This window comes from Brachyistius frenatus, unplaced genomic scaffold (genome assembly GCF_029030835.1).
Source record: "Brachyistius frenatus isolate BFR_SWC_R1_liver_20210118 unplaced genomic scaffold, ASM2903083v1 Contig_10, whole genome shotgun sequence".
NCBI classification, from domain to species: Eukaryota; Metazoa; Chordata; class Actinopteri; family Embiotocidae; genus Brachyistius; species Brachyistius frenatus.
This window is the reverse complement of record NW_027210609.1, coordinates 6,596,671-6,729,596: the sequence shown is the minus strand read 5'-3', so window position 1 is coordinate 6,729,596 and position 132,926 is coordinate 6,596,671. Positions and strand designations below refer to the sequence as shown.

The 132,926-nt window shown below is 39.7% G+C and overlaps 11 protein-coding genes and 2 long non-coding RNA genes across 19 annotated transcripts; 8 read left to right on the top strand and 5 right to left on the bottom strand.

Moving 5' to 3' along the window:
- Nucleotides 1–2,941: 2,941 nt before the first annotated feature.
- On the top strand, nucleotides 2,942–7,046 carry csrp1b (cysteine and glycine-rich protein 1b). Its single transcript, XM_069691123.1, has 6 exons — nucleotides 2,942–3,048; nucleotides 4,322–4,431; nucleotides 4,860–5,028; nucleotides 5,278–5,407; nucleotides 5,493–5,586; nucleotides 6,369–7,046. Exons 2-6 carry the CDS (start codon nucleotides 4,323–4,325, stop codon nucleotides 6,443–6,445), a joined length of 579 nt encoding a protein of 192 aa, XP_069547224.1. The 5' UTR covers nucleotides 2,942–3,048; nucleotide 4,322; the 3' UTR covers nucleotides 6,446–7,046.
- A 5,282-nt stretch (nucleotides 7,047–12,328) lies between these two features.
- On the top strand, nucleotides 12,329–13,967 carry LOC138616659 (troponin I, slow skeletal muscle-like). Its single transcript, XM_069691122.1, has 5 exons — nucleotides 12,329–12,588; nucleotides 12,670–12,801; nucleotides 12,925–13,014; nucleotides 13,133–13,309; nucleotides 13,670–13,967. Exons 1-5 carry the CDS (start codon nucleotides 12,508–12,510, stop codon nucleotides 13,772–13,774), a joined length of 585 nt encoding a protein of 194 aa, XP_069547223.1. The 5' UTR covers nucleotides 12,329–12,507; the 3' UTR covers nucleotides 13,775–13,967.
- A 5,364-nt stretch (nucleotides 13,968–19,331) lies between these two features.
- On the top strand, nucleotides 19,332–33,792 carry LOC138616657 (troponin T, cardiac muscle isoforms-like). 4 transcript variants are annotated; one of them, XM_069691120.1, is made up of 11 exons: nucleotides 19,332–19,360; nucleotides 27,371–27,391; nucleotides 27,566–27,587; nucleotides 27,701–27,761; nucleotides 27,860–27,976; nucleotides 28,085–28,162; nucleotides 28,368–28,469; nucleotides 28,576–28,682; nucleotides 28,848–28,938; nucleotides 30,930–30,970; nucleotides 32,742–33,792. In XM_069691120.1, exons 4-11 carry the CDS (start codon nucleotides 27,711–27,713, stop codon nucleotides 32,779–32,781), a joined length of 627 nt encoding a protein of 208 aa, XP_069547221.1. In that variant the 5' UTR covers nucleotides 19,332–19,360; nucleotides 27,371–27,391; nucleotides 27,566–27,587; nucleotides 27,701–27,710; the 3' UTR covers nucleotides 32,782–33,792. The 4 variants fall into 4 exon arrangements, with proteins under 4 accessions (XP_069547221.1, XP_069547220.1, XP_069547219.1 ...); XM_069691119.1 differs by having other exon boundaries at nucleotides 28,573–28,682; XM_069691118.1 differs by having other exon boundaries at nucleotides 19,346–19,360; nucleotides 27,368–27,391.
- On the top strand, nucleotides 20,406–24,844 carry LOC138616654 (cilia- and flagella- associated protein 210-like). Its single transcript, XM_069691114.1, has 2 exons — nucleotides 20,406–20,462; nucleotides 21,868–24,844. Exons 1-2 carry the CDS (start codon nucleotides 20,415–20,417, stop codon nucleotides 23,920–23,922), a joined length of 2,103 nt encoding a protein of 700 aa, XP_069547215.1. The 5' UTR covers nucleotides 20,406–20,414; the 3' UTR covers nucleotides 23,923–24,844.
- Nucleotides 33,793–33,869: 77 nt separating the features above from the next.
- LOC138616658 (plakophilin-1-like) lies at nucleotides 33,870–46,580 on the bottom strand. Its single transcript, XM_069691121.1, has 15 exons — nucleotides 46,501–46,580; nucleotides 44,904–44,955; nucleotides 43,910–44,104; nucleotides 42,945–43,039; nucleotides 41,361–41,770; nucleotides 41,083–41,221; nucleotides 39,338–39,545; nucleotides 38,936–39,104; nucleotides 37,929–38,046; nucleotides 37,251–37,427; nucleotides 35,971–36,141; nucleotides 35,669–35,822; nucleotides 35,180–35,366; nucleotides 34,956–35,040; nucleotides 33,870–34,514 (listed from the first exon to the last, which is right to left on the bottom strand). Exons 3-15 carry the CDS (start codon nucleotides 44,097–44,099, stop codon nucleotides 34,440–34,442), a joined length of 2,178 nt encoding a protein of 725 aa, XP_069547222.1. The 5' UTR covers nucleotides 44,100–44,104; nucleotides 44,904–44,955; nucleotides 46,501–46,580; the 3' UTR covers nucleotides 33,870–34,439.
- A 451-nt stretch (nucleotides 46,581–47,031) lies between these two features.
- Nucleotides 47,032–54,502, bottom strand: smpd2b (sphingomyelin phosphodiesterase 2b). 2 transcript variants are annotated; one of them, XM_069691115.1, is made up of 11 exons: nucleotides 54,265–54,502; nucleotides 52,746–52,869; nucleotides 52,545–52,641; nucleotides 52,305–52,381; nucleotides 51,771–51,864; nucleotides 50,588–50,677; nucleotides 50,413–50,495; nucleotides 50,030–50,162; nucleotides 49,416–49,520; nucleotides 49,127–49,304; nucleotides 47,032–47,463 (listed from the first exon to the last, which is right to left on the bottom strand). In XM_069691115.1, the coding sequence occupies exons 2-11, from the start codon at nucleotides 52,793–52,795 to the stop codon at nucleotides 47,039–47,041; spliced, it is 1,332 nt and encodes a 443-aa protein (XP_069547216.1). In that variant the 5' UTR covers nucleotides 52,796–52,869; nucleotides 54,265–54,502; the 3' UTR covers nucleotides 47,032–47,038. The 2 variants fall into 2 exon arrangements, with proteins under 2 accessions (XP_069547216.1, XP_069547217.1); XM_069691116.1 differs by lacking the exon at nucleotides 54,265–54,502 and adding an exon at nucleotides 54,053–54,243.
- Nucleotides 54,503–55,589: 1,087 nt separating this feature from the next.
- LOC138616653 (transcriptional enhancer factor TEF-5-like) lies at nucleotides 55,590–73,852 on the bottom strand. 2 transcript variants are annotated; one of them, XM_069691112.1, is made up of 11 exons: nucleotides 73,774–73,852; nucleotides 65,789–65,853; nucleotides 63,859–63,921; nucleotides 60,404–60,529; nucleotides 60,224–60,267; nucleotides 59,461–59,525; nucleotides 59,223–59,359; nucleotides 58,754–58,927; nucleotides 58,256–58,399; nucleotides 58,021–58,173; nucleotides 55,590–57,802 (listed from the first exon to the last, which is right to left on the bottom strand). In XM_069691112.1, exons 1-11 carry the CDS (start codon nucleotides 73,778–73,780, stop codon nucleotides 57,689–57,691), a joined length of 1,092 nt encoding a protein of 363 aa, XP_069547213.1. In that variant the 5' UTR covers nucleotides 73,781–73,852; the 3' UTR covers nucleotides 55,590–57,688. The 2 variants fall into 2 exon arrangements, with proteins under 2 accessions (XP_069547213.1, XP_069547214.1); XM_069691113.1 differs by lacking the exons at nucleotides 63,859–63,921; nucleotides 65,789–65,853; nucleotides 73,774–73,852 and adding exons at nucleotides 59,976–60,029; nucleotides 61,426–62,603.
- Nucleotides 73,853–90,035: 16,183 nt separating this feature from the next.
- Nucleotides 90,036–101,807, bottom strand: LOC138616649 (tubby-related protein 1-like). Of its 2 annotated transcripts, XM_069691108.1 has the most exons (14): nucleotides 101,790–101,807; nucleotides 101,128–101,182; nucleotides 97,940–98,072; nucleotides 97,716–97,826; nucleotides 97,435–97,560; nucleotides 93,880–93,999; nucleotides 93,525–93,701; nucleotides 93,356–93,438; nucleotides 93,061–93,225; nucleotides 92,727–92,839; nucleotides 92,505–92,613; nucleotides 92,277–92,375; nucleotides 91,783–91,954; nucleotides 90,036–91,150 (listed from the first exon to the last, which is right to left on the bottom strand). In XM_069691108.1, exons 6-14 carry the CDS (start codon nucleotides 93,923–93,925, stop codon nucleotides 91,017–91,019), a joined length of 1,098 nt encoding a protein of 365 aa, XP_069547209.1. In that variant the 5' UTR covers nucleotides 93,926–93,999; nucleotides 97,435–97,560; nucleotides 97,716–97,826; nucleotides 97,940–98,072; nucleotides 101,128–101,182; nucleotides 101,790–101,807; the 3' UTR covers nucleotides 90,036–91,016. The 2 variants fall into 2 exon arrangements, with proteins under 2 accessions (XP_069547209.1, XP_069547208.1); XM_069691107.1 differs by lacking the exons at nucleotides 101,128–101,182; nucleotides 101,790–101,807 and adding an exon at nucleotides 100,788–100,920.
- A 4,498-nt stretch (nucleotides 101,808–106,305) lies between these two features.
- LOC138616652 (uncharacterized) lies at nucleotides 106,306–115,170 on the top strand. Its single transcript, XR_011310604.1, has 2 exons — nucleotides 106,306–106,896; nucleotides 113,201–115,170. It is a non-coding gene; the product is annotated as an uncharacterized lncRNA (long non-coding RNA).
- LOC138616651 (adenosine receptor A1-like) lies at nucleotides 115,045–116,344 on the bottom strand. The gene is made up of 2 exons (XM_069691111.1): nucleotides 115,978–116,344; nucleotides 115,045–115,709 (listed from the first exon to the last, which is right to left on the bottom strand). The coding sequence occupies exons 1-2, from the start codon at nucleotides 116,304–116,306 to the stop codon at nucleotides 115,061–115,063; spliced, it is 978 nt and encodes a 325-aa protein (XP_069547212.1). The 5' UTR covers nucleotides 116,307–116,344; the 3' UTR covers nucleotides 115,045–115,060.
- Nucleotides 116,345–125,234: 8,890 nt separating this feature from the next.
- LOC138616647 (adenosine receptor A1) lies at nucleotides 125,235–127,484 on the top strand. The gene is made up of 2 exons (XM_069691106.1): nucleotides 125,235–125,765; nucleotides 126,684–127,484. Exons 1-2 carry the CDS (start codon nucleotides 125,410–125,412, stop codon nucleotides 127,321–127,323), a joined length of 996 nt encoding a protein of 331 aa, XP_069547207.1. The 5' UTR covers nucleotides 125,235–125,409; the 3' UTR covers nucleotides 127,324–127,484.
- A 233-nt stretch (nucleotides 127,485–127,717) lies between these two features.
- On the top strand, nucleotides 127,718–129,516 carry LOC138616648 (uncharacterized). Its single transcript, XR_011310603.1, has 2 exons — nucleotides 127,718–128,823; nucleotides 128,935–129,516. It is a non-coding gene; the product is annotated as an uncharacterized lncRNA (long non-coding RNA).
- Nucleotides 129,517–130,633: 1,117 nt separating this feature from the next.
- On the top strand, nucleotides 130,634–132,592 carry rplp2 (ribosomal protein, large P2). Its single transcript, XM_069690602.1, has 5 exons — nucleotides 130,634–130,729; nucleotides 131,794–131,917; nucleotides 132,023–132,071; nucleotides 132,170–132,271; nucleotides 132,466–132,592. Exons 2-5 carry the CDS (start codon nucleotides 131,795–131,797, stop codon nucleotides 132,540–132,542), a joined length of 351 nt encoding a protein of 116 aa, XP_069546703.1. The 5' UTR covers nucleotides 130,634–130,729; nucleotide 131,794; the 3' UTR covers nucleotides 132,543–132,592.
- The last annotated feature ends 334 nt before the right edge of the window (nucleotides 132,593–132,926 follow it).

Below are 132,926 nucleotides of genomic sequence, written 5' to 3'. Positions count from 1 at the left end.
GCTTCTGTCTAAAACGTTGCCAAAAGGAAGACAGTCAGCAGAGAAGGAGTCCTGGCTTTAAGTCAGGTCAGATGTAAAAAATAAATAAATAAAAGACACTGCTGGATTTCTCCATGAGACTCCAACGGGCATCACCACTCCTCTGCACACTGATGGATGGACCGGAGCCCAGCCCCGTCCCTGCCTCTTATCTTTCTCTGCCTCTTATCGCCTCTTATCCTCTCCTCTCCTCTCCTCTTCTCTTCTCTTCTCTTCCTCTGGATTAATCCATTGAGTCTCTGTCAATCCATCCCTCTCCCACTCTCCTTTCCCTGTCTGTCGTGAGCATAATCACATGTACACATACTCCACAACTCGCCGGGGCGGATGTCCACTGAGCTGAAACACAGGGCTAGTGTTGGCCAAATGTCGGCTATAAATAGGCTTCTTGAGTTCATCATTGTCTCTTCCTATGATGGTGAAGAGTCTGAGGAGCTCGCAGAGAGGGAGGAAGGCAGACCAAGTAGCATCGCGATCTGCTGGCTTTTACTTCCCTCCCTGTCGACTACAATCTCCCTATCAGTTTCCCCTCTCCTGATCCTCCTCTTGGGATGTATCTGAACCACAGAGGAATCAATGTTCTTTTTTTTACTGAATGACAAGGCAAAGTAAGAAATATATTAAAAAATTAAAAAAAAAATTAAAAAATACAAGAATTTGGGTCGCTGTGTTTTAATCTGGTGGCGGGTAGGAGGACTTTTAGTAGCTCATCAGTATCTCATAATGGAAAAGGTCACATGTGTGATGTTTCTACTAAAGTGTGAAAGACAGAGCACGCCAGCCTCCACAATTGTTGAATGTCACAGGAGCAAAAGATCAACAGCAAAATGCCAGCAGTACTCCGAGGATACTTTAAGTTGAAGCTCTTCACTGTTACAAGTTGTCAGTTCACATTTAAAGTAGATGATGCTAAACCTGCAACAATTACTCAATTAGTCAAACAAAAAAATCTATTTGTAACTATTGGGACAATGGATTAATCATTTTAACACATTTACAAAAGTTTTCCGATTGAAGCTTCTCCAAAGACTTGCTGCTGTTCTTTGCCATGTATGAAAGTATAATGCACATCTATTGGTCAAGCAAAGAATAAATCTCTCTTGGAGTTGCATCACAGATTACACTGTAATCCAATGTAAAAAAAATATTTCATCAGAAAGAGATCAGAGAAAATAAAAGTTTCACCCCAGTAGAGCAGAGCAGCTATCTATGCTATGATGTCTGTTTTCAAATAATAACTTCAGCACTGTTATTATAGTATTGTTGACAATACTTCGAGCTGACGGACACAAGAAAAACATGTGTCAAATAAACAGGACTAGAGAGAAATATCTGATTGAGCTCTTGCCCTCCAAATAACGCGGCTCACTTAAACCCACACCGAGAAGATCTGTGGGGACAACAATCTGCTGAACAAGAAGGGACATCATGGCTTGGGTAAATATTATCTTGAGGCGTGGTTGAAGTCTTTGTTCTTATTGAACAGATATATAGACCGTCTCTTGGAGGAGGGGCAGAAGTATTTAGATCCTTTACTTCAGTGAAATTATTTAAGTACAAGCACTGAAATGTACTTTATGTATTAAAATAAAAAATACCGTTTGTGCAGTAAAAATGCCTCCTGTCTGTGTCTCACTTTCATTCATTACTTTTGATATTTTTGGATTAATATTACTGCTGTGTTAGTGAGCATGTTGCATTCATCCACTGTAGATGTTTCAGGTTGAGTTAATTTTAACTACTTCATATACTGTTTGTTAGTTCAATCATATTCTAGAAGATGAACAAATGTTTGTAGCATCACTGTCCTGTAAGAAACACTCATCTCTAGTTTTGTGGCGATGCATTTTCCAGCAAATCAAAATGGGTTTTAAATAGGTTTTATTTTTTAGCTTAAGAAGGAGGACATTATTCTCAAATTAAATGTTTTCGCTTATCAGAATAATTCTAAACATTGATGGGGTTTCCCACTGGACAGCAAGGGCATGAAGATTATAATCTTAAAAGTAACAAGTATGCCTAAATAAACTGTCAGACAGATTAACTAAGTCAAAAGTACAATGTTTGCCTCTGTGTAAAAGTATAAAGCTGCTGGAAATGGAAATAGTCAAATATTATTGTCTTGAATTTTTACATAAGTGAAGCTCTTGAGTAAATCCAAGTTAAATTCCACCACTGGTCTCTATATCATTTATATATTTACTTCTTAAGTTATTGTAGACGGGGAATGCATGCATCCAACACACAAAATCACAGCGTAACTTCAATATTACCCCGCAGACAAAGAGCCATTTCACTGTGTTCTGTTCTTAAAAATTTAACTTTATTTTGTGTTTATTTTCTTCTGGCTTTTATTAATTTGGTATTTTAATGTTGTTCCAATGTTTTTCTTTGCCCGCGTAAAGCACTTTAAGTTGCCTTGTGTTTATAAATAAATCTACATCACCTTGATGGGATGGTGACACCTTTGAATAAAAGATGTAGATGCTTAATGACAATTTAGATTTAGTTTTCAGATCTATATCTAAAACACGATGGAGGATGAAATCAATGGAGAAAAATCTGGATTTACCAACCATAGATTTGTTGTTGTGCCAGCAAAGCCAAACAGTTACTTCTCTTTACCATTTGGGGTCGCTGGCGTGCAGAATTATCTTGAATCTAAACAGTGAAAAGTTGCAATCCACCGGTTGCTTTTAAAAATCTGTTCATCTGACAGAACGTTTCTGGCACACGACTCAGTGATTTTACTCAAAAAGAGTTTAAGACACGTGTAGACAGTTAACCTTTATCTCTTTCTCTCTCCCACCCTCCCCATCTGTCATTCCTCTCACTATCGTTCTCCCCATTTTCCTCCCTGCATCTCTCCCTCTGTCACCGAGTCCTGACTCCTCCTTCAGTTCAGCCTGAGTGTCCACTCAGCCTCCCTCCACTGCCTCCTCTCAACTCAGTCATCTCTTACTTTCACCGAACAGCCACAGAGAGGAGCAGCCTTTCACCTCTGCACAGGTAAGAGTCAAGTTATCCCAACATTTAATGAAAGAATTTCTTGCGACGGTAACGATACGTTTTGTGCACCGAGAGCATTCCTTTAAAAATTGTGAGGAACTTTTCTTTTTGTCCTTTTAAATGATTGAAATTGAGAATTCATCATAATGAAATGAGAACATGGAAAAAGCAACAGTATTTAAAGTGCTGGTTAACAGAGTTAAGAGGCCTACATTTTTTTAGAAACCATCTCAGATAGGAGGGGTTTGTGCTGGAAACGTCTATCCTGAGCACCAGCAGAATAGTATTAGATTGGAAATAACTCTGCTGCAGTTTTACAAAAAGTAACATTGTATATGAAAACATCTTTGAGCAAACTCCACCACACACAGTACAGATAATATGCTTAAAGTATGTAGGGACAGTTTCACCCAAAAATACATTGAAAAAAACTAACTTTTTGTGTCAAATTAAAAAAAAATAGGAGTGAAGGGGCTGCATTAACATTTTTAACTTGGGTAAGTTGTTCTCCTCATGTCAACAAATATTATCTTGAGTAATATCCTTCATTGTGTAAAACTGTATTCGTTTAATTGATTTGGATCTTTTAATTAAGTGACTTTCTTTGGGTAGTTGTTTGAACTTTCAATTCTATTTCAGCTTAATTGAAAAGGTCAGTAAATTGATGAATTTATTGAACTCATCCAGCAGTTCTCTGAACTTTAACATCCATTTCAACATAACTAATGTGGCCTGTTGTTTAAAGTTTGTCTTAGCCATACTCAGAAAACTGTTCCAATGTGCATCACAGCCTGCTGGGTTGTCGGACGTCAGGATTGTTGAAGTGTGACTACAAAGCAAAATGAAGGGAATTTCCTGTTTATTCAATGCGAGCTACCAGATTGTTGACATTCAATGTGTATGATGACCCAGAGTTTGGTGCATCTCAAACATTATATGAGGTGGTTACCATTAAAATACAAAGAACAGACATATTTACGTGGTGTCATCGTCTGGTTTGGTGCTACCTGAGCCACGCTAGCGGGTGCTTGGCATTTTATAATAATGTCTGAACAGCCTTACAAAGATCTACTTAAGCCCGCAGTCTGGAAGAAGAGGAAAAGACAAAGCCGTGTAACAGAGCTAACTTCTCCTTTTATAGGTATTGTTGTATTGACCCTGAAGTGCTGCAGACGGGCTCTGTCTGCAGACCAGCACCGATCTGAAGGTTATATATACAGTGAATGAGAAATGTATCTGAGGCAGCTACAGCTCTCTCTGTGTGCGTGTGCAGAATGCCTTTTGGAGGAGGAAACAAGTGCGGCTGCTGCCAGAAAACCGTCTACTTCGCTGAGGAAGTGCAGTGTGAGGGGAAGAGCTGGCATAAATCCTGTTTTCTGTGCAGTGAGTATTAAAATTCTCAGGTAATCTGCTTCACTTGCTCACTGACTCCTTTAAATCACCACAAGTGCCGGGAAGGAATGCAAAGTATTTGGCATCAGGGTAGGAAAGTGAGCATCCGCAGGTTTTTACTGACATTTCAAACCTTATTTGGAGTCAGCAGAAACATGTGACAGAGGCTTGGTCTTCCTTATATGGCCGAGGAAGGTAGACTTACTCCCCTCCAGCACAGACAAGTATTTATCTGCGGCAGCTATAAGCACACTGCGCTTGTTATTGTCTTTCTTCAAAATGTCACGCATAGTTTGTGTCACAGCTTCACATCTGTGGATTGTTCATGAAAGATTAGCTCATTGTGTTTGCTGTGGATGCGGTAGAGACCAATTAAAAAGAGAAATACATGTTTTTCCTCCTTCGTCTTCTGTTGTAAGTGGTCTGCAAGAAGAACTTAGACAGCACAACAGTGGCCGTTCACGTGGACGAGATCTACTGCAAATCATGCTATGGCAAGAAATATGGGCCAAAAGGCTACGGCTTCGGAGGTGGAGCCGGCACGCTGAGTATGGACACGGGAGAGGGACTTGGCATCAAACCTGAAGTGTGAGCAAAGAATCACGTTCTGAGAACAGCGTTCTGCTATATTCTAGACACTATTAAAAGTAATAGTTTTTTTTAATGTAAAAAAAATGACCATATTGTATATAAAGCACACAACCCATGCAGGTGCTAGATTAAAAGTCCACTCATCAAAAGATAAAGCTTTCAGTAAATGTAATAAAGTAATGTTTTATTCTGTGACCTAGCTCAGTTAATTTTATCTTAAAACAATATAATTTGTTTTCCTGGCAGACAAGCTCCTCATCGCCCTACAAGTAACACCAACACCTCCAAGTTTGCCCAGAAAGCAGGAGCCTCGGAGGTGTGTCCTCGATGTGGGAAAACAGTGTACGCAGCGGAGAAGGTTATCGGGGGTGGCAATGTAAGAAAGATCCAAATTTATACTAAATGATTCATATACATTTTTTTAGCACTCTGGTGAATCGAATTCTTTTCTGTCTCATCAGTCGTGGCATAAGGGCTGCTTTCGCTGCGCCAAATGTGGCAAAGGACTGGAGTCCACAACCCTCGCTGACAGAGACGGAGAGATCTACTGTAAAGGTCTGTGTCCATCAGAAAGAAACGGAACAATTAGAGCGAAATTTAAATGTAGCTGATAGATAGAAAGAAACTATGATCACATTTGAGTTATTTTCAGGCAAAAAAGCTAAACACTCCCTCGATCCGGGACGGGGACTTGATATTCACTTGGGAATATTCTACTGTACGAATATTTAAACAGTTTTTTTTAATTATTATTTACCTGTCAGTTTATCTATCAGTATTGAATAAATGTATATTTCAGATCTCAGATCAGGTTGAGTTTAAGCTCTGTGTGCAGAGCAGAAACAGTTGTCTAAATTACTTTAGCCAGAAGCTCAGCAGCCTCTGACCTTTTGCCATTTTGGAATATTCTTTATTTATTTTTTAACCAGACTTCGGTATTTGCCTTTCATGGTTTATAGTGTATTATTACCAGACCAATCCAATACTCCTCACGATATTTGTATACCACAGATAGGTGTTCAGTATTTCGCCCCAAAAATGTTTTGTCTCCATCATCGAGATCACTGACAAGTTTATTAACCGTAAAACATCCCATTAAATACATATCCGAGTCTAAATCCTTAAAACAATGAAATTAAAAACGGACCCTTGTCAAAAAGGCTCTTTTATTGTAAAACATATATTTATTAAAAAAAAAAAAAAAAAGCATTTGTCTCAAAATTGTAATTTTTATTATTTTATGATAAACAATTTCTTCCCCAAGAAAAGTTCATATGACTAAAAGTGCAGTATATATTATGCTCAGCATTTCTCATTCATTGTGATTTAATTCACAGGTTGCTACGCGAAGAACTTTGGTCCGAAGGGCTTTGGCTTCGGTCAGGGTGCAGGAGCTCTGGCTCATTCCAAGTGAGGCCTGAAGCCTCAGACCACCTGAGACTGACATCTGGTGCTCTCTGATATCATAGCTTCCAGCATCTCTCAGTCAATATCAAGCTATATCTGTTTCACACTGCCCTCTCACTTCAGCTACAGGCGATGACTAATGACAGAAGCCCACAACATGCAGCTTTCTGCACGTTTGCCAAACTTGACTTCATATTGCATTAGAAACTGGTGTAGATACAGCACGCTAAAAGCACTTAAATCTAACTCTAGTGACAGGGATGTGCACATTGCGTGTTTGAACTGAGCAGTTAACAAGCTGGCGTGCAAATTCAACACTGGCTTCAACACTAAGAGAAACAAATACTGTCAAAACAATTGCTGAATTTGGCAAGAGTTGAGTTATATTAACATCTAAAACCAGTTCATGTCTGTGAGCAACAAAACAAGATCAACATGTTTCAAGACTGATAGCTGTGAGGAAACAGCATTAAATCCTGCTTCACTCACAGTCAGAATAAAGACTTCCTCACATGTCAAATGGTGTACATATTGTCTGAAGATATGCTTTTTTTTTTTTTTTTTTTTTTGCTGTGACACAAAATAAATATCATGCAAAAGGCACAGAATTCTTATTCCTTTGTAATGCAAACTTTGACAGCTTCACTCAACTTTTTTCTTTCTGGGGTTGTGATCTGACGAAATCAGTGTGTTATGTTTATGTGGTGTTTGGTGTGCTTTGTTATTCCCTCTGAATCCAATGGAGTAAAATGCCTGCTGTTGTGGGGAACAACAGAGTCGTAGTGTTTGGCCTCGTGTCTGCCTGTGCCGAGGAGTTGACACACTGGTCAGAGCGCCAGGCAGCTGTGGTGGCTGTGTGTGTGTGTGTGTGTGTGTGTGTGTGTGTGTGGGGGGGGGGGGGGGTCACATCATTAGCAAAACTACACGAGATCAGAAACACAAGCGAAGATGTATTCGACTGAAGACCTTGGATCTGGTCCAGCCAAACAAAAATGTGGTTTTACCTCTGACCTTGCTGATAGCCTAAAATGAAATGTCCTGCTATAAAGTATGAAAACAAAAATGAAGCGAGTTACTCTCCAGAGGGCAACAGAGTAGACTGACATGAGATTACAAGATCAGGTCTCCAGAATTGATTTTTCTTTTTAAAAGGCAACGTTTACTTGCAAAATAAAGCCAATAATGATTTTTTTTGTTTGTTTGTTTGTTTTTGTTTGTTTTTAAATCGACTGATTAGTGTTAGGAAGGTTACTTTTCAAATGTGATATGTCAGATTAACCTGTTGACAATGTGATAAGTAATGTAACCATTTTAATTACTTCATGAAAGTAATGGAATTTATTAACTTTGATTAAATTTGTATTACTTTTCTGACAGATGTTTTCAACTGTGCAATAAACTCAAAGATCCTAAAAATAAATCTAGACAGAATACACCTTCCAACAGAACTCAACATCGATTACTGTCAAACATGAATTAAGATTGAAAAATGTTGATTCTAAAGCACAACCACCAAGAGAAATCACGGATAAAGGAAAATGTTCCTATGACCTCAAAACAATTTCACATTCAGATTAACGCTATGCTGACAGATTGGATTACTTTTTAATCCACATTGACTTTGGTCATTGATTGGCTGGAAATTGCATCGTCACAAAGCTGAAAACAGAACTGTTTTTCTGAGCTTGTTGTTCTCACAAGAAGACAACACCAAAAACATGATCTCGTAGAATATGTTGCATTACTATAGTTTAAACCAACCAACAGTAAAATTTAAACGAGCACAACCACGAATAACTACAGCAGAAAAATGCCCAAATGCGGCAGCAACATTAATCATTAACCCTGAGTACCGGGAGTATTTCCAGCATATAGAGTAAACTTTTACTTTAGATATTTCAAGTATAGTTTGCTGATAATACATATATATTTGTAATATGTTCAAAACTTAAGGTGTTGAATGCAGGACTTATACTTGTATATTGGAGTATTCTCACAGTGTGGCATTATTTACTTAAGTAAAGGACACGAATACTTCTGCTCTGAACATAAACTGCGAATGTTAACATGCAAAGCTAACTATCTTACAAACCGTAATCAAACAGCAGCATTACTTCAAAGGAACATTTGGGATATGTCTATGCTGGGAACTGGATTTGGGAAGTTTACACTGCAGCCAAACTTGCCATCCCTTATATCTTTTTTTTTTAGGTTTATTAGCTGGAGATAAATAGGACTTCAGTTCAGTTGGTAAAAATCGACATGAAAGAAAAACATGAAACGAGTCCTCTTTTGCCTTCAGTCTGCAGCCAATGACTCATTGTTTCAAGAATTTCAAGTAGTAAATCTACTATCATTATCATGGAAAACCGCATGCATGTCATGAGAGAATGGAAAGCTTGACATGCAACGTCAACACTCATTTCATATCCGACTTTACTTTAGCACTTAATTTGAAATGAGCAGCTGAACAAAACACTGCTGTTCTAAAATAATAATTATAAAACCTGCATGATGGAGTTCACATTTAAGATTATTCTGCTGCACGTGGACTTAAACTTCACGGCAAAATGTTTCATTTGAAACTACTGTGCAGTAAACCGCTTTATAATTCCTTGGTATCTGCATGAATCACTGTACAGTTTCCTGGAAACAGCGCGGCAAACACACACACAGAGCACATCTCTAATCCTGCTGCCATGTATACACTGTGTAATTATAATCAGTTGCCATGAGCCAACAGGCCTGAGCGTCATTAATCAAATCAGAATCAGCGACGGAGATCTGACTCGGCGAGAGCGAGACAAAAGTCCTGCAAGTTGGAACAATCATATAAAGAAGAAGACGACATTGACAGATTGAGTTCACTTCTGAGTCATCAAGTCTCCAATTCTAAATGTGAACTGCGACAACGTCTAGCCCTCTCAGTGTAAACTGCAATAAAGAGCAGGGTTGGAGGCCGAGCGGGTCATTAGGTCACTGCACCTCTCCGTCTCTCTCTAGTTACCCCCTTTGCTGAACATGTCCCCCGTCACCGGGGGCCAACACCACAAAGCTCCTGGCAACCGCCCTCCGTTCTCTCAGGTTGTTGTGGCTCCCTCTCACCGCTGATCAATTAGAGAGTATTGACGGTATGTGGACACCTGATTCACTTGGTCTTGGTCACGGTCACATGCTACCAACAGGTGGCGCTTGTCGTCCAGCAAAAGTGGGCTTTGGTTCATTTACAGCCACGTACTGTATTTGAGGCTCTGTAGATGACGATGTCTGTCTGTCTGTCTATTTGTCTATTTGTGGGTTACCTCGAGATCAAAGCTGCTATCGGCTCAATAAGTGTTACTAAGTTTCACGGATGACTTTCAAACCAGACTTTTAAGTTTGTGTCACTGCTGAAGGCTAAATCTCAAACACAAACACGGCCCAGACAAGTGATTTTGTGGATTAATTTCAGGACTTACTGCCATTGCATGAGTGAATTGACACACAAGACAGTCGCTGTGTTTACATTTTTGCAAACCCAAAATACAACGCGTGCACGCGTAAGCAAGACGAGGCTCAGATTGGCAGCATCACATGGGGCTGCAATTTGTCTATGTTTAGTTGTGAGGCAAATGCACACTGGAAACTGCATTCCTGCTTTAAAACCACAGCTTAGCTTTGTCTGCAGCCTCTATCCTAATCAGACCATGGGAGCACTGCAGTCTCCGAGGAGACAGCCTCCAGCTTCACTCTCAGTAGCCACAGAACATCTCAGAAATTCATCTTTACAATGTCCTCAGCTGGGGGCAAAAAAAAACGGTGTAACCTGAACTTTCGGCACACACAGCAGCCGCATGTTAGCATGAACAGAGAGAAGACATCATCCTACTTCGAGTTTTAAACAGTACAGCCTTATAAAAAGGGGGGGGATTAACAATTGACTGGAAACTGCTGAGGTGACAGTCGACGAGGATGTTGTTTATCCCGTCTTGGCACTTAAAGTTCAATCACATTATTATGAAGAACAGGAGAGCAGTGACCTGTCAACACAACACAAGCCGCACAATCAGCGTTATCCAGAGGACCCCTCCCCCCACCCCACACCCACCACCACCACCACCACCACCCCCCACACTGTATGTGTTTTTCTATTTAAGTCTCCTTGTGATAGAGAGGAGGGACAAAGGGGAGCAGGAGATACATATTCTAGTGTGTTCCTCTCTCCATCACTTTGTGCCTCTCTGCATCCAAAGCATCAGCACAGAACGGTAAGGCCAATGCATTGTTGCTACACTAAATGTTAGCTATTACTTCATAGACAAGAGGTTGTGTACTTTTCCTCCCACAGTCAGTATTAATGGTTGTGCAGGGACGAGAACTGCTTTTTCCTTTGGACATGATCACTTTGATTAGACATTAAATAAAAGTGTTGGTATTTTTGGGGGGGCAGGGGGTGGAGGGGGTTCAATAATATGGCACAACATCTTACCAGTATTACATTCAGGCCTCAAACTAATGATTGCTTTCATTATCAATTAATCTACACGGTTTTCTTGATAATAATTTGTCCTATGCGTCAGCAAATTTTAAAAAACTGTCCATCACAAGTTTCTTGAATTGAAGGTGATGTTTTAAATGTCTTGGTTTTTTTCTAAACTGCAGTTAAAAACTCCAAAAGTCTCAGTTTACCATCATAGAAGAAGAAGAAGAAAAATAGCCACAGCTGAGAAGCTGGAACCAAAACTTAAACTATTATTCAATAATCACAATCGTAACAAAATATAGTAATTGATTAACTAATTAAACGACACTACACTTAATGTAAAGGAAATACTGATCAAATCCCTTCCCACAGTATATCAGTATATGTAGTTTGATATGGCAGCATTGATAAATATTGTGATAATATAAATTCTGTATAGAATGTATTAATTGTTAATTGATTAAATAGAGACAGGAATGCCGTTTCTTTAGTTAATCAAGGGAATTAGAAACCTGACAAAACAGTCCTCCTCACACAAAGATACAAATGATTTTTTATTAAAAAAAAAAAAAAATTGCCATAAGGCAGTCCTATTCATCGATTTGCAATAATATGTCTACAACAACCTAATATTATTTAATCAATTCAAGAGAACTATGCAAGTAGTTTCACAGTCGATTGTTAAAAGTATTTTTTTTGAGTAAAATTCACAAACATGTTTTTGCCCTTTAGCTTCTAGATTGTGAGGAAGTTCTGCTTTTCTTTGTCTTGTGTCTAATATTCATTATTTGGTCAGTTGGTTGGTAAAGTTAACTGGTAATAGCAAAATAAAAAAAGTTCAGGTCGTGGGGTTGAAAAGAGGAAACGTTATCAGGAAGAGCTGCCATGTTGGGGGGTCTTGTATGTTTCTTCTTATCTGCCATCACTTAGCTTTTTGGCAGCAGAGTGTGCTATCAGCTCTGAGAGGCGACTGGATGATTCTGTCCAGGACTAATGACTGATAAAGATTAATGATAAACAAAACAAAAACAAGGATCAACCACTGGTATGTTACGGAACAACTGACACATCAATATGAATTCTAAAGGATATTAAGGGAAGATAACAGTTCTTAACAGATCTATAAGTGAGGTATATTTCCTGTCTTGTAACACTATACAGCTGACTGTGGTGGAATGAATGTATAGTGGAGCTAAAATGGAAACTATAGTTAACACCCGTTGGGGCTCTAGACCCAAGTGGTCCCCGCTGTCGAGCACTTCAGAGGCAAAAGGTTTTATTTTTGTCTTCCAGGGGGAGTTGAAATAACCAAGATGCCTGAGAAACCGTAAGTGTATTGTGTTTCCGCCATTGTTTCCATTGCCAGCTGAAAGCATCAGTGTCATACTGTCATACAGCACATGGGTTTTATCAATAGAAAAACAAATTAAAGACAACAATAGCTCATTCTAGAATTGCTGATTCTTCATGTCTATACGTGAACGCTGATCTTGATTGCCTGTTTCTTTTGTGTTCTTTTCTATCCACAGACCAGAGGTAAGATTTGACAAAACAATCCCACTACTTTAAATACACGCACTTACATTAGGATTAAAGTAGACTAATAAATGTCACAGTATGATATCAAATCTTGTGCTTTTTTGCAGAGGAAATCTAAAATCTCAGCTTCTCGCAAGCTCATGCTGAAGGCGAGTTCTCGGCACAAATTTTTACCAGCAGCTTTGTCAGTCAATCGAACACTTTGATTTACTTTGGGTCTGGTGTTTCAGAGCATGATGGTTGCAAGGGCCAAAGAGGAGCTGGAGCAGGAGATGGTAGAAAAAGAGGAGCAGAAAGAAAACTACCTGGAAGATAAAGCTCCTCCGATGCAGACCAGTAGCATGTACTTATCAGAGCTACAGGTATCATTGCACATTTACCACTAATACGCACACTAAAACTACCTATGCTTAGTGAAATATAGTTATTTCATGCATGGAGTGACATTAGTATCAAACGAATTACTTCTCTTACTTCCCACACAGACACTGTGTGAAGAGCTACATGCCAAAATAGATGCGGTGGATGAGGAGCGGTATGACATCGAAGCCAAGGTCATGCACAACAGCAGAGATGTGAGAATACATGACTGTAGGAAAATGGAAAATGTCTACGTCAACCGCAAATATTCATATTCAAAGCTGCACATATGACACAGTGTTTACATCACTTTCCTCCATACTTTCCCCACAGATCAAAGACCTGAACATCAAGGTGCTGGACCTGCGAGGGAAGTTCAAGAGACCCAACCTGAGGAGGGTGAGAGTCTCTGCTGACGCCATCCTGCGCTCCCTACTGGGCTCCAAACACAAGGTGTCTTTGGATCTGCGAGCTAACCTGAAGTCCGTCAAGAAGGACGACACAGAAAAGGTGAGTTCAGGAAAAGGACCGGCAGAAATACGGACTAAAGTGTCATCAGGAGCCGGTTTGTGGCCAAAAGACAATGATGCATATAATAATTTACTCTCCACGGCACACAAACTGCAGCTGTAGCTGAGATGTTTTTCCTATTTGCACACTGGGTCTTCAGCTGACTGACAAAGTGTGCAACACATTAATCTATTAATAAAAAGGCTTCACAGGCAAAAACATGGAATGGAGTTATTGTAGACCAAAAGCTGTAAAAAATATACATACAAATTTCAAATTAACCGTACAAAACATTGTTTTCCTTGAATCTAACTACCCTAGAGTCATAAACATGTAACATCTGTTCTGTGTGGGCTGCAGGAGAAGACAGTGGAGGTGAGCGACTGGAGGAAGAACGTGGAAGCCATGTCAGGCATGGAGGGCCGCAAGAAGATGTTCGATGCAGCAAAAGACCCCAACCAGTAAAGGAGAGTGTCACTGAACAAACAGCTGGCTTACATCTAATGTAAAATACCATCACTTGGAATCCAAAAAGGCAAATCCAGGCCCAAAATCAACACCTGCACACCTCACAAGGTCTTGGTATCTTATATTCAGCATTTTGTCTCAAAAATGTTTTTTTCCTTCCTGAAATAAACACATGCAGTCTCTCCTCACACTCTCTGAGTAACTTTTTGGTTTTGCAAAAAAAAAAAAAGCTTGGAGTGATTTCTGAGTTTTTTTGTCAGCAAAAGTTCAGCAATCAGCAAAATGAAACCAAGTGAAAAACAACACTGCCACATGCATAGTGAAGACCCACTTTTAACTAGGATATAAATCCTGGCCCAACAACCAGACTCCTATTTTAACTCCTATTTTAGTCCAGAACAAGAACCACACAGAAGTCAAACTCATCACCACAAAGAATCCAATTACATGTTCTAAAATGCAAATAAGGTAAAAAAAAAAAAAAACACACCACAGCATAACTGCAAACAGGTGCAAAGAGAACTGCAACATGCAACATGCAACATGCAAATCAGCAAGACAGCCACTCACATTATGCAAGTTAGCACAAACAGCATACACGTACCTGGTGAGGAGGCTTTGATACCAGCGAGGAATGAATCCTTTGGTTGGAGTCAAGTCTGTCATCATGGTTTGCAGGACAGGAAACTTCAGCTGTAGCTCACCTGAGGGCCACAAACAGAGTCCCAGAGCGGCTGCAAGGACCTGTACGAACTCCAGTACTGCCTTTACAAATACAAAGCTGTCCTGAGACGACATGGCCGCACTTCAGCGGGTTGAGCATCCTGTTCAAACACCTGGTGAACCATGTGGGCGGGGCATCAGCAGTTTAAATAGCCCGCTTCACTTGCTGCAACGAGTGGATGTCAGCAGAGCAGCTGGTCTTCAGGGCTTCATGCCACTCAGCCCCTCTGATAAAGAACCAAACGTCTCACTGTTTGCTGTTATTAACAAGAAGAAGTCAAAACATATATGACTGGACAGTTTATTGAACACGAGAAGACTTTTGATTTAAAATATGTACTTTCATTTGAAATAAGACAGGAAGTTTGATCCACTGATGGTGACTAACTTTGACAAAAGACATTAAATTTGGGCTTGACACGGATGTTGTACTATTGGCCACAGCTTCATTTTCCTTTGCGGTATATTCTGGAAACTCGTATATCTGTTTGCTCCAATCAGCAACCAGTGCAATAAAATTAAAGTAAAGCGTTATTTTCTAAATGTAGTTATTTTCTAAATGTACAGTTTGCGTATCAAGTGATTAATACTGAATGGTTAAAGCTGTTCTAATGGTTAGAAAATGAATCTGAGGTCTACGCCCAGTAGGATAAAACTTAATCTTCAGTGGAGTTTGGCTAGACGCATATATTTACACAGTGACTTCTAGTCTGGGAACATCAGGATACAGCTGTTGCCAAAAAAAAAAGAAAAAAAAAGGCAGCATTTGTGTTGGTGGTCTTTGGGAAAACACTTTTACCATATAACCACATTTGAGTTAATAATAACATTTGCAACGAAAGCAGTCAAACACACAAAACCAAACATTACATTAATAAATGGAAATAATTATTATCATATTGATAGAAAATCCTATTTCATACAGATTTTTTTTTTTTTATGTCTGTGTAATCAAGCTGAGGAAGGAGTGGGTTGAATTTGAACGCAATCCCAGAATTTGCTGTAATCCTGGCTAAAACATCCCTAGTACAAGTCGGCATTTTTCCTTCAATGCACCAAAAACCTTTGCTTGTCCCTCAGGCTGTTTCTTTTTCAGGGAATGAGGACAACTCATAAGGAAGACACTTAATGAGGAACACTAGTTTATGATCAAGACGGTGCAGCATTTGAACTGCCTGCAAGAATATGAATGATATAGCTCCCATGATCATGTGTTTCTAATTGGTTGTTATTCATATAAAACAGATACATTAACAGATCAATGAACAATGCTTGAATTTGAATAGGATAACAAGTAGAAAATGGCTCGAACAGGGATAGTATTTATCTGAAAATGTAATGTTTTCCATTTGAATTGCTTCAAACAGCTTTATCTGAACTGGATCACAGATTAAGCTGCTACTAAAACTAGATGCAAAACATATAAATGCATTAAGATGTGGGATGTCTTATCCTTTGATTTATTTTTTTATTTTTTTTACTCTGCCTGACTCTCTTTATTAACTTCTCTCTTGTCTTTTACCAGAATCAAGAAAACGCTTCTGAGTGTTCTGAGGGAAACTATAGAGTGAGAAAGTTTGATCGACAATACCTCTACACCTTCATGGTTCATGGTAAACCTTGCACGGTGCCTTGCATTGTATTTTATTAAGGGGGCAGTCTTGGCACAGAATAATCTTTATCTTATCTTTTAGACAATAATGGTGATGGTTGATTATCACAAGTATTGACAAATAACTGATCTATGGCACCTTGTAAGACCTTATAACTCTGGTTCGGGTTTTACCTCAAAGTCCAGGCCTTTTTATATACCGTCTGTGGTCCAGGCAGATGGTTTGGTCCATCCATGTACGTTTTCATACCACAAGGTGGCAGTATCAGCTCACAGTCGGTTTACTGAGATAATGATAGATAATTCTAACCAATTAGTAACGTCAGAACACAACATTAATCACAAGAGGGTGTATTAATAACACAGTAAGTCCTGAAGGAGACTTGTTTGAGCTGAGGCTCTCTGTCCAGACTGGTGCCATGCAGGGTTAAATGAAAATAGGCCTGAGGCTTTATGTTGTTTGTTTCAGTTGACTCAGGTGCCAGATGGGTGGGGTTTGAATCAGGAGGAGAAAGTTTATTCAGTCAGAGGAAGGTGGTTGGAAGTTAAAGCTGTGATTGGCTGACCTTCATAACTCTTCCTGACAAGTTTTGTTGTACCACACTCAACAGAATTTATTAACGTAAAATAAACATTTAAAAGCAAACTATTGTAGTTTAATTTTATGAAATAACCAAAAAGTCATAAAAAGTATTGTAACTAATGTTAGAGACCTTTCTGTGGTTATTGTTCATGTGATTGTTCTGTGACCTCAGATTTGATTCACCTGTTCTGCAGTCAGAGGGTTTGCAGCTTTTACAATTTTACAGTATTTATGTACAATATGCAGGAGCTTTCTTCCTATTTACATTACAAACAGCAAAGAAAATCGATCATTTGACTATTTGCTTTCAAACGCCTCAATTATTTAGGGAACAAACATTTGAACTTTCTTATCATATATAAACAACCAGGACAAAAAATGGAAACAGACGGTAGACTCCAGGCTTGAGTCAAACTTACATCATAAAAATGACAAATTCGAATTTGATTGAAACAACTTAATACAAATACGTTCCCAAGGCCTGTGTGTAAACAGTGTTGCAAACAGACACACACACACACACACACACACACACACACACACACACACACACACACACACACACACACACACACACACACACACATAGCCTACATGAAATATAGTATACATGAAATAATAACACTTTTTGTTATCTAGCTAATAAATTAAGATTCTGGTCGTTGCTTTTGTTTACACATTTTTCTGAAAGTCAAAACTCATGATGCCAAAATACCTCTGGCGTCCCTTTCCTTTCACTAAAAGCTTTTCAAAAACTCCACCAGTGTGAAGTTTACTGTGACAGATCTCCAGTAAACTGCAATTCATTTCACCAACAGTGCTCCATCAGTACATATTTAATCATTAACACTAACTGTCCTTTAGTGCCAAAAGTTTACGGTTTTGCAACATATCATGACGCAAAACTGTGCACAGATTTCTGTGGACTTTATGAAAACTTTACTTTCTGATGACTTAATGTGACTTGATTAAATCCTTCAGAACAATAATTATCTTAATATTTGATATCTGTATTAGGCCTAAAAAGAAATTACTTAATTCTGGAAAAAAAAAAACAACATGAACAGACCTACCATAAGTTGTTGTACATTAATGTACACACACTTTGTCATTTTAAGTGTCAGCTGTCAGAGACCTAAAACACTTATTATTAACTTTTCATTTTGCTTCTGGAGATTAAACGTATGTAGCTTGACTTAGACACTTGACACAGTGCTTGTGAAGTCACTTAGACAACACTTAAGACTTGGTGGATTGGATTTGGCAGAGGATCTAAAAAAAAAAAAAACAGCGACCTCTCCGTTAACAAAGCCACAGTTGGGCTGTAAGAGGATCTCTTTTTTTCAACAACCCTCACAAACAGAGCAACATTCACAAGAAACATCTGTTGTTGAGTCATCATCCCGACTGCGGGTCCGATACTACATCCCATAAACACTGCTGGGAGTATCAAAGGGCTTGGCATGTTCATAAATGGTGCTGTTAATACAAGCTATTGCATGTAAGGACTGAGGGCAGACTAGATTAAAGGCAAAAGGAGTTTTATTTCCGTCTCTGCCTTTACACGCTGTAATAGGAATAATGCCTAATAATTTGATTGCATAACACATATTTCTTCGGGAATAAACTGCAAGTAAAATTTGAGGATGTGGTATTGACTGGCAGAATCACAGAATGAAGTAACAATGAGCAAGAAGTTTATTTTCTTGGAAATCAGAGGAGCTTGAGCCGTGCCTCCGTGAATTCATATGCACACAGGAATAGGTTCACCATGACAACCTACCTAATGTCAGGCATACCTGAGAAACTGAAACCTTTTGAGGAGCAGTAATCCTGCGCTGTTCGAACGAGGTTTTGAAAAGGTAAAAATAGACAATGCAAGTCCATGGAGAATGCATGTTTTCCCATCCTGGTTAATGCTATCTGCCATCTGTTTGCAGGTATGTGCCCACCCATTGTAGACATGGGCAGCTTGCCGCCATGTGATCTACTATTGGGTTTAAAAGCTTACGGCCCACATGAGAAGGACACAGTTGACAATTCCCCACTGAACTACATCTGAAGCACACATCGCACGATCTGGGTAAGTCTGGCTGCTCTTCTTATTGTCTTTTTAGACTGTAAACGGAGATTTTGGAATTATATCGAATCTAAAAATCCTCAGTTGTAGCATGTTTGCACCTTTCATACATGTAATTTCAAGCTGTCATAGATGCAGAATCAGGTATTGCGCTCACATGTGCAGGTGCTGCATCCTAAACATGTCAGACACAGAAGACGCCACATATGAGTGAGTACATGATTCATCTCTGCAGAGATAAGAGTGATGTTAAAGTGATGCCAGCACAGATGGAATTAATTGTTATGCAAATATTTTTATTTTTCAGAGGACAACGTAAGTCAGTTTATGAACGCACACTCACGGGCCAGATAAGTTTTTACACTTTGTAATTACAGTCGTTTACAGACTGCAGATTTCTGCATGTTGTTCTTGAGAAAATGTGATGCTAAACAGCAGCTTCAAATAGATGCATGTATGTTGTGATAATGCTGCATGAATGTACATTAGAAATGCCATGCCCACATTTACTGTGATTGTGAAGTTCATTGCTGACCTCTGCTCTTTGCCTCTCTTTGTGGTGTGAAGGAGAGGAAGATATTGTTGGTATGTACTTAAACACAAACAATATCTATGAAAACAATGCAATTTGCTCTTGAATGCATCAAGCTTAAGAGACTACTATTTCTGCCACTGTTACCTGCTTTAAACACTTTGAGCCTTGCATTTTAAACATTCTTAGTTTCTTAACGCACTACATCTGTTAAGCTGCTGGCTTCGCCGCACAGCTTACTGTATTTTTGGCATGATGGTGCCACTGTAGAGGCAGCTGCTGTCCTTCAGCTTTTCTGACAGATTGACCTTTGTCCTCTCAGCCAGCCCTCTCTGTCTGAGACAAGAGATTGTACACCTCATATAAATCCCAGTGGATCTGTCCTTTCAGTTTAAATGGTGCAATGGGTCGCCATCAAAGACATAAAGGGTTGTACCTCTATTTCTGTCCATGAGGGCCACTGTGCGGCCTGCTGCTCCTGAAACAAGGCAGCACCTGTCTCCCTGATGGTGCCGGTTCTACTTTACTCAACTCAACTCGCTTTTGGTTTCAGGCATTTTTCTGGATTGTCTTTTGCCACTTCAAAGGGCCCCCTCAAGGCATTATTATAGTGAACACCGCATGAAACCACCATAACGTCATTTTCAAAATCACCTCAACAAAATTGCCTTTTACTTCTACAATTCAATGTTCCACTGACAAAAACAGCCAAAAAAGTTCATTGTGGGCTTCGTGCCTCTCCTTGGACTTCGTGTCTCTCCTTGGACTTCAGTCGTGTGAGCACAACACCTCGAGGGCAAGCACTGCTCTGAATCAAGCGGCAACCAACAGTAACGTCACCCATTGGTTTGTGAACTACCGTAACGAACCCTGCGTTCCAATATCCATAGTACCATACTATTTAGTATGCCAGAAAAATATTCAGCATGTCCTAATACATAGTATGTTAAATGTAGTATGCCAATAGTACCAGGATGTCCCACTACATCCCGTTGTGTTTTGCCATATGCAGGCCAGCAGGCTACTCATGCTGTTCTGAACCACAATCCTCTGCACGGTGGAAGATACGTCACATCGACTGAGCCGCCGAGACAATCGGTGGCGCTAATGCTCTGCCTGCAAAATAAGGAAGAAGAACAAGCATTAAAAATAAAAGTAGTTGTCCTAAAGCACATCATTTTTCTTTTTACTTCAAATTTCGCGCAACGGATCACGATGGATATGACCCAAGAGGGTCAAAGTTCAAAGTGCATTTTTATGACTACGTAAAATGTCCCAATTGTTTACATACCATATGCAACAATACATACTTTTTAAGGGTAGCTGCAGTACATATTAAAAGTAAAAAGAAATAGTATACGAGTCGGAACGCAGGGAAAGCCTCGAGTTTGACTTCTTGGCTTTCGCTGAGATGTCGTCATGCTAGTTGGGAGCAGTTTGGAGCCAGAAGTGACCATATTTGGGACTAGCTGAGGTGGAGCGAGTGGTGGATCTGACCTCGATCTGATTGGAAAGCAAAGGACGCTACACCAAGCCCACCCATTGTGGAAACCTGACTGCACCACAGGCCTGTCAATCAAACAGACACGCCCCCCCCCCCGCACCGCTTTTTGAAGCTTAATATATAATTAATGATGGGAATATTTTCAGATGGACAGCCAGAACACTGACACAAAGGAAGGACTTTAGCTAATGAAACCATAACATTTTGTGAAAACATTTTATTGAGTCTGTAATTCATGAAAGAAGTTGAGAAGTCAGCCTTATTATGATAGTTAAGCAGTTTATCCAAAGATGTATCATTGTCAGGGCACTTATTTCAGTTTTCGTGAATGAGTTAGTTCATTTTTTATTTTTTTTTAAAGGCTTAAAATATATAAAAACCAAACAAGCTGAGGATGTTTTGAAGAGTAGACCTCTGACCTCTTTATTTATCCAATTTTTTTTATTTTCTTAATTTGACTGACTTGTTTTCAAACAAAAATCGTTTTAATAGCTTAGTCTATGTGTTTGTAATGTACTGTTTATATTAAATTCAAATATATTTTATATGCCAGATTTTATTGTTACAAAAAAAAAATGTAATTTAAAAAAAATTATATAAACCCTATGGTGATGACCCTAGCTGCCCTTGCATAGCAACAGTAACCAAGAGGGCAGGGCCTAGAAAATGGCTTTCGAATGTCATCAGCAATGGTGGCCCTAGCTGCAGTTGCACAGCAACAGTAGCGGAGAGGGAGGAGCCTAGTTGCAGTCGCCTAGCAACAGTAACCAAGGCATTAGAACACAACAAAGAAGTTATTCTTATGATGTCATAATCAGGCTAGTTAATTGGCTTTCAAAGAATTCCATTCATATTGCCTTCCTTTCAGCCAAGAGGACCAGACTATATACACTCTGTGCACACTCTGACTACATAATAATTCGAACGAAGGACACATTCTCACACCGCGCACGATCTTACAAGATCAACTACATTAACACTTTACACACGATCATTTTGTCTGAAATGGCTTCATTACAAAGATGTACTTACAGGGCTCTGGTGTTTTCGTCACAGGATAAAATCAATGAGGCCCAATTGAGTAATTGGAAGCCAGCCCCACCATCTGAGAACCAAGTGAAGAGGAAATACCCGAGCAAGACTGCTGCAGAGAAGGATGAGTCGGATAGAGCCAGATATATGGAGGTTCAACAGTATGGCAGTGACAAAGGATTCAGCCAGTCAGTCAATGCAGCACTGATCAATAAGGAAAATAAGATGCTGATACAGTTCAAGAAACAAAAGGTCAAAGAAGAAAAAGAGTACAACAGGCGGGCTGACGAGGACATGACCCGTTTTTCTATAGAAGCTGGAAAACAAGGGGAGGAAAAAGCTTGCTTGCAAATCCGTAAAAGGCGGGATGTCGCATATTACAACCTCGAACAAATAAGGCAGAAGAAACAATTGAAACAGATGGCGGAAGAACTGAAAAGAAAAGAGGGAGACTATGTAACGAGACTGAAAAAAGAATATGAAGAGGAGATTGGAGCTCGGGCCTTACAAAATGCAGAGTATAAGAAAAGAGCCACAACAGAGCGGCTTGAGGAAATCTCAAAACAAAACCTTGGGAAAAACAAAACGGCAGAAGGCTTGTACATGGATGAATATAGAAAACAAATTCAGCGTGAAATGGACAGAAAGTTTCAGCTGGGGAAGAAATACCAAGCTGAAAGAATAAGACAGCAGCAGTTACGCTCAGAAAAAGCAGTTGATAATTTGGCAGCCATAAAGAAAAAGCAGGCTGAGTTGATGGCTCTGGAGCAGAGTAACATGGGTGAAGGTTTAGATGAGCTAAAAGCCAAAGAGGCTAAACAGCGGAAGGAGAACAAGGAGAAAACGGCTGAAATGTTCAAGTCTATAGCAGAGTCCAGAAATGCGATGATACGGCGGAAGGAGGAGGAAAAATTAACTGAGCAAAAGAACAATTGGGAGTGGCGTGAACAACAAATCCAGACTGAATACTTGTGTAATATAAAACAAAAGGAAAAGGATCAAGAGAAGAGACAAAAAAGGATCGGTGTTAACGACGTCAATTTTGCCATGATGGCAAAAAAACAAGCCTTTGCTGAGCAGCTGAGGAGGGAGGAACGAATGACCGAAGCGAAGATCGCAGAACAGGCTTCTGAGATGGAACGACGCCGTCACCAGCATCTCCACGGTGAACTTCTCAAAGCTGTGGGACTCCTTGACATTCCTCAAGATGAGTCAGACGAGGATGAGGTGTCCGACGACCAACAGACTGGTGGTCCGTTGTTCGAACACTGTATGTTGCATTGCCCTCTACTCCATCCGGAGCTCAACATCACGCCTGTTCCAATGGAGGCCAAGGAGTCCAGCAGTCTACCACAACCTCGAGAACCCGCACAGCAGAATTTTGCTCAACGGGAGTACGTTGGATGTATCGACTACAAAATGTCCACCAACACACATCAGCCGACAAATGTTGTCCTCCCACCCATTTGCACAAGCAGACAGCAGCCCACAAAAACTGTCCACCCACGCGTTTTCGCAAGTAGAAAGGAGCCCACAAAAACTGTCCTCCCACGCATGTTCGCAAGTAGAAAGCAGCCCACAAAAACTGTCCACCCACGCGTTTTCGCAAGTAGAAAGGAACCCACAAAAACTGTCCTTTCACCCGTTTCCACAAGTAGAAAGGAACCCACAAAAACTGTCCTCCCACCCGTTTCCACAAGCAGAGAGCAGCCCACAAAAACCGTCCTTTCACCCGTTTCCACAAGCAGAGAGCAGCCCACAAAAACCGTCCTCCCACCCGTTTCCACAAGCAGAGAGCAGCCCACAAAAACCGTCCTCCCACCCGTTTCCACAAGCATAGAGCAGCCCACAAAAACCGTCCTCCCACCCGTTTCCACAAGCATAGAGCAGCCCACAAAAACCGTCCTCCCACCCGTTTCCACCGACCAAAAGCAATGCACAGACACTGACACCAAGGCCTCTCAGCAACCCTCAAAGGAACATTCACAGACACTGACCGAGACTCAATCGATCGATTCAGACGACGAGGACATGAGATTCAATTTCCACCGACGCCGAACAGATATCACCAAATTTTGAGAAAACGTCCCGCGAGTGTAGATAAAATGGCAATAGCTATTTTACAATTTAAATCTTTGACCGAACACACCGCAATACCCGCAGTTAGTAGACAACGCGTTTATCCCCTGAGCCACAGCTGCACACATAGGCTATAGTCAATTAACTTGATCTAATTACGTTAACCCCCGCCCCAAACATAAATTCCTAGAAAGAACAGTTATAGTTTTATTTAAAAAATGTTGGATAGTGGTTTGATTTTGGAGGCAACCACTGAAATCAAATAGCACCAACCAAACAAGTAAAACTATTACTATTACTACTAAACTACTAGCCCCCCAAAACTGTCCTTTCACCCTTTTCCACAAGTGGACAGCAGCCCCCAAAAACTGTCCTTTCACCCTTTTCCACAAGTAGACAGCAGCCCCCAAAAACTGTCCTTTCACCCTTTTCCACGAGTAGACAGCAGCCCCCCAAAACTGTCCTTTCACCCTTTTCCACAAGTGGACAGCAGCCCCCAAAAACTGTCCTTTCACCCTTTTCCACGAGTAGACAGCAGCCCCCAAAAACTGTCCTTTCACCTGTTTCCACAAGCAGTTATAGTTTTATTTAAAAAAAATTTGGATAGGGGTTTGATTTTGGAGGCAACCACTGAAATCAAACAGCACCAACCAAAAAAGTAAAACTATTTAAAAAAAAAAAAAACTGCAATGCCCAAACATCAAAATAAAACTACCCCAAACATTATGTAATATTTAAAAAAAATAAAATAAACCATTCAAAAATATATGATGTATCGACTAACATTTCTACCACTGCAGGAACAAGGCTGTATTTAACGCAGATGATATTTGGATACAGTAACCCGTGCCTTCTTGCACATTTACAGTTTCAGCATGAATACAGCAGTCATACCGTTTTTTAAAACAAGTCCTTCTCTCATTAATATAGGCCTTAAAAAGGCTGCCGTGGGGTCGCTTCCTGTGAATGCTGAGATCAGCTCCACCGTCAGGACAGGAAATCCACACAAAACACACAAAATCATATACATTTTAGTCAAAGCAATTTTGTAGTTGATATGTATTTAATTATTTTGTCAAAACTGTGATGTGAAAACTATTAATTAATTTAATTGTTGCATATCTTGACTGTTTCATTTAGAATTCTTTGAAGAATAATATACTCTGCATAACTGCATTCAGCTGAATTTGATTGAAAACTGACAGCTGTGGTTATTAGATGTGACACCACAAGCTGATACTCCTCTAAACCCGAATTTCTTTAGAACAGATATAGGCCAGTAAATATAACTCTGCAAGTGCATTGGCTGCCACACAGGGCAGGAATAGTTAATTAAAAACAAAAACAAAAATGGTGTTTTCTTAAAATAATTAGCCTCTTATTTATACCATAAGACATCTTACAATGTTTAATGTTTGTCATGTTATATAGATTGTTCTGTTTTGTTCTATGACAATAAATGGTTGCACCTATAACACACACACAATGCTCTGCTGATACTTTACTTTCAGACTCTACTGCACTATTAGCTTAAGTTAGGGTATATTAGTGGACTTCTGAACACATATCGATGGTACCAGGTACCGTCCAGTGACAATGGAAAACCAGACCCAAAGCGAGTGGAGGATGAGCCGAGCTGGTACCGTCAGTGAAGAAGGGGCTTTAGTGAGCAATGTAGGTCAGGTTATGTTCTCAATAGAGGACCTCAGGGAAGGAAGCAGCATGAGCACAATGCTCACTTTCATTTTCAGGCCTGTTAGAGGTCCTCCTACATGCAGGTTGGTTTACCTACTTTGCAGTGAAAAGAGGCTGAGTTTCTCTCGGGGAGACTAAAGGTTAGGATGTTTTTTTTTTTTCCCACAGAGGCCCAATGAGGTTAACACACAGCAGAAAACCTAGAAGTAACTGAAGGAAAGCTGGTGGCAGAATTCTAAAATACATTTTCATGCTTCAGTGACATCTGAATATTTTATTTTATAATGTATAATCAGCATTGGAATTGGATTTACTTCCATGGAACGTATTTACTTGGACAGCATTGTTAAAAAAAAAAAAAAAAACATTGCATGAGCATCATTGAAATCAAGCCAAACATACTATATTACGAATATATATATATATATTTTTTATAGAGGAATGAGTGGATAAAATATGTACTGAAACAGCAGACCAGTACAGAACATTTCAACAATGCAAGTCAGAATATAAATCCATATATACTCCATATATATGAGGAGGTAGAAAAGGAGGTGGACGGTAGTACTGCTTATGCTAATACGTCTACATGCCAGTTATAAACAGACATATCTTTGGTTTTAACACATTGAAATGTAATTTTTAGAATACATAATTAAGACATTTAGACTGCTATTCCATGAAAAACATAATTTTTTCAAGTGCTAAGAAAAGACAGTCCTGTTTTCAGCTTCATGACAATTAATATTTCAGATTATCCAACTGTTTTATAAATGCTTCATGGAACTAAATGACCAGATTTGCAGATACATGGTTTTCACTGAGCGGTGGTAATACAACCTGTGATTCTGTTCATCAATGTACTCATAGTATCTGCTGAAAATGTGGTTATTGTTGAGTTGCACAGTTTGGTTTATAGCAGCATATTTAACACCAAAACATAAATTATGTAGGTTTGTGCAAGGTAAAAATCTATTATGACAGATTTTAAGCATTTTTCAGTTACATTTTGCTTTTTCTGTACAAAACTAAGCAGACACGTCTGAAACAGGACTGATGCCTTTCTGTCTTTTGTTAGTTGCTATTTTACTCTGACACTCTTCTGTTTTCTTTTTAATGGATAAAAAAAAAAAATAATAATAATAATTTATGACAAAAAATTGGTCATTATGAGCAACAAAAATGACCACAATGTGCTCATACACAAATCCGTTGTTTGTGTCTTTGTTGCCGGGCAGGGACTCAACACATTTAAGTTATCTGTGATGATAATCTAAAGCCGCCTCTTCTTTTAACTCTGGAAGACAAACATGTCCACACCTGCATGCCTTTCTTGTCCATCAGCACTGACAGATGATCATCTCACTTATGTGCGCATGAGTTCCTTTCAACTCCCACATTATTGACAACCTTGTCTTCCTTTCAATCAAAAACCAAGAGGAGAATATTGAGTGTTAGTCAACAGTCACACTTTGATTATTTGGCCTCAGCTAGTTTTGAATTAAATCAGTGTTAAAAAGAAAATACATCAGCACCATCGTCAACATATGAAACCCACACATTTTAAAGAGATTCTTATCATTGGACCAGCAGTCTGCAGGAGGATTAAAGGTCATGGTCTTTAGTAGCCTTGGTTTTTATCTCTTAGAGCTGTCTGGAGTGTCATTGATCTCTACATGTCAGTGTGAGCTCTCTGCAGCTTGTCTGCTTCACTAAGTGCTGACTTATCACTGACCTTCTCCTCTTTCAGCAGATGCTGAAGAAAATGAAGGAGGTATGAATAGCTTATTTACTAAGAGCAGAGGCGTCTGTGTGTCTGCGTGTGAGTCGGAAGAGAAAAATGTTGCTGCGTGGGTTTTTTTCATGCACTAAGTATTTCTTTTCTTTTTTATAAGCTTTCTCCAAAACTAAGGGTTTTATTTTGTTTTTTCTTATTACGGATACACAGGAGAGGCGAGGCCCAAGCAAAAGTACGAGCAGAGTTTACAAATATTTGTATAAGTCAAACTAAAATTTAAATCAACTTTGGAAACATGACCAAGTCAAAACACTTTTTCTTTTTTTTTTTCTCCATCTTTCTCAGGCCTGGTTTCATGCCTTTGGCAGCTCCTAAGATCCCAGATGGAGAAAGAGTGGACTTTGATGTGAGCTCATCTCAGGACTGATCCACATTTACTGCTGCAAGCTGTTCTTTGGGCTTTGGATAACTTTTTTCAGCTCACATTTCTTCCTGTGATTTCAGGACATTCATAGAAAACGAATGGAAAAGGACCTGACTGAGCTGCAGACTCTGATTGAAGATCACTTTGAGAAGCGAAAGAAGGAGGAAGAAGAACTTATTAACCTCACGGATCGAATTGTACGTCTGTGTCTTCTACTGCATGTGCAGTTTATCATGGATCCAATAAGTGGTGTTAAAGTTACAGTTTGCGTTTACAGAATTTGTTTTGGTCCTTTTCTGTATCAGGAGAAACGCAGGTCTGAGAGAGCAGAGCAGATGAAGATCAGAGCGGAGCGAGAACGAGAACGGCAGAACAAACTAGCAGTATGTACAATTAGGAACGTTTTTATTAAAATCACATTTACAGATCATAACTAAAATACACTATTTAATCAAATATCTAGATAAAGTAAATACATGATTATTTAGTCGTCTATCTATGAATTATACTTTAATTTGGCCAATTTCCATTAATGTTACTGATCAAATTAGTGTAACTGAATGATCAAAAGTACATTTTGCCCTCCAGGAAGAGAAATCGAGAAAAGAAGAAGAAGAAGCCAAGAAGAAAGCAGATGATGATGCAAGGAAGAAGATGATTCTGTCCAACCTGAGTTTCACTGGATACAATGTGATGATTCTGTTGATCATTAAAACGTCATACAGTCTGATAAGAGGCATACGACATGCTGTGTATTAATATGCATCACCACGTGTGCTTCATACCCACCCAGCAGACACAGACAGGGGCAAAAAGACAAACGGAAAGAGAAAAGAAGAGGAAGGTCCTCAATGATCGGCGCAAGGAGCTAAACATCGATCACATGAAGGAGGAAAAACTCAGGTAAAAGGACACAATTAAAAACTCTGACTTTTCACCCAAATTTATAATTAGAGCTCTGTCAATTCATTTGAAATATTTTCCATAACCAATCTCAGATCAAATTCCAGCTCATTTATCATCTGAACACAATAAACTGCCTTCACATTACCGTCTGTGCTGACACAGGGAAAAAGCGAAGGAACTGTGCGACTGGATGCGCCAACTGGAGGCAGAGAAGTTTGAACTTCAGTGCAAGTACACAAAGCAGAAGTACGAGGTAAAACAGAAAGTCGTGTTGTCTCATTACAACATCAGAAACACTGAATTAACAGATTGTAGGCTGCAGGCCAAAATACAAACAGACCATGACAGAGATTTGTGTCAACATCTACCAACAGGTTTCTTACGAAATAAGCACTTTGCCGTGAGAATAAAGTAAAAAATAAAAAAAATAGACAAAGTAACAGTGGAAGTGCTAAAAACTGAAATATGACAGATTTAATAGTCTGTTCCAGAGTGCTGCAGCATTGCCCAACAAAAGCAGAGAAAAGACAACTACAGAGAAACTGATGATAAAAAAAAAAGAAGTCATCCAAACATTTTACTGGAAAAGTCGTCGACTAACAGGTTCGTTTGATTATTGGCCAGTTGAAGCTTTCCAAAAGGCTTTTCCTTATCTTTACACAAAACCTGTTCTTGCAGGTGCAGAATGAACTAATAAATTCACATACAACGTTGTACATTTTGTAATGTGGCAATTTAACAACAGCAAGTCATGGAAATTCCCCACAAAATAAGTTACTGCAACTGACCTCTCTTACGTTGAGCTAGTTACCTGTTGTAATGGAACAATTAGGAGTGAGCCTATGTTTTTTTGGTCAGCTATGTTTCATCTATATGGGATACTAAACTGTATTACTGCCATAAAAACAAAAAGGAAAGAAAAATAATCAAAATTAAAACTGCAAGCAGTGATGTACGGGCCCTCGCACTCCCGCGCGCCGCGTATCCCCGCTTAAAGTTGCTATTTTTGTCTCGTTTCCTGTCTCCAGCAGGGGGCGCTGGCGAGCCGTTTGGCCACGCCCACTCGCAAAACACATATCAGATGTATCCTCTCACCACGCCGGATGTGTGCGACACGTTTCGTGAGGTTTCAAGCATCCGTTGATCTTAAACATCAACTTCCTGTGTCACGGCGAGACATCCAACTTTGCCGCATCGTCACGGCGACGCCCATTGACAAAGTCGAACGAATGTCTCAATATATCATCAACTACATGTTTAGGTTATTGTGACCCGACTTTAGGTTCATGGGATCAACCAGCTCGACGTAGAATGTGAAAGTATGAAAAGTGTCATTTCCACCGGCCAACAGGGGGCGCTATGACTATGAGCGAATATTACCACACAGGGGTCTTCAGGGCGGGGGACTGTTATAAAGTAACGAAAAGTAACGCAATGTAACGCAAAGTAAACGTAAAGTAACGCAAAGTAAACTTAAAGTAACAAGTAACGCAAAGTAACGAAAAAAAAAATGAAGCTCGGACGTTTCCTTGTGTTACCTGTGTATTTTAAAGCTGAATATCACGTTTTATATTTGTACACTGAGAGCTCATCACACTCCTGGTTTTATACACCTTAGTTTGAACTGTGACAAAAAAAAAAAAAAAAACTATAGTATGACTTTTTTGATGATGTTTTTGGATGAATACATACATTGCTTCCACTGTGCCTGTTTTAGTATACAATAGGGGTTGTTTTTTTTTCGGTTTTATTTGATTATTATGCCTTAGCATAACTTCAAATTTTTGGGATGAAAAAAAAGTCATACTATAGTATGACGTTGTGGACAAAACACTACGCCTGGACTTTTTCCTCATATTTTAGACAACATACTAAAGTATTAAGTATTTAAAAAAAAATTTGGGCCCAAAAAAAACATCATATGGCGTCATATATCGTATGACTGTTTGGTGATTTTTGGGTCGATGAAAAAGTCATACTATAGTATGACGGTTTGGACGACCTGTGTGACTTATTTTTCATATTTTATACGACATACTAAAGTCTTAAGTGATTTATATTTTTTGGACTGAAAAAAAATGTCATACATATGACTTTTTTTTAAATTTTTGGGATGAAGAAAATCTCAGCCGTTCCTTTTATTACATTTCGCAAAGTTTTTATGAGGGAATTTCATATTTTTTAATGACGATGTAATCATTTTATGATGTAAAGTATTGCTGCTTTTCTACTCCTTTTGCACAGATCACCGTGCTGAGAAATCGGGTCACTGATCATCAGAAAACGTAAGTCTGTTCTGCTTTCTGCTTTCTCACACATGTATTGCATGAAACCAAGTGGTAATAAATTATTTCATTTTTTTGGACAGCAGACCTTTCACCCAGATGGGCGGAAACACAAAACCATGACAAATAAGTGAGAAAAGACAGAAAGCAAACAGTACGCACAATAATAATCAGGGAAACCCTGCTTAGAATCCAAAGTCTGACCTCATGTAAAGGTTTTTGTAGTGATCTCATCAGGTTTCCACCTCCTCCCATTCCCCCTCCCCCCTGCTTTTCTTACTACACCGGTCTCCATTTGTTTGAGACGGCATCATTAACCGGGTTATTGTGCCAGATGCCCGACAGCACGGCTAAAGTTTCCTGAGCACACCTGACCAAACAGGACCGGGGAAACAAAAAGGGTTCGCAGATGAGAGGTATTTTAAGAAAGGGGCAGCCTGGGATATCCGTGAACAACAAATATATTCAGTCTCAATGGTGAGAGATGGTCTGTGATGGAGGTACAACAGCTGACAGATCTCGTCTGCCATGTGACATCATCCGTGTTCATGTAGCTCACAATAAAACAGTGACTGATCCCTGCTGCCATCCAAATCATCCCTCCTGTTGATCTCATGTACTGTACGCTGCACCACAATGTACTACAATGAGGACTCCAAACAAAACTATACAAATGCCAGAATTGTTTTTTTTTTTATCTGCAGAATTTTGCTTTTCAAACCAACAACAACGTGACAGCAATTGAACTTTTCAAACAACTTTAACTTTGAAATAGAATCGAATAGTGTCTTAAATGCAAAGTTCATCCAAATTCAGACAAAACAGCTAATATTCATTTTTTTTAATAATAAGTTGTCGGACATAGATGCCGAAAACTATAACTTGTAACCACCTAAAATGGATCAGTTTATGCTTTCATGGGTAAACTGCAGGGGTCAAGAACCTGTGTAGCAACAGCAGATAAAGATAGCAGTCAGCTATTTGTTAACAAATCCCCTTCCAACAGGACACCGCTATGAAAAGCTTCAGTTGCTCCAGTATCCGAGGGCTGCAGCAGCTTTTTGTAGGGTGGAGGTTCTAAACCTAGGGGTCGTGTCCCTGAAAGGAGTAAAGATAATATTTGAAGTATGAGATTCTAAAACATAAATCTTGAAAATTAAGTAGTACAGTAAAAAAAAAAAATTACACACATTTCTACACATTGAAAATTATTCAAATTAAATTAAAATAATTAAAAATGTTCATTTGAGAAGGGAAAACTCTCGTCCTGCAACTCGCTGCCGTTTACACAGTGTCACAAGGACTTACTGCTTTGTTGAACAGGATGACAAGCAAAAAAGACTCTTACCTAATGTAATGAGAACGGCAGTTTCACAATGCCTTCTCAATACGATTATGGTCTGCAGATGTTCAATGCAAGTTCAGGAAAACATTTAAAGCCAAGCTTTTCAAACTATGAGCATACATTGCTTCTCATTAAATCAAAACGTTAGGATTACAGTTTCCTTTCATTTCCAAGAATTTCCCCGAAATTGAATGCAGTTACAGAGAGTGATTTGTTTCCATAAAAAGTGAATTTCTAGTGTTCAAACGTTTGAAGGAAAGGCACAATGACCGCAGCCACTCAGCTCAGCCGATATGATTCAACACATATATTTGTGTGTTTCCAATGAAAGGGAATATGCATTTGAGCAGTGCAAATGAGCACTACCTAGGTGATCGTGTGCTGACTGGTCTGATGAATCTCTGCCGCCTTTCTCTTTATTCTCAGCTCAAAGGGCAGCAGGACCAAGCGTGGCCTGAGGAAGTAACATCACACGTCAAGTGGAGGAAAAGTGGCGACGTCAGGCATCCACGAATAATGTTTTCTAAACACTTGAACATGCAAGAACAAAGCTACAACACTGAAAATTTAAGACGCTCTTAAAAATCGTACCTGTGAAAAGAAGTGCATGCTTATTTCACCTGAAGAAATGTAGCAGTCAAACAGTTTCTTGTAGCAGATCACGTGGTGCATTTTGTTAATTTGACACTAATCTGAAAGAATATTTTTTAATTTAATCTAATATTTTTGTCCCATGACTGACTGTCACTTTGAGAATACTTTGAAAAGCAAAGTTGAAACTAATCAATTGTTTTTTTTTTCTGTGTAGGGTTTGTGATTGCAACCAGTAAAAAAAAAAAAAAAAAAAAAAAAAAAACCTTTACATAACAAACTGGGAATAGTGTGTTATTCATCTGTTGTCTTTGGGCTCTCGATTTGTGGGAACTTTCGGCTGAGCATCAACTGCATGATCATTCTAAAAGCCGCACCTTCTTTTATGAGGCCAGATTAGGTTTGCCAAAATTGGGCTTGTGTTGAATTTATCGTGTGGCACATTCGGGTTTGTTTACTTTGGCTAAAATCCCATTTTACCGATGGCTTTTGAATATTAGTCATCCAGGCAGGCTTGATGTTTGCGGGCAATGTTCGTCTTAAATGAGCACATAAATCTATCAGCACTAAATGAAATAATTAAGAAAAGCGATCAGATGTGCCAGAAGTCTCATGAAGCTAAATATTACCGGCGACCCGAGATTTCCCTCCTGGGGGTGGATTATGTGTTTAGAACTGTGGAGGAACAAAGTTCAACTCTACTGAACAATTACATAATACACTGAGTGCAACAACAGCTGCAGAGCCTGGTTCTAATATCTTGTTCTCAAACATCAGAATAAATCAAGAGGGTGGAGTAAACGGGATAAGAGAGACGTGTTGCTAATCTGCCCGGAAGCATTTCAAACTCTTCAGCCAAAACTTAAAGGGGTATGACAAGAGGTGAGAAACTCGTTTGTGCTATAACACTGACCATGATAAATGACAAATAATGAACTCCCCCTGAGTGTAGTGATGTATCACTTGTGCAGCTCAAATTGTACATTCTTTATTGTTACTTTTAAGGTTGACACAAGTAGATTGTTTAAAAATCGCACATACACGTGAAAAAATACGGATCCACCACCAAAAAAAAACGTATGTTTACCAAATGGAAACACATGACTGCTTAAGACAGTGTCATAGCTAATCATCCACAGAAAGCATGTTCATTTTACAAGCTCAAAATACATTTTTACATTGTTGTTTTATGATACTAAAACATACAATTCAGTGCAAAATAAACTACTAACCCGAAATATATGATCTACTAAAGCAAGCCAATGGTTCCAGATTGTAGGCAAAGAAACCAAATTTACATTTAAGACATTTGACAGCATTAAAACCAGGAAAGCAAATTCAAATCATCTTTACCCTCACCTTTTGTTTCTACAAAGCAAACATAAAGTGACAGCATAAACGGATCTACATAATCAGAGTCAGAGTTCATGGATACGCAGCTGAAAAAAAAATCATCATCGGAGTGTTTATGTCCTGTGGATGTGCAGAAACCTCGCGGGGTCATGACTTTCAGAGGTTCGTTAAATTGTCACGTTAACCAACAACTTGAACCGACCTGTGTGCCGCCGTGGTGATGTCATTCACAAACGAGGACTTATTCATCCCTTGCTGCGGGACAAATAGTTATAAATTAGTGTTCCCACCTCATTAATTGCACTGAATTAACAGTAAGTAACACACTGACAAACTCACACGCTAGTCTGTGCTGTGCCAATGGAAAAATTCGACAATATACTCTGAGTTCAAATGTGTGCATACCCTCAATGGTGCTACGGTGCATCATGCGAACATGCTGCTGCAGGGTGTGCAAACAAAGTCCTGCAATTGATTCCTCAAACCTTAGCTGCTAGATTCCTCCGCCGTATCACTCGAGTGTCTCATTTGCTTTAACCGGCCATTCTCTGAGAACACTGTCTAGTCCTTCAACCTTTCTCCCTCGGTTTCTCACAAATACCTGAGAGGGGTGTGAACCCTTAAATCTAAGGGACACTGAGAGGACACACCCAAACCCTGACAGATCTTGGCATTCAGGGTTTAACCACAACTCACCTTTTTCAGCATGCTCTGTGTATCTTTGTCTGACCAGAGTTTGTACAGAAACAGGGCCGCGGCTTTGTTGGATTTGGGGAAATATCTAAGAATGAGGATAAATAATTGTTAAAAATCAGTTTGGATTTGTGTAAATCCAGCAGGCATGCAAAATATAATCTTCTTTTCCTCTCGAATACGTGCACACACAGGCATATTTTCTTTCAGCACACATAGGACCTTACTTGTTTTCGCTGAGATCGGTCAGCGATTTTATCAGGTTGTTGTTTAACAAGCTCTTGCCCATCTCAGGTTTCCTCACGAGCAGGCTGCTGGCAGCCTGGCAGGCCATGGCGAGGGTATCGTCCGACTCATTGCCTTTCTCGGTGCCTTCGCTGAGGAGGCTCAGCAGCTTTGGCAGGGCTTTACGACCTTCAATGACCAGACAAACGAAACCAACGGACTGTTTAACACAAGCAAATGTTTGTTTAGGAGAATGGTTGTCTAGGTAGGTATCTGACTTCAGTGAAAGTGAACAAAAAAGTTAAAAAAAAAAAAAAAAGTTTTGTGGATATAAAAAAAAAAGGGTTTTGTATTTTATGCAATCTCATTGTGTTTAATATCGAATGGTATTTATGTTTAAAAGAAACAGATGGCATTTTTTTAAATAAAGAGAAAATGCTGAAAAATGAACCTGTTTGTTAAACCAACACACTGTCGTTTTGTCGTCTTACCGATGGCAGTGTGCAGGTGTGTGTTCTTGGTCAAGTTTCCGACCAAAGCCACTGCGCCCCTCTGCAAGTTGACTTTGTCTGACGTTAAAAGGGGGCTGATAACCTGCAGGCCATTCAGCTTCTGCACAATAGTCTGGCTCATGACACTGGAGACCTGTGGATACACAAAACCAGATCAGTTCCTACCAACCTGGGACCGCCTAACGTACGAATATTTTCAAACAAGCTGAATCTGCAAGTCATAATTTGAAGTATTTTACTTAGTCACTGTGTCAGCGCTGTGTGACATGTTGTTTTCTTACAATGCCTTCATGTACGGTGAGATTCTGTAGCGCTCCGCAGCAGGCTTCCTGCGTTTCTTCTCGCTGGCTGGCGCTAAGCAACGACAGGTAACTCTGCAGCGTTTTGGAGTGGATCAACCAGCCCGCCCCGTTAGGTTGTGGGTCCTCCACGACGGGGAAGTCAAAGTGATGCTGGACGAGACAGAGAACAGATCATCCTCAGCATGTCTCTGGCCAGTGATCTCTGCGTATCCTCAGCCTTGTCCAGCACTACCTCACACGTTTGCATATTTGCACTTCAGCATACAGTTTGCCTCACACCTCTGACATATGCGTTTTAACGTGTGCAAATAAAAATTACACCGCAAAAAAAAATACACGCTTGAGCATTTTAGTGCTTTGTTTAAAATGTTTTTTTGTTTTTTTTTATATATATACATTTGATTCTCACAACTATGCCAACCTGCATCTAACATTTTATATCTAATATTATGCGCGTGTAACTTTTTTTTTTTTTTTTTTTCAAGTTCTGATTATACTTGAATCATTTGAAGTAATGCAGAATTACCCCATGCTATGACAACTTTTGCAGTGACATAAAATAAATCTGGATGATTTGTAAAACCTCTGTGTGACGATGCTAAATAAAAAAACATACTGCAAATTAAAGCCGATCTCGTGTACTTCATTTTGCAGGATGTGCTCTTTTAATGCTCAGCGACGTAGTGAGAAAGATTCAACACAAAGTCAGCGTTATAAATCTAACAGGCTTTCAGGATTCAGAGCACAAAGTGTCAGTCGATCAAAGTCTTTGAAAAACTGGATTGTAATGATGACTGCTGTAATCTTGCAATTATTGAGGATTTTATGTCTCGACAAACTGACAGGTGCCTGTAGGTGCTGTCTCCCTGTGTCTCTGGCGAGTACAGTATCTTAATTATAGGTATCCGTTGGTGATGGAAAGAAAATAAGAAGTTCCTAGTGTCTCATTTACAACGTCTTTTGCGGCATCTAATTTACGACGTCCACATGTCCTTATCTTGTGACCTACAACTGAACTTAGATCTAAAAGGAACGGGGGGGTGACTGTCAACTGCTTGTCACGCTGTATAGAAGCTGCCCTACGGAGGAGAGACGTTGAGCAATGCTGGGCATCCTTCTTTGAGCGTGCATGTATTTGCTCCTCCTTGCGAGACTAAATGTCCGATATGTTTGATTTTGAATCCAGCCTCCGAGTAATTTTTCTAACAGTTGGGGAAATATTTTGACACGTGTATTCGTCTCCGGTGACTTTATCTCACCTCTTGCTCCGGTGGTTTGCTCGGTGAACTGAAGCAGCCGACGGGGCTGGTCTTGTTCTCACTGTGGCTCCTGTTGACGGTCTTTGCCAAAGCTGTGATCCTGCTGAACAGAGCCGGCGCCTCGGCCTCCAGCTGGAACGTCAGGTTGTGCAGGACACACACACAGTTTTCTACGGACTGTTCCAACACAACAGGACACACGTAAGAGACACGTGTGTTCGTGCACACGAGGTCTGCACGACGTGATGTGGGTCCAAAAGCGGAGCGGCAGTCGTCAAAACTTCTAATGAGTACATTTTGTCGAGAGGTTTTCACTCGACCTAAAACAGAAACTAAGTACATCGAGATATGAAGCCAATAATTATATCACGATTTGGAATGCAAATTCAGTCCAAAGTGACAGGTGAACTAAAGTAAGGTCATTTAACTTCACATGACAAACTGTGCGGCACCGAAGCTGAAAGTCAGTAATAGAAACACATTATTGTACTTTTAAATTCAATTAGATAAATAGAGAAAACAAAGAAAAAAAGAACTGCCCCTCACACGAAAGTATGACATGCATATGAGAGCGACACTGAAAATGAGACTGAAAGCGGGACGGAGATCGAGAAACAGAGCTGTATCAACAGAAAACCTGCGGTACAATAAAGACAAATCTTTTTTTCCCTCGCTTACCTCATCATCTGGTTTTCCTGCTTCCAAGGAGTCTTTAACATAACTGACCAAAGAGTCGACCAAACCTCGACATTTTCTCATCGTCTGTCTGTTGCTTTGCTTTGCGCTGCTGAGGTTTCTGTTAACATAAGAGTCGTGTGTTCATGTTTTGATTTGATGTGTACATTACAGATTAAACACATTCGTGTTAGAGATATTGGTAGCAAACACATACAATCTACATTAAGACTGCCGTACAAACAGAAATATAAGGACAGTATGTGAATATTTAATTTAGTTTGAACTTTTACAAGTATTGTGAAAGGTTTAAATATTTATCAGACTGGACCAGTTATAAAAAAAAAAAGGCCTTTCAGCAAAGGGTTCATTAAGAAATCTTAGATTTCTTTACGGTTCATTACACCTTTATAAACAATTTTATTCTTGTGTAATCTGTGATATTAACAAAACAGCAGTCAAACAATTGCAGCTTTCTCAGAGCGATCCAGGAAGCGTTTGACATTTCAGCCATGTATTTGCTGATGTAGTAGATAAGATAAATGTTATCATGCCGCTTTCATCTGTGACGATGACTTTCGGTGATGTCATACATTCACAATTACAATATAAAAGATGAAAAGACCAATGAAGCAATCCTGACAAGATAAACTTCTCAATTGGAGCCGGCAGCCTCTTAAAGATTTCAAAATTCGGCGAGATAATCATGGTTTAAGGTGTGTAAGGCAGAAAGCCCTTATAAAAACGACCAATTAGATATTCAAGGGAAATCTGATTACAAGTGAAGACAATTCAACAGCACCTCCAATCATCCTGTAAAATTACCAAAAAGTCTAATAAACTTCTTAATAACACTTTTGACAGAAACATTTAGGACTGATTGTATTGCATCTGCCTTCACAATTCAAACAAACAAAGAAAATACATCTCTGTCACCGAAAAACTATTACATGAATGAAATGATATCTACATCTTAGTTTGATTTTTTTTCTTTTTCTTTTTTTGCTCACCGAAGACATCCTGTGGTGTGAAAGAAGACGTCAGGGTCTTGGCTGTTCGCGCTGGTCCGGTTAGGACCCGTCGTGTAAGGCAGGATGACGTGCTCCGTTAACACTGGCAGGGCACTCTTCAGCAGGTCGGGCTTCAGGTTGTCTGCAGAGGATAAATTCCACAAAAGCCCTGGAAAGAAAATGAACACAAGAGCCGCTCTGTCAGCGTGACAATCAAATAGTCATTAACTCCCTGTGCTAAAAAAAAAATACAAAATATAAAAGAATCTATGCTGGTTTGGTCTGACTTGCTTGGTTAGTTTGTGTGTGTGCGTGTGTGTGCGTGTGTGTGTGTGTGTGTGTGTGTGTGTGTGTGTGTGTCTGTACATATGGAGTTGAATATTACGGATCTATGACGGGTACCTGTCAGCTGTTTGTGCAGGTCCACGGAGTCCGTATCTCTGAGCAGAGCCACGGCCTCCGTGATGCCACCGCAGCGCTGTATCTCCTCTTTGTTACTGTCGCTTTTAAAGGTCAAATTTCGGAGGGCAGCCGCGGCCGTCTGGCTGACTCGCGGACCGGGGCTGCGTAGCAGACCCACCAGGGGAGAGATGCCTTTGAGCTTCAGCACCTGGGAGACACCGAAGGCTTCAGGATTAGTACAGGGAAAACGCAGAATGCAATCATTTAACACAAGTGAAATGACAGGGATTTATTTTTAGACCAGAATTACAAAATACTGCTCTCCTATGAAGCCTGGATTTGTCAATACAGATTACACATTATAGTACTAAACAATGCCTCAGTTTGAGAAATGGAGGATTAAAAATCATGACAGTGGCAACACCAACTGAGCCACAGACAGCTCAGACCCCCCCCCCCCAAAAAAAAAAACAACAACAACCCAGATTTACCGCATGTTAAAGTTAATTCTAAACATTTTCATGCCGTCAAACTTTTTTTTTTTTTTTTTTTTAACTCTTTGGGTCAGCATAGGTTCATCCTCTCAGCACCTGATTACCTCCTGTGCAGGAGTTGTTATAGTTAGGGACAGTGCGTGACTGTTATTCAGGTGCTGGATTCAAATTACCTACCAAAGTACGAGGGACTCGCGGGAAATCTCGCATTTCATTTCATTGATGTCGACCTCGCTGTTAAAAGTTCACTCTCCTCACGCTGTATCAGAGCTTCATCAAGTCCTGCTAATGCAAACATTTCCTAATCCTGCTGCTTCACATTAAAACAAATTCTCATTGAACAGCATAAAGTTTAGCTGTGCAGTAAACAGATAGGCCACTTTTCTTCTGTTGTATTTCTTAGCATCGTAGCTACGCAGTGTTAGCCTACTGTTACCAGAACCAAGCTCACTGCATGACTGTATGGGTCATTCAATCCTTCTGGATTTAGACCTCAGTTTAATTTTGAATCTACTGGAGCAGCCTTTAACCAATCAGCATCGACCACCGCATGGACCACCTGCAACTACATTTACTACATTTTCACTTCAACTTCATCACACTTAACCATTCACACTGGTTGCTGATTGGTCTGTGCTTCAGAGTGGTTGAGGTTTCCAGATTATAATCACAGCAAAGAAAACTGAAGCTGTGGGCGATAAGTGTGAGTGAGCCAGGATAACTTTCTGTGTCCTGTTTTCTTTAGAACATCACTTGCTGTCACCATGATAACCTCATGTGTACTCAAATGAACCAGAATTACAATCTTAACGAATACACATTTAATTGGTCTTGGAAATTGCGAGTATAATAACAAAGTAAAACCAGTTATTCTACAATAATACATAGCATGCGAGCCTCGGTTGGACTCCAGAATACTGTGAGAGTGCTGGTTAGTTTTAGAGTCTCTTTGGAGCACAAGTGATAAAACGGTGTGAGGTGACAGCCACGATCAGTGAGATCTAATCTGAGGAACAATATCTTTCGACATGAAAATTCTAAATCAGCACATACACTTGTGAAAGAAAATCTTAAGGGGAGTTTTGACGGACATGTGGTGAGTAGACAGTGACTTTCATGTTGCAGGGAAATACATGTAAAACATTTCCCCCACCTTTGTCAACTGCCATTTCTCACAATGTCCACACTGACCGGTTACAATAGAAGGACATTATAAGACAAGATAGACAGAATAAGAACCAGATAAACTACCTCTTCTTTAGCTTTTTCGTCAATGAAAGTGTTGTGCTGGATGTAAGAAGCGCCACAGTGCTGATACGTTTCATGCTCACTGGAAAGATACTCCACAGCCTCCTTCATAGTGATATCAGCTACTCCGTTTCCATTTAACCTGTTGCATAAATATGAAATGGTTTGTTATACTCGATGTGAGAACGCAAGCATAATTTAATCTTTCAATAAAAACATTGATTAGTAAAATAAAGAAAATCAAGCACGTCGGTCAAGGAAAACTGTATTTTCCAATTTACCCAGAATCCCCTTTGCTCTTGGGCGTTCTGTCGGCGACGATCAGCTTCGAGGCCGTCTTGGGCGTGTCAATTTGACTGTATATGAACTGGCTGTTTGTTTTGGTCGGACTTGTACCGTTTGCAGCGAACCGAGGTTGAGGTGGCGCAATGGTGCTGGTCAGAAACTGAGTGGTGGACCTTTGCTGCTTGTATGTGCGCTGTCTCTGCGAGGGCACAGACGGTTTCGGCACAGAGCTTTGCCAGTTCAGATTAGGCTCGCTGCGGCTGGTGTTGTTTTGACCCGCTGCCATGGAGTCGAGATGGGCGTAACCTTTCTCATACCGATAGGCAGAAGCTACTGTGTTCCTCTTCCCAGTAGATCCTTTGAAGCCGTTGACTGTTTGCCGGTTAGTGTTTTTCTCGAAGCTGATCTGCAGAGCCGGGGGACACATGTGTTTACAATGACAGAAAACACCATCTCGCGAAAACATCTGCAACCAAGTGAAGTGACTCCCAGCAAAAGCAAGATTAATTGTGAAAGATCAAATTTGGTGTGCAACCCCGCAGTGCAAGCGAAGCCTGGCAGCTTCTGTGGGAAAGGCTGTCAAAGAGGTTTTTGGTGAGAAGACAGAAAAACTCCGGAAAGATCTAAAACAGGTTTCGAGACACAAATGGGAGAAAAGTCAACTCGGGACAATACATTTTGAGGCCTCGTTTTCATTAGGACTGCCATGACATCAGGGGTGTTTCTTGTGCCTATTTCTGCAACAACATGCATCAAATAAAGGTTTCAGTTTGATTTTGTGAGAGTTACAAATCAATTCTCAGTACAGTACTTCCATCAGAATTGGGCCACAGGGTGAATTTGAGAAATACTAAGATCTGGAGTACAAAATTCCCACATGTAATCCGCGCCTAAGAAATGTTTAAAAGGCTGCCAAACGTTTTTTGTTTTTTTTATACAATTTTCAGACGACTTTTTAATTTTCACATCTTTTTTGTTTATTTCAGAATTGCAGTGTTTCGTGGATTATTTGTTTGACCAATTTGCTGGTCAAAAGAAAAATATTTTAAACTATTTTAGCAATCGAAAAATGACGTCATGCTTTTTTCAGACAAAAATGGCAAATATTTGCTGGTTCCACTTAGTCAAAACAACTACTTCTCTTTGTCATATACGAGAGAAATTATTTACATGAGTGCTTTAGACGGACAAAATTAGAAATCTGAAGAGAAAACTCTTCAATCATTTTCTACAAACTAATAACCACTAGTAAGACTACTACAACTTCTACTGCTACTATAAAAAATAAATAACGATAATAATGATGATTTTATTGAAGCCTTTAGCAAACATTTTTAAACTATCACAGTAAGTTTTCTTAAAAAAGAAGCTAAAATCAGCCTGATAAAAACACAATGTGCATAGTGCATATTTGAACACCCAAATTTCCGGAACAATCCTCACTCGGGTGTTGCCTTTTCTCAGAATCATTTGTGTTTTCTAAATGATGATACAGCGATGATGATGATACAACCACAGGAGTCACTCTTTCCAGTCATTGGCGTGATTAAGAAAAACAGATGAGATATATGATAACTCACACTTTTAGAGAAGCCATTCCCAAAGAGGACACTCCCATTAGATGTGCTCGAGTACGATTTCAAAGCATCTACGAACACGGAGTCGTTCAAAGGGCCTGAGGAGAAAGTTGAATATTATCAGCTCTGATTGTCATGTTCACTACACATCTGTTTTATAACCCCTGATTTATTGCTTTTGCCTGTGGAAAAAAAAAGAACAGACTTATTGCTTAGTTTCCTGGCAGCACACATGATCTGTGGTTTAGTTACATATTAACATAGTAGATATTCAACAGCAAGGTATTAAAGTCTGAAAAAACACTTCAGACTGGCACAGGCCCAAAAGGAAGAACAAGGATTCGTCAAAGTTTGTTTAGATCTTTACTCATTATTCCAGTAAAGGTCAAACTGCAGGTTTAATTTTACACATCAGCAAATTCTACTGACAATGTTGAATCAATAATGACTTGAAAACTGTATTTAAGTTGAACAAATCAGACTTGTGGAAATGGTGAACATCGAAATGAATAAATTACAGCTATAATTCTGATTTTACAAATGTTTCAGCTGTACATATACTTGTATGTAGATAGATATAGGCCAAGGATATGTATGAAATTTGCTTTCACTTGTATTTTAAGTGACACACCTCTTTTAATGGCTGCAAAATCAGCAACTGCTGTTTAAAATAACAATTACAACATATAATATTTGAGCGATCTTGGTCTCAACTTTTCTGTAGTCTTGTTTGCACCAATTAGGCTATAATTTAAAAAAAAAAAACTGCCCATGAAATTATTGACCCATAATATGAAGGTTTTGCGGTTTATTTTCAAACCATTTTTTTTTTATTTATTTTTTTTCAAAAGGCGTTTCAAATGTTTACCAAATTGACTTGTTTTAAGGGGACAAAAACTTTCTCGGTGTCCCCGAAAGTCCTCCGTATCCTGATCTGAATGTGCCCCGATGTGTGTTGCTGCTCTTACTTGTTGGGGATAAAGAAGTAGATCCGTTCCTGCTCCTGGACTGCCTGGACTTTGTCCTCCGGATAGTTTGGACTTGTTCCAGGACGCGCTGTTGTCCTGATCGGCACTGGCTCATAGACGGCATTGCCAGAGACGTGTCGTCCACATTCCCGATGGAAGTGGCCGATTTCAGGTGATCCAAACTCGTCATTTTTGCTGGGAAAAAAAAATCCAGACGGCTCAGCAACTTCAGAACTGTCGCCGAGAGTCGGTGATGTCTGAAGCCGTCGGAGCGCACCTTGCCCTGCCCTGCCCTCTCCAGCTCGATATGACCGCGCCTACAGGCTCATTATACATGAACTGCTACGTGCCTTTTGCTCTTCCTTCTTTTTCTTTTTTTTTTTTTATCTCCTCAGTGAACAAGTAAAGCACATAGACAAGAGAGCTTCAACCGGAAGTAGTCTAAGACTTGATTTAAGCAGCGGACTTGTATACTTGAATATTTACATTTCATGCCACTCAATCATATATGCAAATACATACTGAGGCTATACTAATTCAACTAAAATCATTTGTTTACTACTATTTTTCAGATCAAGCATTTTATCTAAAACCTGTGATGAGTTTATAAAAACATTGGATTATGTTGTTTTTTTTGGTTTTTTTTAAAGCTGGTTAGCTCCATTTTGACAAGTTATTAAAACATAACAATGTATAAATACTCCACTACAAGTGAAAGTCCTGCATTCAATATCCTGCTTCATTAAAACAAAAAGTGTTATTAGAAAAACGCACTTTAAGTAAAAAACAAAACAAAAAAAATACCAATGGTGTGACAGATATGATCATATCAGTGATAAGTATTGTTGAAACTGAATCGGTAGAGAAGTAACGCAAGTAAAAAAGTACACATGAAGTAGAAAATGAAATTGGGTGTAAAGTACTGTATAACTGAAATACTTAAACACACATACACTTGTAAATATTACTTGAGTACTAACTTAACTTTACCAACCTTTTAGATTGTATAATAAGGAAGGTCCATTTACATAATGAGTACACAAATTCTGCAAAAAAAAACAACAAAAAAGTTTAGGATGGTGCTCACTGGATGATATCCAATATACCATTAATTGACTTAAATACTAAAGGTGGTAAAGACTTTTACTAAATTAAAAACACAATAGCTGCTTACTAGATAGGAAAAACACTTACCAATAGCTACTTGCTACTAATATTTACTGAATTTGTCATGATGGGGGAGGCTACTGTTGCACAATGCAATTCACAGTATTTAGACTGGACTTCAGTCAGACTTCTGTCTATCCTTAAATACAAGTGACAATTCTTCATCACAAAGATTTCTTATTTCTTTATTAGCGATGACTTTTTTTTTTAAATCCTGCTGTTTAACTGTACATCTCAATAAGTATCGATCCAAATATCTGTTGTGAAAGGTTATTAACTCAGTTTAGGATATATATATATATAAAAAAAACAAAAACAGACTCAGCTTCAAGCTAAGTTGCATTGGGTCTATGATAGCCTACATACAGTGCATGTATTTATGATACTTTGAGGTCATGCCATGCAGTCTGAAATACCTTTTCTACTGACTTATCTTTGTCCTCGGGAGAAGAACTGAATGCAATGTTGTTGTTGTTGTTTTTTTAATGCTTAACTGGTGTGAAATATTTGCTCTGGCGAAAAAAGAAAAAAAACCGTGTACGCACCACACCCATGGGTGCTCATACCATCTTGGGTGTGTCTGCGGTCTTAAAAGATCTGGCGAATTTGGTAGTCACCTGTTCCCACACACTCTGTCACCATTCACTTTTAATTGCAGGTGTAAAGGCAGTTTAGTGACTGATTTGTTGAAAGACTTGTTTTTGATGAAAAAGTTTGCCTGTAACAGATGTACTTAGGTTGCTCTCTAGTGGGGAACGTGGGAACCTCACTGAACAGGATCTGCAGTTTCAATTATCAGACGCCATTGTGTGCTGACTCCTCACATTTATCCAGAGCCGCAGTAGTCTAGAAGCATAAAGTCTTTTTTATTATTATTGCTTTCATGAGCACGGCCATCACAATTTTCAGTTGGAATGAACATCAGGTTTCATCTGAAATTCTGTGGATATTAAGTAAATGAAGAACTATGCAGTGCTTCTCCTTCACCGAGGTGACGGTGAATTAAATGTTCAAATTTTGATTATTAGGCAAATGTTGAGTCACAGCATGATTTCACGGCAATATGAAGCGTTAAATATATCTCGGCACGCAAACTAAGGAAGTGGTTTATCTAGTTAATCAACTAAGTGCACTGCACACTAAAGATATATCACATTTTTTCAAAATTTTCTACATCACATGGTGCTTTGTAAAAGAGATTCACATGATTAAATTCGGTCAAAGTTAAGAGCAGAACATTTTCATTGTTTTCCCACTGTATGAGAGAGACGAGTGCAGATTGTCTTTAAGAAGAGAAGTGAGACATGCAGACAGAGTTTGTCCCTTTTCCAACAATATACTACACAGAAAAGTCTTAACTGGCTCATGAAGGATTCGTCGTCTTACAGTGCTACAGCAGAGAAAACAAAAAAAAGAGAACGTACTGACCAAAATGTAAACCATCAGCCTCTAGAGTGTCTGCGTCTTCAGCGCAGTGCCACGGGGCTACTTTCTGTAAGTATTTAAGCACATCAGTCAGCAAACACAGATTGAACCCACAAGCGACTGCATTGGATCCTTCGAATCATAAAAGGGAAACGTTCATTTAAAACAGAAACAACTGGTCCCAATGAAACTACTGCTGGGTGGAATGCAAGTCAGACCTGAGGCGCAAGAAATCACAAATGGTCACACTTATGACCTTTAAGCACAGAAGAATCTTACTGCGAGATAGGAAGCATATTTGAGTGCATAGAGTGAAATCTAGGGTTAATAAAAGCCTTCAGATGAATATTTATAAAACGTATAAAAAATGTCAAAGCGTGTGTCCTGCACTACTTTCAGAAAGGTCCTTCATTTAGAGTTCATTCTGCGGTACGAATCTAAATCTCAAGGGCAAGTAACACATTCAGAGGAGCACACGCCCTCAAATCTTGAAGCTGAATTCAAAGTATTCTCCTGTGAGCCCACTCTGCTGCAGCATTATTCCTCCGGGCCAAAGGCCCCGGGCTCCTGACCCTCTGGGGGCCTCCGCAGGGCCTTGTGAGGCTGAGCCACAGGGAAACCCCGCAGCTTCTCCTGCAGACTGCCGACGGCCAGCCTCATCTGGTCTTCAGCCCCCTGGAGAGATTTCAGCTCCATGGTATAAAAGATGTACAGCAGAGAGGTGGTCAGCAGGATGGCGAAGCACAGCGCAGCCAGCAGGTAGAAGGAGGTCCGGGGGAAAGGCTGCTCTGCTCCCAGAGCCAACCACGGCACCGCTGCGATGGCCAACTCCAGGAACAGCAGAGCCAACCCCATCACTCCGGTGCGCGCTGCCGTGTAGCGCATCCTCTCAGCGCAGTGCAGGCCCACTTTGACTTCTGTACGGGCCTCAGTCACAATGTCGATCAACTCAGCCAGCTTCCCTAGAGACACGAAGGAGAGAGGAGACGGACAACAAGTCAGAAATCTCCCATCATTTAAACCTGCAGTGTGGAACTTTTGTCAATTCCTTGTGGCAGTGAGAGTAATTAGAAAACCGTCATAGCTCCGTGGCCTGCTCCTGCTTTATGTTACAAATAACTCCGTCCACGAGCAGTAACGTCACATCCAGGTCTGCCCTCCGCGACGAGGGAAAGCTACACCGGTGGCTATCCGTGTTTGTTCTCGCCGTCAATCGCTTTCTTTTCCCCCCTTTAATACTTCATAACAACTCTGAACACAGAGGTTCATTTTTATTTTATTTTTTTTAATCAGGAGAATACACACCATTCTTCATTCACTGTTCTTGGACACTTAGTTTTGCTTTCGATGCTCCTCGCCACCTGTGGAACGAGCTTCCTGAATACCTGTGGTCTACAAAAACTCTGCTCATTTAAATCAGGGCTCGCGAGTTTAATCAAACACATTTGATTCACTGGAAAACCTCAGCAAATGTGTATCTTCTATCGCTCTATAAAGCACTCTAAACCATCTTGTTTTATATTGCCAAATCCCAATTTTAATTTCATCTTAATATCTTATTATTAACATATTTCTAAGTGCCTTTAAAGCACTTTGAATTACCTTGCATCTGAAGGGTGCTATATAAATAAATTTGCGTTGCTTATTAGTTTTCTTTGCTCCTACAGCCTTTCAGTCGCCATGGCAGCAACTGTTGCTCCATCCTGCCCTCTTTAATGTCAGCCTAAACAATCATTGCTGGGTGACGTAAAACACATCACTAGTCCGGGAATGTCTCATCAGACACCAGATTTAAAAAAAAATTCATATGCTGTAAAACACAGAGAGATTCACCTCATAGAGACCGTCTTAATCAGGATGGTGCAAACCTTTTTAGCAAAGGCTTTAATGTAATAGACGTAAAATCCTTCACTCCAGCTTTATTACACGTTTAAAGTTGGAGAGTGCAGCAGAAAAAGTCAAAGAGACGACAGTAATGCTGGTAATGCTCTGTGGAGCTACCTAAGCCCCGAATCGAATAGGATTAATATTACAACATAACATTAAATATTCACTCTTCTCCTTAATCTAACCCATTGTTCCGGACAGCATTTGTACCAGGATGAAATTACAAGACATGGTCTGGAATAGACAGAGACGTCCCGCAGGACTGGGCCTGACGGGAACAGGAGTACACGCTTGATGATGGCAAACGCAACGGCACATTTGAGGAGCTTTTGTTGGGTCTTGCTCTCCTGATGACTAACATTTTTGTCCATCATCCATTTATGCTCCCAAACAGCCCTATATGTTCGTGTTAATATATTCACACCTTTTAAATTACCCACATACTCTGATAGGGGTTAAAAGCAGTGACCATCACAGGTAATGTTAAAATAAATACTTTTTGTAGGTCTTTTAGTCATTAAACCAAAATGCTGGACAAATGAAAACTGCACGGACGAAGGCGGTAGACTGAAACAGAAGGGATCTCAAAGTATTATGATTCATCCTGAGGGGGACATGAGTGTCTGTACTCAATTTCGTGGCAATCCATAAATCAGGGGTTGCTGATATTTCAGTCTGGACCATTGGCAGACATTTTCATCTCTTAAACCACCGGGCCAGCGTGGCAAGTAAAAATACCTGCGGCAGAGTCGTGACTCTTTGCTTGTCTGCCACTTCCAGTCTCAGCTGGAATGTGAGGCCTCAGCCTCAGTTCAGCCGTGAGAGCCTCGTGGTCGGAGTACGGGAAAGGACGGTCTGGAAGGGAGCCTTTGGTGGTGGACATGGAATCACAATATATGTCGGTTTTGGAAGAACCCTGGGAGTAACAAGTGGGGAAACGGGCTTTAGGACAGCATTACAAAATCATCTGATGACTTCTGAACTCTTGCTGTCAACACAAAAGTGTCACGACAACGCCGTCACCCACCTGGAACAGGATGTAGTCGATCCGAATCCCCTTCTCAAACGGGACAAGCTCCTTTTTACTGATAAAAGGGTTGTCCGCTATTAGAGTCATGCCATCCTCACATCCCTGCAACACAAAATACTTGTTTTAATTTAGTTTACATCAAACAAGGAATTTCTTCTATTTTTAATACCTGGCTTATATTTTAAAAGTCTTGGCCATTATTTCTGTAAGTTACGATGACATTTTTTTTTTCTCTTCAGAACCCGAGATGTGAAGCCACAATGACAACTGCTGCATTTAGCTTGAGCAACTTCCTGGCATAATGTGTGCAAACTGAAATTGAGCATACAATCATTTTTAACGTGCCACGAATGATCATAACACCAGACTTTAGGGTATGAGCAAATAAACGTTGTATAAAATGGTGCTTAATTGCAGACGTAACGCCTGTTTGACTGCTTACATCGACGTCCCATCTGTGCGTCAATCACTGTCATCGTACCATACATTTCACCATGAAGCTGGTAAAATGTAAAAACGTATAGTGTCACTGACACAAAATATGGCTGAAACCCTAAGAATAAAACCCAGGTGTTTTCTGTGTACGACGGAGCATCATTGTCACTGCTTACGTCAAATTGAACCGTTTCTAAATAAGAGTCTCGCAGTCCAGTGTAAGACCTCAGCAGTCTGTTGCCGAGGTCCCGCGGGTGCATGTTGAGGTCGCCACCGAGAATGACCATGTCTGCTCCGGCAGAGGTGTGACTAACAGACGCAGAAAAACACATTCACCAATGGTGCGAGTTAACATCAAGAAGAAACTGTACCGCAATTATTACGTGTCGCCTGTTAAAAAAAAATACTGTCGGACAATGTCTTGTTGCTTTAAACGTTTCACCAGCTTTAAATGTCAACAGGTGCCGTACGCCAGAAAGAGAAATATGCAAACCTACACCATGTAAACAAATCATGCCTCGTGAGGTACGAGCACAATATAAAAGCGAAGCCACGCTACCGAACGAACTGCTGCAGCTCCCAGGCCTGAACCACTCTGTGAGGTAGGTAAGAGTCCTTCTCCCTGCAGTACTCTGCATGCAGCTGCAATCGACACACGGAGACAGCGTCACGCTGGTCAATGGCAGAATATGATGTGCAAGCAGGACTGAGAAGTGGTGTTATTAAAACCATACGTGAGTGACGTAGACGTTTGCGGTCAGGCTGCCGAGGTTTACGACGGCCATTCCAACTGCTTTACCTCCGAACCAGTCTCCATGGTGAACCTAAATATGGAGGAAAATATCAAACGTGAAGAAAGAGCTGGGGGGGGGGAATAAGCTGCAACGAGACGTTTCAGAAGAAGTCAATGCAGAAAAAAAAACAGTGTCGGTGAATCAGAACATGGGAAGATTTCCCTGTTAATCTATCTTTTGATGTTAGATTAATGCATTGTGACGCTTTCCAAATTCCAAAGCAAAAGAGGACATGCACGCTGAATGAATTAAGCTCAATTTGTTATTGGTGTTGAGCCACCCGTGTTTTCCTTAAAATTCCCATTTTGTGCTCCATCTGCTCCACCACGTTTCAGAGGAGAATGTTGTCATTTTGACGCCACTACTTATCTGACATCTGTAGTTATCAGTTCTTTTGAGTATTTTAAATTTGTTTTGAGTTTTATTTTCTCACAAAAAGTTACACAAAATTTGCACACTCAGGCATTTCAACTTGATGCAAGAATTTTCTAAAAGCTACTTTTTCATGTTTCAAAATAGAGATGCTCTGTTTAAACAGGTTGGAATATTTGTTACTCTTTTACTGCACTGAAAATTTTGATTTACTTCTACAAACATTAGTTTGCAGGTTAAACAATCCAACACTGTGTATGTGAAGGAATTTTCCTTCATCATGGGGACTACCTGTCTCGTGAATCTGGTCACTTTGTCTCAACAGGTTTACCTATCTCAGGAGGTCACTTTCTCCTCTTGAACTCTGTGTTGTCACAAGACGAGGTCTGTGACTGCTATAGCTGGAGACGGTCTGTTGTCCCGAGGTTAACCAAGTTTCAAGGATGAGACAGGTGCCTCTCCTTATCTGGAAATGCAGAACATTCTGGGGGACATTTTAACTGGACCTGGGAGGAACTCAGACATAGAAGGGCTCGACACCTTTACACTCGTCACTCCGTCTCTCCTCGACGGAGGTCTGTCAATACACATCACGGCGGTCTCCTTTATCTTCTTCAGTCGAACTCCACAACTTGATTTTAAATGTAAAACTTTGACTTATCAAGCAGAACTTTTGCTTCACGGCATAACTACGTTTATTAATGTTAAGATTCAGAAGACATCTATAGTGTCTCGAGCTCTCCAGACTTACCATGTAAGGATAACCATTCAGTGAGTAGCGATAAAGAAACGTGTCACGGATTTTGTGTTTGGAGAAAATGGCCAGTCCGCTGCCGATGACCCCGCTGCAGTATGAGAGCAAAAAGCAAAAGAAGCTGAATGGTTATTAATTAATGAGAAGACTCACAGCCCTGGTTTCGAAGGAGATAAACATTATGCTACTGTATTTACCAATCTGTTTTATATTTCTGTGAGCTGCAGAGGGGATTAGAAAGGTAGGACCTTTGATTAATCTCAGTCCTGTGCCTGGGTATGGAGGTCAGGAAGGAATTAAGTAGCAAAAGTTAATCCTTTAGGTAGCGCCTCGTCTTCAGTTAAACTCTGCAGACAAATCGGTGCCATGCAAGTACATTTCTCTGACAGCAGGTTACTTCAATGGCTTTTTGAAGATATGCCAATTTAGCCATGAATTTTAATCACAGACTGAAAGATGTTCAGAGTTAATTTAGTCAATTTAGAAATGATTTCACGGTAACCCTGTGAGGGAGGGGAACAGAAACATTACCTTTTGAAATAATGAGAGTGAGGATGACTACAGGCAAGTTTCTTCTTCAAGTAGAGAAAGTCCTTCTCACTCCACACCTAAAAGAAAACATTTATATGTCACTTAAAAAGTAGAATATCAGACATCTTTGCAGAACTATTATTGTTCCCATAAATATGGATGCAGATTTATGACATAAGGTTGTTTAATTCCAAATTATACCAAATTTAACTACGACTTTGAGAGACAGCTTCCACCAACCTCTTGCAGTAACACAATATCGTGGTCTTCGTTACACAACATTTCTCCAATCATTGCGTAGCGCTGAGGACAGTGTTTGCTTATATAGCGGATCCCCCTGTAAAAACAAACAGAAAAAGAGTGGACTGAGGTTTATTGAATACACTTTTTAAGACGGAAAAAAAAAAAAAGTTTGATGTTTCGTAAACCACAACCACTGACCAGCAGTTCAGAGAGAAGACCTTTACACCGACAGAGTCTGTGTTAGCCATCCTGGCAGATCAGGAGAAGTGATGACAGTTTAAGATCAGGAGTGTCAGATCGGGTGAGGTGACTGGGACAGATCCTATTTTATCAGGTAAAAATAAACGTGAAAACATAAAAATGTTAGATGCTGTTGTCTGAACTCCACTGTTATTAAAGTTAGCCGGCATGTCTGTGAACACAGAAATATCCTCTACATACACATAAACATTGTTGTAAAACAGGAGCAATTCATAGGAAACACAATTTGATCACATAGGCCAACTGGAAATGCACACTTCTGAATCCATAAAATGAAATTTCTTTAAAATGTAAGTAGAATAAGGGTGAAAGGACACAAAAATAAACATGACAAACTGCACAGTAAGCACCAAAAGTGCAAACCTAGCAGACTGCAGCCTGATATAGTTCCAGTTTTTTTACTTAATCATCTTTTTTTTTTAAATTCAGCACCACTCGTTTTTTAACAGCTAAATCTAAACACATTTAAACAGTTCATCTGAAATACTAAACTGTATACGAGTAGATATGAACGTGCAAGTTTGTTTTATGGTTGCGTAGGAGTACGGAGTTTGGGCAATGTGTAGTGTTTATAGTAGTTTTCAGTATTAACATCCATTTCTAAAGCTAAAGACGGGGAGGCTGCAGCTCAGTCGGTAGAGTGGGTTGCGCACTAATCAGTAGGTTGGTGGTTAGATCCCCAGCTCCTCCTGTCCGCATGCCTAAGTGTTCTTGAGCAAGACACTGAACCCTAAAATAAAAAATAAAAATAAAAATTGCTCGAGTCTGCGCGGTTGTTTTGTTGTGTGTGTTAAATAGTCTACGGTTTAAACTGAGCTGACCCAGGCAGGCCTCACTTTGTCATGCAGTAGACAAACTTTGCAGATTTTGGTTTTGTTTTGTTTTGTTTTTCTCCTGGGAGTGCAACAATACACCCAAACAGAGTGCTGACATAGCTCTGATCTGTCTGGAGAGGAAAAAGGGGAGAGGGAGGGGGGGGAAGGGAAAGCAGCAGTGGGGTGAAAAAAAAAATCAAAGGGTCAGAGGCAACAGGGCAGTAAAAGATGACAGCATACGTAAGATACACAACGCCCTACGTCAAGACTTAACGCGAACTTTAAAGGTGTGTGTAAAATGTCGTCAGTAACATAGTAACCAAATAGTAAATGCACATCAAGGACACGTAACAATGTACCTGCCTTTATAGAAACATGTGTCTGAATCTGAATTTGTTTGTCCCCCCTCCTCCTCCCTGAGTTCTTTACCGGTGGATATGTCCATGAAAGTGTCGGAGCGCAACGTCAGTATGGACTCGGCGTATTCAATTCAAATCGCTGGCAGGTAATTGTACCGGACCGGCGAGCTGCTAAACGACTCCAGCTTTTCTTTTTTTTTTTGTATCTTGTTCAGCTCGTCCTGCAGCCGTGAGAAGCTGGTTCCGGTTCCGATAACTTGCTATCCTGTAAATTGAACTCACCTCGCGAACCGCTTTGACGTCAGCTGAAGTTAACGGGAGCGTTGACGTGTGGATGTTGTTGCGTTTTGTCGTAATGCTGGTTTTGTCTTTGCAGACAAAACGCCAGCGAACTATTAATGCAACCCGAATTAATAATTGTCAAGAAAACACACAGTCGGTCGGTCCAACATCTCGGATGACGAACGCTGACTTAGTGGTAGTCGGACGTTTCCATTGCTGTGTGCTTCTTTCTTTTTTTCTTTCTTTCTTTCTTTTTTTCCTGCCGGCGGAAAGTCAGCTTGGTTAAAAAAAAATAAAAAATAATTGCGAGGATTTCCGGTTGCATTTTTTTTTTTTCCGCCAAAATAAAACCGGAGCTTCAGCTCGTACGTCAGCGACGTGGCAACTTGAATACACGTCTGCAGCCCATTTAATCGTAGTAAATTGTGAATACTTAATGGGGGGGAAAGTCTGTGTTACATGAGCTCCACGATAACTTGTGTCATGCAAAGTTTTACTTTGAAAACCTCGTTTCCGACTGGAGGCGGCCTCGCGCGCAATTCACTCTGGGAGGTGAAGTTTTTGCAAATCAAATTGTTAATACAGGAAGCGATGCAAGAAGTGCACACGTAATTAACTTGTGCTTAAGTAAAACAATGTGAAAACACTCTATTATAAACATTTAAAACCCTACTTAAGCAAAATTGTGTAAGTATCCCAATCACAATGTACATACTGATAATAAAAGTAAAGGGGGAATGATAACATAGTGGAATTTTATGCAGCAATGCATATTAATAGTATTTTACTCATCTAGCTGGCTGAATTGAAACTATTTCTAACCCCTTTACATATTTTATATTCTGGTTGCCTAATTTATGATTCCCAATATCCAATATGGGTGTTGGTCCACCTGCAGAGGTTGTGAAATGATTGACAGATTGGGGCTGTAAAAATTGTCTGTGATACCATCTACTATGGATACTATATTTTGGAAGTAGGTGATAGTCTCAGAGGAAGCCTTTGCAGTGCAAATGGAGCAAAAGATCCTTAATGGATCACAGATTTTGGTGCACCACCACCAAAAAACAAATCTTCATAGAATGAATAGGCAAAAAAATTCACTTTTCTGTGCTGCCACAGCAATATTATAATAATTGCCGCACATCTCAATCAATAGAATTTTCTTCTGGCACTACTTCCGTTGTTGTGTCTCAAGAATTTCTGATTGATTGAAACGTTGCACAACAGTTGTAAGACGCAGTGCGAGAACCTTTTCTAAATCATATCGGTGCTGTATGGCTTTTTAATATTGGTATGAAAATAACCGTCATGGACAAAACAAATTAACAAACATGTTTAATGAGTTTTCAGGGGAAAATGGCCCCCAAAGGCACCATGCGTCTTTTATTGTTAGATACATTTGTTGATTACATAGTCCAACCTCTACTTTAAAGTATAAAATTGCAATGCACAATGGTAACAAAGACAATAGTAAACCACCTTAAACCAAAAAAAAAAAACTGCCCACACCATTCAGAATATGATACATTAGATATCTCATTATTAATTATCAATACCAGCACAATCACACATTATTTTCAGTGAAGCATATGGCAAACACTGAAAGTCAAAAGACAACAGAATCAAAACAAAACATTAATCTTGATAATGGCAAAAAAAAAATGTCTGTATAAAAGATAAATTGAGAGACCTGCTAGAGGAGGAGTGTTATTGTATTTAGCTTATGAAATATGACATTCAAAGCCAGGTGCAATTATGCCACCATACAATATCTTAAATTTGAACTTTTATACCAAAATTGTCCAGTGAACCACTCAGAGTAGACACTTGTCTAGCAGGACTCACGGGACAACAGTGAATCCTGTCTCTAATATGAGTCCTGCAATACTTTTAACATCTCCATGACAATGGAAAATCATCAACACATCTTCTGTACCCCCCTCCCCCCCTCCCGCTAATTCTTTTCCAACCCTATAAATAACAATCAATGGTCATACTCCACAGCACAGAGACAATAGTTCTCATTCAAGACATTTATTTCAATTGATTTAGAAATTATTGTCATGTCAGTAAAAAATAATTGTCTCAAATATCAAAACTGAACTTTTATCAATGGATGCATCTTCTCCACACAATACACGGAGAAGGGTGAAGCAAATGAACCAACTTCACAGCATATCTCTTTTTTAAACAAAAGAAACAGTGATTAACTTCTCTCCGCTTTAACCATGGTCTCTGTGCTGAGTTACTTGATCACAAATATGAACATAAATTCCCCCCCAAAAAAGAAATACTCCTATGTAACACATATTCCTTTAGCATCCACTGACTCACAGTACAGAAACAATTCTTTTTTTTTCTTTTATTACGCTACATAACTCAAGGCAGAAAATAAGCACTGTTGTTGCTGCACCCCCTTCTTGATCTTTTTAAGTGCAACCGAGCACACGTCTTCAAACAGAGAGAAATAACAGGGGATCTCTTAAGTAAGGCAAAGCCCTGGCTTTATGTCAGGATTGTAATAATACAAGACATCCTTAGTGTCAAAAGTCAGTAATAGAAAGATGCTTGTAAGACCTGATTTTTTTTTTTAAATTGTGTGATAAAATATATAAAAAAGCAGAACCTTGATAACACGGCAACACAATTAACCTTCTCCCTGTACACATGGACTGTAAAACTTGGGACGATTTTTTTTTTTTTTTTTTTTTTGTATAACAGGCTACAAGAAAATTTGTTATCCCATCCCATCCCGCTCCTCTGTGTGCCCGAAAACTAAAACTTCCTCAAACGATGTCGATCTGAGGTTTCTTTCCACTTTCTTTTCAAACAAAATACACCTGTATGACTATTTTCTGTTCATTTAAAAACAAGAGGTAGTAAAAAAGGCAATCAAAAGTGGCAGGTAATGATAAAATCTTTGGAGAAAAGGCACATGCTTTTCTAACAAACCGACCACAACAACACCGCCTGGCTCTGGTTTCCCCCCTTTCTGTGGTCCTATTCTCTACCAACTCTTTCAATCCTATATACACTTCTCTTGTTGCTCAGAGTGTGTTCCCTTGGATACTATAAGAGTCTTTTCAAACCTACACACATTCTCATTCCCTCCATAAAACATTTCAAGCTCCATCAATTACCGATACAAAAGTGACCCACTTCATCTGAATCATGTTTAAAAACATGGTAAAATAGCTGGTTGTCCACAATTCTTCAAAATTTCTTTGAGTGTTGGCACGTTGAGATTCACTCTTTTTTTCCTTGTATACTTTTTTTTTAAAGCATAAAATCTGTCCATGTTAGTCCGGTCTACCATTGTTTGAATGTTTTTTTTGTAGCATTTCCTGGATGGTTGAGCTGGTCGAAGAGAGATTGTGTCACGCTTTTTGTCTGGCTTTTTCAAAACCTCCCTGAAGAGCTGTTAGTCTTTAACAAGTCTGTAGACGTGATATTGAGCTCCGTGTTCACTCGTGGAAACCTCAAAAACAAAAGCTATACAGAGCAAGGTCTCCTGTGTGTCGCGGTTTGTCACCACCTGAGGAGCAAAACAGAAAAAGGAAAATGAATAACGTGAAGCAGCGCAGTTCAGAAATCTGACCGAGACGATCAGTTTATTATTTCTTAATTTATTGAAAGGAATAGTTTTTCCCTGTTTCCAAAGCTAGTCTAAGCTAAGCAGCTGCCCTACTGTAGCTTCATATTTACGGCACAGAAATGCGAGATTCCTGTTTAATATAACTGAGCGGCTGTTACCTGTAGGATCGTGAAGTTTTCAAGAACACTGTTCATCATGTATTTTTCAGGCAAGTGTTTGAGTTTGTGGATAAAGTTGATCATGTACTCGCACATAGGAGAGCGGTGGATCCTGTAAACACACTTTCCTCCCTCCAGGCGGGCGTACTCCGTCTGCAACACACACAGGAGGGTCAAAAACACACGACGGTTGGCTGGAAATGAGAGTATCAACCACATCAAGGCGGGTTCTTACCTCTACCTTCTCGACAACCTGCTTGCCAAACGAGCAGACTTTGGTAGAAACAGTGATCGTCATGTTTTCAATGCTGCTGTACTGACTGCTGACGCCGTAGAATGAACCCGGGCCATCCGGCATCCCGCTGCTGTTCAGATCAGCCTGCAGAGTGCAAACATTTTATCACAACGATTACATGTACATGTTTTGACACACACAATAACTAAAGTCCCTGATAGCACATGAACGTTAACTTAAGGCATTTTTGTTTCTGTGAAATAAAAAAAAATCCTTGACATTTTTGGGAAACAAAATGTGTGAGACTATTTACACGCAGAAAGTAAAATGTAGTGCACATCCCGGAACAACACATGGTGCATGTCTATAATCTTAAAATCACGTGCTCAACTACTACAAGCATTATTACGTCATAAGAAAAGGCAACATTTTACATAAGCTGAACTACTGTGGAAGAGCACAGTAATAACTAAGTGGCAGACAATAATAACAACTCACCCAGAATTTTACTAGGAAGAAAGCATTCTGAGGGCCTTTCTCATAAAGCTCTTTGAGCCCGCCCTTCTTCTCAGGGAACTTGTCGTAGATCTGCCGGATGTCCACGGCCTCAAGGAGCGGATCGCTGTAGGAGGGATTGGTCTGTCCAATGTGGACAAACAGGTGCTTGCTGTACTGCAGGGGACAGAGACAGAGGAGACAAGAAGGTCAGCTCCTGAACTTGATCTCAGCGCAGGAAATACTGCGAAGAGAAATCCAGTTTAAACTGCTCTATGTTAGAGCCACAACATACACACCTCTAACACCAGATGTGACCCAAAATGCATTTTAATGTTCTGTAATTCTCAACAATTGTTGTACATCGGAGACGAGAGCAATTCAGATGGAACCACACAACAAAATGTAAGACATTTTCCTCAGGAAGGTATGACAGCATGTTTGGTTGCCAAATGTTGAAACTTCAACTCACATTGTCTGGGTCTCTCTGGACCTCCATGAAGGCAGAGTACTCCAGCATACGCAGCTTAGAGGAGGCAATGGTCCGATCTTGCCACACCGGCACCGCAGTAGCACTCGGTGGAGGAGGCGGCGCCAAAGGCTCATAACCTGCACGTGAACGCACACAAACACATGCATTAATAAAAACATTCATTGTTGTTTTAATTTTTTTTTGAAACATTCACACAAGAGTTTTACTTCATACTTACTTGGTATGGATTGTTGTACTGGACCTGATAGGCCCGGGTATGGGGGCTGTGGAAAAGGTTTGATACTGAAAGACAATGAATGACCCAGTCAGACAAAGACCTCAGTCTCAAATGTTTGTGGCACATTTATCCTACTATGTCTGTATTTCTGGTAAATGTCTTTATTGTGAAAATTTGTTAGTGTCAAAATGTAAGCATGTGTTGCTGCACCAGCTAAGCGTAAGTCCACCTGCTTCATTGCTCCGTGATGACGCAAAACAGCATCAGCTAATTATATTTTTGCTGACAAATGTTGATGAGAATATTTACTGGAACGTTTTAAGTGAACACAAGTCATCAAACACTGTGAGGATTTATCTGTCCTATTCCTCTTTTTCACGATCACAGTTGAAGCAGTTAATTTGCCTGGTGGTGGTGGTTTACATCAGTGCAGGAAACATACAGTACAATACAGTGTAGAAGCAGAGTTAGTGCTGCTTCGTGCTCACAGTTGGACCTTGGCTAGGGGAACTTACGCATGGCTGTTGCGGCCAAGCACAGTCCTTCCCGGGTTGAGATCTAGAACCAGCCTGGTGTGCAAAAATGTGATTCGTTAAACATGCCCTGCAATACCCACCTGACATAAAACCTAACCTCCTCACTGATACACTCACTCATTTGTAATTTTACGTTTCTCTAATGCCAAGTTCTCTCTTTAGAAACGACACACAGCTTGATGTCCCTCCACAAAGATCCTGTGGGTTCAGTAAAGGGGTTTACTTACTCCTGAGAGGGTCCAGGCTGTCCTGGGATTGGAGCAGGCCAGAACTGGAGAGTCAGAAAAAAGGTCAATTGCCAGTTGTTGTTTTTTTTTTTTTTAGATCAAATGAAATGTAATTCTTACAACTAAAAACTGCGACAAAATACACTCAAATTCTGCAATCGAAATGAATGGATGTCTCACTCTGGCTGGTTGGTACGGGGCGGGAGGCAGCGGCGGAAGATGATTTTTTATCATACTCGGGGAGACGATCTGTGCAGATGACAGTGCTGCCATGTTCTGCAGGGCTTTGTCTTTAGATGCCTGATCCTGCAGGTTGACAAGAGAGAAATGAGGGAGGTCAACCACAAGGTGGCAGCATGACCTAAACACAATCTAATGCTGCATGTGATCCTAAATGAATGAATATAGGCACTGTTTAGTGTAGTGTGTTTGATGAACAATAAACATTTGAATTCTAAAATGAATACATTTAACTGTCAAAACAAGCCTGACATTAGCTTAGCTTAACAGTCTGTATTGTCCGAATAACGTTTGTTTGTAGGAGCAATTTGACAGAGTGAAGCAAAGAACAAAGAACAGAGAAAATGAAGCAGCGTTGTTCCAACAAATTGAAGGTCAGTGTGTTATCAGGATCACCACAGGAAAAACAAAAGAGATTCAAGTTGCATTGTCTGAGAGTAAACAAGGACAAATTCAAGTTTTGCTGAGTGGATTGAAATCGGTAGCACAAAAGATATCAAAAGCCGACCAATTTTTGCATTGAAATCACATGAAGGAGTTATTTTGAAATGGTGCATGACACATAGTTTCTGATTTACCAACACATCAAATGATATTTCAAAAACACATTTTCTTGCTCTTTTTTTGATGTTTGCAAAAGAAGGCCGTTTGGCCAATAAACTTTGCAAAAAGGAAAAAAGATGCCTCAGAAGTGAGGCCCCGAATCAAAGAACGACACCTTATGCAAAAGCAAGCAAGACTTTGATTTTGGGCAGAGGCTGGAGGGAGATTGTGCTATATCAGGCAGGATGGGTAGAAATATTGTGTTCAAAGCGTGGCTGTTTCCTAAGCATTGCCTCATTATGGGATAGCGATGGGGTGGGACGCCATGCCAGCAGAGGGCCATAGCAAAGGTACAGTGCACTGGGGCTGCCAAACAAAGGGGAGGAGGGAAGCATATTGCACAAGTCAGATTCACTTACCAAATTCATTGCCTGAATCAAAAAAGAGAAAAACCATTAGTACCGTGCAGTCCTAAATGATGTGTTGAGATTAATTTAGTTTTGTGGGCATGTGAGTTTGATAGTGCTTTCAAATCCAAGTTTCTTTTTTATATTGTGGACATGGTGTGCAGTGATATAAAAATGTAAAAAAAAAAAAATTCCATGTTCATGTAAATACACCATGAATCAAGAGTTTTCTCTGGTATAGCAGTTATGCAGTTCAGTGGGGACTGGGGGAGAAATGTGAGACAGTTTCTTTATTTTATTGGACAGCAGTAAAACCATGGGGAGACTTCGATAAATCTTTGCACAATATAAAGCAAAAGATAAGATAAAGTCTGTGTATAAATGGGGAACAACCCCGCCACCCCCAACAGTAAATCAACAGGATGAAAATCTGAATGAGGTCAGACCCTTGGAGGTTCAGTACTGAACAAGCCTTCAGTGCATTACGTCAGATGTACAGCTGGTACACACAGTCAGTATTCACCTCAGCTGTCACACTTTTTACTTCACATTTGTTCAGCTGATGCAACAATATAACTTTATCCTATTAAATCTAAAATATGAACTTCAAAAAGTAGCCTGGAAACTCATTGTTTTTTTTAAATGTGTTTTTCTACAACTATAAATACTTGATAAAGCTTTCGAAAAGGGCGTCGGCCGGGACTACAACACTTCAGGAGTTATTCAATATTTAAAAGCTATTAGAAAAAGTAAAACAACAATAACAAACTTGTCTCATGCAATAACCTGACCAAATTGTCCAATGTGGCTGAACCTGAGGTTAAAATTAAAAGCTCAGTAAACAAAACAGCAAGGACACCCCATGAGATAAAGTACATAATGAACTGCATAATATGTGGCATTGAGGGGAATGGGTTTAAATAGTAGACAAAAGGAGGAAATATGATACAAAAATGTGTAAAATCAAATATGTCACCTTTTACTGTAAAGGCATACAGTTTGTGAAAAAAAACCATCAATGTTTACTTATCCAAAAAAAAAAAAATCTTTGTCACATCAAAGTGATTATTATAATTTTTGTAAGAGCTTTATCAACCCCTTCTTGCAGGGAGGATAATATTCACTATAAATTGTAAGCCTAAAAAATTGGTACTTTAACTGCTAACCGCTGGCTAATTTTTAAGCCTGTCCACAAAGCTGACAAAGCACAGTGTTTACACATGCTGGCCCCCTCAAAATGATAACCTAAACAAAGTAAATCTCAAGCAGTACATCTTAAAATTTACAGTAACTTTATGATCTATGAACATTTTTAAAACATAATTTCTGATGCTTTAATGTGACACGAGTGGAAAGGTTACAAAAGTGTTCTTTGGGATTCCTGTGGCTTCAACGGGGAACGGCTGGAAGGCGGGGACGTCTTAATATGATGAGAGTTTCTAACAATTCTATGAAATCAGGATGAAACTCCTTGACATCTCATTTTCAACGGGTTGTTAAACTTTGGATAAAGATAAACATTTGTGAAGACCTCAGAAAGCGGATCAAAGGTTGATGCATCCACTTCCTTTTACGTTCGAACACCAGCTGCTGCTGGATACAGCATGTCACCGCTGACAAGAAGACTTCATGAAAAGGTTTTATTGTAAATAAAACCGGATCGCTACGGAAGCTGCTGTCCCCTCGAGTATTAGTCTGCATTAAGAGGTTAATTTGAGTTGAAGCTGGCACTACAGAATGTCACAGTATCTTTAGTATTCAGCAGTGTCTGCATATTATATACAAATATGTGACGATGTAAAAACAATAAATAAAAAAAAAAGAAGGATTGGAAGAACTACAAGACAGGTCAAAAGGAGTCACATTATGTCAACAATGTAAGATTATTCTCAGTTTATGTTGAGTTTTACAAAAGACATCAGAAACAGACACCTTGTAAGAACTAAAGATGTCAAAGTAAAGAGAGCTTTAGGGAAAGATGAAGTCTCAGAGGAGAACAGTAAACTGCAGAAGCATGGCTAGCACAGAGGACAGGTACAGAGCTGGAGCAACATGCAGCTAACTGACCTTTCACTGAGCTCGTCATGCCATTTAGTGCAGCATTCATTTCAAACATATGAACCACATATTACACTTTACTCCTATGGGTGAGCGTACATCTGTATTTAATACAGCTCAGACCGAGAGTAGGACTTAAACTAAATCAAGCTTTGTCTGTTGGTGCACTGCATGCATAGCACAGAAGCAGGATTGTGACAATTCCTTCCAGAGAATAAACTCCTAAATGTTATTCAACATATTTTGCATGGCAAGCGTGCATCCACTTCTGTAGCAGGAACAGGCCTTACTTCAAAGTATAGGACTGATAGTTATATTCACAAATTAGCTGGTTAGTGCAAAGCCAAGCCTTTACCAGCCCCGCCGAGGCCGCGGTGAAGCGCATACCTTTAGCTTTGACTGGATCTCGCGAGATTTTCTCCGGGCGAGAACCTGCAAGTGGCTAGAAACCTGCACAGAAGAATAGCCAAGAGGAGGGAAGTGGAAAGGAGACAGGGAGAGAGAAGACAAGGGAAGAAAGAGAGAAGCCGTAACCAAAGAGGAAAGAGACGCCCGGTCAGTGTTGCCGGGGGGGGGCAGGATGGCGGCACCTACCTTTATACCCGCCTGGTATTCACGAACTTTCTTCCGTGCTAACACCTGTATATGACTAGACACCTAAAGGGGTGTGAGACAGTTTTTGAGCATAACAAATAACATGCACTCAAACCCATGCATGCACAAACACATCCACGCAAGTGCAGACAAGTACAGTACACTCATTATTCTTCATTAAACAACAAACACATGGGATCTAAACAGGTAAAACAAACAATAAAAGTGGATATGAAATTGCTCATATTCCATATTAGGGCTGCACAGTTAATTGAATAAACTCATTAATTTACTTAATGACTTTCTAACCGACTGAATTTGACTCTTGTTAATACGTCTGGTAAATAAATTCTTCCACACAGGCGCTCAGCCTGTCCTTCATAATCCGCAGCTGCCTTAACTTGATTATAACTTCAAAAACAAATCAAAGCTTACCTTACTAACAAACAACCAATCGCTGCCAATTTGATGTTTATGTTCACACGCACACACTTCACACTCCGCAGCTGCCATGCTCCCTCCCAGCTAGCAGCTTTAAACAATGTAACTGAACTATGAGGGACAACGAGGCCAACGAAAATCAAACGTTGGGAAAAACAAGAAGCAGTCACGGTGCGGTGCGGATGAGGAAGAGCTGATAGGAAGAGCAAATACTACAAGAAAAAAAAAAAAAAATGTCCCCACTGAAGGAAAACACGACCAGCTTGTTTCACCGTCTTAAATACAAGCAGGGCACAGATTATGATGAGTGAAAAAGCAGCAGACACTAAATCTCTGACCGGGAGACTTTTCAGACAGAACAACCTGGTGTTTGTTAGTTCTACTGAAAATGCTGAAACTATTTAGTTCAGTGCGCACTTACGTCAGGAAATACAGTATGTAAAGTGTCGTATTTAAGCTATTTGATATTTGATTTCTTGTATTAACAAGAAATGTGAAACAATTCTGTAATTCTATTTCAAATTTTAAGCGCTTAAAAGGGGTATTAAACATTTAACCACTCTCACTAATACACAGTGTGATACCTTCTGGGCAGTAAAGGACTAGATTATAGATTTTGATGTAAAAAGAACCAAAACGACAAAAGTTTTCTCGCTATGGAATGTTTACTAAGTGTTTCTTAGGTTCTCAATACTTTATTGTCTGTTGCAATGTGCAGCACAAATAATTAAAAAATATATATATATATATATATTTTTTTTTTTACAAGTGTACATATTAACAACGAAGCCCATAAAATAACTCAAATAAAAATAACAACAACAACAAAAATCCCATCAATCCCACAGAAACCATCCTGCTGTCGTGAAAAGTCACTACAGAAGTTTACTCTTGGTTTTTGTTTTTTTTAAACAAAGCTCAATATTTTTTAAACATTTTAAATACAAGTATTTGCATTCAGGAAACGTTGGATAAGTTTAGGATGTAGGGATGAGTGCTACGGACAGCTTAGAGAAGTCAAAGAATTAAGTGACCAATCAATCGTTTCTTAGATTTTGGTGATTTTATAGGATTTGTTAAAAGAATTATATGTAAGGATCGAGTAATCCAATTCTTTGTAAATAAGTATGTCACCAGGAACTATAAATCCATTTAAAATTGTTTTGTTGTGATGATTTGTTTTAACTGTGGTGCATTTCGTATATATTGCGCCATGAGTAACTAAAACCCAAAATCATGATGTTCTTCTCATGCAAACACCAAACTTATGAAGCTCGTTTACCTGTTTTCTTGTGCGGGTTTTGCCTGTCCTCAGCTTGATGTACCTTGCTATCAATTCATTGCGACCTGTAACAAAGAACAGGAAGAAAATTCATGAAAGAAAATGTTTCCACATTTGTGGATTGCTGATAATACCCTGAAATGGACAGAAGGTGGCACTTTTGTCATTTCTTGAATTCAGATTCGGAGGAAAAGCAGTTTGACCTTTCCAACATCTCATCAGACTCAGCACTCAACACTTTTGTCAGGAGTCGCAGGGCACAATAACACCTCTGTTTCCTATAAGGCATTTTTCTAAATCAGACAGATATTACATGGTAGATTAACTTGTCTTTATTTGCTCATTTCACACCTCCTTAATGTCTGCTCACATGGCCCTGCAGCCTAATTACAGAGAGTGCTTGGAAAACAGAACCATGTTTTTCAAGACATAACATCTACGTTCCACATTCTGCACAACCTGTTTGTGCAGAGAACAGGCTTCTATTCTGGGCTTTCCTGGTCCTCTTTGCATTCAGTGCTGTGCACGAGATTTAACAAGAAGCAAACTGCAGCAGCGACCGAGCAAAAAGTCATCTTTGGTGTATGAGAAGTACAAAAAGCATTATTGCTGTGTCTTGAGGGAAAGACCGTCCATTAGTCTTTTTCACTTCTCTTCTCTGCCAAGTCACGCTTATACTGGATTTCTGTGGCTGAACATTGGGCCAAAGGGAGAGGTTGAACCGCTGTATTATTATGAATAATGACCGAAAGTCATCTAAACTTGCTGACAGAAATTTGCACCAAAAAAAAAAAAAAAATCCGTGCAAATGTGGCTTCTTCAACACATACAGTATAGACACACACAATAGACTGTGTCAGTAGTTTAACATCTTTCCAGACACGTAATGACAGGAGAAACAAGACCTGTTTTTTCACACACTCTTTAAGACTTGGCCTCCAAAAGCCCCTGGTTACTGTAATTACCATAAAAGTACTGCAGCCCATCTCCAGCAGGCTTGCAGCACTCACTGTACAAGCCAACCAGTCAGTCCGGCGCTTGGCCAGCAGAGCAGAGCTCAACTGTCTGCCGATACTGAGGTAGCCCCTCCTCTTCTGCCCCGGGCCAAGGATGGACACACCCGCTCCAGCGCCTCCGCATTCCTAGCATTCCTCTAAGCCTGTCACATCTGCTCTAGCCAGTCTGATTGGCCTGGGCCTGCGAACACAGCCAGAGCTCCACTGAACACACACATACTCATATGCACTTCCCGCTCAGGGGGAAGCAGGGGTTAGAGCTGGGGGAGGGGAGGTGAGGGCCATTAGGGTTGGGGTAGGGGGTCGAGGGGCAAAAGAGGAGGCAGCTGAAAAGGGCAGTAACTCTTGGAGGAAACACAAAGCCATAACTGTCTTTGCCAACAACTGCCACCTGGCAGCAGAGCAGCCCTTTTCCCAAAACAACACCACAGTGTGACCCCCGCAGTCAACGGCCAGCAGCACCTGCTGCCGACAGTCCCAACAGAGGATGGCAGAGAAAGAACAATGCCAGTTCGACCCCCACCCAACTGTCACTCTCAATCTCTTCAGCAGGGGGGCAGAAGGGGGGAAACATTGCATCGCCCCAACCACACAGGGTTGAACACATTTCTTGTTGATTAACAGAAACTCAGATCCAATATGAACTTAGACTGAGAAACATAGGAAGTTGTGGGAGAATGGTGAAGTGGAGCAGACTTTCAGCTAAATCTGTTGTTCACAATTAAAGTGATTATGGAGGGGATTTCAGCAAACTTGCCGCAGTGTTGAACACACTTAGTATTGTGTGGTGAATCACAAATCGGTTTTCTTCATCTTTTGAACCCTAAAGCTCTGGTTGTGAGCTGAGATAGCATCGTCAGTTGTTATTCCTCCAAAACATCTGGTTGTTATTGAGATATTTTAAATCAGTCCTTTTGTTTTACGCGATCTACAGTTTGGTGCTAAGACACGACTGTGAAGAGGGAAAGTAACTCCAGTGTTTGATTTGAAGTTTAAAACATTTTATTAAACGCTACTATGACTTGAATATGGAACTTTAAAACATGTTCACTGCTATTTCTTCTGCTCTGTCGGAGAAGATAAAGTAAATCATGATACCATCACATCATATTGATCAGAATCATGAATCAACCACTTCACATCAAATTTGAGAAACTATAGCATACAATGCAACCTGAAATAGGCTCAGTAGGCTCTGTATTCAGAACAGGAGGGTGGCAACAACAACAAAAACACACACAACCTGATATACAATATTAAAAAGAAGGTCCCATTTATTTATTTTTATTTCATTTGTGTATATAGTCTGTGTGTGTGTGTGTGTGTGTGTGTGTGTGTGTGTGTGTGTGTGTGTGTGTGTGTGTGTGTGTGTGTGTGTGTGTGTGTGTGTGTGTGTGTGTGTGTGTGTGTGTGTGTGTGTGTGTGTGTGTGTGTGTGTGTGTGTGTGTGTGTGTATTAATTGCTCTTATTTTGTTTTCTAAAATATATTTTTTTCTGAAAGAATTATTTTTTTATCCATCTTATTTCTTATATCTTATACGTATTTGTACTTTTTTTTTTTTCATGTTGTGTGCACTTTTTGGTTTTCTTTGCTTGCTTCTGTGACGACCGAATTTCCCCACCGGAGGATTAGATTAATAAAGTCAAATCTAATCTAGAACTTTGACGAAGCAGCTGAAGCAAACACACTTTTTGTGGCTTCCGCCAAGTTTCTCTTCAAATCAAAGACCCAGTTTGACTGGTTATATTAGCTGATCATGTATTAGTCACTTTGCTTCCTCAAACCTTGACAAGGAAAATAATAGAAATGTCTGTGTCGTCAAAGTGCAGCAGGTTGAACAGGCGTCTGCGGGAGGGGGGGGGGACAGTGGTCCACACTGCAAGGGATCATGACAGGTGCATACAAATAGACACACACACTTGCATAGATCACATGGACCGCCTCATTGTCCTCTGTCTCTATTTTCCCCAGCTCGTTCCATCTCTCTACCCCTTTTTCAAACAGCTCATGACACCCTTGTTGATTGCTCAACACCCACACCGATCGCTGCCATTCTTAACCTCTTCTCTGACAGGACCCGCCCATCTTTTTCTTTTTACTACATGACCACTGGAATTTTCCACTTCCACGCTAAGACAGTGAGCAAAAAAGTAATCTCTTCATTGCCGTTAACCCCCCACCCCCACCCCCAACCCTCCCACCTTCGCCTCTGCTGCACTGTCTCTCCCTGTGAACCCTTCCTACGCCCTTATTCTCTTCCCTCCTCCCTTCTCATAACATTGAGGTAATCCTAAATTGCTAACATACTGCTCAGCCATGACTAAAAACATTCCTAACATCTCAGCGAGGGGGCTGTCAGGGAAGCACCATGCCTGCTCAGTCAGCATTACCGGCTGCTCGGCCCCTTCTCTTATACCTTTACACACACATTCTCTCACAAGCGTGCACATGCGTTGACCCTGCTGCTTATTCAAATATGGTCTTTGAAGGTCAGAACAGTCAAAAGCCACCCTTCAGAAATGTACATCTTTCTTTCTTTTTTTTCCATACCCACAGTGCTTTGCAGCGGTGACAGCTGCAGGGCTGAGACAGAGAAAAGGTGTGTGATTGGGGTTTGACACACCTGTGGAGGCCAGAAGACAAGGCAAAACAAGACGGGCAACATTTTTTTCCTGTATAGTCTGAAGGCACTTCCTCTGGCCTTCAGGCGTAAAATGTGCCAACATTTTTATTATGAGTAAGAACGATTGTCTCAACTATTCTTAGAATGTTTGGTTGGCTTTGCTCATCTGAAAAGACTCTGCGAATAATGAACTAGTGTACCAGAGAAGTTCAGGTGCAGCTGACCACTCCTCCTATCTGTTATAAAGCTGTAGCCTGCAGCTCCTTAGCATAGCTTAGCATAAATAGAGTAAAACAGAGGGAAACTGGTAGCTTGGTCCTGTCTTTATGTTACAAAATCCACCAACCAGCAGCTCTTAAACTCAATAGTTAACACTTTTACACACATTTGTATTAAGCCAAACAAAAACAACAGACAACATATGTGGATTATGTGCCAAACAGTTAACCTGATGTACTTAACTCCAAGTCCAGCACAATATCTTATTGTTCTTACGCTTCTGGTCTTTGACCAGAATCAAGGAGGTAGAACTTTGTATAAATTGTGAGCTTAAGAGGTGCTGGAAAGTGGATTTTGTTACCTTTGGAGCCAGGCTGTATTCCTGCATTTCAAATCTTTATGCTAAGCTAACCAGCTGCTGGTTACACAACAAAAAACTGAGTATAACCCCTTTCAGTATTACCACTATGTTAAATAATTACAGATTCTGTCCATATAATGCAATATTATTAGCTTTCAGGTTGTTTTTTTTGTCTTGTACGTGGAATTTGACTTCAAGTAACGTCCTTCATGCTGTCTGAGCTGCAGCTAAAACACAAGTTTCCACAGACAATCTTTGTGCCAAGTCAGAAGCACGTACCCATCTGTTTTTCAGTAAATGGCAAATTGTGTGTGGAGTAATTTTTTTGAAGATGGCCCCTGCACATCCTGTTACTGGTAGCATGAATGTTCCTGTAGCTTACTGTGAAATAACTTTTGGTGCACTGATCTTGTAATGTCGTCTACTGTATCTCACCTGCTTGTTTGTTATAAGATCACATCTATTGCCAACTTAAAAATAATAGAATTATTGTAAGATTACACAAGTATGGATCATTTAGCATTTTAGTTACATTGCACCTTCTCAGTTTTATTGTATACTTTATTTAATGAAGGGAGACGAGTGGTGTCAAAAACGAATGGGGATGAATGTGTTAATGTTGGTGTGAAGAAATTCCTGAGAGTTGTAGTAGAATGTGGAAGTCTTATAATATAATACACGTTTTAGTAAAGTGGTTCTGACATACAGGAACACTTGGATGTAGTGCGTGATTACATCATAAACCAGTTTAACTTTAAGTGTCTCATGATCTGAAACAACTGGAGGATTATTAACATGTGTGACATATTTAAACTGAACGTTATGCTTCTTTGAACTCTTTGTCACCTCCGAGCTATGTAAATGACTGGAAATGCTACTCTGAAGTCTAGACAGGCTCGTGGAGCTGAGAACACACATGTATAAAACAGGCCTCTCGCTAATGGAAATTTGCAAAGGTTTCCCACCGAATGAAAAAAAAAAATCCTGGCAGAAAAAGTGGAATTCCCATTGGGAGGGATGACTTGCCTGCTTTTGGAGGCCATCGGGAGTCTGAGACTGCAAGGTAGACAGTATTACATACAGTGCAATCGTTAACATTCCCCTAACCTCACGTCAGGGCAGCTTTTAGATGTCTGAGGTAATCACCTTGTGAGAAGGCTTCTTCTGGGGCATGCCTGGGCTCTGCCAGCAGAGCCTCAGATGACTTATTGTAAATGGAGAGGGTGTTTAGTGCTCGAGAAAAAAATGGGCCTCTAAAAGGGGTCCTGACAGTTTGTTGCTAAGGGGGCAGGTTTGTGCACAGCCTGCCTCTTTGTTGACGTTCTCCTGACAAATGTGTGGTGACTGGGATACAACACTACCCGGCTAAACAGGACTGAAAGGTTATTTAGCTAATGTTAAAGGTGGTTGAAGAGGGTTCGAGTCTGGACTTAAATGTCAAATTAAAAGCATGTTGTAAACTAACTGTGTCGTTCAGGAACATACAGAACATATTTCCCAATATGTGCTGTTATGTTTATGTTCTTTAAATCTGTCTAAAATGAAAAACTGATGAATTTCTTTGATTCAAATGAAAAAAAAAGACTGCATTCATCACTGAATAGCATCAGATATTTGGAAACATAAACAGCATATAAATATAAGTCTATCTATTTAGTCCATATCTGTGTCTCTCAGCAGAAGAAGATTCTTGAGCTCAGTATTAAAGTCCTTCTCCGAGCATTGATTAAACCCCTAAAAACCTATATCTGTTCATCCAAATTACATATTTAAAAGTTTTTCAAAGAAGAAAATTCCCTAAAATCTTAGCGGCTTATATATAACTCAACACCTATGCCTTTGTTCAATATGTGATGTACGGATCTCTGAGTATTGAAATTGTCGCCGCCTCCATCTCCATCCCCGCTCGCCTGCAGCTCGATGATATAGAAAGCCCCATCTCACAACTCGACGGGATTGGTTCGTTCGGTATGTGATGTATGAAACCTTCGCTGTCTGAATCCGACTGACCAACTGTTGCTTTTTTCAAAGTAGAAATGCTCAGCCATGGTGTTGACTCCCTGTTTCACTCTCGCAAATAAAAACACACCACACTGACATGTTAACGAGGTTAAAAACCTGATTTTCACTGTAGGGGGTTTAAATCCAAATACAACAACTCAAACCACCCAAAATATTCAATTTACAGTGATCTAAAACAGAGAAAGCAGCGTGTTGGAAATGTTCTCCGGATAAAAAAAAAAAAAACTTAAATATTAAAAATAATTATTCTATACAAATAAATACGGATTGAGTATCTCTTGACTAATCCTTTGATCCACTTCTTGTTTCCTCACTGCTTAGCTCCTTAAGACAGGCTGAGAGGAACAACACAAGCTGCAGTAGCTCAGTAATCTCAGGTATGCTCTTATCCTTGAATATCCAAATCTGCTTGACAAATGAGAGGATAAGATTCCATCTTGGGTAAATCATGCCAAAAAACAAAACCCTATCAAACATCAAGTGTCTAAAAAGCCACCCGAAAAGTGGTGCTTGAAAAACAAACATTAATGTTTCTAAAATACACAGTCTGTCTGAGACTTCACTGCCATTGATTGATGGTTTTTCTGGTTGCGCTGAAGCCGGAATCAATTTCAACTTTCTGAGACATGATGGCCATTAATTAAAGGGCAGGAAATTCTTACAAAGCCTGACTTGAGGGGGTTGAGTTACAATGGTGAAAAGAACATAACTTCACAAAACCAGAAAGAGGTTTGTTGAGGACAGTGCCAAGTGAAACAATAAAGAAAGCAGCACGATTCCTGTCAATCAATATTTATTGCCGGTTCAGCAAAATTTCCAAATTCAAATGCTAAATGTAATTAAGAGAAGACTGTCTCAACAATAGGAGCGGAAGAGTGGGATCAAAACCATGGAAGACAACTGTGTTCAATTTCCTACACCTGGATGTCCATGATTCTACCAAAGGACTTGCCAACATATCCATCTGGAGTTTTTCAGGACATTAATGGCTCAACACCTGCAATTTAATGAACACGCTGCAGGAAACAGCATCACTATTCTGAAACCATATGGATGTTTAAAATCTTCGACAGAACAGCATGCCAATGCGATGTTTTTGTTCCAGAGTCTTGTTTCATGCTGTGCTAATTATTCTTAATTTAACAGAGCCATCCAGCATCAAACGCAGCACTTCTCTGAAAAAAACAGCTTCAGCCAGTCACCTAAAGGCAAAACTCTCCCAGTGATACCGGTGTGGGGAGAAACAAGCACATGAGGCTCAGCGATTAAAAAAACAAAACAAAGAGCAGGTTTAGCGACTGAAAACGTACTGAGGAAGAGAAGAGGCTGTAAAACAGCGGCATTACAAATCAGGCTGTAAAGAAAAACACTGTGAAGAAAGAGACAGGTGTAAATCAAGGGGAGAGGAATTGAGCTGCTCTCGACTGCCGAGAGAGTGCTGGTGTGACTGGAAGAACCTGCCCCTGGGTCACAGCACAACAGGTACAGACTTGTTAAAGAGAGCTTCGTGTGGAAAGAAAACATTCACCTCTGTGTCGAAGTTGTGACATGAGCACACAAGAGGAAGAAAACTATTTTTCTCATTTCTGTTTAGGGCGGTACAGTCGACTTTTTTTTTTTTTGCTTTTAGCCACAAATCTCTGTGGAATGGATGGTTTTCTCATTTTTGTGCATTCATTATGGAACTGATTTCTGTGTAATTGTTGTTCTTTTGTTGCTCTGGCTGTTATCCAGTGTACTCACCATACATTTTCCCCTCATCTGACAGGATGATTTTCCTCCTGCCACAGGGAGGGTAGATGGCGAGGGCCTCCTGGAAGCTCTGCTCGATATCGGGGCTCCACACGCCCTCGGCGTCCCCGTCGATGGTCTTGTCCTCGTTGTCCCCGTCCAGCCCATCTTCTGGGCTACCGTTGGCGCTCCACTCGTTGGACGCAATGGTGGCGGCTCCCCCTGGGCCCGACCCCGAGCCCCAATATCAAAGGACCTGTAGAAGATCTGTGGAGAAACAGATTTAATGTGTTCATCTTCACAGCCATCATTACACAACACATGAATCTCAGCCTACTTCATCCAGACAGTAAGATAAAGGGTTAAAGTCTGGGGTTGCATATAAACATGGTATCATTAGCCTAACTTTAGCCCATGATTATTATTCCTACAGTCAATAAATCCCTAGAAAAGAACAAAACCAACACTGATTGTGTGTTTAAACAAAGCCTGATACAGTTTATTTCTGTGCTACAGACTTTGATTGCTGTCCAAAAGCAAATATAACAAATCAGTGAGCCACAGTCTTACACTTGCTGACATATTTTCTCTTTATAATGAAAAACTGTCCTGCGGTTTTAGGAAACAACTTCTTCTAATGTCGTACAAACAAATGTGACTATATATATATATATATATATATATATATATATATATATATATATATATATATATATGTGATACCATTTTTATTTTATTTTTTTATTTTTTATTTTATGTTTGCAGCAGGAATAAATGGGCTTTGCTCTGGGTGTCACAGAAAAGAAAAGTTAGTCAGAAAGTGTAGCAAGACAACTGCTGTTTTATTTTCATGGAGTTTGTTGACAATAACAAAAACCTAAAATATCACCATCCTAAACCATTAATATATACATTTGTTGTCCAATAAGAAAGCACCAAAAAAAGTGAGAAAATCTACTGCTGAATATTTTTATATTATTTATCATGAGTCCATAGATAATGTACAAAATTCAACGCAAGTTTTGTTGCTAAGTCCTGTACTACCACACTTAAATTCATTACGTGACATTATTGGTCTGCCATCAGTTCAATGGAGATCCTTTCCAGTTGTAGTATCCTAATGGGCATAGACCTCGGGGTTAATAATGAAACTATTGGAGCAGCCTTTCACCAATCAGCACTGACCACCACATGATGTACATTATGAGCAGGATATCCAAATATCTTCCATTTCAACTAGCGTTGCTACAACTACACGCATCGCTTCATCGCTCTCTACCACCACCGCCATGGTTGGAACTGCATTTAAAAACTTGTGCTTGACTTCAAAGTCATCGCACTTAGCCACTTCCACTGGCCTCCGATTGGTAAAACGTTCAAAATGGCAGAGCAAAGCTTCATGCAAAGAGTTTTGAGACGATGTGATTGAAAACTGAAGCTGTGAGAAACAGGGGCAGAACAAGGCTGCAAAACACCAACAGAAACCACATCAATTCAAATTCGGGCCTAGTGACCACAGTTGGAACTGCAGGACACGTGATGCCAAAATCTCTTACAAAGGACTGTAAAACTATTACACACAATGAGAAGTGACTCTTTGATTGGGTCTAATATGTAATTACGAGCCAATCATTTATCTTGCCAACATGTTATGTTTGTGACATTTACGTGTGGAGGCAAACAGACAGTTGGGCAATAAGGTGGAAGCCTAAAAAAACACTATTTTGGTGTTTGTGCAGGATGAACGGGTTTCATTAATCTTGGAACAGACTGATCTGTGCTAACTAGCTAGCAAACAAGTCAGCACTGTGATCAGCTTTGTGGCTTTGTTACTGAATTTGAATTCTTGATGCAACATCGCTGATCTTCACAAACGAAGTGCTGCTTGGCCATGATAATTAAGATTAAAAAAGAACCTTAAAGAGGGATTTGATAAAAGTCTACAACCTAAAACAGCTTCTATCCAGATTTAAATGTGTCCTGGCTAAGTGCGTCTACTGTTTCTTTCTTTTAGAAATAATTATTTAGAAAATCTCCATAACCGTAATCATTTGTAGGTTTAAAAAAAAGGCCTTGAGCTGTATGAGTTCATGTAAAGCAGACATGCACTCAAATAAGGAATGTCATTCATCTATAGGCTCCTCTTCCTTTGACATTTTCTTTATTGCAGTCATTAAATTTGTATGAATAAACAATGCAAACCGTAATTATTACTATAATTTCCTTGACTTTATTTCTCTGAAAAGGCCAAATGAATTCAAGATATTCCATAAAACGAAGTTTAAAGACCTCACTAATCAGCACTCGCCTCAAAGAATTCTTGTGGTCTGGGAACTGTGTCCCGATGTGGTTGGCTTATGGCTGACTGCAGGCGAAGATCTTAAGTATTTTTCAAGCTGCCTTTTCAGCATTGTATTGTTTCTGAAATGGAAGTCTATGAGGTAACTGTGATCCTCCCAGGATGCTTGTGATTCTGCTTTAGCATTTCTGCAGATACTGACAAACATTAAGTAGAATGGGTAACCAGAGATTACATTACAATGATCAAGTTTATATGGCAAATTGCAAAAGAGTATGATACATTTGCTGTTTTCGGCTCCTTTTTCCATTACAAGCCAAGGCTTTATGTTTTAATGAGGTTTTGCACAGAAAGAAAGTCTATAAATATGAACAGCATGATCAGTGTAACATAAAAATCAACCCAGAAAGTTTCTGTCTTCAGCAAAACTCTGGTTTTCAACACTTCAGAAGTTTCATCTCATTCTTCAGAGAATGACACCAAATCGGTGCAGCCAAGACATTATGTTTCATCTAGATATACTTTATTTGAATGATGGGAAACAAAGTCAACTACATACAGTACAAAATTTATAATAGTTCAGATTTGTCCTTTCATCTCTTAGTCCTCCATCTCCCTTCCATCACAGTTTATTTCTCAGTATTTGGAAAGATACACACTTTATAATCACTGCAGTTTGATCAAATCATCTGAGAGGCACAAGCCGGTTAAAAAGCAGAGGTGGGGGATTAGCGATGCTTCCATTCCCTTCCCGTCATCATTTAAAAGGAATTACAAAAGATCAAAGGCGAGCAGACCGCGGCAACACCGCTCCTCTGGTGAAATTCTACCACACGCAACATACAACACGAAATTTATGGACGTTACTGAAGCCAAACGAGAGTTTGACAAATATCCACAAGTCGAGCTGCTAATTTTAGCTGAGAGGGCACTGGTTGTGGAGGACCCTTTGCAACAGGGTCACGGTGTTAAAACTCAACACTGAAACCGAGTAGTCATCAGCAGCTCAAATGATCCGTCTCAGTCCTCACAGATCACACGGCTGGATCGCTCCCAAGGACTGCTAACTACATATGACTAGAGTTAGACTTAGTTTGATCATAGTCTGCCCCGACCAAAATGTGAGAAAGTGCATGGTACTGTGAAAAAAAATCTGCATCCCAAAGACAACAATAGAGAAAGAAGAAGTAACTTGTACAAAAAGAAATAAACCAATGAATACAATTAGCCCTTCACAGACTTGTTATCATTTGTATCAGCTCTTATATTAAATATGAGTTTGCATCGTCTCTGAGTATTTGAGTCATTTTTTAAGAAGAAAAGGCCTAAAAAAACAAAAAACAAATTCAGCTTCTGAAATGAGGAGTTCTTGTGTTTTGGACCGAAGACAAGGGCTGCAACCAAATCTTGATATGTTAATTGTTGTCAATAAATTGCCAGAAAATTTTGCAAAATGGCAATTACAATGTCCAGCAACTTGAAATGATGTCTTCAGATGTCACCAAACAGTCCCAACGCCAAAAACAACTCCATTTACTACCGTGCACGTCAAAGAAAAGCATCAGAAAAAGCTAGAATCAGGTTATATTTCACATTTGTGCTTGAAAATGTACCACAACAGTTATTTAATTATCAAAAATAACAACTTTGGTTGGAGAAACTTGTGGTGTGCCTTTTTTAAAAACTATTCTCTGACAGTTTATTTGCGTAACAATTTACCAAGAAAAGTTCAAGACTTAAATGGAACCTAATCAAGTTCTTAAAAAAGATTTGATAAAATAAAACAGAAGGCTGACATTATATGTTGCTAAACAGCCATCTCAACATTTGCGGCAGCTGAACATAACTTTAGCCAGTACGGTTTACGTAATTGTCTTGCTGTTAGTGGTCTGCTTTAATTAAAAACTAGAGCAACACAAAGGTCCACGGACATCCACGAGAGAGTGTCGGGTAACCCTTAAATACACATTTCTGTCACAGCAGATGCTGGTTTTGTGGGGAGGTGTAAAAATGTCTCGCAGGCAGTCCAAAGTATATCATTAATGAGTGCACAGGTGCTGAGAGGTGACAGCTTGAGGAAAAGCCAGGGCAGTAATCAAAGGCTGATGGCACAGTGAGGGAGGCAGGGAGCGAGAGGTGGCCGGCTCCATTGTTTATCTCCAATTATAGCAGAGAAAACACCGCAAAACCTCCTCTGCACTGCGAGCTGTGAAGAGCAGCAAACAGCGGCTCAGTGTAACAACACATCTGACGACCTCAGTGGAGCTCCAAGTGTTCACAAGAGTGCGTTCAAGTGAGGTGCTGCAAAAGAGAGGCTCTTCACCGAGAGAGGGGCCTGAATTCCAGACATGTCCTTATTAAGAAAGGGCTGCGAGTGCTCACTGTTTCTCCTCCTGCCTCCCTTGTGTCAACTCAACGCCCTCCTTCCCTCCCTCCCTCCCTCCTTCCCTCCTCCCCCCCACGCCCCCCCCTCTCACCCCCACCCCCACCCCCACCACCACCACCACTCCAGTGCTCAGAACGTCTCTACCCAAATAAGGACCGGAGACCAGGGGATGCGTGTATGGGAGGAGTGGGTGGTGGGTGGGTTGGTTGGTTGGTTGGAGAGCAGAGGAAGGGGGGGGAGAAAAGGGGTGTGGGGGGTGTGGGAGTGGGGGTGGGGGCAGTGTTGTCCAATTTAGGCGTCCACTTTGGAGTCTGGAAAACAGTGGGATTGTTCCAGCTGGAATGCAACATCAGCAGTGAACACGCTCCCGCTCCGTGACGCTCCAGCTCAGACTAGAGGGAGGGCATTGTCAGCGGAGCCATTTTTCAATACATCCTCTGGTGGAGTCACAGGATTTGAGTCAGGACAATAGTCCAGGCTGCATGATAAAACTTAGACGGACAGTTTTACGGATTCAAATGCAACATGCTCGAAGAGAGATCCAATAAAGTGACTCAAGATGAAGACTTTGGGGAGTCATGTTGTCCAACGGGATTCACTGCCAGCACACCATTTTAAAAGACAAGCTGCTGTAATTAACATATTGATTATATGACTGTAATGTCCCTGCGAGCCAGTTTGGGTGAGAAACTCCTCAATGTAGTAATGACTCAGACAACAAATAAACTAGAGACACAAAAATACTGTACGCACAAGCACATAAAACACAGTACAGAAAAACTGTTACTTACAAACAGTCCCCTGTAAGGCTGCAAATAATTGATCAAGCCAAGAGGCCAGATATCCCCAATTCAAGTCTCTCGATTGTTATTATTTGCTGTTTTTCTCTGTTTTATGTGATAATAAATTGAACATCTTTTGGTCTTGGGCTGGTGGTCAAACAAAAAAAATGTAATTTACTGGTATCACTTTTAAGACGTTTTTACACTTTGGAGGCACTTTTCACTATTTTATAGACCACATGAGCAATCGTTAATTAAATGGATGTTAATAATAACTTGCAGCTCCCATGCACAAGCCTGCCTGAGACTCTTTCAAGCTTTTGCCAGATGGGAAGGTTTATTAGGGATCCTGACTGAATGACACACTGCTCTCACATTTAACATAAAAATCAGGGACACACCTCCCCTCCTGCTTTCTGGGAGTCAGGCCATGGGACTCTGAGACCAACATGCTACAGAATTCCAATGTGCAGCAGGAATGTAAATATGCTGCAAAGCTATGCGCCCTGCACATTCATTGAAACAGCACCATTCATGCACCGGAATCCCTCTTCCCATTTTCCCAGCCCTGAAAGGACTGATCACATTGCAGTCTGTTGTCAGCCATCGGCTTATCTCCGCTCCGGCTCCATCTACAAACCAACTAGAGTTTGTTGGCACCGCACAGCGTTTCCCCTTCTTCTTCCTAGACGGGATTGTGTGCGGTGAAATGTACCAACGAATTCCAGTAATTCTACTGAGTCACTCTCAGGCGGCTGCCGGGTCACACGGAGGAAAATTGACAATACAGCCTAATTTAGGAAAAGGATTCTGTGGCAGACATTTGTTTAAAGGAAATCCTTTACAAAAACCTCAGAGTCCGTGTTTCAGTCATGAAAAATAGACGTCCTGACAATCAACAGTTGGCCGAATAACAATTCGTTCAATCAGAAAAGGCAGAGCAGACTAATTTTTGTATCTCGCCTTTTCTTTCTCGACTGTATCTTTCACTGAACACATGAGATCATCTTGGTACTCTCAAACGGACCAAACAGATGGGTTTCTACTTATGCAGTGGAATTCAAAGACAACAGAAAGACGAGACCTTGAGTCCAAATTACTCTGTCATGTTGGCTTTTAACGGCCCGATGGCAGCATCTCCTCTCCAGTCCAGCGGTGGGAAAAGAAGATTTGTCGAACCTGCCGACGTTCAAGACCAAACAGGATGGATCATAGAAATACATTTCAACAGAGACTAAACATCCCACCATGAGAGCCATGCGAGCCCATTGAGCTTGGACAGCAGTATCAGTAGCACAAGGGCACAATATGTGCCCATTAGGTTACTTGTAAGTTTAAAGTTTTATGCTTCTGCTGCACAAACTTTTATTTTATTGTCAATGCGGCCCGAGTTAGTTGCAGGGAGACGTTTTTCATGATACTCGTTTAAAATGCCGATAAGGCAATGCAGCAAAGAAACCTTTGCATTTTCTGAAAGCAGATCTTACCTATTGTTTCTTGCATTGTGGTATTTAAGCAGGAGCACCAAACTACAACACACAACACGGTTGGCATCTTTATCTACTTGATTCACAGACTCAAGTGCTAGAAGATACAATTCGAGCTCGGTCATAAAGCAAAAACTGACGGATTTATTTGCTCCAGGTGCTCTCCGTCCGCTTGTCATAATTCTACATCTCTTTTCAAGAAATAAACTGTGTGCTTCAAATACAGGTCAGCAAATCTAAAATCTTTTATACAATTTGCTGGTTTCTAATTAAATTACACACAAATACTGTGTGAAAATCAGCTTCTTTATTCTACGCACAACTCTGTACACCCCCGTTACCGTGACTCAATTCTACTGACTCATGTCCCAAAGCAGATTGTTAACAGATTTCCTTCAAATCTGTGTCTTCCACTGTTGATCCATCAAGCCACGTGTGTTTGAACATCTCTCGATTATAGCCTCCTGTGAGAATGTATATACATCCATCTGTTTGCTAACCAGTACACTGCGAGATTTGTTCCTGTCTTAAAAAAATGCAGCCTTTGTTAGGTTGCTGCAAGAGTTAGGACAGTTGTTGGCAAAGACTGGACCCTTGCTGGCAGCCAAGAGCCCCCCCCCCCCCCCACACACACACACACACACACACACACACACACACACACACACACACACACACACACACACACACACACACACACACACACACACCCTCCCTCCCGGCTTTGCTGGGAGTTAAACACACCTCCACCAAAACTTTAGGTTTATACACAGTTACAAATCCCAACCCAAACTCCACACATCTTATTAAGGTTGAAAGGCGCTCACGGATGTAGAGTCAGTGCTGTCCATGTCAGTGAGACCCCACCACACACACACACACACACACACACACACACACACACACCCCGACAGACACACAAACACACACTTGACAGGGGAAACAACAGGTCTTGGCTGCAGAAGGAGCAGCTGCTCTCTAAGGTCAGATTACAGATAAAGAAAACATTTTAGGTTCCAGGCCAGGAAAGCTGCTCTCTGACAAGCGCTAGAAACACGGCCTTATTCCCCCTGACACACAGAACACAAACAGATGCTTTTACAGCAAATGCACATGTTCAGCTGCAGCACTGCTTCTTAGTTTAGGGGGTAAATCGAAGGTGATGAGCTGGCATGAGCGCTGGACTGTCTGCCCTGCCGCCAACACTACCGCCTCGCTCCGACTCATGAAAGCACCAGCCTCAACTCCCACCCCCCCAAAAAAAAAAAAAAAAAAAAAGAAAAAGAAATCAGAGTCACCGCCTTCCCCTCTCCCTCCTGTGTCTGTGTTTGGCCCTAATAAATTCTCTCCAGCTCCTCCAATAACTTCCTCCTACTTCCTATCTGGCACGGCGCTCAGGAAACAATCAGAGCTGAGAGTGAGAGGAGGGCTGGACAGCCAGCAGCTCACACGGCAAGAGGCAGAAAGAGAGGCAGAGGGAAAAGTTGAGACAAACACAGGCACACACACACACACACACACACACACACACACACACACACACACACACACACACACACACACACACACACACACACACACACACACCATATGCACCCCTTGTCAAGTCAAACATTTGCAGTTTGATACAGCTGCATGCCCAAGAAAAACAAGAGCGCCCAGAATGAAGTCTTGCACGCAAGAATTAACATCCACAGTTTCTGCGTGAAAATGATCTGAGCTGGAAGTGTGTGACAGACATTTTTCAAATATTTACACCGTAAAAATCAAGACAAGTGACTCCTATTGCTTTCTTCTCAACAAACCACCCAGCGTGGAAACAGGCGAACTCACTCTGAGGTAAGAAGAGGTTACTGGTTTCCTAAATGAGTCAGAGAGACTCAGGCGGATAAATGAGTATCGCACGTCGAGCCAGAGCCTGAACATAAGGCCTGATTCATTCATTCATTGTTCTATGTTAACACTGGATGCTGCCTGCTATGTGGTCTACCTTGAACTGTCACACTTTAAGAGAATTAAGCTTTAATCCAGCTGAAGAGGGAAAGACTGACACAAAGCGGGGCTCGAGAGAGCCAGAGAGCTTTTTTTTTTTTTCTTTTTTTTTTAACAGCCTGAATCAGCATTTTAATCGGAAATTTTCCAGGGAACGTAGCGGAGAAGCCATTCTAGCCTGAATTGGTCATTTTGTGGTGAGGGGAGCGGTTTGAAGCCATAATCTGTGAAACCTTTAAGACATGCATAACTTTGCAGCAGAATGCACCAGCCAGTAATTCATCTAACTGTATAAATTGTGGCACAAGGCATTAAAAGCAGCCGTGGCTTTGATCGCGGTCACATACAGAAGATTTTCACAAAACTGCAATCAGAAATAAAAAAAAAAAGCAGAACTTGTCGCACTTTTGCTCATTTGATATAAGTCCCTAAAATGACTCGGGCACCTGTGCTGTTTTATATTAGGAGCAACCAAAATGAATAACTGCAAAGAGAGGTCATCCCCCAACCTAAAACACTGTGAGCAGAGGGATTAAAGGAGTTTCACATGAGTGCCCTTGGGTCACTGGAGCTCCAGTGCGACACACAGGCCACACACAGACACACACACAGACACACACACACACACACACACACACACACACACACACACACACACACACACACACACACACACACACACACACACACACACACACACACACACACACACACACACACACACACGAAACACCAGACAGGCCCTGTGCAGGAGCGAGCCTCCTGTTATCTTTAATGGAGGCTGGAGTGGCACGAATACCCTCTCAGACATTTATTTCTGAGCTCTTCCTTCCACATTTATGTGGAACATCCCTCCCAGCAGTTGGTCGCCAGAGAAAGAACAACTAAAACGTTTAGCAACGTGGGGACAGCTGACACAAAGAGTATACTGTTCTAGGCCACTCCCCGGCTCCTCCCCTGAGTGGTCCGAACAGGAGGCCAGAAAGCTTATCTGTTAAAACCTCATGGCTTGGAGGATATGTAAACATGTGCAGTGCATTAATGTGAATACAATGTTGATCGATTGTTTTACTGGGGACTTTGAGAGTGAAGTAAGTGGTTTAAGTTTAAAGATATGTTTGGTCCCTTTTGGTCGAAGGTTTCTTCTTCTCCTCTTTAGGTCGAATCACTGTAACAAATAGCTCTTCGCACATTATGGTCTTCATCGACACAACTGCACTCTTTAACCCAGCCGCCGCTAGTTAGTGCGAAACTGCATATTGTATTCCAGATTGTCATTAATGCCCTTGTGCTGAGAGCTGCAAGCTTTTCTCTGAGGCCCTCTGTGTCCCAACCACACAGACATACTAAGTGGTATTTGTTCAGATCTGGCCTCACAGAGGGGTAAGTGTCCACCATTTGGACGAGCACTTCTGGGGATGGTGCTAAAAAGCAACCAATGTCTGCACAAATGGGCAAAACCTCATTAGCCGGTTCTCTGTGGCTTTAACACAGACGGGTGAAGCTGCTACTGACAAACGGTCAACAGACCTGCATCCAAAGTAAACACTCTGCAGCGCGAAGCGAGGATGCACTTCAGCGCTGGAATTAGCCAAACACCACAAATTATTCGCAAAACCAACAGCGTCTTTACAGATTCAGATAAAGCATATGTTACAAAAATGTAAAAACATGAGGATTTAGAATTCTGTTTTCACTAATGAAGAGAAAACACATGCTCATTAATGCGTCCCTCTAATAAACAGCCTGAAGGAACACAGCTGGCGAGCGAGAAGAGAAAACGGCCACTTTAAGGGGATCCTACCCCAAGTAATCTAATTGACCTCTACGACATGGGTGAAGTTGTTAAACCTTCCCTCCGCATTTAACTCTCACACAACTACAGAGTGTAGAAATCCACAACGGCTGAGAAAAATAAAGGACATTGAAAGAAAGAGAAAAGAAACGACCACATTGCACACTGGAAGGCCCGACGTGTTCATGCTTCACAAAAACAAAGAAGGAGAATCTGTCAGAGCAACAGAATGCATAATCCTTTCCAGATTTACCCATCAGAATTTAAATCTATTATTAGGCATCTTGGAGGGTCTCATTTACAAAGGACACATTGGTTTTGTGGTACTGGTTGGTCGTTTCATTTCAGAACATCATTTCCACATGTTAATAGGAATACGGGCTCAAACGGTGAATTTTGTGAGCTCACATGACCGACAGAAAATAAATATACATCATATGATATCTCCTCATTCTTTTTATCAGGGTTGCGTCAAAAGATCGTAGCTCAAACAGACACTGCAGCGTTTTCAAGACCGTATTCAAATTTACAGTCGAAGTCCATTAAAGAAAGAGGCGTAAAAACTGCCTGCTGCACAGCTTGATTTCCATGCAAACTTGTTGAAAATATGTAGAAAAATATATATATACTGAGAAAATACTACCGTTTACAGTGTTAAGAAATGTTTCTGTGGTAAAAAAAAAAAAAAAAAAAAAGAGGCAGTTAGAGACAGCAGAAAGGGTGTAACAGGTTATTCTGCTTACTGTGACCAACCTGACAAACTGCATTTTACTGTTTAGTCAAACCTGTTGACTGTCAGTGATTTAACTGTGCAGCTCATATGACGCCACAAATTTAGGATGAAGGAGGTGCTAACATACTATTTTGTTGGTTGTTGTTGTTGTTGTTTTTTTACATTTTCTAACTAGCTAAAACATTTGTGTCTGTAAAACTATGCATATCGATTTATTTATTTTTTACACCAGTCTGAACTAACAAAATACAGACTGAGAGCAGGTGTAGCCTGAGGTGGCCCTCTTATAATTATACAATTAGCTCACTACGTATCCATGCATCTCAAATCCTCACCTATGAATTATGTACTTAGTAGGTCTTTGCAGAGTATCATCACAAGCCCCGTTTGTTAGCATGAAAGAAAGAAAAACTCAGGAAGTGTGCAGAGTGTGTTCAGATAGATAAGATAGAAGCATAACATTGATTAATAAAAAAAAAACAAGTGAAAGTTCTTTTTTTACTAATCATCTGACATTAGTGTCACTATGCATTTTATTTTTTTGCTGTATTTCAAACCAGCGGAGATCTTTTTACATAAATTTTATTTATCTGGCAGCCTCCATCTGTCACTTATTTCGTAAGGGTTCAGAATTTCTTCTAAGTTGACCAAAGTAGTTTGTTTTTCCCCTTTTTCCATGAGAGACTTTTTTTTTGTGGTCAGTTAATAAAGTAATATAAGAGGTTAGAATATGTTTAAACTAAAATGCTTTCCACTAACAGAAATCAGTTTTAATATGGAGAATAGTGGCTCAAGGTTATTAAAGTACCGTGAGTCCATTACTTTGTATTAGTCTTTTGCTTGTAAATATGCTGCTTTTGTATAGTCGTAAATCTACACTACATGTTGCTGTACACCTCACTGTGCATGTTCATGAATAAAATCTGTTTTAAAAATAAAGTGTAATTACAGATATGTAAAAAAAAAAAAAAGGTCTAGATTTGTTCTGTAAAAGTGTTTACAAGTCTACAAGTTAAAATGCAAACCATGTTAAAGCTGTTATTGTTAACTTTCTCATGAGGTTTTTTTTTAATAAATATACTGTTAAAAACTGTGGGTCAGGTTTTTCTTCAAAAGAATTCAAAATCACAACAAGATTTGCTTTTTTTTATTTATTTTTTTTTTTAAATATGTTAATGCTTACAGACAAAACCTAAAGAGAAAGCACATGCAGCTATTCCATCTACACTATTCGTTTAAAAAAAAGAAGAAAAAAAAGTATAATTTGTATTATATATATATATATATTTATTTATTTATTTATTATAATCTAAGTATGTCTTGGAGTAAACTACTTTTTTCTTCTTTTTTTTTTTACCTCTTCTGTTTTAATAAGCGTCTCTACTGGTGAACAAACGGGAGATCTCGCCTTCGTGAAAGTCTGCTGACAAATCAAGAACTTCTTACCTTTAGGATGCAGAGGTCCAAACAAGACTGAAGTTGTGTATTCCTCCGAATCGTTTTTGTCTCTTTGTGCCTGAAGGGTACAACTGCTGGATTCCTCCTGAGGAACGAGGCTGGAAGTGAGGGATCCAGGTATGAACTGTGCGAGACAGGAAACAAACATATTTGCTCAATTCTCTTCTGTCAGAAGAGTAGCCTTTTTCTTTTTTTTTTTTTGTAATAGTGTATGCCAATGTGCTGGCTACCGGTGGAAATATGATTGTTCAGAGCCTGTCAAAGATATCCCTGCACACTGGGAAAGTCAAACACAATAGAGGATCAATCTGCAAATGTTTTCTTCCCTCCCAACGCAGGGAGCTCCGCGGAAAAATGTAAAAAATGACAATGATCTGAAAACTTCACCGAGACAAGAGGCATGAAGAAACTCCGCAGGAAAAAAAAAACGGCTCCTAAACAGAAAGAGGGGAGCATTTGTGGAGAACTTACCTTTTTTTTTTTTTTTTTTTTAATCCCGGCTGTCACCTTATTTTTCTCAGTGAGAGCAGCTGGTCAATTTAGTAGCGTTGTTGTATTTTGGCGCTTTGTTGTTTTCCGTAATATTTCTCAGAGGTTTGACAGTATAAGTGGAATGTTAAGTATGACTTTGGTATGAAATCAACGCACTACACTGGAAAACGAAGGGGGAGGGGAAAAAAGTCTTTCAAGGAGGAGCCATCGGTGCGCGTCAATCAACAAGCTTAAGGGGCGGGGACTTAACTACAGGCCCCGCCCTCACAATCCCTGAACACTGACTGGAGCTTCCTGTCCTAAAAAAAAACAACCCAGTCTGACAGAACACACACACACACACACACACACACACACACACAAGCAGTATATTGCTGTGAAAGTTAGCAAAATAAGAAAAAAAACAAAAAACATGCAATACCTAAAAGCAGCTTTGGCAGACTCAAAAACAAGTAGGCCTGTTTCAAGAAAAATGATAAACTTCTTTTTTTTTTTTTTTTTTTTTAAAGGAAAACACAATTTAATAGCAACATGATCATAAGGTGAACTTAGAAAAATGCAAAGATGTTTGGTTAGCTATGTTTTGAATTATTAAATGACATTCTATAAACTCTTTATTGTCAAGATAATGATGTAATTGTTTGCAGAAATGCACAACAAATAATTACATAATAATAGTTGAATAAATGGGATGCTATGCAATTCAGTCACATGCAAAAAAAACAACAACAAAAAATAATCACTTGTCCTACTTTTACAATAAACTGCTGAACAAGCAAATCCTAGGATCCAACACTGTCATGGGAAAATTATTTTCTCTGAAGGTTGCATGAAGGTTGCGGCCGCGATACATTCAAACATTTATCTCTGATCATTCCATGGGTCTATCATTTTCTCCTAATCTGTAGAAAATTAAACCACATGTTGACGTTTCTCCTCCCAAAACATTTTGGGCTGAAATAAGGCAACGTGATATAAAATACGAATATTGTGGACCTTTGATATAAATCTAATGACAATTTGGTCCTTATAATATGTTACATGCTATCAAAGATACTGCTCCAAAAAGAGTGATTCTTGGAGCACAATAAGTAAAAAAAAATTAAAAATTTTTTTAAAAATGAGGTCTCTTCTGCCTGGCACTTTTATATCTATCGTTTCTGGTTTAGACCAAGTGCATATGACATAATACAACCTGTGAGTAATATTACACTGTATGAGATAACATCCAGTCTGACATGAACAGAAAATTGCTGTTGTCTGAGATACTAATAGTCTATGACAATTTGTAAACATAAATGTTTCCCTCCTAGACATTATTATGAGAGGAGTCAGGGCCATTTCTTTAGAGGAACTTTACTAATTCAATACCTCCCTTGAGATGTTTACGTTTCTGCTGTCAAACAATGTTTAAGCCCACAGAACTTTATTTTGAATTCCTTTGGCCCAAATGGATAAAATTTGCAATAGCCTAATATAAGAGTGACACATCATGATATATTTTTTTCAAATTTAGGGGAAAACAAAGGGGTCAATCCAAGCTATTAAGGTTTTATCTTGGGCGTAGAGTAATTAATTGCTTGATTTTACAATAAGAGAATATTTTTGATGAAAGTTGCTTTTTTGCTTTGGGTCGAAACCAAAGTATGATGGACTATTAAGATCCAGAATGATCATTAAATGTTACTGACAGACACAAAATAGTGATTTTAACACAGGGCTTTTACTTTTAATGTAATATGTTTCTGTTCTAGCACTAATACTTAGCCTTAAATTAAGTAGATATATCTCAGTGTTTCTTCTAACATACCATAACCTTGTTCACATAAAACCATCAGTAAGTCTGTTACCGTGTCAATTCATTTGAAAAGACATTTTATTATATTTATAGTTCTGCTGTCATGTTTTCTAGCCCCCCTGTAAACTATACTGCACATAAACATCAATCTCTTGCACAATTATATACTTGCAGTTTTATTTAAATGCAGTAAATCAAATTGCATACACTACAATGTAAATACAATACAATTAATCAAAAGAAAATACAGAGGCTGCTGTTTTTCTTATTTAGGGGCTAAGTTATCCTGAAAAGCTTTCAACTGACACAATGTAAATCACTTTAAACCATATGAACTTCGATCCAAACATCTTTATCCAGCAACAGCTCCTTCTGTTGGTCAAGAACATGGTTGCAACATTTTAGGTTCACGCATTAATCACTGAGACACAAAAGTAGAATTACTATGGTGTGCAAATGACTAACTCGTTTATTAGTGTTCAAGAATGACAACAATAATGTTGGCAGTTGTTTAGCTTGAAGTCATGTCCAAAAAAAAAAAGACAATGGGGGAGGAAGAACTCACCTTACAGCATCTGTCCAGAGCAGCCGCCTGCTTCAGGCTTCATTTAATCTGCAAGTTTGGACAACTGCCTGAGCAGGTTGAGGCAGAATACACACCTCTCACTTACTCTCAAGGCCCTTGGTTCAAACAGGTTTTTCATTCTGAGCGAAGCTCCTCTCGACATGTCAGGCAACTGCTGAAAAAAGAAAGTGTGGGTGTCTCCAAAACTTGCAACTGGAATCTGTCTGATTATCTGCCAGCTGCATGCTCACAGCAGATGATACAGTCATAAAACATATTTTAGAGTTATTCTTACAGGTAATACAAACCTACTGTACAGGCCTTGAAAAGGGGATTGATGCGGCTTCCTCCTATATAGGAGTTTGTCATTCCAAGAGCAGCACTGACTGTCTGATAATACATACACTATAAGGGTTTATTGTATTGTTGTGAAGTGGGAAACAAGAAAAGGTTGCCAAAAACAGTCAGCATATTTATGTAGTACAAGTTGACTTCAAAGAAATTTAATTCGAATGCATTATTACAATAAGCCTTGAAATGCAACAAAGGCAGTGTTCAGGAAAATAACAAAAACACATAAATAAAAAAAAACCTACATGAATCCACATCCGAAAGACATGTCTAACAAATAAATCCAATGTAGACCGAATCATTATTAATACTTTTTAAGTTAAATTAACACTAAATACCTCAAACTAAAAACACTCCTCTTTTAAAATGATATACTTCTACACGTTACATTAACAAATACCATATACCTGAAATGGTTTCACAGCCACTGAACATGAAAAGTCCATTGTGTAAGACAGCTGTTATGAGATTTAATAAGCTTTAAAAAAAAAAGTAATTTAATTATTTTAATGCTATCAAAGATACTATGTCTCACTTGTGGAGATTGTTGATATCTCGCAGAACATAACTCTCCAAATTAAAATCACTTTTTCTGAAAATAGATATTCTCATTATGATTTAAGTTTCGGTGTGTTTGCATTTCACAGTCACATTATTGGCCCTATACAGCCATATCATAAATTACAATACAGCAGAACAAAGCCTAAATAAAACAGAGTTGAACATCTTTTGATGATGTTAATAATCTTGAAACACCTTCTTCATTGAGGCGTACCATCATCCCCTCAAAACCTCATAAACTCCACAGTGGAGTCCTTCGTAGTGGTGCGTGCTTTTCTGTGATTCACAGAAATTCCGATTTTTCCACTAAATTACGAGACACAAAACAGCACTCTTCTGCACCATGCCGGGCAAGATCAGATGATAATATCAGCCTGATTTTGTTTTGTACACCTGGAGGGACTCAAATGCCCATAAAGCCTTCGAGGCTGCAGCAGGGACTGCCGCATTCAAGGAACCATCGGAAGTGTCGACTAGTCCAAAGACGTGGGTCTGTCTGATGCGAGTCGGGGGGGAAGCTGCAAACTGTGTGAGAAGACAACTAAGGATCTTTGTGTTATTCACAAGCAATTTTACCATCAAAGCTGGAGAGTGCGATGGCAAAGGCCTGCGTGGCACACAGCGGGTAGTTGAAGTCCAATGTAAAAATGTCATCAGCTATTCGTCCGAACTGCATCACAATGTAGTCCACTGGAAGAAGCAAAGGGTTGTTTAAAAAAAGAGTTGTAGATAAGCTAAACATGTAGATATAGATGTATATATTGTCTAGCCAATAATTTTAACTATGACTGGTTGATATCAGATAATAATCAGAAATGTTACTATTGTATGTGTTTACCCGCTTTTTCTGTCAGCCATAAGTCTGTCATGTGGGGGTTTTTGTGATCAGCAACTAAGCTACTAAATGGCCTTGGTATTTCACCTACTGTCAAAATAAAATGTAACAGGAACTCAATCAAATTTTTGCAGTTTGAATTCTCTGAAAATAGTTTTGTTTTTGTTATTTTTCTAAAAGTGAGGCGAAGAATTGTGAAAACAACTGTAAAATGAGAAAATGTTCTTTAAATGTATGACCAATGTCTGTCGTTACGAGACATCAAAATGGTTTTTCATGCTTTACTCCTCAATTTGAATCTCATCATTGTCCGAAAAAAACTCCACAAAAAAACAACTGACCTAACTAAACTAACCGACCTTCGCTGCCTTCTTTCTTTGTGTTGTTTTGTGTCTTGCCTGTGAACTGCTTTTGTATTTCTTTAACACGTAGTTGTGATCAAACAGGAATGCTTGCCTTTATCAGTGGGCGGATAAACAGTACTCACAGTCTTTGCTATGAACTATCTGGAAGTTCTTGATGGAGGCCTGGGTGACCCTGCCATTGAAGTTCAGCACATGAGACGCTGTTTCTTCGTTCCACACGGGCGTCTTGTTGTGAAGCTCGATCAGATTTTCCATCCTTCTATTCTGGTGCCTTATCAACAAGCCGTCACAGTCCTGCGAAGAATTGACACGTTTTAATATGATTTAACACACTGGCATTGTGCTGCTCTGATAATAAACACATCATGAATCAAGCTGTGAGTTGTATGGAAATAATTTATCGACACTGTGCATGTGTTGAGGTTTTTCAAATAATATATATTCTGCGTGTATTTTATAGGGACATGCATATTTGTTTATTCTCTAAAAACCTGTAAAGTAACTGAACAGAGTAAGCCCACCCATGTCACTTTTGCATAGGACTGTATATATCACCCCTTGTTACCTGGCGTTTACCTACCGTCTGTTATTCTATTGCATTTATGATATATCTTACATTTCTTGGTCGGAGTGGTACTCGCTCGTTGTCCTTGTTCATTCCTGGAATGATGACCGTCATCCTTCTGGGTCCTTTCATTCCTAACACATTTGTTTCCTGAGACCAGAAATGAGCAAAATCGGGACTTTTACATTTTCTACTGCTGTTGGTAAAACAAATCAAAAACATGACGACAGGATTCGTGAAATGCTCTGTAGATGAATGGTAAGCTGCACAATGACTTACATAGATGATCCCTGCTAACTCTTGGCGTGCATTAGACATGTCTGGAAGAGCTCTTTCTGGATTCAGGGCGTTGTCAAACACAGTGAACTTAGTCCCCATTAAGTTTGACCTTGGAAATGTATAAAATAGCATAATGAATTAAAACTGAAGCAAATGCATACCTTTTGTGGTTGATATTAAAAAAAAATTTTTTGTTGCTATTAAATGAAAAGTGAAATTGACCTCAGCTTTCCAACAAAATTCTCTCCACCTCTCGATAAGTCGGTGGCATCAATGGAGATCAGGTAATTCGAAGTTGCGCATTTCTTTCGTTTCCTCCCAGCCAACAGGAACGTCTACAAGGAAAAATGACAGAGACAAGCAGTCTTATTACAATTAAAGAAATAGATGAATGCAAATCCCCAAAATAGTCCATGATGGTACTAATTAAAATAATTAAAAAAGTGGAAAAACTGCATTTTTTTTTTTTTGCTTTGGTCTAAATCTGTAAATCATATAAAAACTACTGGGTTTTTACATGACACTGGTTTGGATGATAAGCTGTAAAATCCTAGACCTTTTTCTCGTTGTCTAGATGAAGGTAATACAGAGGGTAGAGGCTCTTATCCATCCCTCTCTGGTCCCGAGTCACTCGACATTTTACAGTCACACCCTGCGGAGCCGGATCCATCACAAACTTCTCCAGGTTGTCGAACTCAATCTCAGGCGAGGGAGATCTCTCCTGATTAATAAGAAAAAGTACATTTTGCAACATGGTTCACTCTCAATTAAATTAAATGCTTTCTTGCCTGTGTAACATACATAAAGTGACTAAAATGTCTGTCTTATTTCATGGGGGAATTGTGGGGTACCTTTTTCTTCTTCCCTTTGCCCTTCTTCTTCTTAGATTTTTCTTCTTTTTCTAACTCAGAATCATCACTCTCTTCTCCCTTTGCTGAAACAGACAACATATATGTATATAGATGTATATACATCCTTGTCAGTGACTCAAACAGATGACAAATTTAGTAGTAAACTTGCCTTTTTTCTTTGTCTTCTTGTCTTTGTCTTTGTTCTTATCCTTGTCCTTGTCCTTGTCCTTGTCCTTGTCCTTGTCCGTGGATGCCTGGAACAGGGATGTTGAGCCAGCAGTGGATTTCTTCTTTGATTTGGTTGACTTTGTCTCCTCTTCACTGTCATCACTGTTTGATTTGGCAGCTGCTCAATGAACAGGTTTATAGATATTTAGCTGAATTGCATTTGTAAGAACCCTTACAGAGTTCTCCGTCAATCCCTACACAATTAATCGTCTGTAATGAAGTCTACATTTTCACATTTTGGCATCAAAATGAATGCTGTTCAAACCAAAGAGTTTAAATATCAAAAAAGTAATCACCTTTCTTTTTGCTTTTAGAGTCTTTGTCTCCGTTTATCTGGAACATTGAAGCTGGTTCTTTTTTCTTGTCTTTCTCCTTTGACTTGGACTTTTTTTCTTTTCCATCAGTTTCTTTGTCCTCTGAGAAATGAAAAACAAGGGAAATTCAAAAGATGTTATCTGTCTTAGAATGTGATGAACTAGAGTCGTGTGAGCTCACAGATGAATCTAACCTATTTTTTTATGTAGTAGAGCAGATTGGAGTGACTGCCAACCAAATCTACACTGTCAATTAGCCTGCAAAACCTGCGAGCTGGACAGATGTGAAACAGCAGAACTAATTTTGAGCAAACACTCTTGATTTGTGTTTCCTCACTCTGGAATCTGGTCTCTCTGTTTCTTCCAGCTGTTGTGTCAGATTCTAACAGCTTGACAATGAGAGAGGGATTCAGACTTCACCAGGATGCCCATATTTTAGATTTCTGTTAGGGCTGTACCTTTTACGGTTTTTTAGACTAAAAAGTTGATGGACCACACTAGGGCGTCGACTGACATTACAGGCATATATTTCTGCTGTCAGAATACTTACAAAGGATCCAAGATGCCAAAACTCAGAGGGCACAACTTGAAAGACATTGAGGTGAGGGATGTCAAATTCCTTTCTCAAATTAGTGGCACAAGTCTTGCGTCCTCAAAACCTCAATTACACTCACAATACTGTCAACGCTTGCTCTCAAAACTGGTTCCATAATGACGAGTCTGTTCCAACATCCCTTTGCTCTAGACATGCTGACTAATGACTTCTCAAAGATTTTGGTGCTACCTGTATGTTTTTGGCAATATTGAACTTTAGAGATTGAAAGCGCACAGTGCCGAGTACTTACATTGGTCACATTGGTAAAAACGACTTGAACTTGTTTGTCTAACTGTCAGCTGATCAAAAGGTATGAAATTCCTTCAGTCTGACTGATACATGACTGTGGCAGTCCTTACAGAAAGAAATCACGTCAAACTGAGTTGAAAGAAATTTCAATAAATTCACAGTTTGTTACATTTTAAACATGCAGTACAAGTTTTGGGCAGCAGAGACAAACTGTGAACTACTTATTATAACGTTTTAAGTTGATAAGGTAATGTATTGGCAAAAGGTTGTTTATTTTTAGCTCTGTCCTGAGTCCTGAGATAATGATCAAGCAATTTAATGGCGAATGTTGAATTCTTCACTATGTTGCAGTTTGTGGCTGTCTGGGTAGCTTACAGTAGGTTAACATTTGCCTGGTGCAACTGAAATCAACATTATGGGAAGAATGTTTGAAAAAAAACTGTTTCTCTGACAGAAAAACCAAAACAATAAGGTGCAAGACATTAAAATGCTGCAATGATTTGAGATGAATATAAGGATCCAATGATTCTCTCTGGGTTTGTTACCACGAATAATCTTTTTCACAAACAAGTAGTCATCTAATGTGTTATTAATATAAAGATATCGGTTATAGCTATATCAAAGCTTTTTTTGGGGTTTTTGAAAAGCCAAAGGGAATATGTTCTAAACTTTAGTGCTTTAGAGATTAAGGCTAATTTCTTAGATTGCAAATTATAATGAAGTGCAGAGCCAGGAGTTAACCTGTTTATAAATGGTACTGGAACTACATTTCAATATAAAATATCTAACAAATAGTCATGAAGATGTCTTCAGATAAAGTGTAACCTACTCTGTGTTCATATAATTCTCACTTCTGAATTAACAAAATTATTTTGATATTTTAAATGTGGTACAACAGATGAGTTCACAACAGATGAAATGTTACTCAATATAAATTCAAACTCTCACGATCAATCTTTTACAGATGTGGAGACAAACCTTAGTATTCCTGTTATTTACTACACGTGAATTGCATTGAAGAAACAGAACACAATTTCGATTTAGAAATGAATGATAGGTGAACGCTGAAATGGTTCTGAAATAATAAAACATAGAAAGCTCCCCACAGCAGTTATACAACAATATTCCCATAGCTCAGAACATAAAGTATGCCAGAGATATAGTATAACTTCATCTATTTCCACGGTTACCAGAAACAGAGCACTTTTCTTTCGTTTCCTTTACAGGAGGAGCAGCGAGCCACAAACACAAGTTAGCACAGGTTTTACTGAAATGACTGATCTGAGAGCTGAACTCAAAAGCACTGGAGACAATCCAACCAAAATAATAGAAATGAGCAATAACACTCCAGGTTAAATTACACAGTAATTCTATATTCAGGTGACAACTAGGATCATTTTAAAGTTGCATCTTTACACTGATAATCAGTTCATTTTTAGCTCTACTCAAAAGAATAATGAGTAACATCAAGTTACAACTCAGCACACTGTGAAAGTCTGGAGAAACAGGAGAGTCAGAATCCTATGAAAGAAAGAATTACTGACATTACTGCTGACAAGATTTTGTTCAGATGCAGGCTGAATGAATTAAGGACCTGTGCAGAGGATATACGGTCAATAAGTGTTTGCTAATGGCTCTGAGAGACTGGACTTAAGCAAAATGTTCATTCTGGCACCTTAACTTGTTTACAGTGATAACGTTAACATGCTAATGATTAGGCATTTACTGTTTGCCATATTTATCATCTTAGTTTAGAATTTTAGCACACAGTAATATTTGTAAATTAGCAATAAGCACACAGTTCTGCTGAGGCTAGAGCAAATGTCACTAATTTTGCAGATATTTAGTCATTATTAAGACAATTAGGATCTAATAATGGCACAAGATGAAAAGCTAAAGGATCACCAAATATATTACAAATTACACTGTAATCCAGTTTTTACTAAAAAAAAAAAAAACAACTAAAATGCTATGTTTATAGTTCAGTAATACATCATTTTGGAATTTTTATAAAATTCTCAGTAAAATCAAACAAAAATTGCATAGATATTGTAATTTTTCATGAAGTACAAAGAGCTGGCAATGCTAGGGGAAAAGGTCAGTGGATAACGAAAGTTAGTAAGCCTCAGCCTCTGGGGACCAAGTAGATCTGTACAATATTTCATGATACTTCCTCCAATAGTTGTTGGGTAATTTCAATCTGGATCAAAGTAGTAAACTGACTGAATCTGTAATCACAGCACCGAAGTTGCTGAAATACAACGGTGTGGACCAAAACACTGTGACCCATAACAGGCCCCCACATCCCCCCGTAATTTAGATATTTCACCTTAAAAAAAAAAAAAAAAAAAAGTATTGTTTCAGTGTAACTTGTTGGCTACTCAAGTGCCTCCCCCTTGGAAGTAAAAGTGCTACACAAGTCTAAACAGTCCTGAGTCGGGGACTTCCACAACTGTAAATGTTAGGCAAAATTAAGGACTTGGCTGTTGTCATGTTTAATTACATTTTCCACAGTTACTTAAGGCAAACCACTCACTTAACTGATGTGTTTTGTTGCCTCTGCCGCCAAGTCATTGTTTCCATTCGCTTACTCCCTCACTCACCATGACACAATAAAACCATGTAATCCTCTTAACAACAACCTGGTCGTATCACTGCTGTTTTGAGCACAGTGAGGATGCCTGTTGCCATACCTTTAGATTTAGATTTCTTTTCTTTGCCAGAACTTTCAGACGGAGAGCCGTCCTTTGTCGTTTTTTTCTTCGTTTTCTTTTTGGGGGTGTCGTCATCATCTTCATCGTCGTCGTCTGTATCTGAACCTGCGGTGATGGAAAACATTCAATGGACTAGACATTCAAATTAATAGTTTAGGAAAGGAAATGTAGTTAAACTTAAAGGTCTTAATGGTCAGAAGGCCAAGTTTAAAAAACAATCTGATGTGTTTTTGTTGAGGGGACAGTCATTAGTGTCTCACCTTTCTTCTTTTTTGGAGCACTTTTTGCTTTCTTCTTTGGCTCTTTTTCTTTTTCTTTTTCTGGTCCCTCTTTGTCTTTTTCTGGTTTCTTTTTCTTCACTTTCTTTCCATCTATAGTGTTGATAAGAAAACAGACATGTGACCATTGTGGGTAGATCACAGTAGAGAGTCCAGTCAAGTGAATAAATACATCATAGTTGGTTATCATTGTCCAAATTTCTCACTTTGGATGGCAGAACTGTCCTCTTCGGCTACATCTTCACTCTTCTTGGTCTTTGTTTTTTTGGGTTTGGCCTCGCTTCCTTTCAACTTGGCTTCTGTTGTGCCGTTGGCCTCCTCTTTCTTCTTTTTCGGCTTCTATGGATTTTCTTTCAAGATACAAAAGGGATTAGAAGTGAGAATCGTGGACGAGGAAAGAAACAATAACAACTAAAGCAAAAGGAAAACTGCAAGACGGATAAAATATCTTGAAAGATTAAGTGAAAATAGCAACACGATTATTATCGATAACAATGACTCACCATTACAAAGTCCAATGTGAAGGGGAGCGAGGGGTAGGAACAGAATAAAAAGAAAATGATCATCATAATATCATTTCTGCTTTCTCTTTCTGCTATTACTAGTTTAAAATGAATACTACTACAACCCTTGCAGTGTTATGCTGAATTGAATTAATTTGGCACTTTGTGTATTGTAAAACAAAAGTTCTTAATTTTACGTTAAATTAGACCCTTTAAATTGTATTTATTTATTTTGAATCAGTGCCGTGAGACAGTTAAACTGAAATGGCATAACAGCTTCTGGCAAAGCTGCATGTTTTGTTACTGGTATGAACTTATATTTATGATTTGTAAATGGATACAAGAATTTAGGTTTAGCTACAGGAATTGAAGAGAGAAACAGGGCATGATGAGATAATAACAATGATGTAATGCACATCATGCTGTGTTTTCTCTAACCAAATAATCAATGTAGTATTTTTGATAATACAGTTTTGTAACATAGATAGATAGATAGATAGATAGATAGATAGATAGATAGATAGATAGATAGATAGATAGATAGATAGATAGATAGATAGATAGATAGATAGATAGATAGATAGATAGATAGATAGATAGATAGATAGATAGATACTTTATTAATCCCGCAAGGGGAAATTTTTCCGCTAACATACACTCACACCTATAAAAAACAAGAACCAAACACGTTTTGTAACCGTTTTATGTAACTTGGCCAGGCTTCCAACTGAGTACCAAGACACATAAAATAACAGCAACAGTCACAGTGAATCACACAGTTTTGCCAACACTTGGTAATGTATTGCAGAAGACAGCAACTCCATTGCTTAAGGAAACAATCACGCCTTCTGAGATGCCGAGGCAATACAACGAGAGTTAAGAGACGCTAGAAATGATAGGATAGTATTTTAAAGTCAATTTGTTATCCATTTACTGGCTCACACTCGTCTGTTAATACATAATACTTTGTATAATGTACAAATTTGGTCTTAATGAAATTCCTAATAACTCTTCAATTTAGTCTAGAAACAAGCTGAAGTTGAAAGGGGGCTTTAGCCTCTGACATTTAGTCCTCCTCCATAATATCCATTTATGTCTTCTTATAGGACATTATCCACATGACGATTTAAAACTCAATTCTCAAACAAAGTGGTAAAATATTTAAACGTTACAATAAATAAAAAGGGAACGTAGTTGTGTTTTTACCTGACATTTCATAAGGACTACAACCTTTGCACAAACTGACATGAACAACGTGTCACTGTCTCGAGTCACGGAGAATGAGGTCAGTATGATTGCAGACAGCAGAGACAGTAACGGTAATCCTATTAGATGTAGATCCTGCATCGATGGAGGACTATTTATGTCCACAGAAAATCCACAGCAGCAGAGTTGATATTTGTCATATTGCGATGGATGGTTTCATTAAAGTTGTTAAATATAACGCCACACTCGACCCAAATGGCCCTATTTGTCCATAACTGTCAATTGTAAATAGCACTTACAAATTATTTGTAGGTTTCCACGTATTTACCAACAACTTCTTTTCTGTCCAGAACTTTGAAGACGCTTTGAGGAAACTTTTTGTCTTGTTACTGCCACACAGCATGCTTAGTTTTTACTCTGATCACAGCATATATTCCAAAAAACATGCACCTGGAAGTCTTTTTTTGCATTGCTTTGTAAATTCTGAACAGTGACCTAATTAAGGAAAATCACCTCTAACCCCTACATATTGTTTAAAAGGAACAAAGACATGGGCTTTGTTTCTGCATCTGATGATGGAAGATTTGCTGGACTGTTAAGCTTAAAAGCTGAGGAATTGTTGATACAGTACATGTGAAAATAATACATCTTTTTTTTCAAGTAATTATGGCAGGCCTTCAAGGAGGAAATGGCAAAAGGAAGGAAATGCTGTGGCAGTTGCGTTTGGTTTGGATGTCACTGCACTATAAGTGGTTTGGGTGGCTGGATTACTGACTAATTTCAATCCCTCATCCATGCTTTTGCAGATATATTGTCTGGCAGAGGAGCTCCATAATCTTGGACATTGTTAATTGAGATGCAAGTTAATGCCTGACATTGGGGCGACCAATTCAGTAGCTTCGTACAGAGATGATTCTGGTTTTGAAGTCATGTCTATGGTCCCTGTTAAATAAACTGTGTCTGTCCAATGGTAAACTTCCTGTGCAGGCATTAGCAGTTACCTCACATGTGGGTCAAAGTTTATTTCCTACGTAATGTTTTTTTCCCCCAAATGCCTTAGAGGTAAACTTAAACAACTTGAGTATTCCATATCAAACAGAAATTTAAGACCAAAAACTGCCTCACAAATGCATAGCAACCCAACACTAAACTTTGCAGTCAGTCCAATGATGTTATGAAACCTGCAAAAGTGTTAAATCACTCTTATAAAGGAAATTTGTGCAAATAGTTCTGACTCATCAAGTATCAACAGATGTCATAAAAGCAGCTGAAAAAACCCCTAAAAATAGTCTTTTTGAAAATATACTTTTTCGAAATCCACAAAACCACATTCCCATCCTTTTACCTTCTCTGCAGACATGGCGTGGTCTCCAAATTCAGCCTTACCACCTGTTCTTTTCAGAAAATAAAAAAAAGTAGGCTTCTCAGGAGAGATAATGAAAGAATGAGAAAGGTTTGTGCTCACACCGTCTCCATCAGCAGAAAGTTGTTAATAGGATTTATGTGTAAAGCCATCTGCTCTGAAGAAGCACGTCAACGGGAGAAACCAAAGCAGGATTGGGAGGAGGGAGAAGACTTATGTCATATCTGGTCAGGAAACGACAACATTTTTTTTGTTTTCAGGGTTTTCGTGCCAGCGCTGACTGCAGCAAAGCTGTCGTAAGATGCACTTAATTTAGATTTACCTGGATCTGTGGCTGTGGGATAGAGCCAGAAGCAGAATATTCATCCTTCCGGGTCCTGAGTCAAAAGCAAAGAGAAATACATGTTATTAACAAAATCTAAATCACTTGCTTATTATACATGTGTGATCTGGAGAAGGACTGAAACTTGTGATTGTTTTAATTTTTTTGATCAGTTAATAGTTTGTTCCATCATTTGAGTCCAACAGTTGAGGATACTTACTAAAGATGTTGAGTTTTATATTATATAAAACCTGCTTGAAGAAGCAGCTTGAACCAGTGAGTCTTGGGCATTTGAGCTTAAAATAACAACTGACACAATTAATCAAGGCTATCAAAAGCTTGTCATCTTATCCTTGCCGTAGTGTCATTCTTACGTTAACAGGTCACAAGGGGTATGAGAATTGGGCCTAAGTAAGTCTGCCTCAGAGCAACACAAAAAAACCTTCCCCTCGCTACTTATTGGTTTAGCACCACTTGGCTAGCATGAGTGGAAAGTGGGTGTGGTAAAGCAGTAATAACCATTCAGAAAACCACAAAGCCTGAGGCAGAACTAATGGAAGGCACGAGGAGGATATCCAACACATTCAAAAATGCTTGCACGACAAATACATTTGCAAAGTTCTATGTTGTTATGTAGTAATGTTGATAGTACAGTACCATACCTGTCATTTGTCCAGGCTTCTTTCACAATGTGATTGTGGAGAGGCATGGGTGATGAGGAGAGAGGTTACATCCAGTTTTTGACGTTATGAGAAAGACTGGCTGAATGATATCCAGCACAAATCACCTGAATGTAAATCTGTATGTAATCAGAATTAAAATAAAAAATCATGCAAATTTTGGCACATATACTACTTCCAGGTGGGTGGTGTTTTTTGTGTGTTTTTCAAGCAGCAGTGCGATTGTCTCCATCCAGCATGTGAATGCCCACAAGGCTCGATAAACACCCTGAAAGCCTACAGAGGGGTCACATGATACAACTTCTAAGAGGATTTTCCACAAAGCAACGGGTCCCCCCAATCCACTACCACACAACCAGGATATCCTGACCCTTCAACTGGGATTACTCTAATCACCTTTTCACCGTCTGTGAGCATTTCTAGGAGCTTTTTATATACACACATATATATATATATATATATATATATATATATATATATATAGAGAGAGAGAGAGAGAGAGAGAGAGAGAGAGAGAGAGAGAGAGAGAGAGAGAGAGAGACTGTGGAGGGTTCCAAGAAAAAGAAACATTACTTTTTGTGGTTTACAGGGGGAAACTAAGACAGATTTAGGGCAATTAAATGTAGTTTTAGTACAGGACTGTGTAACTGCATCAAGACAACAGAGGTCAAGGATGAAATTAACTCCGGTCTTAAAATTATGGAAGGTTTATAACCAGAAGTCCTGTGGTTTATTTGCGAGCTGGAAAATTCCAGGTAGAAATGGCAACAAAAAAAAACAACACTATAGACAAAATGCCTTATCTCATCTCCATTTTCTCTAATGGAGCAGCTCAGTAACCTGTGTTTGACTTGGAATGTGAAGCCGGATGATGCAGCGAAACATGGCAAGTGAGGTCGGTCTCCTCCCTCCCATCACTTAATCAATAGGGGTTTAAAAAGAAGTGTCAACATTAAAAACAAAGTGTGATTTCCTCATTCAACCACCAGATGCTGCTGTTCCCCAACAGACAAAACACAATGCATGGAGCAGCTGTGAGGCACCAGGGGGCACATGGAGATACTGTAATTTAATTAGTCACCATCATGTTTTTAAAAAAGTACAGATTGAACCTCAACAATAATCAAAATGTATACTTTAGTTAAAAGCATGTTTGTCCATCAAAAAGGAGGTTTTCTACACGTTCACTCCCTTTCTCTAAGTGTTATCTGGCAACAGTCAGTCGGAGAGCTCACAGAGGAGATGGGAGGAGAGTAATTACAGCTGAAGTGAACACTAACACGTGATGGGAAATAAAGAAGAAAAAGGCATGTGTTTTGTAGTTTTATAAGGCCAGACCCTTTGTCTGTCTGCATCGCAGTGCTGCTCACGCTGTCAAGCCTGCTGACTGCTGAAAGGGGGTCTAGACTAACTGCTTTGCTGGCATTTCTGCAAATGCTTGACAGAAACATGGCAGTTGGCAGGCGGCCTAAGGAAGGCCACTGACCTCAAGGGAGCAGCAGAGAACCCATCACGATCTTAAAGAGACAGAAAGCACAATGTGTTTCCCATACAGCGTGCCTCCGATCCATTTTCATGTCAGTTATGTTTTATGACTGCGAGCAAGATGGTAAACATTGTTCAAGCAATGAGAAGCAGTGTTAGAGAGTATACCAGAGCATCTATAAAACTAGCTCTTACTATACCAACAACTGTAACAACAAGCCTGAATGAAATGAAAACACATTAATCAAATTTATGGTGAAATGGGGACCATTCAAAGCAGTTGTGCAAACACTAAGCCAGGAAGAATTATGTTAAATACATAAAGGTAGAGCTTCCATTGGCAGTGACCTGTGTTTAAGGAGGGGGTACGATGATGATATTTTAGTCCACCCATGGGGTTTAGTGCTGAAACAGCACGTTGGTGGGGACGTGAACCTGGTGGCACTGTAAGGCCGGGTGAATCATCAACTCAGAGAGAGCCCATATCTCAGGAAGCACAAACAATGAAGACGGGCGAAATGACCGTATTCCCGAAGGAGGGATTGTTCAAGAAAGGTGGTCACGTAGTAAAGAAGACAATAGCAGGAGGTCTCTTATATTCAATAAAAATGGAAAGATGCTATTCAGGAGCAAAAATAGTCACTGGATTATACATAGATCCAAACTCACAAACTTAACCTGCACAATTCCAAAACACATCCTGTTTGACTCCTGTTATTTCACTTTAAAACGTTTGCACACAAGTGTTTTTAGTATAGCAAAGCTGGTAGCAGTCAAAATGTTCCCCTACTGAATTTAACTTTAATTTAGCTTGATATAAAATAAATCCTCCCAAGCTGATTATTTCAAAGGTTTACTATCAAAAAAAATTAAGTATCAAGATCCATCATTATCATATCATACCATTTATGCATTTACCATTTATATTATTGATTTAACACCAGTTAGTGGAAATTTTAACCTGTTGGTAACAATACATAAAAAGTCAGAAGATCACAATAATCTTTAGCGTTTATCCTGAATGGACGGGACTGTGAATGGCTGGACCTAATTTCATAGTTACTTTTGGTAATTCATCAGGCAATTATAAAGACATTTCGCTCCAATGCAAAATGGTGGACCAACAGCCTTACTGGCCACAATATTTAGTTTCATAAGCCACTTCAGATTTTCAAGATATGCTTCAGTAAAAGCAAAACTGAAGAACTGTACTGTTAAAAAAGTTAATCATTACATTCGATGAGGTATGAGGCCCACTGAACGGCCCCTGGTCCGGTGGTCCCCATCCCGGCTTTACAAACTGGTATTAGAAATGTGTGCTGTTGTCTCAGGGTCTAAACTATCAACTTTCCTTTGCCCTCAACACAAAACGATCTCTTTATTTGTACACGTGCTCCTCACTGCACCACACACCAGGGTTGACCTGGTGAGAAGAAAAGAGACAATCTGAAAACAAAAAGTTTGCCTTTAAGGCTCAAGCAGCAATGTACCAAATGTAATAAGGAGCAAATTGAGAGCACTCCCTCACTCCCAAGCCTCTCTGGTATCTCATTCTTGGTAATAAAATCTTCTGATCTAGATAATAAGGGATCATATTATGGCTATACAAAATAGAAAACTTGAATTTACTGACCTACAACAGACAAGTTGACAAGAGGAAAAACATTAGAGCTGACACAGTGATGTGCACAATGCACAGTCAGGAGGTGATGACATCACTGGGATGGTTGTACTGTAAGCAGACTCTTAGATGAAAGGAGTCAGGGGAGAGACCTCAGAATTTATTCTAATACTTTTTACAGCGTGAAGTGGGTTATGTGATCTTGGCACACTTTTAAAACTGCATAGGTAGCTGTGCGAGGGGTCGGTGTTTTGTACACAAAATGGAAGGGTTTTAAATGTTTTCAATTTTTTTTGACATTTCCAACATGATTAAGTGCTTATGAGGTAACAAATGAAGACATGATTTCCCTCATTAGTTAATTTATGAGCTCTATAGGATAAGTATGACCCACGGCAATGCAATACACATTGCTCAGAGAAGTCTGTTCTGTGTATGACACCTGTACTGACAGTCTTTATAATGAGACAATAAAATCATAGGGTCTAGCACTAATTCATTGATAGATGAGAGGGAAAAAAAAAAAACGACTTAAGGTTATATTACCGTCTGTAAAACTATTGAGAACATAAACCTACTTGGGCACTTCCGATCTTTGAGTGCATTAATCTTCAAAACTATTCTGTGAAAAAGTTGCAAGAAAAAAACTCTTGAGTGCTAAAGTGTTGAGAGGCTATAAAGTCTTCAGAAGGAAGCAAAAGTGGAAGGTTAGATGAGAATCCCTGAGCCACTACGAGCAGAAAAAAAAAAAGACAGCAGCCACAAGCTTGTGTGAACTGTAACACAAGCAGTGCTGAGCCTTCCTGAGAGCTTGACACACATCTGAAATGGAGGACGAAGTAGCCAGGAAATAGTGCTGTAGCTTGCATTTCCTACTCTCAGGGCTTCTGTGAGAGAGAGACCAGACTGTCTGGAGAGATCTAAACTACAGTGTCTCTTTAACAGATGAACTGATGCCTTAAGGAAAGAGCCTGCACGAGCTGAGAGCACAGAGTTGAAGTCACTGCCCTTAGAGAGTCCCCTGGAGAGAAAGTGGCGGGAGAGAGTGCAAAAAAAAAGCCAGCGCTTGCTCCCCGTCCATTTTTGTGAAACAGGCAGTGCTCTTTTGAAACGGTGCCAATGGAGGCTGGCCCAAACCCTCCCAGCTGAAACTTTTACAAGCTCAGTGTTCACGGGCAGGAAGAGAAAGACAGAGTAAGATCTGTAAACAGAGTTTGCAGCTCCTCTCCTTTTTCTTCGACCTGGCTGAGATGTCAACAATGTGATTCATGCAGGTTTTCTTTGCTAATTCCTTGTCTTTTTTCCTACAATATCAACAGAAATGCCCCTGGAAAGAAGAAAAGATTTAAAGTGTATGTGAGAAACTAATTGCTTAAAAAACGAAGAGTCAGTGACGTCACACAGGAAGCTGCCTTGGATATTGCCTGAGGAAAGATACTGAGGATTGTTTGTGGCACACTTGGCATGGAAACACATGAACATAAAAGCGCTGCTGCTGTGTTCAGGACTGAAACATCGGATTATTCCAGTGATTTTCATTTCTTGGTGACGATCCATGTGAAACATGAGTTTGGATTTGCTTGTTTTCCAGAGACTGGCCCTGACTGTTGCCCAACACAGTTTGTTACTTGCGGATGTATTGTCGTAAACATCCCAGACCACTCATTTGGTCTGTTATATTGACAGGAAACAGTGGCTTCCATTCACTGCTAAGATCAAATTAAATCAGAATCTCAGGGGCGACCATTCTCTTCTCTGCTGTGAAGCAAATCTGAATAAGCACACAGGCAGGTGCAGAACAACTAAAGACGTCCACAGCGACTACCGAAAATGGGAACTGCGAGGCATGTACTATCTGGGAATGATGCCAACTGCTAACAAAAGGCTTTAACTCATTTGGTCTGAAATGCTATCTGGCACTGAATTGTTTGGCCAACTGCAGATAAATCTGTCAAACCTTTTGGCTTTGTTTCAAGACAGCATGTAAGTACTCACTTCTGATTTCTTTACCCAAGCTCAGTTCTCTGTCTCTTTCTCCTCTAGCAGCCACTAATCCTTCAGTCAAGTAAGATGTCTATTTCTTGACCTAGAATCTACAGCTCACATGACTATTCCTCTTTAAGAGGCGAGTTACACGTCGATTCTGACTAAAAAAATGACAACAACAAAAAAAGCTCTGCCTTGATGCATGACATTTAGCATGTAAGCAAAATTCTGTGACTTTAGCATTTATTTTCCTGCCTCCCTTTCTCTGAGCTGTCTCTCCCTCTTGGCAGCAGGGCTAAAGTGGGCAGGGAGAGAGGAGGGCATGGCCCAAAAACTGCTCTCAAGCCCCAGCCCCTGTTCGAGTGGGGTTGCTTGCTGGTACAGTCCTCAGCCTTTCCCTCGTCTTGCAAGCAAAAGAGAGGGATGTGGAAATGTATTCTTGTCTCCTTTTTTAACCCGCCTTTTTTTTTTTTTTTTTTTTTTTTTTTTTTTTGTCGTCCCCACCACGGCCTTATTGTCTGCGGGTGAACACTACCCTGATCTTGACAAAAAAAAAAACTCAGGTATTTTCTCATTTTTGATTCTGCTTCTGTTTGGGCCTTTATATTCCTCTTTGTACTGAAGTCTCCCTGTATTTGTTTACACTTCTTTTACTCTCACCTTCCACACTGTACACGTGTCTCTCCTTTGCTTGCACCGAACACAATGCCTACATGTAAAGCTTTTCTGTTCGATTGAAACACATCGGGATTCGGTTGAAATAATGGACATTTTTACCGAAGCGTTTATACACTTACTGCAGCTAAAAGTCTGTTTACGTCAGAGCACTGTTTGATTAAAGCACATGCCCAAAGTAATACGAATTTGTAATAGGTGTTACGACCTCTTAAAGTACAAGGCAGCAGTAAAGAGCAACATTTTGGTATAATTTACAGCAAGTCACAGCCTCAACTACGAAGCAACTTCAGTGGTTCGAACAAACCCTATTAAAAGTGATTATTACCTCTATATTTAAGTGCTAAAAGGCATTCATTTCTGTGTCGCAGACTTGCAACGTAAGTGCACAAAATCTGAAACCAAAGGCAACCTCAAATACCCCTCAGCTGTACTGTGGCTACTGTTCGCCATCTATCTTTACACAAAACAAAAAGGTATCTTACATCGGTGGAATAAACATCTAAAAAAAAAAAGTGATTTTAATGACATGCGTTCAAACTGGATCATTCCTGTATTTTTCAATGCTGCTGTTTGATAGACCTGTTCATAAACCAGTATGAACCAGATCCCTCTGTTGCAAGCACTGTTCTATACATGAAGGGGCTTGTAAGATTACAGAGTCTCAGTTTCAGATCAAGCTTATTGGGTTTGTTTGGTGGGTTGTTTTTTTTTAACCACTGACGCTATAAAACCAACAATATTCAAGTTGATTAAATCTACGAGAAAATCATTCTTTTTTTTATTTTCCGATTACACTCTTGTATGAATCAGACTTATCGCGAATTTGACTGTCAAAGCATTTTGGCATATCCTAGCCTGTAAAGTTGTGTAGTTTTGTCTGCATACAGTCGAGTAAGCTTTTGTGCTTGAGAGTGTGATAACAGATTATTGCATACTGTACTGTACAGAAAGGGTGAATGAAGAAAAAAAAAAAAGTGGGAGGGCGCAGGGAGGACTGCAAAGAGAGAGAAAATGAACTCACATCCCTCCCCCACACCACCACCACCACCACCCCACAGTTCTCCTCAGATGAACTTGTTATGCTGCTTGATGGCATGTTGTTTGGAAAGCCATATCCTCAGCTATTTGTGTGTCTCTCCTCCCCACGGTTGGAGTGACTGTGGTTACCGGGATCAAAGTCTCTTTCTGGTTGTCGCTTTTATCAGGTCACACTACACACATTCAACTCTTCCTGCGAGCAAAACAGTTCTGTAGGATATAAACAGCACTTGATCCAACCCTTTCCACTATACATAAACTACCACTTGAACCCATTCTATTTTGGCGCAAAAGCTGTTTGAGATCTTCCTGGATGGGCCTCAGTGTCTTGGTATTTGTCTTAATCTCTGTGGAATATTATATTGACAGGTTTTATTAGCAAAGTAGATCCACACATGACAATAGTTTACTTGAAAAAACTTTCAAATACTACCCTGTGATCATCTAAACTCTCAGACACACTGTGCTGATACCCAGCAGCTAACTTTGACGAACACAAACCATTAAAAAGTACTTACAAAGACTTTTTTTTTTTTTTCCACTCAGGTCTCTTAAGAATGTCACCACATGTAAAGCCTATATAAAGATCTATCTGTCAATAAGCACAGCAGAAAGGATACAGGTCTAGAGAGGGGAAACTTTCAGAGCCCGAAACAAAATATGAAAAACAAATGACAGTCTTCTGCCTCAACACTGTAACAAAACACAATGAAATAAACAAACCCACACTAGGCACATTAAATTACTCCGCATAATAACATGAACATATTTTAAGTGCAAGTTGTCCGTACCAGCCATAGCAGTGGTGAAAAGGTTATTTTAGTCGAGTCTGTACATAATTCTCACTTATTCCTCAAGGGAAGGTTTTGTGTTACTAAAATACCATATCACAAAACCCTGCTTGAAATCATCACCCGCACGCCTTAAAGGTACTGTCCTACCAACATGCTCTACTTTGATCAGATTACAACAAAATAACAGTAACTAACATGAAAATAAATACGTTATTAAGTATTACTCATTTAGATATCATCATGCTGACTGTTATATAAAATGAACTGTGACAGACACTCAAATGGCTAAAGTAAAAATGTTGCCCAGTGACACTTTCAAAAGACCTGAAATTGAACTAAAGTCTCATGATTCTGTTATCGTGTTAGATAAGTTAAGCAGGGCCAGAAGTTTGATTTTATTGTGTTCGCTAAAGTGACTCTCATCGGAATAACTTACGAGAGCATTTCTAATGCAGTAAATGGCCGCCATTTTGATTGAAGGTTTGTGTCTCATTGCCCTTCATTCAGGAAACACTGAGTCACTGGAGCAGTAATGTGTTTATCTTAAAAGTGGCATAATAAATGATAGAGTAACAGGAGGTGTCAAAGTCCACACGAAATTACCTTCACATCTGGGCATTTACCACTTATAGGGACTTGGCATTTTTTTTCTACTAGAGCTTTGAGCTGACAGTCAAAAAACAAAGCCAGTCCATCTAACGCAGCTCTGACATACAGAAGGGATTCATTTCCTTTCCAATTAGGACCAGATAATGAATTGTGTTGGCCAGTAGTTCACAGTCTGGGGTCTGGATCCCCACGAGGGGTCACACAATCAATCTAAGGGGTTCAACGATTGTTACTTGTTACGATGTAATAAATGTCAGTGAATATAAGTGTAGGAAGACTGGATATAATTGCTCCTAGTTACCAAGTACTTTTTGGAAGAATTAGAAAGGATAGCTCAGTCATTTGATAAACAGTCGACATGCATATTTTGGTAGTTACGATTTAAATAAAGACGTCAACATTTTGACCGTTACTGCCCGCCAGATGGATATGACCTCCCGTGGCCTCAATTTATTAAACAGGATCAGGAAGCATCATGAGACTAAAACCGCAGGCTCATTCGAAACATAGCCACTTGTCCAACATATGGACAAAGTCTGCTTATGGAACAATGGACCTTTCTCTACATGTGTGACCACCTAGCTCACATAGCAAGGACACTGCACTGAGCATCTGGCAGCAAGCTACGCCACCACCATACCTTATTGTGTGGTATCATACCCCCTTTCTGACATGGCATCGTCTCATTGCTTGGCTGCCAATGCTCTCCTCCCCCTCACTGATGGGTTCTGCCATGCTGCATCCACGACATCACCCACTTTTGTCTCATTGAGATTCAGCTTGGCAGGCAGACAATGCCCAATTCTTGGCACCAAATATTGGAGAGAGCCGCATAAAGAGAACCAACCTCAGTCTTTTCCCTCACAGTCGTCCCCCGTATTTCGCCGATCATCGTGGACCAGCGCCAATTTGTAATGGGTATTTTTTTTATGCCTTCATTTACTAAATACTCAGTTGTTTGGCTCCTGAGCATTTGACAACACAAATATTGTTAATAAGTTGGATGTTTAGCACAGCACAACGAGCTGCTCTGGGCATGTCTATCTGAAGCAACAGTGAATAAGCATATCAGTGATATGTTTATTGGCATGCTGATTGTTCTGACTTGCGATTTAGATCAAAGTTATGGATCAACAACAGAGCAGCCATTTTAAAATCATCAGCAGCTTTTGGACAGACTGTCGAACCATCATTTCCGGGTATGGAAAAAAAAAAATGTAATATCTGTGTTATCTTCAAATCAATTCAGAAAACGGATGCTTGAAACCCACTGGGGACTTTAGTGAAACAACAATTTAAAGATAGGATTATTCTGAAAAATAGAGATGCCAGTCACATCACTCACACAGCATGCTACATGATGCAGCGGTGGTGGTGGTGTCGCATGCTGACTGAAACAACCGGAGATGAAAATAGCATATTAGATGCTTAAAACCCAAGAAGGAACTTTTAGTAATATTTCCTCTGTCCATTTTGTGGTGTAAGTTACATTACATTATTATTGTAGCTCGTTAAGCTGGTGTCCATCCTGAATTATTCTAGAAATTATGAATGCTTCACCAAGGAATCACACAGTACCACGGCAAATTTGGTTTCCCCTCCACTTTTCTTGGATGAAAAGTTTATTCGATTGTTGCTTTCACTACATTCCCTCTGCATTGGCCTGCCCATTACAAGAGTTTGATACCATTTACCGTCTAATTAATTCAACATCTCAGTTAAGGCCTCTCACTCTCTAATGCCCCACTGTCTTTTTATTCTGCCCCAATGAGCATGCCCTGCCACCACAGCCGCACAGGCTGCCAAAACATTTCAATCACTGTCGCCATTAATTGGGCCAAAGAGGAATTCAGAATGTTAATGAACAGCCCAGCTGCTTTTCAGCCACCATGGTTCACATGCTAATTTATGCAAAGCGTCCCAGCCTTTGCATGGGCTGACCATAGTCGTCTACCATAACAGTGTCTGGGCCCAGTCATTACTGCCAAAGCATGGGTCTGCCTGGGCTTGGACAGCTCTCCCCAGCTTGTGTCCCAGACTCTAGCTGGCACTGTAAACAGACTTCTTTTTCAATGGACTTGAAGTGGCTTTCACACTGAGCAAAAAGGGCAATTTCTGAAGTCAAACCTTCAGTTCCTCTATTAAACCATCTCAAGCAAAAACAAAAATAACAGGATTTTTGGCAAACATTCGAGAATTGCCAACAATCTACTCTCTGAAATAAGCTAGGGACAAGCAGATCCTTTAATTTACTCTCAACATTCCCTATAACAAACTTTTGGAAACAAATACAGAGTCTACCTTATGTACAGGGATTGCAAGGAGGAGGCAGTTAACAGGTTGCACCACAGATGTTGGGTACGGGTGCCAAACAACTCCCTAAAATGGCTGAGGTACTGCCATTTTCTATTTTTCTTCCTTTGCTTTACATTACTTTTTGATTGTAGGGAAGGGACATTAGTGGGAAGACGTGATGAAACTGAAGTACTGTTTCTGCCTGTCTGAAAGTCGACCTGGAAAGACCTAAGCCAAGTTTTAGAGTAAATGGGGACTAATTCCTGGCACTGTTGGTCGTCATTATGTACCAGTTTTTCAGAATGTAAGTGATTTCTTCCTTTGCAGGGTTGCACAAATTGCCACACTTTCCATGGCGACAGAAATTGTTAACGAAGTGGCATTTCTTTTGCTCATATCCAGCATAAGCAAATGTACGGTATGCCTGTCACTTTTTGTTCTTCAACACAAGCTAAATACATTTGCCAGGTGCAAGAGGTCAGATACAGTGTATCACTTACATAAACACATTAGCACTATAGTGAACCAAGCCTTGGTTTTACAGCTCAGGTTACAGTGTTGGTGTGTCCAAAGATGAAACTGCTCTTAAAGGGTAATTCCTGATAAATCTGTTACCAGACTGCCTTATTCCATGGCAGGGGGGTGTATTTGAAAAATGTATGTGTGCATATTTTTACTGCTATTTTTTTTTTTTTAGTAGTTCACAGCTAAAGAAATTACAATAAATGTTTACTAGTTACAGGGAATTATTTAAAAGACAACCTTGTTAAAATTACTAGATGTGGTAAAACCGTCACATTTCAGAATGGATTATTTTTCAACCACTGTTTCTCCCGGGTGAATATTGACATCTAAAAATTCACTTATTCTGTCTTTGTCTCCCACAGTTTGACCGACAAGTTTCCACTGCTACCTACAAAACTATCTGTCCTTATGGCTGAGGTAGTAGATTGAATAGTTGTGGGGTTTATGTCCTCCTTTAGAGATAACTATACAATCTACTGTCTTTCCTAAGGAAACAGGTTAATCTGCTGTGATGCTGAAGCCTGTATACGAATGATGAAGCTGCATGGATAAAGGACCTCGTAAATGTTTGACAAATAACCCATCCCACACCTGTGGAGTGGGAACTGTGGACACAACGACGACTTTATATATTTACCAGACGTGGAATTGGTCTACTATGATAACTTGGGAGTTGAAACACAATGACCAAACTCTTGTTTTTGAGGATATTCATATGTGCTCAAAGTTGAGCCTAGCAAGGTGAGGTAGTAGGTTGTATAGTTTGTGGGATGGAGTAAATCCTACTCTGGTGATAACTATACAGTCTATTACCTTCCTTGAGAGGTACAATCAGTGTTTGGAATGAGTCTTCCCGATTCAAGTGATGAAGTTGCCCCTCTGGTCCCATCTTGTGGCCAAAGACTAACATTACTGTGAAAATGATGTAGACTTTGGGACCTGAATTGTGTAAATGCATATTTGGTGTTTTCTGTGTAAAATAGTTTACAAGTTATAAAATACATTGGTCTGCACACTCAGTGAGTTGGAAGTGAAATACTGTCTAAAAGAAACATCAATCCACAGATTCATTTAACATCAGGGTCACACATACTGTATGTAAAGCAGAATATAAAGCTGTGAGGAGTTTTAAAAGTGAGGAAATGAAAGAAACTGTTGATTAACAACAACCGTCATTGTTCAGATAGCTACAATTAGTTCAAATCAGAGGTAAAAATAAAGACATCGTTCATCATACAGTTTACGACAGCCTTGAATTCAGCCTGGGGTACCGAGCTCTTTCACGTGCCTCTGCAAACCATTCAAAGTTTCTGCAGCAGAAAGCCTGGGAGCTTTCTTTCCCATCTCTGTCTCATGATTTAAGATTAATATTGGAAGATTTCTATGAAATAAATTTAAGATATGAGAGATGTTTATCCAGAATGGCTTTAAAATTAAATAAATATATTAATGCCGCTAGCGAGGCATTGAGAGAGATGGCCAGCCAACTCAGGAGGGCAGAGAACAAAGATGAGTTCATGGTTTTAAGTGATGACTGTTCTTAGTGCACACTGGGATTAACACAGTATAACACATGCATACATTTGAATTAAAATATTTACTAATAAGATTGCCTGTTAAAAATAACAATAAAACCAGAACCAGCCAAATAACAAAAGCTGTACAATGTATTGTACATTGCTATTCGTTAACGATGAAAGAACAGCTTGATATTGTAGACCTTACCAGAAAACATCTGTACAGGTCTGCAATAAATGCTACGACTGGTTCAACAGGTCCAGTATTTGTTGTGAGATTGTGCCTGTGGTGATATTGTATTAGACTGCAACATAACAGCACAACCTACTGAGAAGTCATACAGCTGAGTGACACATGCCTGCTGCAGTCAGAACAAATGCAAAACGGGTTTAATAACTTATCATAACCAGTTTATTTACATATTTTTTTTTATGTATCATTTGCATGTAACACGAAAAACAGAGTGCACATTTTGTTGTAATGAACACAAAGAACTAGAACTTGGAACAGAAATAGAAAAAAATAACGATGTGAAACTTGGTTTTCGCAATACACACAGACAGACATTTGTGCTCACCCACATATACAGCACATACAAATGTACAGATTATTGCACATAATATATCAAATGTTTTAGGACAACAGTCAATCAAACTTGGTCCTTAAGAATAAAGAAGCATACAAAAAAGGAAATCGGTCTTCACTCATTGTTGGTCAGACTTACTATTACTGCTGGGGTTGTTGTCTGTCGTCTGGCTTGTCTGAGAGACTTGACTTTCTGCTGCACATGAAATACACTGTCTCCAGATCTTCAGATACGCTGTCTTGATTTTTTGTATTTTGAATGCATACACGATCGGGTTGACAGCTGAGTTAGCATGAGAAAGCAGGATGCCACCATAGAAAGCTATTTCTGGTACATCATTCAGCTTACCAAAGTAAGCAATGCAGTTCATGATGTGGAGAGGGAGCCAGGACAGGGCAAACAGGGCCAACACCAGAGACAGAGATCCTGCAAGGTGTTTTTCTTTCCTTAGGTAGTTCTCAGACGGTTTCTGGGCACCGCCGCCTGGTTTCTCTCTGAGGTTTCCTCGAATAGTACAGAAGACATAGCTGTACAGTACAGTCATCACCAAGAGAGGTGTCAAGGTGCAGAGAAAAAAGTTGAAGTAAACCAGGTATGACAAGGGGATGACAGCTATAAACTGGCAGACAATTGTAGAATTGGCTGATTTAGACAAAGTTTCATGGTTGTACCATCCGAACATGGGAGCAAAACTCAGTGGTATTGCGACGAGCCAACATGCTGCTACCACAAGACAAGAATGTCTCTGGGTTACAGTCCTTTTGTACCTGTGAAGAAAAATATAAACTATTGGTGACAGAAATGGTATCTTCTGACCAGTGTAAAAAAAAATGCAAAGCAGAATTTAAAGTTGTATTAAAAACTAATGACGTCATTGTAACGATGTACATTACATCAGAACCTTTTAGCAGAGTAAGCCATTCAAAAAGGTCAAAACTGAGGCTGATAGAAAATGGCTAAAAATGTAAAGCTTATGATTTATAGACATGCCTAGCTGTGATCTTTGCACAACTAATAATCCAGAAAAGGTCCCACCTGAGAGGGATGTAAACCCGGAGGTAACGGTCCACGGCAATAGCCAGCAGAGACAGGACTGAAACGAGGGTCGACAGAATGACCACACAGCTGATGAAGAGACAAATGTGGAAGGATGTCTTCACATGTCCGTCCACCACCACAGCCAGCGGTATGGCCACACAGCCGACTATAATGTCAGCCACAGCCAGAGAAACGATAAGGCAGAAGGTGGGCTGCTGGATGATTTTACTCATCCACAACGCCAGAATCACCAGCAAGTTCCCCAGACAGCAGCCGATAGCGATGAGCACCTCCAAGAATGTGTAAATTCCTTCTCCTGTATTCATTTTGCTTTCCACCTGGTTTGAAGTTTAACAGCAGCGTAACCGAGTGTGCCAAGCCCTTTATCATTCATCTCATTCTGGTGAAACCTTTGAGGAAGTCCTTAACCACAGTCAGTTGTTTTTTTTCTAACTGATGACACCCTCTGAAACATTCTTGAACATTTTGTAAGCAATTGATTTTGTAGGCTTAAATAATGTATTTGTTTGTCATTGTCAAGTAGCATTTAACCTTTAATTCTCTGCCTGGTCGAACGATAAACAGAAAAATCGAGCTAAAAGCAAGTTGCAACAAATTATGTGGGTCAGAGTTAAAAAAAAAAAATGTCTATGATAAGTGCCCTTATGTTGTTTCTGTTAGAAGGAAACGATAAAAGATGGCTCAACAACAAATGTGACTGGCATAGCAATAATGCTTTCTTGTAGTGCACTGTAGGAGTTTGTTGCATTGTCCGGTTTCTCTCTAATTTTGTGAATTGTTGTTACTTTCCCAAGTGCCTTGAAATAACAAATGTTGTAATTTACTAATTTTTCAAATAATTATTTTGTCATCATGATAAGCAGACCATGTTTTAAAATTACCACCCTGGAGCTTGAAAGGGTAAGTTACCACAGAATCACACCTTGATTACTTTTGCGGTCATTCCCAAGCAGAGAGGAGCAGACTGTTACCGAGTTGCAGTCATTATCACTATCTCATTTTTGTTGCTGATATCACTTAGTTTGCATTAGTTCCAGTGTTTGGGTATGGGCACGGCAAGCAGTACAAAAGGAATATTGTAATAAAGTAAAAGAAATATAAAAAAAACAAAAACATATTTACCTAGTTGATCAGATACAACTTTTCACAATAAGACATTTAGTTTTTAGTTTTTTTTATATATATATATATAAATAGGCAGTTCATGAGTCATAGCCACCACTCTCACTTCCTTCTCATTGAGGTGTCAGTGGCATCTAATCACCGAATAACAATAAACTGTTAAATTCAATAAATAATTATTTAAATTATGTTAGTTGTTTCACCCGCAACAAAATAAATATTACAGCAAAATCTGGTGTCTTGTTGAGAATAATTTTCTTTAAAACATTGAATGACCTCAATCACAGTTACTTTTCTTTTACTTTATTTTTTTTTTAAAACAGAGTTTCTTCATTTGTGTATAGTTTGCATTTCTGGTTTAGATTAAGGTTGTACCTTTTGAAACCAAATGATATTTATTTTTTCACTTCCTTAACCATACTTCTTGTACATGTTAGAGTAAAAAAACACAACATTTTTTTTATTTTTTTATTTCAGTTCCTCTCATGCATTTTGAACATAAAACGAATTATGGCTGATGGAACTTTTTCTCATATGTTGATACAGTCAGCAGCTTAATATACAAAGGCTGGTTTAAAGTATTTCCCATTTTATGAGAAGAAAAGTGAATTACAAATTTCTGACCGGACAACACACCAACATCGTGTGATCAGGGAAAAGCGAGTTCCAGTGTACAAGTGCAACAGTCACATCGTCACCAGTTTCACTTCCTTAACCAGCATAAATTCATGAGAATTTTACTGAGCTGGCACGAGAGCAAAAAAGATGTGCAAGCAACAAGGAAGTACTTGCTGAAAGTGCTTCTATCAAGCAATTTCATACAAATAAATACTCAATCAAAAGAGGGACAACAAAATCACCTGTCCATCCACGCAACAGCTTGTCCTGAGACCTCGAGTGACCACAGCAAAAACAACACATTAAGTACAATCAATGTACTTTAAATGCATAGAAATGTTTATATGTATAATTCACCATCCAACCTGAAACACTGGTCAGAAAGCTGCATTGCCTGATATAGCCAAAGAGAACTACGTCTGAACGAAGTGGCTATAATTGACACTGTGTTTAGCAAATAGACAACAACAAATGAAACATACTATAACCTGCACAGTTTTACTACTGGGTTACACCCTCCCCTCTTAAATACCATGCACATCCCGCTGCATGTTCACTACTCTAAAATGGGTGTTATCATTTCAAAAGCTTGACTTTGTGATCTGTAATCCCTATTATCAGCATTCTTTTGACTGGTCTGCATAGAGTTATTTTCAGGTAGGTCTGGCATCTCTGCTGGGGGGGATCTGAATAAGTCAAGTTCATGCTTGGGTCACTTCCAGGTTTCTGAAGTTTCTCTCTGTGTTTGTCTGGTTTTGGTGTATCATAGATTTTTGATAATATGTGTATCTGTCATCTCATGTGATGGCGCAAACTAAAAGTCGGTTTCAGCATCCTCTTCAGTGAAATTGCAACCTTCCGGTTGAATTGCACTCAGTCGAGTCTGTGGTCTCTGAGGCTTACTGGTGAAGCTTACGCTGAGGTGCCTCCTCTTCATCTGCTTGCGAAAGAAAACCACAAGGGAGCAAGAGATGTCTCTGCAGGGTCTGCAGCGGTCCATCGCCTTTCTCTGGTTTCAGAGCATATACAGGAATATCCCCCCTTTGCTTGGTGACCAGGTATATTGTTGGTTGACAGCTACTTGGTAGCTTTCCTCAAGATGGCTTTTCAACCTTTTCACATACTGCGAATGTGAGAGGTGCTGTTTGTTGGTGACAGGTAGTCCAAAGGCTATGTCTATTGGCAGCCGGGGTTGTCTTCCAAACATTAATTCATATGGGGAGAAACGTGTGACATCATTCTTTGTGCAGTTATATGCATGTGTGAAGGGCTTGACAAAATCCCGCCGATGGGATTTCTCTTTGTCCTTTAAAGGTACCCAACATACTGAGTAAGGTCCGGTTGTAGCGCTCTACTGGATTTCCTCTGGGGTGATACGGACTGGTTCGAACCTTCCGTATCCCTAACAGGGAACACAGTTCTCGGATGGTATGCGACTCAAAATCTCTTCCCTGTGGAGTCTTTCAGGAAAGCCATAATGGACTAAGAAATGTTCCCACAGGCACTTTGCTACAGTGCTGGCCTTTTGGTCTTTAGTGGGTCTCTAGTGGTCTCTAATTCTACATTCCCTGGGGCATTCGATTGAATTCATAGAACCCAAAGGGGCACACAAAAGCTGTCTTTGGTTTGTCTGCGTCATTCATCTCGATTTGATAATATCCTGATTTGAGGTCCATCACAGAGAACCACTGAGATCCAGCAAGAGCTGAGAAGGACTCCTCTAGGTTTGGAAGAGCATAAGCATCACGGATGGTCTGCAGATTTAACTTCCAATAATCCACACAAAGTCTGACATCACCATTCTTTTTCCGCACTACTACAATAGGTGATGAAAATGGGGATGCGGACTCGCTGATGACGCATCAAGGAGAGCTTGAAGATGCTTTTTTTACTGCTTCAAAATCTTGAGGGTGAATGGGTCGAGATCTCCGTTTGAATGGCGTCTCATCTTTAAGATGTGTGTGATGTTGGATCTTGGTTGCATGACCAAAGTAGAGATCGTGATGTGAGAACACATCAGAAAAAGTGTTCAACTTTTGAGTAGTTCTGTGTTTCCATTCTTCAGTGAGAGGTGAAGTACCAAAGTCAAAACTCAAAGCAGGCTTTGGGTCTGTAGCTTGCTGCTGGGCAGAACAGTTAGCAGATGTTTTTTGGTCACTCCTTTCTTCTGGCATAGGGTTTGGGATGACACAATCAGGGGTAACTAGCTCTGCAATTACACAGTTGGTTGGCAGAGTAATGGCGTGACTCGTCTCATTACGGAGTAGCACTGGAACTTTATAAGGACCATGCTTTGGTAGTGTGATGAGACGGCAATCTACAAAGACGCCACTTGGCAATGATGAGTCAGTTGGTTGTTCCAGTAGTGCCCATTGCTCAAATTCTGCTTGGTTAGCACACACAAAGCCCTCCAGCAGCTCGACCCTTTCATAAATGAAATGAAACTCTACGAAAAGTGAAACTGTAACTGAAACTGTAGAAGGTACTTTACGTGGTGGGAAGTAAAGCCACTTCAGTAACGGTGACAAAAAATATCCCACAGCCCGAGAGCCAAAAGTGCCCAATGATGTCCCACTTCTGATTCAGGGCCATATCCCGATTCTACAGTGGTCTGTTGCCTCTCCGGTGTAGTATGCTGATATTATACCAAGACAAAACCACTTTCCAGGTCACATCAGTGTCCAAGTTAAATTAAATACCAATGACATCATTTGAAGACAGGTAAGCCTGCTGTATTCAATGTATATAATGTGTATTTATTTATTGACAATGTATCCCAAGTAAATGTGCTAAAAGTCAAAGAAAATGAATTGACTCTTTCCTGTTGGGTTGCATGCTTTTTATCATTGTACTTCCATGTCATTGTAAATTTTACATCACACTGATGCACATGATTGATTCCAACTTCAAAATAAGCATTCCTTGTAAATCATAAATTAATAAATATGCAGGGTGAAGTTGTATGTGCATGAAACACAACAGCAGTGCAATTAATATCTTCAGTTTGAAGTTGTCTACTCTGCCCTGCTTTAATTAACATTTTTCAGAATAGGAAAGAAGAGCAGCGAGCATCTTGCAGGCTTAAGGCTGTTTGCATAATAATATTAGCTGGAAAGAAGAGCCTTTGGCGGCATTTACCCCCTTTTTTTTTTTTTTTTTTTTATTTTAATAAAGATGCTTCTTTACAATCTTCTCGAGTTCTCATAATGGATAAATGCTGACCAGACTGTAACACTAACAACAGACAACAGGGGTCTTAACGAGAGAGAGAAAGAAGTCATACAGGAAACAAACACCACACGTCGGACCTTGTAAACATTTGAATTGCATGAAAAAATAAAAAATAAAAAATAAAAACTGAAGCCAGTTAAGAAGAAAAAAAAATAAACAGATAAATTAGAAAACCTACACACAACACCAGCTTTAAAGTGCTTAAAGAATCAAAACAGACTCACCAGAGGAACCGACCAGCGAGCTGCAACTGTCTCCAAAACTTCCGAGTCAATCAACAGCATCTCCAAAATCTTCCTCGGTGCGCTACGTCCTCCAAGGTCCTACAAAACCACATCAAATGGCCACTTTAAAAAAAAAAAAAAAAACACATATCCCTGCAGCATTTTACCGCCGGTTGGCCATCTCCATGAAAAAGCATTCGCTGCAGTGCAGGTGCGCTCAACCAGGTGGCTTGACGTCACTTGGGTTGCACGTGAGTTTCTGTGCGTGAGCACGAGGGGAGGGAGGGAGGGAGGGGGGTGAGGTAAGGGTGGTCATTTTTTTTTTAGTAGTACAGTATTGACAATGCAGGGCCTGGCGGGTAGACTACAATGTTTTGCTTATTTCATTAAGTGCGCACAAATTACTAATCCTGCTTCTCAAATTGTTGGAAACATACACATTTTATTTGATTTATCCCTGAGTTCAAAGCACATAAAATAGATAGATAGATAGATAGATATGTCGTTACTTTATTAATCCACGAGGGGAAATTTTTCTAAATGTAATGTAAAATGCAGAAATGCAGCAATTTTTTTCCCTATAATTTGGTGCTTTCACTTTTACATGCATTTTTGTGATTGCTCTGATTCTGCATTTTAAGTGTGCTTCCTTTTATGTTGGTGCTTTCCCCTTATGTCAGTTTTTGTCTTTACACATATGCTATATTTCTGCACTTATGGAGTGTTTCCCTCCACACCTGTTTTTAAATGTATATAAAATAACCCTCTTTAAAGAAGGCTGTATTTTCAGTATAAGTATATTTTGAGTTTTTCCACCCCCCCCCAAAAATTCCCTAAAATTGTAAAAATCCTAATTTTACATCTACAATTTTTTTTATTCATTAAAATTACAGAATCTATATTTGATAGAAATCAAGTTGAACTGCTGTCGCCTTTTACGTCACTATAGTGTCCGGTCTCAGTGCATGTGCACTGGAGGCTTCGTGTTTTCACGTCACACTTGTGTAATTTAAATTGGACCGAGATTGGCTTCAAGAATATTTGTGATGTCACAAATCATGTTAATAGACTCGCCTCTTAAAATGATATTTTCAGTGAGCACAGTGAAATATTCCTGCTTCAGCCAATTAATGTGCTGATAATTGTGTTTGCACATGTCCATTAAAGCTTAGTACACAAGCTGGTTATACTATCCCCATCGCACTGTACATTCACAGTCACCTCCTTTTTATTTTGACCTTCATTCAGTAAATTAATTGGAACACTCACATCTTCTTGGAAAACTGTCGAGGTATACAGATCAATAGAGACATAGAAACAGCAGCGTAGTGGATTCATTATGTCTGGGTGAAATAAATTCTACATTAAACTAGGGTGCTCAGTGAGGAGGTTGACAATAATTTTGTTAATTGGAACCGGTAATAGAAGCTTTTACTGTCATGTAATCACTGTGGCACATGTGCAAGCGGATCCCTACAAGACCATAATCAAATTAATTTCTGTCTATGGATAATTACCAACGACAGGAGAAATATCAATAGGAGAAATTATGATACATATAGCCTATATATCACACAGTGGCCTTTGACGGTATCTGCATATGGTTTTCAGTTCTGTAACATGTCATTTTCTGATGAGTTCTCCTGGATCAATGATTACAAGAACCTTGAGTTCTGTTTTCAGCCAAACTCACCAGAAAAATACAACATAGGCTGATTTTTCTAACAGAGTTTACATTAGCAATATTTAGAAAGACAACCTGGAGTGGCCGTGGAGATTATAACGGAAGCTCAGGAGGAAGTCAGGGGACGTAGTAGTGATAGAGTCGGCTTATGGTGGAGGTCAGGGGTTGTTTGGATGGATTAAACTCAGGAAGCTTGTACATAAAAAATGTACTTGTGTAACATATTTAACTCATGTACGTAGCATTATTTACGTCACTTGTAACTTTCCTAACTAATGTACTTTAAAAAAAAAAAAAATCAAACAATGATTTTTTTTTTGTTGTTGTCATTTTGGTGACTAAAACCTAACCTAACTGTCACTGTTTCTCAGAGTTAACAACGTGTTTGTTATTGCTACCGTGACAACAAACATTTGGTATGCCTCTTGCTGTTACTGTACGGTAATTGTGTTGTTTTGGCAAATTACCCATTCTGTCACATCAGGGCGTGTCGGTCCTACGGGGGGTGCTGAAAACATTTGTTTATGTTGTTTTGGGAGTCAGTGGAAATAGACAAATTTTGCCGTTTCTTCCGGAGGACGTGTAGGAAATGTAGAGCCAAGTACAGGTTGGGACTACGTTTTCGCAAAGTAATACAAGAAGTTATGGTCATGCTCATGTTCACATGCGAAAACTATACACAGCCAACAAAATCAATCCATAGCAATCTGATAGGGTTGCCTATTCACAATTGATAATAAAAAAAAAATGTATGAAGCAAAAGAAAGTAATATCTCATTGGTCATTAATTGTTCATGTGTATCCTCACTGCCACAGATGATTAATTTTACACTACTGGATTAATCTAAGAGGGAAAAAAGACAAGCCATCAGCAACAAAGACCAGTTCTTGTGTCTCCAGAAGTGATAATGAATGTCTGCTATGACAGAGGCCTAATAAAACTGATTCAGTGTGTGCGCCCATGAAGACGCTAATGCAGACACCGAAGCCTGAGATCGCAATGTCCCAATACAACATCCTGAGTCATCGCTTTCTTTAAAGTGAAGTGATCTGACTGAAAACATTCACAAGCAGACATTGAATCTGCTTCCTTAAGCAACTAAAAACCATCTCAGTGATTGCTTGCTCAGTGATACTTGCTGCCAAAGTCTTTTCATCCCCAGATGGACATTATACTAAGTCTTTGTGAGTAGTTTGTGTCGAAGTCCAAGTTATAGAAAGGTGCATTTTTTTTTTCTGGGGGGGGGGGGGGGGGGGGAGGGGGGTGATAATGAAGAATAATAGATATAATGGGAAAAAGTGTGCCATTGCAATCAACTGTGAACTTGTAACAGTAAAACATTTGTCAGTAATTAAAAAAAATGTGCATCAAAACATTGTATAACATTACAGCGGCTCAAAGATGAGAGATGTTTTTTGCATCTACTAGATTGAATTTTAATCCAAAACTTAAAAAGTCTGTTGTTTGCCTAATATTACAGCTAGTCGATGGAATAAGTGATGAATGGGCTCCCAACCACTATAAATCTGTCATAACTCCAATTAACCGCACCTCTTTCAGGTAGAGGATCCTTCAGACAAGAAGAGGCTCCAGTCTCGCTGAATATGATTATTCTGGGCCGATTATTCTAATCATAATCGACCCAGACGACACAGGCTTGACCCAACATTTATTAAAGCATAAAAATCTATATTAAACTGGATTGTTTATGTTATACACGTATTTCCTCCAAGAAGTCTGACACGTGGGAAATATTTGCTTTCTTGATTAGATTTAGATGAGAAGATTTATACAATTTCCTCACTCTCCAAGACATAAGTAATTTTATCAGCTATTTAGATTATTTTAGCATGAAGACCAAAAGGAAGCTAGTCCAAAGATAACAAGCCGGAAGCTGTGACTTCCCTGGCCCTTACTGTCACTGTGAAAGTGATCATTACAGGCTTTTTGAAAAGAATTGTCAACATAATACTGAGCAGGCCATTTTACAAGAACCTTGACAGTTTGACTGCTGAATAATACCGACACTATTTCTCAAACTTTGGCATCTTCTACTTGCGCAAATGGTGATATTGATAAATGTGTAATAAGATCAAATCAAGTAATGCAAAATGTATCTTCGCCTGAGGCTTGTTATGTTTAATGTCCTCGTCAAAATGCATCTTCCCAGATATTACAGATCACAGGTCCTCTTAAAAACCCATACACATGAGCATACACATGCACTTAACGTGAGCAAAAAACTATTGCTGCAGGGTACAGTGTGTGAGGATACTGCAGAAATAAAAGTCCCTCCCCTCGATTTTATGACTCGTGTTTGCTGTGGTGGGAGAGTGAGTGGAGGAGAGCGAGAGAGTACGGATGTAGAAGAGTGGTGATGTGCTGGTACCCTTCTCAGCTAGAGAACATCCATAATGGAAGATGCTTTTGCTGAAGTGAAACCCTAAGTGGAGAGAAGTAGTTCCACCAACTATTTTTTTTTTTTTTACAATCTGAGAAAAGGTAAGTGAGATCTGTGAAGAGCAAAAATGTCTGTCTCTCCTGGCATCAAGCCTCGGGAACATGTGGACATGATGTACATCTCCATAGAGACAGCCATCGCCCTGGCCTCTGTGCTGGGGAATGTGCTAGTGGTGCTGGTGGTGTGCGTGAACCGGGCTCTCCGTAACACCACCTTCTGCTTCATTGTGTCTCTGGCCGTGGCGGACATCGCTGTGGGAGTTTTGGTCATCCCTCTGGCTATCATCATCAGTCTGGGATTTAACACTCAGTTCTACACCTGCCTCTTCCTCTCCTGCCTGCTGCTGATCATCACCCAGAGCTCCATCCTCTCCCTTCTGGCTATAGCCTTCGACAGATATCTGCGAGTCAAGATTCCCACCAGGTGAGGAACTGATGCACAACCGGTTGGTTACACTATACGTAGAAAAGTGCAACTTCTTTTTCTGAGTGCAGATATTAACTAGATAAAAGAAAATATGTGTTAGTTTGGTTGTCATTGTGTTAGATTGTAAATGTTGTGATGATAGTGTCTAGAAAAATTATAGTATTAATATAATACATGATGGTCTGTTTACAGTAAGAACAACGAAATGTTCACAAATATAGGAAGTGGATGTCAGCATCATCCTTGAATGGTTGAGACTGCCCGTTCCACTTCATTGCTGTTTTCTTGCTCAAAATAAAGGATGATCCAAACGAGTCGGCAACATGCTGATGGCATAAGTGCAATATATTCATTGGCCGATATAATTATCACATAAACTAAATTGATACTGCGTTGTACGGCATGTATCTCTTCCCATATAATTTAAGTTAAGTGAAATACCTTCCGTGGAAGCAAAATGTTCTCATTAAACTGAACTTTGTCAAATAGCAAACCACTTAATTTTCTGTTACTTTTACCAATAGTTTCTTTTTTTTGTTGTCTTTATCATTAGAGAGGATTAAGTGTCAGTCAAGAGGAAGTGGTTCTCAGTGCTGATGTCTGACAAACAGTAGCACCATAGATCATTTCCTGCTCAATTGCAAATCAATGGGCTGGACATCAAAAGCTTTTAAGAAAATTAAAATGTCCCTGTCTGCCTAAATAACTGACATAGGCACTGTTTGTTAAGGGATTTGGCAGTCACCCACACTACCTTTTGTTTACCAGTTGGATCCTGATGTCAGCAGCTGGCACTTGTGAAACATATGCTTACTTCTGGAAAGTAACAAAGACATTTATTTAAAGAAAAACTATTAGTGTGTGCATTTAGGTGATCAGAAAACCTGTTATTTCTTCTCTAATTACACTGCTCAGGTACACCACAATAGTGACCCAGGGGAGGGCATATGTGGCAGTTTGTCTGTGCTGGATCCTGTCCTTCCTCACTGGATTGGTTCCGATGATCGGCTGGAATAACCACGACGTACAAGGAAACCTCAGCAGCTCTGATGAGATAGTCTGCGAGTTCACAGCTGTCATGAGGATGGACTACATGGTGTACTTTAATTTCTTCGGCTGGGTGGTGGTACCACTGACCATAATGATCACCCTGTACGGGGAGATCTTTCGGGTGATCCGGCGGCAGCTTAACCGCCGTGCTGAGGCCACCTGTGATGGGGAACGGTATTATAGGAAGGAGCTGAAGCTGGCCAAATCATTGGCCTTGGTGGTCTTCCTCTTTGTTGTGTGCTGGCTGCCAATACACATCATGAACTGCATCACTTTCTTCTGCCCAACGTGTCACATACCCAAGATTGCCATGTACATCGGGATTTTCATGTCCCATGTGAACTCAGCTCTGAACCCGATGGTTTATGCATTCAGGATAAAGCTGTTCCGTGCCACTCTGATCCAAATCACTCGCCGTTGCATGTTATGTAAACCCGCAGAGCCCACCTCGTGCCCCACCACCAGCACACCAGTCCTGACCAAGAAAGTGGATGTAAACCTGTGACGAGGACTGCAACACTCCTTTTTGAGCTTTGGGACACGTTCATATCTGTAGCATTCACATTTCTTTGACTCAAATCTTGGTCAAATGAGCCTTCAATCATGGGGAAAAAAATTATAACCCCCCCCGCCCCCCTCACTGTTCATAAATTTGTTTTCAGTCAATGCTTCCTTAATTGATTCATATTGAATTGCAATGTGTTTGTTGACACGATAAGTGATACGACAAACATTTCATGTTCGAAAAGCTTGTTGGAGAGTTCACCAGAATAAAAATGGATAACTTCTTCATTTGGCCAACAAATCTTACAGCTCTTAATTTACACAAACATCAAATTGAAATAAACTTTAAAGAGGATTAAGAGTCTGCTCTGTCGGTTGAGCTAAATGCTAACATTTGATAGCCTACCGAGCACGTAACAACAATAATTTTGCAGCTATTGGGCAAAATGAAAAGTTGACCAGCTGGTGATGCTCGAGGAAAAGTCGGAGATCACCAGTCATTCATTCTGTGTAAATTATCAATATTTGTCCAATATTTCATGACAATCCATCATACGTTAGATATTTCAATCTGGACTGGTTGAAGAGATTAGATTTAGAATTAATTTGAACATTTTTACATTCGATTTTTGAGGAGTCATATGAAAAAAAGGAGAAAGGTCAATGGAGAGTACACTGTTCTGCATTTTTCACGGAAACCATTCAATCTCCAGAGAAGTGAAAAGGCCCTGCTTGGAATGCAAATGAACAATTAAGTCATTACATTAAATGAAAGAAAACTGGCAATATCGAAGCAACTCAGCCATAAGTCTTTATAACAGCATGCAGGGACCTCTTCAGTTAATTCAGCTCGTTTAAGCCATATTTCACAACCTCTAGCAGAAAGGGGGAAAAGGCTGCAGTGCATCTGAGTAAATTACCGCAGAACATTATATCCCACTGAAGTGATTTATTCCAACTCTAAAGCTGAAGTTCCAGTAAAGCTGCATCAGTTCTACTTTGTCATCAATTAGACTTCTACCAGATTTCAGTCTTACTACATCCACTCAGGACCTCATAAAAGAAAAAGTCTTATCGGATTTAGAATTTGCATCTTGAAATGATTTGTGATTTGATACCACCGGGTTTTGTGCTGTGGTCTTCAGGTATTCATTTAACTCAGACATGTAAAAGCTTCACCTTCTATCTCTTTATCTCTGTCTGTCCCTCAATCACAATCACAATCACATCAATAAATACATTACCATCTGTCACCTTCATCCTCGCTGAGGGATTTGAAACTGCTGAGTCTGGTCTAATCCCCAGCCCTCATCTTAGTGAGGTAGGTACAGCATAACCAACTTGGCATTTTACTGCCTTCGTACGACACTCCAGTGGCCAGTGGCCTTACAAGTGCTGAGGGGACGTAGCATGGTGTAATACTGGAGACAAAAAGCCAAGAGACTCAATTTTGTGAGTCTAGCTACGCTCCATCCCATCAAAAGGACTAATCTTCTTCAAGGTAAGGCTTCTTATATTGCCACTAAGAAAAATATTTTGATGCATCTAAGTAACATCCTCTACTTCAGTTTTCAGAAGTAATTTTAATATCTTGATTTTTTTTATTTCTCAGATAATAGAAGGAAACTGAAATTCAAAACCCTAAACCACTAGAAAATGGCTGACAGTGATATGGCAGAGGACAGCCAAGACCCAGAGGCTCCAGAGGAAGAGCTGGAAGGCGAATATGAACTCTTGCTACACTTGAGCAAACATGGAGAAGCTCGCCGTGCGCTACCCTGGAAGCAGTGGACCTTCAAAGAAAAGGCAAACTATTGCATGGATCGAATCTTCCTCGGCTTTTTGGCCATTTTTGTCGTTGCTTTGCTCATGGAGTGTGGCTATAAAATCTGGTATGTGTCAAAGGTGAACAAGATTGGAGAGACTGTGACAAGTTCAGTGGTCATTTTGTTCAACTGGCTCTTCACGCAGGACAAACATGAGGAGCTGGCTGAGTTATAGATTGTTGAAAGAGGCTGATCACTTAATGGTAACATCACTTTTTTGTGTGTTTTCTAAATACAAAAGGAAAATGTGTTTTTATGAATGCTCAGTAAAGAATCCGTTTCTAGATATATCTTAACTGGAGATATGTATTAGTTATTCTGGAACATTATTTTTCATTTTGAACGGATGGGAATAAATATTGAATTGTGTCGTATTGTAATTTCCTCATCGCACTATCCTCAGAGCAGCACATTACACACCACTGTTGTTACATATTATTGATGATTCGTAACATCTGGGTTTTTTTTCTTTCAATATCCCAAATCAACTAAGTGATCACTTGACTTTTCATTTTAATTGTAACTGTGCAATTAACTGTGCAGGGCAGCTGCTGCATTCATGTTACATGAAACAGCCAGCTGAATAGTTTTAACATGATTACAACTATTTTATAGGCTGATGACATTGCAGCATGCATATCACAGCCTACTTCCAAGGTTTGTTCCCAGTGTGATTTAAATGACAAGTTTAAAACCATTTAAGTGTCACTAAGGGGAGCCATGAAAACGTCTCAATCTAATTGTAGTCAATTATTGTACAGTTTCAGTTTCTTTATTTACGTATTTCCATTATTTGTTTTCCCTTTTAATGTGGCATATTGTAGTTTTTCAAATACATTTAATTGTGGTCTATAGTTATCACACAAATTTGATAATATCTTTAGAAATAGAAATAGATTTTTACTTTGAGATGTTTACTTTAGAAAGACACATGTCGTTTACAGCTGTAAAATGAAATTATCATGCCCTGTTTCTCACGTTTCTTTTAATTTTTGCATCGTGTACTCTAAATAACAATTAAAAAAACTTTTAGACAAGCTATAGAGTGCAGAGTAGACGCAGTTATGTAAGCAATTTTACAAATTTCAAGCTACCAAGAACTGCAACTTCATGTAAAACATATTTTAAGAGCAAAAACAGAGTGGTCCAATGGGAGGTCCAAGCGAAGGAGAAAAGGTAAAACAAAAAAAATTCCTACTCATGCATATATAAATTCTTACAGTGTTTAATTGAAAGTTTATCTACCACATTACTTCCAACAAAAACTATGATAAAAAAAATACTCTGCCATACAAACTATCGTTTAAATAACAGCATCTATACATTAAAACAACGTCTTCAAATATATCTTAATCTAAACACTGAACACATGAAGCCGCAGTCAAAAAATGGGACACGTTTTATGTTTAAGATTTATTTTCGTCACGTACACTTTTCACTGAAATGGTGACGTAGGCGTCTGTCATCCAAATAGACCAATGAAATCGAGGCACTCCCAACTCTACAACTTCCGTTACCGCCCCTCAGCCTCTTCCGGATTTCCGAGCGTGACTGACGTTTCGTGTCTGTTTAGACTTAAAAGTAAGTCCAAATGTCCATCATTTAAACTTACGTCGTTACGGCTAATTTGTCCCTCATTCTGTTTGTTTAACATTACGCATACTCAACGGCTGTTGTGACAGGCGGTAACTGCGTCGTTGTTGACTGGCGCACCGTCACAAAACGGCAGCAGACAAAACACTGGGCGCCATGCTGTCCCGTCTGTGAAGCCCCACGTGTCACTTATCAAAACGATTTAACGCTGCGAGACTTGTCCCGACCACGGGTCCCGGCTGTGAACTACAAACTCCAGCAACGGCGTTTTTATTCGGTGTGTCATTTCAATCTGGCGTCGTATTAAAGTACGGTGTGAGAAATGGTTATAAATATACCCACCGAGCATGCGCGTCAGCCTCCTGGTGGCCATTATAGGTACGACCGTAAACAGTGTTATTGTCATTCAGGGTGTTTCAGAAAGACACAATAACCACTGTTTTCTTTGGGAAAGGAAAATAAGAATATAATTAGCAGCACAATTCATAATGAAACTATTAGTTGCAACGTTATTTATTTATTTTTTTTGTGTGCCATAGATCAAATTTCATAATTCTTTCCCTTAGGGAATCATTTAGACCACAATAAATCTAGAGAATGGGGACAGCATTTTATTATGACAAATTTTAAGACATTAAAGACAAATTGATATTTTGGGATTTCTTGTTTTGTCTAACAAACAGTCCAAATCCCAAAGATGTCCAGTTTCCAATTATATTAGATGTAAAAAAACAACAACAACAGTAAACGTGCAGAAATGTGATCATGTCGTATTTGTCATTTTTAGCTTCAAATTATGAACTTAGCTATTTTAGATGTTTGGAGAATGAGCTTACTTTTTTTTTTTTAAAGACTTGTAAAGTCGTCTTCAGTTGTTTGTGTTTTGACTCGCTTGAATAAAGTCTAAATGACAAAAGTTCCAGGAGGTTTTAAAAACGTGAAAGTATCGATGTCGAGACACGCGGTGCTATATTATTCTTTTACTTTGGTAGACTGTGAATTTAGGTACATCAAAGATTGTTCACCTGTAATTTCCTGTGTCCTCCCTGCAGAATGCGTTACGTGGCCGCTTACCTCCTTGCTGTGCTCGGTGGAAACACCAGCCCCTCTGCAAAAAACATCAAGGACATCTTGGGCAGCGTGGGAATTGAGGCCGATGACGAACGCTTAAATAAGGTTCCACACTTACGCATTACAACACGCGATTCCCCCCCCAACAAAACTGCCGACTTATTTTCCACTGAAAATGCTCCGTGGTTGAACCTTTTTTATTCTCTGCAGGTCATCAGTGAGCTGGAAGGGAAAGACATCAATGAAGTCATGAACTCAGGTAAAGGCCCTTCAGTAAAACACCGCTGTTGAGTTCATGATGTCATACGTGAAAGTTGGCTAAAATTCGTTGTTTTTTTTCCTTTCCTCTTTCTGCAGGCCTCTCTAAGTTAGCCTCCGTACCAGCAGGTGGTGCTGTGGCGGCACCTGCCGCTGCTGCTGCTGGTGGGGCCGCTGGAGCCGGGGCTGCACCTGCTGCTGGTAAGGACATCCATCCATCATTCTTACGTTTTATTAATGACAAGATGTTTTTGTAAGATTGCCTGAAGTTCTGATTGGCATTAAAGCGTATGCTGTTGTACTTGTATAGCAATGCAGAGGCCACGATGCCATCTCTTAATTGTTCTTGCTGACTTCGCTCAGCATTGACTGCTTTTCTTTATCCTCATTTACAGTGGAAGAGAAAAAGGAAGAGAAGAAAGAGGAATCAGAGGAGTCAGATGAAGATATGGGTTTCGGACTCTTTGATTAATCTTCCTTCTCTGTTTCAAAAGCAATAAAAATGTAAAAGGTTTACACAAATCACTGTCTCCTTGTCTTCTAATTGATTTTAAAATAGCTCTTACTTAATTATGACTGTGCAAAGGTAATTATTCCTAAAGATATTACAGTTAGGTGTTGCAGAAATAAATTGTCTGGGGCTTGATGATTGAGCGCTTTTTTTGTTGCCTACTAAAAATAGTTTTGACTCGGCAACTGGTCATTATTAGGCAATCCAGACCCTGCATGTGGTCAGTCGCTCATCCTGTTGGTTAGGTAACTGAAACCACATAACAGCACAGTCTTAAAGGGAAAAACAGTGAGCCAAACACTGAAAACGGGATTAGAAACTCGCCACTCCACAATTCACTGAGTT

Bases quoted from the DNA above. Each gene is read 5' to 3' on its own strand.
- csrp1b (XM_069691123.1), top strand. From the start codon at position 4,323: ATGCCTTTTGGAGGAGGAAACAAGTGCGGCTGCTGCCAGAAAACCGTC. The intron at 4,432-4,859 runs GTGAGTATTAAA...TTCTGTTGTAAG, and splicing joins TAAATCCTGTTTTCTGTGCA to TGGTCTGCAAGAAGAACTTA. The intron at 5,029-5,277 runs GTGAGCAAAGAA...TTTTCCTGGCAG, and splicing joins CTTGGCATCAAACCTGAAGT to ACAAGCTCCTCATCGCCCTA.
- LOC138616659 (XM_069691122.1), top strand. From the start codon at position 12,508: ATGTCACAGTATGATATCAAATCTTGTGCTTTTTTGCAGAGGAAATCT. The intron at 12,589-12,669 runs GCGAGTTCTCGG...CTGGTGTTTCAG, and splicing joins CTCGCAAGCTCATGCTGAAG to AGCATGATGGTTGCAAGGGC. The intron at 12,802-12,924 runs GTATCATTGCAC...CTTCCCACACAG, and splicing joins TGTACTTATCAGAGCTACAG to ACACTGTGTGAAGAGCTACA.
- LOC138616654 (XM_069691114.1), top strand. From the start codon at position 20,415: ATGCTCTGCCTGCAAAATAAGGAAGAAGAACAAGCATTAAAAATAAAA. The intron at 20,463-21,867 runs GTAGTTGTCCTA...TTTTCGTCACAG, and splicing joins AACAAGCATTAAAAATAAAA to GATAAAATCAATGAGGCCCA.
- LOC138616657 (XM_069691119.1), top strand. From the start codon at position 27,711: ATGCCTTTGGCAGCTCCTAAGATCCCAGATGGAGAAAGAGTGGACTTT. The intron at 28,163-28,367 runs GTATGTACAATT...TTTGCCCTCCAG, and splicing joins AACGGCAGAACAAACTAGCA to GAAGAGAAATCGAGAAAAGA. The intron at 28,683-28,847 runs GTAAAAGGACAC...GTGCTGACACAG, and splicing joins ATGAAGGAGGAAAAACTCAG to GGAAAAAGCGAAGGAACTGT.
- LOC138616658 (XM_069691121.1), bottom strand. From the start codon at position 44,099: ATGACGAGTTTGGATCACCTGAAATCGGCCACTTCCATCGGGAATGTG. The intron at 43,040-43,909 runs GTAAGAGCAGCA...CTTTCTCCTCAG, and splicing joins TACTTCTTTATCCCCAACAA to GCCCTTTGAACGACTCCGTG. The intron at 37,428-37,928 runs GTAAGCGAGGGA...GTGTTGGAACAG, and splicing joins CAGGAAAACCAGATGATGAG to TCCGTAGAAAACTGTGTGTG.
- smpd2b (XM_069691115.1), bottom strand. From the start codon at position 52,795: ATGGCTAACACAGACTCTGTCGGTGTAAAGGTCTTCTCTCTGAACTGC. The intron at 52,642-52,745 runs GTCAGTGGTTGT...TTGTTTTTACAG, and splicing joins GTCTTCTCTCTGAACTGCTG to GGGGATCCGCTATATAAGCA. The intron at 49,305-49,415 runs GTGGGTGACGGC...TGTTACTCCCAG, and splicing joins TCGACTACATCCTGTTCCAG to GGTTCTTCCAAAACCGACAT.
- LOC138616653 (XM_069691112.1), bottom strand. The intron at 59,360-59,460 runs GTAAGTATGAAG...GTTCACGTGCAG, and splicing joins AGTACAACAATCCATACCAA to GTTATGAGCCTTTGGCGCCG. The intron at 58,928-59,222 runs GTGAGTTGAAGT...TGTCCCCTGCAG, and splicing joins TCCAGAGAGACCCAGACAAT to TACAGCAAGCACCTGTTTGT.
- LOC138616649 (XM_069691107.1), bottom strand. The intron at 91,955-92,276 runs GTAAGATATATC...AATTCTTCGCAG, and splicing joins TACCACTCCGACCAAGAAAT to GACTGTGACGGCTTGTTGAT. The intron at 91,151-91,782 runs GTGAGTACTGTT...TGCTTCTTCCAG, and splicing joins GATAGTTCATAGCAAAGACT to TGGACTACATTGTGATGCAG.
- LOC138616651 (XM_069691111.1), bottom strand. From the start codon at position 116,306: ATGAATACAGGAGAAGGAATTTACACATTCTTGGAGGTGCTCATCGCT. The intron at 115,710-115,977 runs GTGGGACCTTTT...TTTTCTTCACAG, and splicing joins CGGGTTTACATCCCTCTCAG to GTACAAAAGGACTGTAACCC.
- LOC138616647 (XM_069691106.1), top strand. From the start codon at position 125,410: ATGTCTGTCTCTCCTGGCATCAAGCCTCGGGAACATGTGGACATGATG. The intron at 125,766-126,683 runs GTGAGGAACTGA...TACACTGCTCAG, and splicing joins CGAGTCAAGATTCCCACCAG to GTACACCACAATAGTGACCC.
- rplp2 (XM_069690602.1), top strand. From the start codon at position 131,795: ATGCGTTACGTGGCCGCTTACCTCCTTGCTGTGCTCGGTGGAAACACC. The intron at 131,918-132,022 runs GTTCCACACTTA...TATTCTCTGCAG, and splicing joins ATGACGAACGCTTAAATAAG to GTCATCAGTGAGCTGGAAGG. The intron at 132,272-132,465 runs GTAAGGACATCC...CCTCATTTACAG, and splicing joins CGGGGCTGCACCTGCTGCTG to TGGAAGAGAAAAAGGAAGAG.